Raw genomic sequence first — 118527 nt, 5'->3', positions numbered from 1 at the left:
GAGCAAACTCTGAAGGAATTCCAGGATAAATCTTTGACTGTACTCTCGGAGAATTCCAGGAGGAATTCCTGGAGAAGTTTCTGCAGAAATTCCTTTGAAAATTCCTGGGGGATTTCCAAGTGGAATTCCTGCACGAATCCCTTTAAGAATTACTAGATGAATTCATGGAGGAATCCCTGAAGCAATTCCAGGAGGTATCTCCAGAGGAGTACCTGGAGAAAGGTCTGGAGGAATTCCTGGAGAAATTCCTGAAAAAATGTCCGGAGGAAAGCCAGGAGGCCTTCCTGGAAAAACTCCCAGATGTATCCTTGGAGGCATCGCTAGAGAAACCCCTGGGAAAACTCTTGATGGAATCCCTGGAGGAGAAATTCTTGGATGAATTTCTGGAAGAATCCCTGGAGGAGTTCCTGTAGGAATATCTGGAAAAAATCCCAGAGGAATTCCCGAAGGAATTTCTGGCACAATTTTTGACGACATATACTGGTGAAATTTCTGGAGGATTTCCTGAAGGAATTTCTGAAGGAATCCAAAGCGAATTTTCTGAAGAAACCCCTGGAGGAAGTACTGAATAAAAGGCAAAAGGAATTCTTGGAAAAAATCTGAAAAACATCTTTGAAGAATGCCTGCAGGAATTCTAGGACGAATGTCTGGGGGAATACCTGGTGGAGTCCCTAGAGGCATTCCAGGATGAAATCCTGCAGGATTGCCTGGAGAAATTCTCAGAGGAATGCTTAGAGGACTGCCTAGCGGGATAGCTGGAGGAATATTTGAATAAATTTGAGGAATTCCTGGAGGAATCCCTGAAGCAATTTCTGGAGGAATCTCTGGAGGCATTCCTGCAGACATTTCTGGAGTAATTAATTCTAGAAGGAACTCCTGTGGGAATCGTTGGAAAAAACACTGGAGGAATTTCCTGACGATTCCGTAGAGGATTCTCTGGAGGAATCTCTGTAGGAATTAATGAATGAATCCCTGGAGAAATTCTTGAAGGGTTCCCTTGAGTAATTCCTAGCTGAATCTCTAGAGGAATGTCTGGAAGAATTCTTGGAGGAGACCCTGGTGTAATTCCTAGAGGAATACCTAGAGAAATTCGTGGAATTCCTGGTGGAAGCTCTTGAGAAAATCCTGAAGGAATCTGTAGAGGAATTCTTGGAGGAATTTCTGGGGGAATCCCTGAGGGAATTTATGGGGTAATCACTGGAAGAGTCCCTGGAGAAGTTTTTGAAGAAAACCATGGAGAAGTTTCTGGAGGATTGCCTAGAACAATTCCTGGATAAATGTCTGGAGTAACTTCTGGAGGAATCTCTAGAGGAATTCCTAGTGGATTGAATCCCTGCAAGAATCTCTGGAGGAATCTTTGGATTTTTCATAGGAATGCCTGCAGAAATTCCCGAAGGAATGCCTGAAGGAATTCTTGGAAGCATCCCAGGAGGACCTTCTGAAGAATTCCTGGGAGGAGGTACTGAAGAAACCGCTAGATGATATTTTAAGAAAACCCTGAAGGAAACTTGAGAAGAATTCGTGTGGAAAGTTTTAGAGTTATCTCTGTAGCGGTTCTTGGAGGAATCCTTAAAGGAATTCCTGAAGGAACCCGAGGATGTATTCCGCTAGCAATCCCAAGAGGTATTCGTAAGGAATTCCTGTAGAATTCCAAGAGGAAGTCTAGTAGGAATTCCAAGAAGAGATCCTGGAAGGAAACTTGAAGGATTTTTTTGAATAATCCTTGGAGTTGTTCCTAAAAGAATCCTAGAAAAATACTAATTGAATTCCAGGAGGAAGTCTTGAAAAATTTCTTAAGGAAACCCCAAGAGGAACCTCGGAAGGAATTTCTGGAATAATTTCTGAAAGAATTGCTGGAAGGAACTCCTCCTGAAATGCTTCGAATAATTCCAGATGGAATTATCGGTACAATCTCTCGCGGATTCTAAAAGGATCTATGGTTAGGCTTCTTTGGGAATACCAGGAGAAAATCCTAAAGAAATCTTCGAAAAAAAAAAGCACTGGAGGAATCACTGGAGGATCTTTTAAAGAGAGACATTTCCGGAAGGAATTTGTGGTAAAAACCTAAGGCAAATAGTTGAACAAATCTTTGGAGAAATCTATGATGAAGGCACTACTGGAAACTATGGGAACATTTCTGGAGGAATTCTCTGATGCATCCTTGCAGATATGCGCACATTTCTTGGAATAAGCCCTGAAACATTCGCTCTCGGAACCCCGCAAGACATCCGTGGGGTATCCACGCCACCCCCTTCACTTCCTCTAGCTACGCCCATGCCTGTGTTGCCTGTGACAAATCAGCTCGCAGAAAACTGATCACAACGCAAGTCACTACTTCTCCCAGGATGGTTTGCTTCCGGGATTTCTTCAGTGATTATTCCCATGGAATAACCCAACAGACGTTATAGCTGTACAATGGCTGAATAAACCGATTTTAAGCTTGATTTTAAAAACTTTGGCTGAATAAGCTGTTATTCAGCTATCATTGTTACTTGGGAACTCCTGCCGAGATTTATTCAGGGATTCTTCCCGGGACTCCTTCAGGGATTTTCCTTTTTTGATTTCATACGGTACTAGCTGACCCCGGCAAACTTTGTCTTGCCTATTGCGTTTTTTGACGTTTCAAGTATTTAGCCAAGTCCAAGTCCCCGTTCAAAATGTATGAAAAATGGATTTTCAAAAACTCTCAATTTGTCCATGTTTTATGGCTCATAAACCTTCCTTGAGTGGAAACTAACAGAACAAAACTAAGACGACCGAAATCGGACCCTCCGTTCGCAAGTTATGCTCGATCCCACGTATGTCACTGCATTTATATATATTTCTTTCGGCATTCCTTCAGGTATTCCTCCTAAGATTTATTTGGGATTTCCTTGAGATCATTTTAGGTATCCCTTTACAACTTCCTTTCGTGATTCCATAATTGCCTCCGGTATTCCTGCGGGATTTATTTCAATATTTTTGACGAATTTCTCATGGGATTCCCGAGGTTTCTACAAAGATTCCTCCTGGGATTTGTTGAGAGATTCCTTTTCTCTCGAGGTTCCTACAATATTTTTTTGCAGGACTTATCCGAAGTTACTTCAATAATTCCTTCAGTATTCTTTCAGAGATCTCTCCCGGGATCCTTTTAATGATTTCTCCAGGTTATTCAAGAAGACTGCTTTTGAGATTCCTAGAGGGATGACTCCAAGTTTTTTTTATGGATTCCAGCATGGATTCCTGTTACTTCAGCGATTTCTTCAGAATTCTGTTTTTCCAGAATTTTCTTCATGGATTTTCTTCGAAATTTCAGGAATTTATCCCAGGATCTTTTCTTTTGGGATATCTCCAGAGATTTTCTAAGGGTTATTCCAAGGATTCTTTAGAGGGTTCCTTTAAAGATTTCTCCTGACATTCCCTCTTTGATTCCTAATTGACTTTTCCCGGGATTATTTCCGGCATTATATCAGGTATTTCGGCCAAGATCCATTTGGGGATTCCTTCGAATGTGTTTTTTTTTTTGAATTCTTTCAGGGTTTCCTTTAGATATTTCTTCCAGATTACCTTCAGGGATTTTCCTTAGGTCTTCTAAGATTTTATCCCGAAATTCTTACAGGAAATCCTTCCAAAACTCTTTAATTGATTTCTCCAGGAATTCTTCCGAGAATTCTTCAGGGATTCTTTCGTGAGTTCTAATCGGAATTCCTTCCTACATTCCTCCTGGATTGTTTCAGGGATTTCTTCAACGATTCCTTCCGGGATTACCCTCGAGATTGCTCCAGGGATTTTTTTTTTTTTTGTGAATTATAATAACCATGTTCTATGAAATGGCATAGAATCGTTCTGACAGATGACTTCTTCAGCGACGGATATGTTCAGGCAAATGGTCTTTTCGGACGAATGGAATTGAGGCGTTTGTCATTCGGAGGAATGTTTTTGGGGCGAATGTGGTAGTCTAGTCCGGGGTAGTGATGTAGATTCGTTATAAAAACAAGATATTATTTCCAGCACTGATCTTCCACAACCGGCAATCGCTTCCGAAGACCCCCCGGAACGTAAACATTGCCAGTGCCACACGCAACAACATCGCGATAACCGCGTGGTAAACATCCCGGCAACGTGCTCGCTCGGCTCCGGATGAGTTCCCCAACGTTCGGGACCAGGGGAAAAGCCCGAAGCTGGGAAGCTTCCAATACGCATGTCCCATGCCAGGCGAGCCATTGAGTACCGTCCAAGGCAGATTTTCTCCTCAATCGTGTCGCAGTTCTGCTCGCGGAAGGTCCCGTTTTTTCGCGTCTCCTCTGGTGTATTATTCAAGTCCAAAAAAGTACTTTTGGAAGGAAAATTTTCTACCCTTGAAGCGTTTTTCACTGCAGAAAACCTATCCAACCGACCATTTTATAGGTAGTTAGACAAAGCGTAGATAATTGCAGTAGCGAATTAAGTGGTTGGAGATCCGCATGGGATGATTTAGGTCGCGCGACCAGCATAAGTTTTTCGTCCATCCTTGCCACGACAGTAGTGTGTCCTCAATCGATTCAGCCATTTTGGAAACGGTGCCGTCTTCAGTGGGAAACAGCGTATCATCATCATCTAGTGAAAATTTTAGTCTGTTCCCAGGATTGCTCGAATGGTGAATTTGGTGCGTGGAAAAGTGCAATCAAAAAAGGGTCTGCAAGGATACAGCATCATTTTGCAAGCTTTGAATGATTGTGGGACGTGGAGTCTGCATGTGGAATGCTTCGAAAAATTCGAAGGCTTTAGCCCTGTCATAAAAGCAACGTTGAAAATCAATCACTGAAGGATTAGTCTGTATTTTTTCCTGTACTGGAGCGAGGTGTTTCTGGCTGCTGCTGCTGCTGCTGCCAGTAGATTTTATATAACCGAGCCCGTGGAAAAGAAGAGAAGGTCGGAGGCTTGGACCAGGCGCCAGTGAGTGAAGCTTTCAGGGGAGTGAGTGCGTTGTTGAATGGCTCCAAGAAGAGAGTGAAGAGAAGCAAAACAACGACGAAGACATCGCAGTTAGGAGTCCGTTTGATTCAAGAATACGGAATTCCAAGGAAAAGGAAGCATGTGTAATCAATCTGGTGCGAGTTAATTTCTTCTGCCCATCGCCATTAATCATTGAGCGTGTGGTAGTGCATAGCGGCAAGTGTGTGTGATCGGAAAAACGTGCTGTTGTCTTACAGAATGGTTGTGAATAATTAATCTCCTGAGGATTACACGACAGCAGCGGTTCGGATACCAGCACTGAAGAGATGCACAGCTGTAGTGGATTACCGCCCGCAGGGGATTGTTCCTGTTCGAGTTAGACAGCCAACGAAACAGTAAACCTTTTCTCATTTCCGCTAGAGTTGCACTAGTTCCGTTTCATTTCGTTTTGCGTTGAACCTCTGTGCTTTTTTTCGAGGTCAACGATGTTGCTAGAGATAAGCTGAAGAGCACTACCGAGATAGCCAAATTCCGTTTGTCTTGAAATCGCTTTGCTTGTTTAATATCTATGGGCTTTAATTTTCATGTCACGTTTCGTTTTACGAGAAAAGAGTTAAGTTGAAACTTTGAACATTATTCTAATGGAAGACAGAATGGTTGATCATTCAACAGATCGACAACATAAAACGATTTCATGGCGTTGTGGTCTTTTCGAGGTTCCTTTTCCGTATTATCGCTCAGTCGGCTTAGGGCTTCTATAAACTACACATATTTTGAACTTTTACATTCCTCTTCTTTCGTGGTTTGCCTAAAGCCTATTTCTATATCTTTTGAGTAGAAATGCGTTTTGTACTTGTATAGCTGTACACATCCAAAAGTCATCCAAAACGTCCTAGAGTTTTGAGCATGGTCAAGCAAATATTGTGAGTATTACCCAATATTTCGGTATACTATCATCGGAAAATTTACTCAGTACTACATGGTGAACACTCAACTTGAGATATGGCTCACTGGGTGGCGCAAACGTTGCTGCAAAGATTATGGAGACAGTTGGTTCGGTTTCAACGATCCTTCGAACGCTACTGGTTCGATGTCAATAATCCTTCGAACGCAACTGGTTCGATTTTAACAATCCCTCGAACGCTACTGGTTCGATTTCAACAATCCTTTGAATGCAACTGGTTCGATTCCAACAATCTTTCGAACGCTACTGGTTCGATTTCAACAATCCTTCGAATGCTATTGGTTCGATTTCAGCAATCCTTCGAACGCTACCACCAACTACCAATCAGGCTAAGGCCTGGGTGGCCTCTGCTGTACATAGTAGCCGTCTCCATTCCACTCGATCCATGGCTGTTTATCTCCAGTTCCGCACTCTGCGTAAGGTCCGCAGATCGTCCTCCACTTGGTCGACCCACCTAGCTCGCTGCGCACCACGTCTTCTTGTACCGGTCAGATGACTCTCGAGAACCATTTTAGTCGGGTTGCTATTCGATATTCTGATGACGTAACCCGTCCACCGTGGCCTCCCGATTTTCGCGGTGTGGACGATGGTTGGTTCTCTCTGCAACTGATGCAGCTCGTGGTTCATTCGCCTTCTCAAAGTCCCGTCTTGCATCTGCACTCCACCGTAGATGGTACGCAACACCTTCCGTTCGAAAACTCCACGGGTGCGTAGGTCCTCTGCACGTAGGGTACATGTTTCGTGCCCATAGAGGACTACCGATCTAATCAGCGTTTTGTAGATAGTTGATTTCGTGATTACACCTTCTAACGCAATGTTGAACAGCAAGCACGAAAGACCATCACCTTGCCGTAACCCTCTGCGAGATTTGAAGGGACTCGAGAGTGTCTCTGATCAGGGTTGTGCAGTATCAGGATGGTTAATGTCGAACGACACTCGCTTTAACCATCACTTCATACGACAAACGCAGTCCATCAAAACATAATCAATTCACGCCAAAGCCACTCAAGCCAACCCTCGTTCAATGCAGAGTCAACCACATCCAGCAGCAGCGATCGTCTCTTGTTTTCGAACCACACGATGAAACACCGAAGCGAGTTTTTGTTCTACGCCTTGCATTCTATTCATAGGGCGTGCTATGTTTGTGTTTGCTGCGCAATGCAATACTACTTAACAAATTGACTTCATCAAATCAACAAATACTTCATCCTGGCCCTTTCAGATGAGAGTCACCCAGCACCCAGCAGTGAGTGACATAGCTCTGCGTTGGAACGACTGTTAAGAAGCGTTCGGCTGCTCAGGAGATTTGCGGAGAAAGAGCGTGTCGGCGGCAGCCACCGAATCAATGCGTTCGTCTTGAATGTGTTCGTTAGCAACATATAGACGGTCGGCTGTAGCGGTGATGGAGGAAGAAGAGCAATGTTGATGTTGCGGCTTTTTCGTGTTATGATGGTGATAATGCACAAGACTGTCTCTGATACTCGAACTACGCACATCACTCGATCCATCGTCGCCTTGATTAATCGTATCAGTTTATCCGGGAATCCGTATTCGTGCATAATCTGCCATAGCTGTTCTCGATCGATTGTATCATACGTCGATTTGAAATCGATGAACAAGTGATGTGTGGGCACGTTGTATTCGCGGCATTTCTGCAACACCTGGCGGATGGCGAACATCTGGTCCGTTGTAGCGCGTACACCCATAAATCCAGCCTGATATTGCTCCACGAACTCTCTTGCAATCGATGATAGACGGTGGCATGAAATTTGAGAGAGTACCTTGTAGGCAGCGCTCAGTAGTGTGATCGCGCGATAGTTCCCGGAATCCAACTTGTCGCCCTTTTTGTAGATGGGACACCCGATACCTTCCATCCACTCCTCCGGTAATACTTCCTCCTCCCAAACCTTGGTAATGACCCAGTGTAATGCTCTCACCAGTGCTTCTCCACCTAGTTCTCCACCGTGTTTTAGTAACTCGCTTGGTAGTTGATCTGCTCCAGCGGCTTTGTTGTTTTTCAACCGACTAACCTCCTCTTCAATCCCTTGGAGATTAGGGGCTGGAAATCTTTCGTCCTGGGCACGTACTCCTAGATCTGTTACCACGCCACCTTCGGTGTTTGCACCATTTGCGCCATTGAGGTGCTCATCGTAATGCTGTTGCCACCTCTCGACCACCTCACGCTCGCTCGTGAGAATATTCCCGTGATTATCTCGGCACATGTCGGCTTGTGGCACAAAGCCTCTGTGCGAGCGGTTCAGCTTCTCGTAGAACTTTCGTGTGTCCTTAGCGCGGTACAGCTCTTCCATCATCGCTTCGCAATCTCGTACTTCCTGCTGGCGCTTCTTCCTCCGGAAGACTGAGTTCTGCCTGTTCCGCGCCTGTCTGAAACGTGCCTCATTCGCTCTCGTACGGTGTTACAGCATTCTCGCCGATGCTGCATTCTTCTCGTTTTTCAACTGTTCACATTCGCCGTCGAACCAGTTATTTCTGTGATTCGTCGGAGTCTCGAAGCCTAGTGCTGTAGCCGAGGTACTACCTATGGCGGATCGAATGTCCCTCCAGCCATCTTCAAGTGTAGCTGCACTAAGCTGCTCTTCCGTTGGTAGGGCCACTGCTAACTGCTGTGCGTAGTCTTGAGCCACTTCTACGTTATGCAGCTGCTCGATATTGAGCCGCGGCGTTCGACTTCGACGCGTGATGATAACTGTCGAAAGTTTTGAGCGCATGCATACAGCGACTAAGTAGCGATCTGAATCTATATTCGCACTGCGGTATGTGCGGACATTGGTTATATTTGGTTTACTGTTTGATGGTCGGGTGATCTCCAGGTGGCTTTGTGGATATCTTTGCTGGGGAAGAAGGTGCTTCGGACTACCATACCACGGGAGGCTGCAAAGTTTACGCATCGCTGGCCGTTTCATTCGATACGGCGTGCAGGCTGTTTCGCCCAATTACCGATCTGAACAATTCCTCCCTTCCTACCTGCGCGTTCATGTCGCCGACAACGATTTTCACGTCACGCGGCGAGCAACCTTCGTATGTTTGCTATACCTGCGTGTAGAACGCTTCTTTCTCGTCATCAGGTCTCCCTTCGTGTGGGCAGTGGACGTTGATGATGCTGTAGTTGAAGATACGGCCCTTAATTCTTAACATGCACATCCTTGCGTTGATCGGCTGCCACCCGATCACACGTAGTTACATCTTGCCCGACACTATAATTCCTGTTCCCAGCTCATAGGTGGTGCCACAGCTTTGGTAGAAGGTAGCCGCTCGATGGCCGCTTTTTCTGTCCAGTCCAACAAAGTTCCTGCAACGCCACGATGTCGAAGTTGCGGGGATGTAGTTTGTCGTAAATTATCCTGTTAAATACATCCTGCGAAACCTAGATGTTCCAAGTTTCCAATCGTAGTCCTTATTTCGTCGCGTGGGTCTTTGTTGATTGTATCGAGTCGTATTTTCTCCTATGTTATTCGCAATGGGGATTTTTACGGGTGGCTTATTGGGTCTACGCCAACACTCCTGTCTCGCCGGAGGGCCATCGTGCCAGTTCTGTTTAACGTCTCAACCAACACTGATGGGGCTACCACCTTGGATCTAGCTGGGCATGATGCAATATTTCTTACTCAGCCGCTGGACGCCAGAACAGACGCTGGCGCTGTTTGAGCCGCACCTCCTTGTTAAACAGACGCTCGGGTCGTACCTCTTCAATCTAGCTGAAGTCAGAAGGACAACAGTGCCCAGGCTGCACTACCAGCTAAGCATGAGGTAGGAACTTGTGAGGACCAGAGCCGTTTGCAGCCCGGTCTCTTATGATTATAGTAAGGATTTCTCTAACGATTTATTCATGAATTTCTGAAGAAATTCCTCGTGAATTTCTTCCAAATATTCCTGGTAGAATTCTTCCAGAAATTGTTATCATAACTCCTCAGGGAGCTCTAACATGGAGTTCTCCAAGAATTCCTCCTGGTATTCCTCCAAGGGTTTCTACAGGAACTCCTCTTGGTATTCCTGTATCAATCTGCACAACCTGTTGGGATTGCCCCAGAAATATCTCCCGTGATTCGTTCAGCGATTTTCTCAAGGACTCCTCCCGGAATTGCTCTCGCGATTTTTTCATAAACACCTACAGTGTGGCTTCGGGGTCGTGCGGCTAGTGTCACCAAGCATTTAGTCGCATCGTGCTAAGGAGCGCGGGTTCGATTCCCGCCGCAGCTGTCCGGAAAAGTTTTCGGCTGTGCCACTGGGCGTTGCATGCTAGTCCGTTGTCTAGTGTCGTGCTTCCTTCAAAGAGCGAATAGCTCACTGGAAGCACTGAACGTGTCCGTGTATTTTAAAACCTCCAGTAAGTGCAAAAGATTATAAAATTGAAGTAAAAATATTTTGGCTACCTGCTTGTGTGGAGCCGCCCAATAGTGCATTGAGGCAGAAGGCTCTATTTTGGGAACTTTACGGTATGCTTAGCCAATGCTTCATTGACAGCTACACTTACACTTTGTTCAACGCCTTAATGTATTAGATACGCTGCGCTGACTGGGGACCAAGCAGGGATGCCAGGTTGATAGATTATGGTTTTGTTAGCTTTCAAGTTTTTTTTTCTATCTCCATCAACGAGATTTTTAGCCCTAGACTAGTTCATCTCGGGACCCACGTTTTACTTTCCTTCCGAAGGGTGAATCAGATTTTATGTGTTTGACGGGAGTGGGATTCGATCCCAGGTCCTCGGCGTGATAGTCAGAAATTTTAGCCATCACGCCAGGTCCACTCTCAACTTTCAAGTTATTCGTTCGACCAATTCTGTTGAAATACAAAACAAAGAGCCCAAGTAACACACATGTTATATAAAAGTTACGACAGCGCAGGTTTTGGTTGTATAGAAGTTTATTTTACGTTATTTCAACACAATGTTAGAATTACGTAAAATAAACTTCTATACAACCAAAACTTGCGCTGTCGTAACTCTATTATAACATGTGTGTTGCTTGGGAGGTATGACATTCTAATAAAATAATTTGAAATTTTCTATAGACTAATTCTTCACAGGGTTATGACACATTTTGTTCATTTATTTAGGTCTGTGATTGTTTGTCCGAATGAATATTAGGCCAAATAGATAATAGACCAAATGGTTAAACAATAGTTGAGCTTTGATAAGCTTGGGAAACAATCTACCAAAAGAGTGGCAAAAATGTAGAACCGTGGCGTTTCAAAGGAATTTTGGGGAGCTTCAAACGAGTCTCAGGGAAGTTTCGGAGGCGTTTCAAGGCATTTGAAGGCGTTTCAGAGTATTTCACAGAGTTCCACGAGACTAAGGAATGGCGTTTCAGGAACTATTTGTAGATTTCAAGGGTATCAGAGGCTGTCAGTAGCAATCCAGAGAGGGTTAAGAGCGGTTTCAAAACGTGTCAAGTAGACTTCACAAGGAATTTCATGAATTTATCATGCATTTCTTAAAAAATCCTCAAGTTATTACTTCAGACATTTTTTGAGAGATTCCTCCAGAAATTTATCAAAGCATTCATTTAGAACGCTGTCTATAAATATTTTTAGAACTTCCTTCATAGATGCCTGCTATAAACCCTACTTCAGAATTTGTTCAGAATTTGTTTCAGCAATTTCTTCAGAAAATCTTTTAGGGAAGTTATAAGAGATTCTACAAGTAATGCCTTCGAAGAGATTTCACGAGAGCTCTTTCATGAATTATTCCAGGATTTCCTTAGGAAATCATAGATTTATTTAGTGTTAGGAACCTACCCCAAAAATTAATTTAAGAACTCCTTTATAAACCCTTTCTTGGATTCCTTGAGAAATTGTCCCATGGATTCCTTCAGAAAATCCTCATGGATTTGTTTTAGTAGTTGAAATAATCCTAGGAAATTCTACAGGAACTTCATTAGAAATATGTTAAGAACTTTTTATAGGGCTTATCTGGGCGTTTCTTCAGGAATTCCTTCAGAAATATATCCACAGAATGCTCCAGGAACACTTTCAGAAAAACCTTCAAGAATTATTCTATGGATTTCTTCAAGAATTTTCCTAAACATTTCTCACTAAACTTATTCAAAAATTTCACCAAGGCTTTCTTGAGAAATTTCTCCAAAATAAAAATCAGGAAGTTGTTCATAAATTCCTTTCCTTCACATTTCTCTTAGGATTTATTCAGCAGTAGATTTTAATAAGGATTTTACTGGAAATTTCATCACCAATTTCTTCAGAGATTCTTTAAGAAATTCCTGCTCAGAATATTTCTGAAATGACTTCAAAAATATCTCCAGGGACTTTCTGAAAATTGTTGAATTTTCTTCATTAATTTTTGCACGCGATTCCTTCAAAAGTACTTCTATGGAGTTGTTTTTTGGAAATTCATCTAAAAATGTCTTTTCAAATCCCACAGAGACTCTTTCGGAAATTCTTGTAAGGATTCTCCCAAGAATTCCTAGAAAAAATCCTTCAGGAGCTCCTGCAGAGATTCATAGACGGTTTCTTCTTAGAAATTGCTACTGCGGTTCCTATATCAACTAGCTGCCATTTCGCTACTTTCGTTTAGCTACTCTGTCCATGGTAGAATGATGAGCGTGTGCGGTTGGTTCTTTCCAATCCGATTGAGGGTTTATTATGAGTTGTCTTCTTCTTCTTCTTGGCGTAACGTCCTCACTGGGACAAAGCCTGCTTCTCAGATTAGTGTTCAATGAGCACTTCCACAGTTTTTAACTGAGAGCTTCCTCTGCCAATGACCATTTTGCATGTGTATATCGTGTGGCAGGCACGAAGATACTCTATACCCAAGGAAGTCAAGGAAATTTCCTTTACGAAAAGATCCTGGACCGACCGGGAATCGAACCCGTCACCCTCAGCATGGTCATGCTGAATACCCGTGCGTTTACCGCCTCGGCTATATGGGCTCTTATGAGTTGTAGTTCGCCGATATTCAAGTTATCCGGGTCCGCTGATAAACTGATAAAAAATTGAAAATGCAGGGGCAGGGAATCAAACACATGACCATCCGCTTATAAAATGAACATTTGAACACTACGCCACGAGTCCCGACGATTATTTCATTGGATTGGTAAATTAATAAACCCATTCCACCAGAAATCAGGAAGCCGGATTCTTAACCTTTCAGGACGCGTGCCATCAAGCAACCGAAACTGCACCGCGCTCGCGCTGTATACTAAAAGCGAGGTTTTTTGGTGGTGTTGTACTTTTTACAACAGCGCGCACGCTGAAGGGTTAAGCGCGCCCTACTAGACTTGGTAAATTTGCGTCATTGCTATAGACTACACCTAATGGGCTCATTCCTAGGATACAACAACAAAACTATTTCTCTTCTTATAATGTGAAATCTAACGTGAAATTAACTACAAAAACTTGATGGTATGCCAGCACCTGGTTCAATCCAGTTTCCCGTCTCTAAATAAACATAACGGTGTTTCTTTCTTCGTTGATTTATTCATTCAGGTGCGCTTACGTAACTGGCAATATCATTCCAAGAAGTTTCAAAATTAGGCCAAGTATCCATCCTTCGAACGACCCTGTTTCGTTTCTGTTTATTGCTCACTCCACTATTCGATAAGGAAAACTGCCTTCCACACTGCAGTGGCGTTTGGACGACACGATGCCTGGCCTGATGGTCTGTGGGGAGGTTGAAAGGTCAACGTTTTCCCATCCTTCTCTCCATCTAGCCACAGCTGCACCACACGCCAGTTCACTTCCACGAACTATTCCCATTACTGTATTTATTACACCGAACGATAGCGTGCTTCCATTCTGTATAACTAAAAATTAATTCAGCCCCAACACCACGTCGGGGGGCCTCAACACGCTTTCCACCATCCAACCGCTCCAATCGAAAAAGTTCAATTAGTTTGTACATACAAACACAGTTTTGTCATCGAAGTTCCCCCGACGTCGAGACGAGATCGATACAGAGCCATTCCGGTCCGGTCCCGTCCCGTGTCCCATCATAGCTGTGCTGTGGTGCAATAATGGCAGTCCGTATGGAAGACTGCCAACTTTCACAAGTATCATAGTGATTTGGCATCGAATCGAATTCCAATGCACGACAGATGCAATCGCATGCATTTCAGTGGATTTGTTTTCAATTTTCCGCAGTTGTCAGCTATGATTGGTGCATAAGTAGACGACTAGCTTTCGACAACTGCTACTCAATTCCCTTTGGTTCACATTTCATCGTCGTTTGGGGTAGAGGAAAAGCTAGAAAATGATTTTTGAAATCGATTTTGTTATAGTGAATGCTGTACAAAAGTATTACCAGAATATGACTTGACTTCGTGTATTTTTTAAAACATAGAATCTTCTGATTCGAACAGATCAAACGGATTTGAACGGATTCAAATAAATTTGAATATATAAAAAGCACAGATGCCGAGAAAGAGCAATTTTCCAATTTGTTGTCCTGATACTGATAGTCGGAGCTTACATATACCCCCGTGCATGTAACTCACGGTACTCACAGAACTCACGAATAACACTCATTTTGATACTTTTGCTGCTTAGTGGTGGAATAACATCTAGAATAAGGAGAAAAATGCCGGTACATTATTAACATTCCATTCGAATTGGTTAATTCTGCTAGAGGAAACTTTGAATTAACAGGACAAAAAATGGGCACACTTGGGACCGCACATAGCTCACAAACGGAACGTCCGATTTGGACCCTTGTTTAGATCGTGAATTCGTTTTTGCGCTCCATGCCCTCTTGTGCCAACCGGATCAGTCGCGAACACCAACTTTGCAGGGCTGTTGTCCGACATTCTTGTAACACAACCTGCCCACCGTATCCTTCCGGCTTTTGCCACCTTCTAGATACTGGGTTCGCCGTAAAGTGCAGCGAGCTTGTGATTGATCCGTCTTCGCCACACGCCATTCTCCTGCACACTTCGGCGTTGTCCTTAGCACGCTTTGCTCGAAAACTCCGAGTGCTTGCAGGCCCTTCTAGAGTATGGTCCATGTCTCGTATCTGTAGAGGACCGCGGTGGGGTCTCCAGTTAGCCTTGTGGATAAGGCTAAGTATCGCCAATCCGCGAAACTGCGATTCCGTTCGGGAACTTTTATCGACTTCATTGGGCATAGTGTATCATTGAGCTTGCCTCACAATATACAAACTCATGCAGCAATGGCAGGCAAAGAAATACCTTCATTTGAAAATGCTGAAACAATTCTGAGTAGAATAAAAGCAGGTCAAGTTCCATTGATAACGTAGAGCCACAAATAGGAAGAAGAAGAAAAAGACCATCGTGGTGCACCGGTCTTATTAGAGTTTTGTATATGATGCACTTGGTGCGTGGGTAAATGTGGGCACGACTTCCACTGAAGATGTGCCTTAGTATTTCACGGCTGGCATTGTTATCCCCGTCTGTTCCCCGTCGTGTTCGATTCCGCCTGTCAGCCTGTACTTGGTTTTGGACGCATTCACTAACAGTTCGACCTTTACTGCTTCGTGTTTCAGATAGGTTTACAGTTCTGCCACCGTTCCAAATGTTCTAGCGATTATGTCCATGTCATCCGCAAAGCACACAAATTGACCGGATTTTGTAAAAAATCGTACCGCGGCTGTTGAGCCCGGCTCATCGCATTACACCTTCCAAAGCGATGTTGAAGAGTAGGCATGAAATCCTGTCACCTTGTCGCAGTTTCCGGTGAAATTCGAATAAACTGGATTGTTGACCCGAAACTCTTACGCAGTTTTGTACACCGCCCATCGTTGCTTTAATCAGTCTAGTCAGTTTCCCAGGAAAGCCGTTTTCGTCCATGATTATCCACAGCTCTGACACTGGCGTATGCCGCTTTGAAACCGATGAACAGGTGATGCGTTGGGACTTGGTATTCGTGACAATTCTGAAAGTTTGGCCTTACGGTGAAGATCTGGTCCGTTGTTGACCGGCTGTCGATGAAGCCAGCTTGATAACTTTCCACGAACTCATTATTTTTAGGTGACAGACGACGGAAGTGTGGGGTGTGAATAATGATTAGTGTTATTCCCCTTGCGTGTCCTTCCCCTAGTAAGCATCGGTGACAGCAATAAAACGATTTGTAGTAAAAGTTTCAACCCGTGGTCGTACATACTTGTTTCAACGCATTGAGTTTGACCATATAGGTAACTATTCAAAAATTAGAAGCCACAAACTGTGAAAGGTGATCAATTTCACCCGAAATCACGGTACTAATCAATATGTGATTCGACCCTCCGGCTTTTCATCAAAAAGTCATTTTTTGAATGAACATATTCCTAGCCTTTCCAGTTCACTTAATGTACGAGAAAGGCAAAAAAGCTTAACCCTTCAGTAGTCGCACTGTTGAATTTTGTACAACGCGTTGAAAAAGCTCGCTTGTTGTTCTCAGTATCAGCGTGGTGATGACGATAGTGGCCGACCATTCGACGGAAGGTCATAGTACTTATAATGGGAACACAATTGGAAAATCTAACGGAATTTGGCTATTTGGTTTATGATACGATAGTTTTCTATCTGTTACTCTTGCTGCTATCGTTTTTGTTTTGTTTTCTTAGTGGCATGCCTGTTAAATTTCTGGCTTCAATATTATTGCTTTCAACTTCTACAGCTTTTAAACATTCATAGCTTGCGTACGCACTGCAATCGCACCGTTTGCCTGAATACTCTCACGCAAAGTAGAATACCAACCATAGCCAACCCCATCCCGCGACACTGGCCTTCAACGAAAAATGTCCTTCGTTTTACAAACAGTTGCCGGCATATTGCGCGGCTCGTCCGGAACCACGTCTTCGTCCAACGCGACGGCAACGTCGTCGGCAGCTCGGGACCGGAAAAAGAAGGTAAACTTTGATAAGTGCTGTGGAGGTAAGAAAACGGATTGCTGTCATCGGCTGTATCTGGAGGAAGTGCAACGGGAAGACGGTTTCCGGATTTGTCAGCAACTGTTGCAGAGCGTTGAGCTTGCGGAATCGATTGGACGGCCGGAGCAGGAGCGGCGTCGGCCGTCTGGAGGTACGGAGAATTCGGAGGGGAATGAAGACAGATGACGCAACGAGGAACTGGTTGATATTGACGCTGAAGATTTCGTACCATCGAGTAGTATTGATAGCAGCATCGTTAGTAGCAACAGTGCTGGGGGAAGTGACGATATCGCAGACAAAAGCAAGTGAGTGGTTTCGTTGTTGTTTGTGCTTCGTTTGAAATGAATGTTTTGTGTCTATGCAATATTTTTTTCTGGATCAGTAAACTTGACATCATCTTGAAGGACAAGAACATAATTTTAGAACATCTATTAGTGCCCGTATAGGTAGCTGAAGCATTAAAAGCGACCATGCTGAGGATAGCAGATTGCCCGTCCAGATATTTTATTTAAACTAAAATTTCATTGATTTCTCTTCTTCTTCTTCTTCTTCTTCTTCTTCTTCTTCTTTATGGCTCGACGTTCCCACTGGGACTTCAACTTAGTGTTCTTTGAGCACTTCCACAGTTATTAATTGAAGGGCTTTCTTTGCCTGCTATCGCATGAATTTGTATATTGTGAGGCAAGTACAATGATACACTATGCCCAGGGTGTCGAGAAAATTTCCCCGACCGGAACGGGAATCGAACCCGCCGTCTCCGGATTGGCGATCCATAGCCTTAACCACTAGGCTAACTGGAGACCCCATAGATTTCTCTATGCTCAGCTAACAATTGTTTGCTACAACACTTTCATCGTTTGTTAGGCAAGAAGATATAGTATACCAACAGAAAAAAAAGAAAAAAAGATTAGAATATGAACATGATTGATTGATTTGTCTTTATTTAAGAGACTTTCAGCCAGGCCCGGATTAAGGATTGTGGGGGCCCGGGGCCCGAGCGGATGTGGAGGCCCCTCGGAGAGATGACCAAAAATATTTTTCCTTATTTTCGAACAGTACTTGAGCAATATGAAAAATAAAGCTAATGTTAGCAACCAAAAAAGGTTTTTGTGGGGGCCCCTAAAATGTGGGGGCCCGGGGCCCGGGCCCCCCCGGCCCCCCCTTAGATCCGGCCCTGCTTTCAGCCCTTGGCTGAATCGTCTCTTATGAACTTGAACCGCACCCAGCATCTAAGATCGACATCTTCAAAAACTGTGCTTGATTCTTAATACTAGTTCTATTATAATTCCGCTTTGAATATCCCATTGAAGTTCCACCGAGAATTCTCACAGAAATTACTTAGGAAATTTATCAGCCCATCAACAATTACTGCTGTGATTCCGTCACACCTTTCAGACTGATGTTGAAGAGCAGGTATGGAGTCTGTCATCTGGTCACCGTCTCCGATGAGATTCGAATGAAATGGATAGTTTACCCGAAGCTGTTACATAGTTTTGCACACCGTCCATCGTTGCTTCGATCAGTCTGGTCAGATTCCCAGGAAATCCCAGGATCGTCTATGATTTGCCATAGTTTTGTGCCGTCGATACAGTTGTATGTTGCTGAACAGGCTATTCTTTGGGATCTGGTATTCACGGCTGTTTTGGAGAATTGACGACCGGCCGTCGATGAAACCGGCTTGTACCTTCCCAAACACTCATTAATTTTAGATGGCAGACGACAGAAGATGATCTGGGATAGCACTTTTTTGGCGTCATATAGATGGGGCAAATAACCCCACTCCTCCGGTAGCTGTTCTAGTGTTCGGTCACCCAGATCTAGACTACCCAAGTAACAATTCCATTGCTGATTGGTGTTGATTGATTTTTATTAAGGTTTTATTACAGAAATAATTAACACTCACAGTTTTATGACTGCTTTTATGAAAACCATTGATAAAATGTTTTATAGTATACTTGAAGATATCCATAAAGACAAATTTCAAGAGTAAACAAAACTTTCCGATATGTAAACCTTCTGGCAATCATTCTTCTTCTTCTTCTTTATGGCACGACGTCCCCACTGGGACTTGGCCTGCCTCGCTTCAACTTAGTGTTCTTTGAGCACTTCCACAGTTATTAATTGAAGGGCTTTCTTTGCCTGCCATTGCATGAATTTGTATATTGTGTGGCAAGTACAGTGATACACTATGCCCAGGGAGTCGAGAAAATTTTCCCGACCGGAACGGGAATCGAACCCGCCGTCTCCGGATTGGCGATCCATAACCTTAACCACTAGGCTAACTGGCAATCATTATTACCACAATAAAGCTGTTAAAACTCTCAACAGATGGCGATCCGTTCGATTAGTAACGACATCTGTTGGTGGAAAAGCAGAAACTACGACACTGCTAGGTTTGTTGCGGTCATCATAAAAGCAAACTTGCTTTCGTTTTATTTTCGCTGATTATGGTCGTCGCCATATTGAAGAATTAGCTTACGTGAATGGAAAATAGTTAATTTTGCTTAAATTAGCAATGAATTGATAGTTTGCCACCATTTTCATAACATGCTCACATAAATAAACTCTCTCTGCTGAGTTTTCTTGTGATTCGAGATGGTTTTACTAAATTCACAAATTGATTTATTTCATTCCAAGATGATAATATTCACTATTTCCGAAGCGCATTAATTTTATGATTCTGCAACCCCAATATTCACGGTAAATTCGAAAGCGCATAAGCCTACCAGCATAATAACTACTAAAATATAACTTTGAAATAATCGCTTTCTACTTACGAATGATGTATCCTCCTGAACTTAACGTGCCATCGAAGAAGCTTCTCTGCATTTTGAGCTGTCATAGTTAAAACGGATTTATTGCTACTCTTAATGCGGCTTGCTAAACCTCTCCGAGAGTGGTCCACTTAGCCGGAAGATGCTCTTAAAGAGGTTATCAAGAGGTTTTGATGTATGATTCAGTTTTATTGCAAGTTTTATAAAATTGGTCATGAAGATCTCTTGTAGAGCCGAACAAAACTTAAAATGTTACTTGGGTATTAGCCGGTGCCGGCACGTGGCCTACTTTTCTGGGACCATCTTGATGAGTTCAGCTCCGATATCATCCATACCATTCGACTTATTGTTCTTGAGCTCCATAACTTCCCTCAACGTGTTTTCTGCTGCACTGACGTATTTCTTCCGCTGCATTGATCCTCCATGTCTGTGCTTTTCACACGATTCAGGTGTTCGTCGTAGTGCTGCTTCCACCTGTAGTGATCGAGGATAGAAATGAACTGATTTGTTCTGTCAACAAGGTATGTTACAACAAAAGGTATGCTTCTCGATATTGTTAAGGTGTATACATAGTTAAGGTATGATATGCTCAAGGTTAATACACATTTAGGAAAACCAAGTAGATCGACACTACATTCCTCTTTTTCTTAAATCTAATCAAGGCTATTAACTTTGTAATCTTTCAAATAAACCGGATGTTTTACTTCTCGTTTTGGACGGGCATTCGATTCATCTCTTGGGGTTGGAAAGTTGTGTGGAATACGGTCTCGGTTTACTTCAGCAGTTCTTGATCGGTTTGAATCGCGCTCGCCGGACGTGGTGTCATCTGTGCTTGATGACGTCTGCTTCGAATGGTCGTATTGGTCCGTGGGGTTCATGATCGCTTCCGGGGTTTCACAAGTGACGTTTCCATCTGAAAAGATCTTTTTAAGGTGAGACACATTTCGATGAATAACCCTCCCGCTTTCATTTGACTTCAATGTCACATCTGAACCACTACGAGAAACGACAATGTATTCTTCAGGGTCAAATGGCGTAGACAATTTGTTTTCTTTCTGCATACGCTTTGTTACCACCACATCACCTTCTTGTAGATCATTTGGTTTAGCGAATCGTCGATTATCTGCGTATACGGCTCCTTTCATTTTCTGCAAACAGTCCCGATCTTGAATCTCCTCGAGGATTTTGGTGTCTTTCATCAGCAATCCTGGAAGCTTATCCTTGATCTTCCTCCCAAACATCAGGAGAGAGGGTGCTACGCCGGTTGTGGAATGTGGTGTTGAGTTATGCATGAGAATGAATGACCTCAGATCCCACTGCCAATCGGATCCAGACGTTTCTTGGCTGATCTTCAATCTTTTTCCAATGGAGCGGTTGATTCTGTCTACCACTCCATTGGCTTGAGGCCAGTAGGGAGTCGTTTTTCTGTGCTCAATGCCAAATTGTTTACAAAAGTCTTGAAGTTCGGTGCTGATAAACTGGAGTCCATTGTCGGTTTTTATTGAGTCCGGCATACCAAAACGGCAAAATATTTCGTGCAGTGCCTTAACAGTCATGCTTGCCGTAATTTGTCGCATAATGACCACTTCAGTGAAACGACTGAAATAGTCTACAATCACAAGCAAATTGTGGCCAGATGGTAAAGGTCCTACGAAGTCAATTGCAAGGTCCATCCAGGCTTTATCTGACAGTTTTGTTCGGATCATCGGGGGACTCGGTGCTAATACAAGAGTACAATTTTTACACTTCTTCACGTACGATTCGACTTCCGTATCCATTTGGGGCCACCAAACTTTGTGCCGCAACCTTCTCTTCATAACCACTATTCTTGGATGCGACTCATGGGCAATGTCTAGAATTATTGACTTTAGCTGTGTGGGAATGACCAGTCTGTCGCCTCTCAGAAGAAGGTTTCCAACTCTACATAGTTCCGATCTGAAAGGTTTGAAGTCCTTAGCAATCTCGTTCCATATCCCGGTTTCCAAACATTCTAGGACATTTTGTAGTCCCTTGTCTTTCATAGTTTCTTCTTCGACCTCTTTCACTGATATGGCGTTTGGAATTCCTGCTACCGCTAGTTGTAGTATGCAGCCTTCATCTGAACTACTAAAAGGGACTGGGTCCATTATTGACAATCTGGGAAGTGAATCAGCCAAATTGTTCGATCCAGGCTGGTAAACTACTTTGAAGTTGTAAGCCTGCAAGCGCAGAACCCAACGTTCGATTCTAGCGCAGGGTTTGGATCTTTCTTTGAACAGAAAAAGAAGAAGTTTGCAGTCGGTCACCAGTTGGAATCTTTTGCCCAGCAGATATAGCTGAAACCTGTCGACCGCCCAAACCAAAGAGAGGGCTTCTTTTTCTGTTTGGAAATATTTTTGCTCGACGTCAGTAAGGGCTTTGCTGGCAATTGATATTATTCGTCTGTACACGTCGGAGCTTTGCTGCAGCAAAACAGCTCCCAGACCTGTGGGACTTGCATCGGTCATCACAATGCAGAGATCCTTAGGATCATAGTAACCGAGAAAATCCGTTTCGGTTACCGCTTTCCTGATCCCTTCAAACCCATCGGAATGCTGCGATTTCCAAGCAAATTTCTCACCCGTACGTAATAGTTGTCGCAATGGTTCTGTCTTGTCGGCCAGAGAAGGTATAAATCGACCCACATATGTGATTAGCCCCAGGAAACTACGTAGCTCCGACAAATTCCTCGGAGCTCTGAATGTTTTGATGGCTTCGATCCTGTTCTCTGTTGGGCGAATACCGGTACTGGACAACTCGTGGCCAACAAACTCTATTTTAGGAACATTATACAAACATTTTTCTTCGTTCAGCAAAATTCCGTATTCCTTTAGACGAGCCAAAAGAGCATGTAGCCTTTCATCATGCTCCTTTTGAGTACGCCCTGTGACCATTACATCATCCAAATAAACGACCACACCATCCAAACCCGCCACGATGGACTCCATCACCTTTTGGAATAATTCCGGCGCGCAACTGATGCCAAACATTAGCCTTTTGTATCTGTACAGTCCTTGCTTAGCTATGAAAGTTGTTATCTCCCTTGAACGCTCAGAAATCTCTACTTGGTGATACGCCTCACGAATGTCCAGTTTTGAGAACCGTACTGCTCCATGAATGCTACCGAAAAGTTCTTCAACTATCGGTAACGGATGCGTCTCTCGAATAACCGCTTGGTTCGCGCGCCGCATGTCTACGCAAAGGCGAATCTCCCCATTGTCCTTCAAAACAGGAACAATTGGTGATACCAAGGGTGATACCCAAGCTGAAGGCTGATTATGTCTCGGTCGAGGAGGTATTGGAGCTTTGCTGCAACCTTATCTTCTACAGCGAACGGAGCTCGACGGTATGGTTGTTGGACAGGTTTGACGTCGGGGTTAACGGGGATTTCTACGAGTACACCTTTGATCTTGGGAAACATTGTCGGAGTCTCTTGCAGCGATCCAACATTATAGCTTCTTCAACACTTTGAGCTTTTTAGCCGTTTCATCACCAAGAAGGCTTTGCGTTTCATTTTCAGCAATGTAGAATGTCGCATCCACCTTGTTATCGACTGCTTCTATTTCTGCTACGAACATTCCAATCATACGCAGGGGAGAATCTGAACCGTAGGCTTTGAATGAGCGATCCACGTCAGGGCTGTAGACCAGTTTTGCTCCGCACCTTTGTAGCGTCGCCCAAGTATGAAGATCGATAATATTTGCCGCTGCTCCAGAGTCGATTGTCATTATGGTCTCAATGCCACCCACTTTGAATCGGAATACATTTCCTCCCATAACGAAACAAATCTCTTGATCGTGTCCCGTAATTTCGTTATTTCCAAAGCAATTTCGCTTCTCAAAGGACTCCTCTACCGTCTTGATGCGTTTTGTTGGAGCCAGGTCTTGTATTGGTTCATCGTTAATCCTCTTTGTGCACCATTTTGCGAAATGACCGAATGTTCGACACTTGATGCATTGCGCATCACGAGCGATACAAGCTGAACTGCCCTTGCGATGTCCTCGACGGCCACACGCAAAACAAATTCTGTTGTCGGTATTTTGGCGATATCTTCCAGGTGTTACGAATGGTTGCTGATTGTCGGGGTTGCTCCAATTACGTTTCACTTCTGGTCTGTATCCGGGTTGGTCGTAGGTGTTGCGCCGCCGAAATTGTCCTGACTGATTGAAGGCGCGCTGTGAGGTTGTCTGCAACGATGTTCTCGAAGGCTGAAAGGGCTGTCGATTTATCTTATTCACGATCGTCGAAGACCTGCCGACCCCCTCTTTTGCAGCCAGTTCCTTGCATTGTTGTTCGACATCTTCTATTGTTTTACCTATAGCCACCACTTCATCAAGAGACCGATCTTTCTCTAGGATTTTCTTTCGAAGTGCTGAAGAAAGACATTTCTCAGCTATTTGATCGATAATCATGCTTTCCATGACCGAACTTCCATCCTGATCAAAATCACACCGATTTGCTTGTACACGCAGCTTCATGACGAAATCTCCGAAGCGCTCTCCTTGCTGCTGAGAAATCTGGCGGAATACGTGTCTTTCATACGTGCGCCGGCGACATGGCTGGAAATGGGAATCTAACTGTTGGACGGCCACGTCGTAGAATGGTGGATCAGAAGACACATGCGGAACGTCATGAATTCCGGGCAGGTTATCGAAAATGTCCTGAAGGTCGGGTCCTCCCAGGTGCAAGAGCTGATTTCGTTTCTCTCGTTGGCCAGTGATTCCACTGGCGGCCAAGTAGTACTCCAGGCTCCGCTTCCACTTACGCCACTCCGTTGCCAGCTGGGATTGATCCACCTTGGTGTCGAACTGTTTAACCGGTCTGAACGATTCCATATCTATAAGATGATTTTTTTAACAATTATCTCCCCAATTATATTTGATTCCCTTTTATTTGGTCTTCGATAGTGCATTATTCCAATATCAGCGTAAAATGCCTATTTATTTTCTTTTCGGTATAGTTTTTTTTTATTTTAATGATTCAAACCCATTTTTAACTCCGTAAATTACTTGTGTATCAATCACTCTTTATGTATTTTTAAATAAATTGCTTCCCCACTATGCTTGACCTGAAAATCGAAATCATTGTTATTAAGAATTTTAGGAACCTTATCATTTCCTTTCAACTTGTTATTTCCCATTATTTCTGAAATACAGGTAATTTGTGAAATTTTGATTTGAAGGTTGAAATAAATTTTGACTAGAACTCAAACACAAACAGATGGGTAGATGCACTGCTCATTTCACCTTAATCATTGCAACTGTTCATCATTTGAGAATCCGGCTCTCAGCCCATGACCAAATATATTATATAAACAATATGATTCACTTCCGCGTTCCCCATACATTGAATTGGCGAACAGCTTACAGCACCATCTAGCGTCAAACGTGGCAATCAACCTTAAATTAAACCACATATTTGCTAAATATGTTTAACCGTGTCTCCATGACATTTCCTTTTGTTATGGTCGTCAATAATATTTAGGGATGTACAAGATTCAATTTGCACAAACAAAATTATGATATTGGACAAAGCAAATATTAAGTTTATATTTTGTAACTGTCGTATATCAGTGATGGAACATACGCAATTTGACGTTTCGCAATTATCATTTTTTTCCAGGAGCATATTTGTTTTGGAAGTACCAATAAGTGAAATATTTTGGTCAAATTGCTATAGCTATTGGGGATACTTGTTGATTCATTTTGACTTAAAGTATATTGTGTGCAAAAGCTATTACGCAAAGAATATGATTTGTTTATATATAAGCCCTAAACATTTTGATATTATTTATCGATAACTGAAGAGATTATTGACATCCCTAGTTCATTAATGTTGACAGCGTGTGTATTTCTGAAGGGCATACGTTTTTAGAGTGTAATAGTTGCCACGTTCGTCACAAGCGGCGCCACAAGCACAGGATAAAGGGTCGCCAGAAATAGCTGGAAGTGAGTTATATTATTAATATAGTATATTTGCCATGACTCAACACCAACACCACACTAAGACATTTGCTTTTGAACCTGGTGAATCCGGATCGCGTCCCATTTCACTCTGATTATTTCAAGTACTCATAATTTGAGAATCTGGCTCTCGGCCCATGACTCAATACTATTCCTACGAATGCTAACCCTGATAAAAAAAGATCATAGAGATACAATAGAATGTCTTGTTACAACACGCTGAAATGAATGGTATTTACCAATAATTCATTTGTTTAAAACGATAGAGTACCAAAAGACCCTATGGTTTTCCACCATAGCATGTAATGTAAATGTTTTTTTTTTTTTTTTTGTCTGTATTAACGAGATTTTTAGCCCTAGGCTAGTTCATCTCGGGACCCACGCTTTACTTCCCTTCCGAAGGAAGAACTCAAATTTGTGAGTTTATCGGGAGTGGGATTCGATCCCAGGTCCTCGGAGTGATAGTCAAGTGTTCTAACCATCACACCAGGTCCGCTCCACAATGTAAATGTCACTTTTACAATAGAAAATGGGGTTTGTTATGTTAAGTTAACTATTATTCAATTTATGGTGTTTTTATTATTGAAATCTCTAGTACCATTGATTTTATTGTGCACGTACTGTAGTTCCGATACAGCATTATCAACAGGATAGTACGCACACAATATATTCCATTGTTAAACAGTAAAATGTATCATTATTCAATGATAATTTATGGTGATTTTATTGGAATTTTTTTTTTATCAGGGAAGCAATTAGATTTTGAACCTGGTGAATCCGGATCTCGTCCCATTTCAATAATCGAACAACAATTCATAATTTGAGAATCCGGCTCTCGGCCCATGACTCAAAACCATTCAAAGTTCTCTCATTTTTCTATTGGCGATTGAAGGTAGAGGTTATGACGTGTAAATTAGGAAGTTTGAAAGGGAAATACCAGTTCCCCATCAGTTTAATAATAAATTTTTTTGGTACATTTATCGATAAAATGATTTTTTCTACCCCGATCCCACATTAAATTTTATCTGGAACGACTCAATCACTAAAATACGAAATGTGATTTCACAAAACTTAACACCACTTTAGGAGGCCAATTACCTTCTGAATAATTGCACCAAAATCTTTCATTTTCGATTTTTTTACGCCATATGAATAAATATTGTTGTGGACTTACCCTGCCAGCATTGGCTTACGTTATCAGATCCGTAATTTGTAAATACGGATTATCCATCGTATTTCTCTAGTAGTGTTGTATAACAGATGCTGTCGATGGTTGTACATTTCACCATGTACCCTTTCCCAAATTCATCAACTCAAATAGCTTTTCTATCAATATGATTTTTATTTCTATTCCATCTATCTTTCAGAATAGTTTAATACACATGCACTTGAAGTTGCTAAAAGCCATCAATATTTTCACATGCATCTATCTTCCCCAACTTCTTTCTGGCATTAATAGCAATATTCATCGTTTCTTCTCCACTTTCAATAATTTCCAATGACGCCATTTTATTTTTTCCGCCACTCAAAACAATAATCCAAGCACCAACAATCATCGTGGAATCCAGTTCACCAACACTAACCCAAGCCCAAATAGCTTTCTTTTCATTTCATTACCGTTCGTAGTAAAGCTTTTCCGCAACCACTACCACTGTTTTTCTTTTGGTGTACGTGACGACCCTGTTTATTTGAAAACGTTACCAACACCATCACGCTTCTCATTTTCTATACAAACTTGATGCCTCTCTCTTTCTCCCCGGCATGTTCCAATGAACGAAGACGCCATTTTATTTTTCTTGCAAACCAACCACATGTTTCACGCCATTTTCTGCTATCACACTCTTGGCATCATTTCATGCATCAAACCCACGCTTTCCAGAACAGTGAAGAGATTTTTCAGACAAAAGAGGCTGTTTCGGCCAGGATGTCTTTACGGCCCTACGCTGTGTACTTTTAATTAACCGACGAGACTCCAGACGACGAGGAAGAAGTACGCAGATTCAAATTACTAACGTTTATTCGCACCACCGTGTGGTAGTGCTCCACACGGCGGTGATATGATATAGCAAACTAACAATCAATACATTTTGGGGCTTCCCTTTTATAGGGGAAGCAGTACGGACAGTATAAGGGGCTGTCCATAAACCACGTGGTCATTTTTTTGGGACTTCTCAACCCCCCCCCCCGTGGTCATTCGTCCATACAAAATTTTTTATTCGTCCATACAAAATGCTCATTAGCCGAACCCCCCCCCCCCTCATGACCACGTCGTTTATGGACAGCCCCTAAAGCAACAGAGCGCACGGCAGCACGCTTTACCATGCCTACCGTGGCTCTAGGCATTTCTTTCTAGGTATGAATAAGAAACAACACAATAGTGAATGGGCTGTTGCGGACTATTTCAATATTGCGCTGCTAGCACGCTTAACAGCCAACGACGACGCCGGAGTCTGATGCGAGATCAAACAGAGGCACAAAACAAGCAACAAAGAAGGTGCGACGATTAGTCTTTATCCCTACTGGTGACAGATAATGACATGATCTCGAAATTTTTTGTTGCAGACAAAACGGAAGCTGAATTTGTTGCGTACTTTTCAACTCGTGAATAATCAATTATTACTAACCCAAAGTCGAAACTGTTTGATGATAGAGCTTCACCAGAGTTGTAGTGTTTACCGACTCGTCGAAGTTACCATTCGAAAATCGCAATGCAAGGCTTAAAAATCTCTAAACTCGTGGTGTACGATGTTAATCCCATTATTTTCAAGTTGGGACAAACTTATGTCGCATGGGTTGTTTTGTCGCAACAAATACAGATTGCGACATTGTCATTATTGTTGCGCGATGATTAAATTTTGATTCACTGTTCCAGAATAATGCACTTCGAAGACTATTTTTCCTTTTAAATTCTTTTGCACTATCCCACCTACCGCTTTTCCTTTTCACTTGACAAGATTCTTTTGACCCAAAACTTTCACAAAACTGATCAAATCAACCTCGAAATCAACAGCTTTCGGGTTTCCACCCTTTTACCACAGCTACCGCGATGAAATTGTTCGGAATTTTCCTCGTCTGCCAATGTAGTGTTTCGGCCGTTCGGAATATTGCACTTAAGGTTCAACTCACAATTTATAAGTATTGGTGAAAGCGCCTACTGACTTTACAGAGAGTAAACAAACACTCCTGCACGCGGATGTGCAGATGAGGCAGGTTCGTTAGTGCATTTCATTTGTCTCTTTCCCATCTTCAACTTGTTTATCACGCTGTGCATATGACGCAAGAAATATGCACGCATAGGCAATGGGAGAATAAAAGAAACAGCAAATCAAGAAAAGCCACACCATGTATGTGCACTACATGGAAGTAAATACCGCGCCGGTTGGAAAGTGAAAAACGATTTTGTGCAGTTTTCGCGATTGTGTGGCTATCGCCGCGGACTTTTTCGTGATGTAGTGAATAGGGTATCGGGATGCTTCGTTGGCATAGTCCCCTCGTTCGGCCTATCTCAACGTAAACCAAAAACTCAAACAAACACGCATAGCTGGATATCGGAAAAGCTATACGCTAAACAAATGTAACATTTCGTTTCAATTTTAGCACTTTGGAGCATTAGAATTGAATGAAAATGTCACTTTGTTAAGCTTTTGTAGACGCCATGATTCTTCGGCTTAGTGGGTAGTCTATACACATGATCATAAATGGCAAGATTCTGGAACATTTCGAATTGACTTTTCAATAACTGAACATTTGAGGCGACGGTCAAAGACGCTATTTTGAAGTTGTGTATTTGTTTTCAACGAATAATAACTATTTTACAAATTGAATGTGGGCCGAATATTGAGGACATTTTTATCACAATGTACCCAAATCTTGGCCCATCTGTAAAGTGACGTCAAAAACACCGATAAAGTGACGTCACAACATTGTTTGCGTAAGAACCAGAAAGAACGAACAGAAAAAAAGATTTTGTGTGCGGTGACTGTAAAAATATAACACAATATAGGGTTGCGTTGTTTTCGTTACTAAATTAAGAAAGAACTTTAGTTTAAGTGATTTATTTATAGTTTTTTGAACATTTGGCTCCGAAAATGTAATTTAAAGGTAGGATTGGTGAACAAACAGAGATCATACTTCAGCAGAAATTTTGAAAAATGAGATAATTAGTGGTTCTAGTGAATAGAAAGCAATAGGCCAACGTTGTATCCACTAATAGGCCAATTGTTGTACCATAGACCAACGTTGCATACCATCGCATCCAATCTTTTCAACTTAATTAAGTAAATTCTTGAATATTTACGTTAGTTTACTTCCAATTGGCGAAACATACATTGCCTAGAGTGTCTTATAGGGTCAACATATTATTTCTAGTGCTATTAATTCATGAATTATGGTCAAAATTGTCAAGGCGGCTTGCAAATTAGGCCAAGGAATGGTACATATACCCTATTATTCCATTTGTGAAGCCGGTGAAACATTTTACACTTCGATTATGGAAGCAATTACGTTTCGAGAGGCAATTAAAAAGTGAGACTGTTCCCGGTAAGATAGTGCTAGTGAAATGGTGCGAGCTGGTGTGCGTTGGGGGGGAATTTGGAAAAGATAGCGCACAATTTATAAATTAGCAGTTTTGCAGTGAAATATTGTGAAAATGTTGTATTTCTTGGTTTCAATGAAAAGGTAAGTGTCCTGAGCAAGCGTTGAAGCAAATTTTAAAATAACTCGACATCAGATAGTGGTGAAAATTCGAGTATTTCTTCATTTTCAATTGAAAACTCACACATGTGAGAAAATTAAGCAAGCATGTGTTAGAAAAACCAAACTGATTTCCCCCTTAACCGCACACGCGTCCGTCTCTGATCGTGGATAGAAATGAACTGCTTTATTCTGTCAACAAGGTATGTTACAACAAAAGGTATGCTTCTCGATATTGTTAAGGTTTATACATAGTTAAGGTATGATATGCTCAAGGTTAATACACATTTAGGAAAACCAAGTAGATCGACACTACACCACCTTTCGACCACCTCACGTCCGTCTGTCAAGATGCTCTCGTCGTTATCCCTGCACATTTCGGTTCGCGGCACGAAGCCTTTGCGGGATGCGTTAAGCTTCTGGTGTTTCTTGTGAACGGCATAACAGTTCCTTATGTTCGCATTTCGATTCTTCCTGACGGAGCTTTTTCTTCCGGAAGATGTTTCCGCGTTCTTTTATATCGATCCACGTTCTGCCGGGTCCCGTGCTGCAGCATGACCGCCCTCGCTGCGTTCTTATTTTCCAAAATCTCTCCACACTCATCGTTGAACCAATCGTTCCTTCGGTACTGTTCCACATACTCAACGTTTGTCTCAGCTGCGATGGCTGCTTATATCGTACTTTAACAGCCCTTGAGAGGGGATTCATTGAGCTCACCCTCGTCCGGCAACTCTGTCTCAAGATTCTGCGCGTATGCGGTGGTGATATCCGGTTGCTTCAGTCGCTCCAGATTATACTGAGGCGGCCGTCGGTGCCGTAGGTTATTGATCACGAAGAGTTCAGTTTTCAGTCCTTTTTGTTCTCTGGAGTCGTTGCCGTTGGTCTCGGTTCGTATGCTCTTGTTGATTTCTCAGTATTTTTTGGACTATCTTTCCTGAGGTTGCTCGTATTTCGACCGGTGCCGTTTGGAGATCGGGATCGGTGGTGCATGGCAAAAGGCTGAAGAACCTTACTTTAAGAGGTCCGAATCGCATTGCCAGCCCTTATTTTAAAACCTGTTCCCAGCTCGCTTGTTGTGTTACCGCAGCTCTTCGCATCGTTGATCCTGTCCCTACATACCTAATGCAGCGCTACAATGCCAAACCCGCAGTCCATCAGTATATCGGCAAGTATGCAGGTGCTCCCGATGAAATTGAGAGATCTGCAGTTCTACGTACCGAGCTTCCAATCGCAAGTCCTGTTTCGTCGCAGGGGTTGTCGACAATTGAACTCTCCAGGAGAGCGATGTAAACCCATTGAAACGTTCTTAAGCCTTTTGAAACTCCCTCAGATCCCCTGAAACACTCTTGGTACGCCCTGAAATGACCGGAAATTAAGGAACGTGAAGGCTTGTGAAATCCCCAGAAGTATCAATGGAGCTCCTTGTAATCCCTTGGTACGCTCTTGACACGCCCTGAAACACCTCTAGAACACCTTTAGATCACTTATCAATCTCTCTGAAACATCTGCAACGCCTCTGAAGCCAACTGGAACACAACTAGAAACTCCCTGAGACCATTTCAAATACCCTTGGAACTGGAATGGCCTTTAGGTATTGGCTGTGTTCAACAATTGAATCATGGATTTAAGGGGAAATGTGATAAAAAAATAATCGCAGAGTGGCCAGCAAAAATACCCCTACAGAGTGCCGGCAGGTAGGGATGTATTTTTTTTTGTATCTGTATTAACGAGATTTTTAGCCCTAGGCTAGTTCATCTCGGGACCCACGCTTTACTTCCCTTCCGAAGGAAGAACTCACATTTTGCGAGTTTGTCGGGAGTGGGATTCGATCCCAGGTCCTCGGCGAGATAGTCACGTGCTTTAACCATCACACCAGGTCCGCTCCACTAGGTAGGGATGTAGTAGCGGTACCGTAAATCCCGGTTTTACCGAACTATTTTTGGTACCGAAATACCGGTACTGACTGAGCTTTGATACCGATACTTTCGGTACTAGGAATATGTTGAAATTCGGTCATTAGTATAGCCAATATGCAATGGAAATAAACGAAAACATTTCATCCGGGTACTATGACAAACAAACGTTTCATATATGAAACCTTTCTGTAAATCCAGCATATCATAGCAATGATTGGATTATTGAACGTTTCTGCAAGGAATCCTCCAGAAATTCTCCAAGAAATTTCTTTACGAATTCTTCCAAAATATTTACTTAGGATACATTTCGAAAATTTGTTCGGGTAATACCCTAGAAATTCTTCATGGAACTGCACTAGAATTTTGACTGGGCATCCTTCTAGGAGTTTCACACTGAATTATGTTAGAAACATTGTTCATGAATTGCTTCAGAAATTCCCCAATAAATAGGTCTAGGGATTTCCACAGAAAATCCTTTGCATATTATTTATTATGTTTAAAAGAATTTCTTCGAAAAAATCTCCAGCGATTGCTTCCAGGGTTCCTGATTTCCACTTTTCATCTTCTTCTACATTCGAATACAGTCAGCAGCGAACGGTTGTCACTTCAGTTTGTGTGTTTGCTTGTCAGCGACGACAGCAAACTTCGGCGAACGGTGGTAAGCCACACATGGAATTTAAACATTTGTCCACATTCGCATCGCAAGCGATCGAGCGGTGATGCGATTCGTCGCATACGAATTTTTGAAGTTTTCTAAAAATGTTTATTATTTTCTCTGCTAATCTAGCATTTTAACAACAATACACTAAAAATGTATGCATTACATGCAGAAATTCTCTTCTAGTTATGATAATAGCCGCTTCGATCGCTCACCAGCATTCGTTACCATTCGCCATTCATTCATTCGCTTGCGATCCAAACTGCGACAATCGGCAACGAATATCCATGTCAAGTAGCTTGCGGTTCGCTTCCCACTGATGATGGATTTGCGTGTTTGATCACGACAATCCGTTTGCTGCATCTTTCTCGATTCGCTTCAGCAAAGAGGAGTGAATATAAATGGAGTGAGGCGAATATACTGATCATTGATTGCTTCAGAAATTCTTCCGAAGGTTTTCAGAAAATCTTCCAAAAATTTCATCAGAAACTCGTACATGGATACCTTCAAACATTTTTCAAATATGTTTTTTTTCCTTTTGGAATTATTTCCAAGGATTTAGTCGGAAATTTTAACAGGGGTTTTCTGAAAAAAATCCTTTTTAGGATTCTTGCAGAAATTCGTCCATAGATTTCTTTAGTACTTATTTCTTATATTCTTGAAAAATCTTTTTATTCGGGAATTTATGGAAGCATTTCGTCAAAAAACGAAATTTTTAGAATTTTGGGAAAACCTACCGTTGATTGTTTTAGGAATTCTTTTAAAGTTTGGTCCAGAAATTTCTCTAGATTTCGAGAAGTTTCTTCACGGAGTTTTTTTTGGAAAACTTTCCATAGACTTCCTCAGATATTCTACATGATTTCTCCAAGAGAAATCATGTAAGGATTCCTTGCAGAAAATCTTCCACGAGTTTTTCCTCCACAAACTTCCTCGGAGATGTATCCAGAATTTCTATCGCGAATTGTTCAATGAATTCCTAGAAAACTTTTCATTCATTTTGATTCCTTTGTTATCATTTTGATATTCTCCTCTTCACGAGTTTTGCAGATAGGACCTTTAGATATGTTTGGCCTGAAATATTACCTAGGAATTTCTACAGGAATTATTATAAAAAAAATATAGAAGATTTTTGAAATCTGTACGGATGCTCAAAAATCTGTATAATATATATAAATCTGTATATATGGCATCCCTGCTCGTACCCCAGCCGGTTCGAACTAGGATGTAGGGATCTGAATTGCTGGTCAGAGACTAATGGACCGTACAAGAGGTCTGAATCACGTTGCCAGCGTTTACCGTGCCATACATACCTCTATGCTTCATCTTATGAAGAGAACTAGAAATTCTCCGATGTTAAGTAATAAGTATGGTTTGTCAGCACCAGCATTTGTAGGATACAAATATTATAGCTAATATAGCATATTTATCATAATTCTCCTATATATTTACCCAAAAAGACATTTACGTTATATTTGATGGTGTCATCAAAACTACTTATTGCATTGAAATATTATCATTAAAACATACTTCTTGAAATTCTCCTCCCGTTACAGACGTAGTGAGCTTTTAGAATGCATGACATTTCCCCTACAAGCTGTTAGCCCAAAGGTTGGTATTTGCAACGCTTATAGAATGCCTTTAAAAATTTGTTCTCTTTCGAAATTATCCATTCTAACGTTTTCCCCCTTTCCTCCTTATTTCCCCCATCAGGAGCTTAATGGCTCATCCAACGTGCTACCGCAGTCGTGTTTGACGAATCCTTCGCCGCCGAAAGCAGACATGTGCGAAAACTCACAGTCCAGCGTTGACGATATCGTTAGCGTCGAGGAAACTGTCGGTCTAGTGAATACAGCTGCAAGCGGTTTGCCCGAACCGATAAGCCTCAGCAAGAAAGCTCTCCACCAACGGGATGCTGACGAAAACCTGTTCCTGCGATTCCTGGAGTTGGACCCTCCGCTGGAAACCGCTGGAGCCGTCCCTTCGACACCCCGACGTAGTTCAATTAGTTCCAACAAGCCAAACCCCGGTAGAACACCTTTCACCATAACGAAACGTTTGACCCGCATCGGCGACAAAGGATTTGGGTTTTCCATCGTGTGGACGCATCCCCCACGGGTGGAGAAAGTAGAATCAGGGCTGTCCGCAGAAAAGGCCGGTATTCTACCAGGGGACTACGTGGTGTTTGTCGACAAGCACAATGTCGTTACAATGCCGGAGCTGGACGTGCTGAATTTGATCAAGACCCAAGGCAGCACGCTTTTGCTGGAAATCTTTCGACGTCCACAACGACCGTCCAATGGTCTAAGGCCGGGAAGTGCTGGCACTACGTGCAATAGCAATATGTTAAATTTTGCACCATTCACTGCTCAGGTGCAATTTCATCAGCAACAACAGCAGCAGCTACAACAACAACAACAGCAGTTGCAGCAGCTACACGATGAGGAACCGTCCTTGAAACCTTCAGTCGCTCCAGCCCGATCGTCCACCGCATGTTCCAACATCTCGATTGAAACCGCCAAGCGGAAACTCAATCTTCCTCAAGTGACATTCAGTAAAGAGGTAAGTTTGCTCCGATATGTTTGTTTATTCATTTTGTTGAACTCAAACTGAGGGAATTTGGAGGAAACACGAAGTTATCTACCTCTGATTCCCTGCTGAATATTGTTTTTTTTTTCTTATGTTTTTGAATATTTTTTTGTCTATTTTTACTTTCGACATTCTTACTACCTGCCCAGCCCACTGAAGTCTGTCGTATTTTATTCGTTTTACAATATTCGACACTTGATGATGCATGCATCTGCGCCATACACCATTTTCGTATTTCCCGCCGAAAATTGTCCGAAGCAATGCGCTCAGAAACTCCGACAGCTTTTTGATCTACCTCGTTTAACGTCCAAACATCGAGGCCGTAGAGGCTTACCGGAAGATCCAGCGTCTCAAACAGAGTGAATTTCGATAGCTTTTGCAAGTTACGGGATCTCAGCTGATGAGATTATGTGTGTTTTTTTTTTAAATAAATTGTTGTGCCCGGCTGCACTGCTATAGTGGCGCGTTAAATTAAGCGTGCTTGTTAGCGTCCAAAGGATTTGTTACTGTTGAGATTCTGCTTTCCGGCTACGCACACGCGCACTCGCACTTTCTCGCATAACTAAAACAGCGCCCTGAAAATGGCTGAAAGCAAAAAGTAGGCTTAAACGTCACATAACTGAAATGCTTGTTCCCAATTGGATTTGCCGAATACTTGAAAACCAACATCCGACATTTTTTCCCATTTTTGACCCCCCTCCCCCGTGTGTCAAACTTGTATGGGACTTCTGAAATTTTTAAATGGGTCGTCACATATTGCTGGATCTCCTTCCCCACAAATCGGGACGTAATTTATGGAAGGAATCTAACCCGCTGTAGTGAGTTTGCCTTGTGCAGCACAGTTGTCATAATTATGTTAATAGGGTTTCTCATTGAACCCCTACCAGTTCCTTTCCTCATCGTCAGAAGCTTTCATTTTTCTTTAACATGGAAAACAATTTTGTTTTAAATTCGCTCACAACATGTTACCAGTTTTCCTCTGAGCTACCAGTTTGACCATGTGTTTTTCTGTTTCTAAGGATTTTGTTTTCGACAATAGGTATTTCTCTATAGAATAAAATGTTTACCAAGAATACGTTTTAGTTTAATATTTGCGCACTATATGGCGTTAGTATTCTTATGAGCTATCGGTATGACATGAGCGTCGCGTATCTCACGTTATAGACTACTTTGAGGCATACTATCCTCGGCTAAGTGGTTCCATAGACAAACAGACGTAACACTCTTCAAAACTGCTTGGCACATGCATTTAACGATCAATTCAAATTTCATTTGATTTCCGCGATCGTTCCACCTGCGGCGCTAGTGTTCGAACAGTTTGATGTTTGCCAGTGTTCACGTTGCTGAATGATGCAAACGAAAATAACAGGCGATTTGTGTAGTAGTGTGCGTGATAGACGAACGTCAAATAAAAATTAATCATGGCTGACAGTGTCTCCAGCGGTTCTACCAACAGGTGGCAGTGAGCTCATAAAACAGACACCGGGCAAAATGTTTTGATGAATTTCCTCTTAGAGTAACGTCTGTTAGTCTGTGGTTTTGAAAAATAAAAACCTTCACATATAAACCAATTTATTTCGCAACTCACTCAAAATGTAATACCTACTGTTTTTAGGAGCTAAGCCCTTGATACAATCTTTGTACCCTCGTCCATGAAGAGAGGATCATTTCGTAGGATACTGTCTCCGCAAAAGTTGGTCAGAAGAATGATGGATTTAACATAAAAAAAGAAAATTCAAATTCGCTCACAACGTAGCGTTTGTGTAAATTAGAGCTATGATCTAAGCATTATATATCTTCACAGTACACTGATAAAAATAGTGAGATTTACATGTCATGTAAAATTCATTCCAGTCATGTAAACTAAGTGTTGGTTTACATGATATATCATGTAAATTTGTCATGTAAAATCTCAGAGTGATTCTGAATTACATGACATATAACAGAAGTTTACATGATGTTTCATGACTTTTACATGATATGTCATGTAAACTTCTGTGATATCCAACGCTTCAATTATGTGCATCATATGTTACAGAATTTTACACTCCTTTTTCCATCTGTGTAGGTCCCCCAGAGGTTCATGTGGATGGTATTTTCAAAAATCACTTAGGAAATCCTTGCTTGGGAAATTGCTTTGGGAATATTTTTGAATTTTTTTTTTTGAAAATCCCTTCGGCAATCCCTTAGGGAATTCTACAAGCATTTTTTATGTGAATTCTTTCAGCATTATGTTTAAGATTTTTGTTTGGGGACTGTCTCATCTATTGTGTCAAAAAATAATGTGGCAATTCTTAGAATTTTCTTTGAAAATTTCCTCGGCAACTCTATTGTGAAATGTTTAGGCAATTCATTCGGAAGCTTCTTTTTCGATTCTTGTGGAAAATGCTCCGGCAATGGCATTGGGAGCATCTTCAGCTTTTTTTTCTTGAGTTTCAACGGATTTTTTTTTTCAGCAATTTCTTTTTGATTTTCATTGACAATTCCTGTTCAAATTCTGTGGTATTGTAAAACGGGGTACCATTGATCAGCGGGGTAACATGTCAAGCCAATCAATGATCATACAAGCATTTTACATTAAATTAGTTTCTGCTATCGAATACCATATTGTAATCTGCTATCATTTAGCTATTAAATAACATGCAGCTTATGAAAATTGAATTTCATAAACATTGAAATAAATCGATTTTTCCAGAACTGTGTTTCGTAACGCAATGAGATACATTGTCAAACATTCATGCTTGGCGTAAATACAAGATACAATATGAGGTTCGAAATCAGTTGGATTTAATAAACGAAACTTTAAGGATTATGCTCTTTTTTAGTAAAATATACGATTTATTGAAAGTAGGCTATTAATTCCTGAAGCCATTGCCTACCTTTAGGCGTTTTCATGCTTTGGAGGATTTTAACCCTAAAATAATTCAATAAGTACATAACTTATGAGAATTTGGACAACATATTCGACATCAGCGACCCTGAATTTAGTAAGTACCGTCAAATGGGGTAACTTGTAACACCTTTCGACTTTGAAGCAATATCATCTCAAATCTGAACATTTAAAACATTCCGTAAAGCATCGTGTACGCTACTTCTTTTTTCTTCTAAACCATAGGGGGATAAATCTGCTCAACAGACACCCTAACAGGAAGGTTAGGGTAGTGTGGGATTAGGGCCGACTTCTACAACACTAGTAAAAGCCAGGACTACTCTCTCCTCGACCCACTAAAACACATTCCTATGGTCGCCAAACCCTACGTCTCTCCGGTACCACCAAGAAGGTATTGCTTCAGAGAGGGGCTAGTGCATATCGCACCCTCAAGGTTAGCTGCCGTAGCCTAGCAGCAACGAACATCGATGACTCGCTCTGGAGAGTCCATCACGGTAGCATGCTGGCGCTTAGCCAGTTTCCCGAGTGGTCCTCGCCACTCCCTTTGTCCTCGGAAGGCGGGCAGGATCAATCCCGCCCGCGCCCCATTGCTTGGCAGACATCAAGAACTGATGCCCACGTGCAACCCGATCTGACCTGCCCGTAAGGAAGGGTATCACTACCCTTCAGGCCCTATCAGATGCACCCGAAGGTTGCAGACAGCAGGGTCTCACCTACCCCGACCCTTGCCGGGGACCCCTTTCCAACCGCGGGCTCGGATCCAACCCAGTAGACCGACGCCACGACAGCATAGCTACCGGGACTTCCTCTCCGCGGCCACTTAATCGCTGTAAGGGTCGATCTCGACCGCAGGGCACCGGTATGACCTACGAAGCCGACTTCGAACCCCTGGACCACCTCTTGCACTGCATCTGGACTAGCCATTCTCCGAGTCCACGCGCCACCTCCTCTGTAGCTCCCAGACGATATGGGTGATAGCCGTTGAAACGGCATTCCAGCTATCCTCATCCCTACACATCCTCTGGACCAAGTTGTCCGGAGTTGTGTCCTCCCCGCATGTGGCAAGCATGCGGTCACGCATTGTGCGAAAACGCGGGCAAACGAACGAAACGTGTTCCGCCGTTTCCTCTAAACCATTGCACACTGAGCATTCGGGAGAATCCGCATGCCCGAAACGGTGTAGATACTGTCAGAAGCAACCATGACCTGTAAGGACCTGTGTCAGGTGGAATGTAACTTCCCCATGGCGCCTATTAATCCTACTATCTACCCTCGGTATCAACCTATGGGTCCACCTTCCTTCAGTGGAACTGTCCCACGCGCGCTGCCATTTGACCATAGAGGCCGTCCTGACAGTCCTGCGTATGCCTCTTGTGCCGCGCATTTCGAAGCACTCCATGTCCTCACTGATAAGAATGCTGATAGGCACCATACCAGTAATGACACAGAGAGCGTCGTGTGACACGGTACGGTACGCGCTCGCAACCCTCAGACACATAAGCCTGTAAGTACTTTCCAGCTTCCGTCGGTAGCATTCAGTACTTAGCGCGGTACCCCACTCCGGGCCGCCATACCTAAGTATGGACGTAGCAACACTAGCCAGAAGCTTGCGCTTACTGGCGTACACCGCAGAGCTATTGGACATCATCCGGGACAGTGCCGCAATAGCTGTGGAGGCTCTTTTACAGGCATAATCGACGTGGCTACCGAAGGTAAGCTTATCGTCGATCATCACGCCCAAGTGTTTGACAGAGCGCTTTGACAGGATAGTGCACTCTCCTACACTGATCTCCGTCTGCTGCGCCGACTGCATGTTGTTAACAACCGTCACCTCTGTCTTGTGGTGAGCCAGCTCCAGTTTCCTGAACCGCATCCACGCCTCCACAACCTTGATCGAGTGGTTGGTAGTCGATCGTTTCACCGTGGTTACCTCCTCGATCGTTTCACCGTAGACTTCGAGCGTAATATCGTCGGCAAATCCGACAATCATCACTCCCACTGAGTACTCTAACCTCAACACCTCGTCGTACATGACATTCCATAACACCGGACCCAGGATGGAACCTTGCGGGACACCTGAGGTTATGTGAAAGCACTTCCGACCCACCTCCGTGTCGTAAGCTAGTACGCGATTCTGAAAGTAGCTTCCGAGAATCTTGTACAAGTACTCCGGTATCCCCAGACGCAAGAGCGCATCGGCAAAAGCAGCCCAACTGGCGCTATTAAATGCATTCCTTACATCCAGAGTCACTACCCCGCAGAAGCGAATTCCCCTCCTCTTAGGCTCGAGTGCTTTCTCGGCGGTTTTTGTAACCGACAAGATAGCGTCTACGGTGGACCTCCCCTTCCGGAGGAGGCCAAGGACTAGGATCATGACGCGGAAAAAGTCCTCCAATGATTCCCTCCAAGATCTCTGGAGATTGTTGTGTAGGAGCCATCACACCTCTCGTCTTGGCCATAACGATCTTGTAGGCGTCACCCCATGGGTTCGTATTGGCACTCTGACAGAGACCCTCAAAGCAGGCCTTTTTGCTTGCTCTTATCTCGGTCTTAAGCGCGGCTTTTGCAGCGGCGAACACCACCCGCCGTTCGTTTCGCTCTACACTAAATCCTTCTTTTTTCACGACTTTTTTTTACGCGATTTTATTTTGCACGATTTTTTTTACGCGATTTTCTCGAAGTTACGCGACTTTTTTTTACGCGATTTTGGTTATTTGCGGAGGGCAAACCGCGTAAAAAAAGATTTCCCTTTGATTTATTTTTACGCGATTTCACGACGTTACGCGAATTTTATTTTACACGATCTTTTTTTGCGCGGACGCATCCATTGCGTAAAAAAAAGGATTTAGTGTACCTCTGATCGTGCTCGCTGCATCCGCCGCCCAGCCCGTAGGGGACTGTCCATTAATTACGTAAGGGAATTTTTGCGATTTTTCGACACCCCCTCCCCTCCTTGTAAGATTTTTTGTATGGAAAGCCAAATATTTTTGTATGGCGCGTAAGATTTCTCATGGATCTGAAACGCTGGGCTGAGCAGAGGGTGATATCCAATTGGATGGATGTCAAAAATTGCAATCAGTCAAAACGATTTATAACACCAAATGCTTATAAAACCAAAAAGCTCTTAGAGCTCAACAAGAGAGCTCTATGTACATACACTGGCCTAGTAACTGGACACTGCCCGAGCAGGTATCACTTGAAAAATATAGGCCATATTCAGAGTGATATCTGTCGTTTCTGTAATATGGAACGTGAAACCTCGGAACATCTGCTTTGCAGTTGTGGTGCTTTATACACGCGCAGGCAAAGATTTCTAAATAGTGGTTGCTTGCAACCCAGTGAGATCTGGTCTGCAAAACCTGGGAAGGTCTTGGAGTTTATCAATTCCATAGCACCTGACTGGGAGACGACGCGTCGTGGCAGTAGCTGATTACTTGACACATGGTAATTAGCTGGCTAGATGCGAATATCAAAACGGGACATGCCACAAAAGTTCAGCCTATTGGACGCAGTGGCTTAATTTCCCCAACAGGGGAGGAAAAAAAAAAAAAAAAAGATTTCTCATACCCCCCTCCCCCTATACACCCTTACGTAATTAATGGACAGCCCCTAGGCAGGCGCGGCGCAGGTCGGCAATCGCGTCGGTCCACCAGTAAGCCGGTGGCCTCCCATTTCTAGGGTGGACTCGCCTAGGCATGGTCGCATCACACGCACGTGAGAGCACCGCTACCAGCTCGTCGCCGTCTAAACCGATTAAGTTTCGCTCACGGCGGAGCGCCTCCCTAAATACCTCTTCGTCGAAGTATGATGTCTTCCACCTGCGAGGGCTTGGCCTTGGCCTAGCCGCCTCTTCTTCTATCCGCTGTCTGCTGTTATTGTAGTCGATACAAACCCAAGCATGCAACACATCAAATCACCGCTTTTTCTGTAACCTGATGAATGGTAAACAGGATAATAGTCTCAAACTATATCGGATCCGGTAGAGTTCCGGAACTGGTTCCGGGTATCCCGCCGGAAGTGGCCAAATATAAAAGTGAACCAAACCCATGCATGCGACACATCAAATCGCCACTTTTTCTATAACCTGAGGAACGGTAAGCAGGAAAATGGTCTCAGATCATATCTGAACAGGTTGCATCCCGGAACCGACTCCTGATGTCCCACCGGAAGTAGCCTAATTCATACATGCGACACATCAAATCGTGGCCTTTTCGATAACTTGTACGATCAGCAAGAAAATAAGCAAAGCCCACATTAGGAACTACTGATAGTGTTCGGGAATCGGTTCGAGGTGTCTCGCTGAAAGCTGCCGAATGTAAAAGAGAACCAAAAAATTATTCGCGACACATCAAATGGGTAAAAGCCATCCTGATGAACGGTTACCAAGAAAAAATATCTCAGATCATGCTTGGGAAAACTAGTAGTGTCCCGGAATCGGTTCCCGGTGTCCCTCTGGATGCTCTCCATGCATGCGCTTCATCAAATCGCGGTTTTTTCGATAAGCTGATAAAAGGTTTTCAAGAAAATCAGCTTAGATTACGTTAGAGACCAGCGATAGTATTCCACAACCGGTTTCAGATGTCCCGCCGGAATTGGTCAAATGTAAAAATAAACCATATAAATTAACCGGAACCGGTTAAGGGTGTGTCACTGGAAGTGGGCATATATACATAAAAGTGAATCAAATCCATGCTTGCGGTACATCAAAATGATTTTTTGTTAGTAACCTGATGCATGGATAATAAGAAAATAGGCACAGTCCACAGAAGTTACTACCGGTAGTGTTTTTAGTTCCGGGTAATCTGATTAACAAATTTCATAAATTCAGATCACATTTAAATATACCGGTAGTGTTCCGGAATCATTTCCGGGGGTCTCGTAAGCAATACAAAATAGACTCAGATTACATAAGAGGCTAGCGGTGGTGTTGCAGAAGCAGCGTTGGGTGCTTTAGCGGAATTACGAAAGTGAACTAGATGAATGCAAGCGATAGATATGCGTAAGAGAACCAAAAACTAAAAAAAACTAAAGCGATCTCATCAAATCACACCATTTTAGATTTCTGAGACGTAAATTAACAGTAGGGTGGATCAACGTTGCATGGAAAAATTAAAATTTAAGCGCATCAGCCCGGTACATTCTTATAAATCTTTATTTGCGTCTAAAATTACTGCGCAAAATTTTGATGCGACTGTAGAGCGAGCTCTGCAATGTGGTTGATATTTGAATGTGATATAGCATTGGCAATTCAAATTACTACATTACAAATTCTACACGAATTTTGTAACGAATGATAATAAAATATAGCATCAAGTGTGCAGATAAAACTTTGTTAAAGTGATCTGTGAAAAAAGTTTGATCCTGGCTAGTAATTGTCATCTTGATATGAATCAGCCTCCAGTGAAGGTGGTCAAGCAGTCAACTGAAAGTACTGATACTATCAGCTCTGCCCATACGTTGAACATAACGTCGGAATAAGTGCCCCAATTCGATGATGACCTTGATAAAATTCATGATTTTCTAAACAAAGTATTCTCATGATTCCGAAATTCTTAGGTGGCACAGTCCCAGATCGCTGTTATGAGCATTTCCTCCTTCTCGTCCGTTACCAAAGCTTAGAGATTTGGGGCTGATCACTGACTCTAAGGCAAGATTAATTGCGTCGATGGAAAGACAATGAGTACATATTCGACGAGAAAGGCACTATCACCACTAGGTGAATAAATCTGGTTTTTTTTTCCTGTGTTGGGGACATGATACCACTGCGGCCATTTATTTGATCTATTGTGGTGCGATCCTCTTTGTTTTTGCCGTACTGGAAGTATTCGTCCCTATTTAGAAGGGATTATCCTCCCAGTTGTTGGCGTGTGTCTCAATCAGGTACTATATTTCGAATGAAATTCAGCACCCTTTTGGGATTGTATGTAGAAAAAGGCAAAAAGTTTGTCTGAAACATAACGGTTACCCAAGTAACACACATGTTATAATATAGTTACGACAGCGCAAGTTTTGGTTGTATAGAAGTTTAATTCAAGTTATTTCAACACAATGTTAGAATTACGTTAAATAAACATCTATGCAACCAAAACTTGCGCTGTCGTAACTATATTATAACATGTGTGTTGCTTGGGTAATGGTTCTGTGACCCTACATCTTTCCAGTAATTTTGAGTAGTAGAGTAATAAAATAATCATACGGAAATTTGATGTTGCTATCTTTAAAAGTTAATCAACACGGGAAAAAATCCGCTGCTTGGAACCTGCTAAATGAGTCATGATTTCGCGTAAAATGTGTGTTTTCATGTTATAAATATACACCACAAAAAAGGTCATAATTTCATGACTCATGTTGCCATAACGTCACCTTGGCGTTACGTTTTTAATATTTATTGACAAAAATTTGTGAGTTAAGTCATGATATCATGCCCATGAATACCAGAACTATTAACTAGATTCATAAAACCAGAAGCGGTATTCATAGAACTAGAAGTTGTCATTTATGATTCCAGTTTTATTAGCGAAATTTGATAAATCGGTTCATATTATCATGAAGTACGTACTCAAACTATGAACTAAATTTATGAAAGCTTGATCTTTACTCATGGTGCAAGTATTTATCATTTATGGTACTGGATCGATTTGCGAAAAGTGGTAGTACTGGTCATGTTATCATAAAGCATGTTCTAAATTTATTACCTAATGTTATAAAAACATAAGCAGTATGCATGATTCTAGTATTTGTAATTTATACTATCGGATTAATTGGTGCTGTTGGTGTTTTCGGAGATCTTATGTAGCAACTCGTCTTGGTTCCCGATCGAGATTAGCTCAAAGCTATAAATTTAATTAAGGTTAGCAATCAAGTAACAAATTCAATATATCAGCTTACATTTATTCTCCTCTTAGTTTGCCAACACTTCTTCCTAGCGACCAACAATCACCTTTATTTAATCTGCAAATCTAAATAGTTCTCGTTATTTTAATAAATTTACAAATTATTTATTCTTACTTTATAAACAGTAGTTCAACCAATTTTAGCTCAATTCACTTTGCCAATGACTTCGCAATTTCATGAAAGTAGGTTTGACATATGCTTGACAGTTCATATGACAGTTCGTTTGACATTTATGATTTCCACACACACTACTCAAGGGGGTCTTCAGCGACATGGTTGCCAGCAACAGGTGCAAAGTGGCCTTTAAGGTCATGTTATCGTGAAGCACGCACTCTGAAATCATGAACAAGGTTCCTGAATATTAAAGTAATTTTTATGATTCTGGTATTTTTCAATATTTATTCATCATTGTGCCTTCAACCTACTCAATAGCCCGCAGTAAATCGCGGGTGCTTTTGGGTAGATCTACCACTGGGATTTTGAACAGATGAGCCTGCAAGAACATCCAGAGGGGCTTGCAGTCTGGTGCATACTGGAGATTCAAAACATATATCACTTGCATGTAAATGCAAATGGCATGGAGGATGTGGTCTGCCTTGTACTTCGCTCCCCCGAAAATAACGAGCACCGCTCCTTCTCCCCGCGATGCCCCAACCGAAACAATTTGCGGCTGCAAATTAAGATTCTCGAATTTTTTCTTAAGGAAATCCAAGCGCGTGCTGATTTTATGTTCCATGTCGCCCGCCGTCTGCATAGAAAAGAAAAGATTTCTATTAAAAACATATATATAATAAAATAAAGCAAGGCTTAATTGTATAAATTGTAAGTAGTAATAAAATCATTACGTGAGCTTGATTGTTCTGCTGCTGATGAAGCTGGCCGGAGTTTTGTGCCGGAATATAGAGTTTTTTCACTTTCAACTTCTGGAATGTAGTTCAATAATTATATAGTTTACTACTAGGGTATCGGGACGCTTCGTTGGCATAGTCCCCTCGTTCGGCCTATCTCAACGTAAACCGAAAATTCAAACAAACACGCATAACTGGATATCGGAAAAGCTTTGTGCCAAACAACTGTAACATTTCGTTCCAATTTAAGCACTTTGGAACATTAAAATTGAATGAAAATGTCACTTTGTTTAGCTTTTGTAGACGCCATGGTTCTTCGGCTTAGTGGGTAGTCTATACACATGATCATAAACGGCATGATTCTGGAACATTTCGGAATGACTTTTCAATAACTGAATATTTGATGCGACGGTCAAAGCCGCTATTTTGAACTTGTGTATTTGTTTTAAACGAATAATAATTATTTTACAAATTGAATGTGGGCCGAATATTGAGGACATTTTTTTTCACTATGTACCCAAATCTTGGCCCATCCGTAAAGTGACGTCAAAAACACCGATAAAAAGACGTCAACAACATTTATTGCGTAAGAACCAGAAAGAACGAACATGAAGAAATATTTTGTGTGCGGTGACTGTAAAAATTTAACACAATAATAGGGTTGCGTTATTTTCGTTACTAAATTGAGAAAGAACTTTGGTTTAAATGATTTATATATAGTTTTTTTGAAAATTTGGCTCCGAGAATGTAATTTAAATTAACATTGGTGAACAAACAGAGATAATACTTCAGTAGAAATATTGAAAAAATGAGATAATAACTGGTTCTAGTGCATGGAAAGCAATAGGCCAACGTTGTATCCACTAATAGGCCAATTTTTGTACCATAGATCAACGTTGCATACCATCGCATCGAATCTTTTCAACTTAATTAAGTAAGTTTTTGAATATTTATGTTAGTTTAATTCCAATTGGTGAAACATGTATTGCCTAGAATGTGTAATAGGGTCAACATATTTTTTCTAGTGCTATTAATTCATGAGTTATGGTCAAAATTGTCAAGGCAGCTTGCAAATTAGGCCAAGGAATGGTACACATACTCTATTTAAGTAAGAACAATTCACTACACTTTTTCGAAAACCAAAAAAAAATCTCACCGGAAAACACTGCCGCTCACAAAAGGCGCCTTGACAGAAGTGACAAAAATGGCGTAGGTGATTCTGCGCGAGGGTTTGCGTAACGCTTACAGTGCCCAAATTCGTTTGTTGTGATTCATGATTTTATGACTCTGCGTTATGTTTATACGACTCAGCGTCTGGTTGAGATGACTCAGCGTCATAGTTTTATGACTCAGAGCCATGCTACCATGACTATGCTTTATGGTATTCAATTTATGAAAACGAGCTTAATTTTTTTCATAACGCTTTTGACGGCCATGGCTTTTGTTGATGGAATCAGTTATTATTATTCATGATAATCGTTGTTAACGTCACGATATCATGACTTGTAGTTACAATATCATGAACCGACAAGTTTTATGATTTCATAACATTTTAGTCATGGATCCGGCAACGAATTTTTTCCCGTGAAGAGTTGTACCAGTTGTGTTCTATATATATATTTTTTTCGTTGAGGCCCCTGAAAAGTTTCTGGGCCGACCAAGAATTGAATCCGCCACTCTCAGCAATGTCTTGGCGCATACCCACACGTTAACAACTTTGGCTATACCTATAGCCCTTCATTTAAGCCCGCATTCAAGGAATATTTCTATATCGTTCGTTCTATTAGGAAAGATATCGAACAAATCACGCGTTAACCAAAACTGAACAAATAGTCAATTAAAGGAGGGAAACCCTTGTAACCGAAGCAAGAAAAAACTACTGCTTATATCTCATAACCGTTGAACAAACGGAAATCCCAGCAGCAAATCAAATCGATCCAGTGATGTGTGTAAACAAGGACATAATGAATTTGTTTACCACTCGTTCCGCATTCCGGATTTTTCCCCTTGATTCACGTCGTGGTCGTCGTTGCCACTCACTGACACCTTCGCTGTAACTAGCAATAGCGTATATGCGAGCGCGGGGGTGGTGGTGCTGTGCTTGTAGATACGTGCTACAGCTCCCGTTCGACAATCTAATGCACACTGTCAAGGGAATGGGTTGCACTGTGGGGGTGGGTTGTTGTACCGCTCTGCTGTACCGGTGATGATGGTTTTGATGCGCAGACAGGTGATGGAAGATAAAAACCCTTATGGGCTGTATACAAGGCAGCCGTAAAAATATAGGCACTTTCAGACATGGCCACAATTTGAATTGGAATCGAACTTTTGATAAATGATCCCAAAGGGCGAATCGATACTCAATTAATTGCAATACATTTTGTCAATGAATTTGATAGACAATGATAATGAACTAGAACTTGCTTAACCATCATTCTTATTTCCCTACCCATCCCAATTTCAGTCCATACTGCAGCAGTTCCCAGACGACCACCGACGAAAGTTCCTCTACCAACTGATCAGTCGAGAGCAGCACTTTGTGACGGCAATCAACTTCGGAATTGATCGCTTTGTGAACCCCCTGAGGGAACGGAAGGACCTCATCTCACCCAACGATCACAAAACACTTTTTCAGAACATCGACGAAGTATGATTTGTGTTTTAGGACATCATTCAAGCTAGGTCTGTATCAAATGTACCTTCTCTTGCAGCTATCACGAATATCGGAAGACATTCTAGAGCAAATCATCCAAGATGAAACCGAGCCTCAAATCCACTTTGCATCCCGCGTGTATCTGTCCAAATGTACGGCCCTCTGTGCGGCCTACAAAAAGTACTGCAATGGCCTCAAGAAAGCCGACTGTGTGCTGGTAAGTGACTTCCGGAGTTGATGGTAATTAAAATCAATACTGAAACAACCTCCCCACCAATTCAGGTCAACAAATCGAGAAACAGTAGCTGTGATTTTATGCGTTTTATTACGGAACCGCCGGTGCCACGGAAACGTCCAGACCTGACCACCTTCATCCATCGACCGCTGCAGCATTTTAGGGAAATTTTAAAACTAGTCCAGATGATCGCGTCCCATTGTCGTGTAGATAGCGAAGAACACAACAACTTCAACAGTATTATTAATGAATTACAGGTATTCTTTGCGGTAGTGTGTCATTTTCTCACAAAAGGTTACAAATTCGTTTCTTTGAGCAGCTGGCGTATCGGGAGATAACCGTTGGTGGAGGCCTAATGGAACCAATCGGAGAAGGACGACCGCTGTTAACGTTACAAGATCTGGAAGCCCGAATGGTTTTCACCAAGTGCAAACCATTCCAACTGGCTTCCCATGGAAGGCAGTGGATTTTCGGTAAAATTCCATACCTGAATGTCCGTATAAGTCTCCCTCTAATTTCAATGTCAATTGTATTATTTCTAGGTGGCGATTTGTCTCGTGTGGAAGGTCGTTCGGTGAAACCGTACTGGACTTTGCTGTTCAGCGACATCCTATTGTTTGCCAAGGTTAGCCGGGATCGGGTGCTGTTCATCACGGAGGAACCGATTGCGCTGTCCACGATAACGGATTCCTGTTTCAACATAAGGAAAAAGAGTGAGTTTTAGTGTTAAAATAACCATCTGCTTATCTATAATTTCGAGAATGTGGGTTAAGCATGCCCACTGTGGCAATGTGGAAAAGCTCTTCGTTGTGTACAAGTTGACTTGTATGCAAGTTATCAACAAAGTGAAACAGAGCTTTCTCGGGTTGTGCCTAACAATTTCGGATTTCTCTGAAAACACAAAAGGAAAAGTTTAAAACATATAACTAAGTAGTTTATTTTTATTTTATTTTGTTTATTTGGGACCAATTTTCATCTGACTATGTCTTTCCTACATGAGACCACATCATATTACATTTGAGACATTAGAGGTGATTGATTCTGAAGCAAGTATTAATCGATTGAAGTGGTTAACTTAATCAAACCAGATTTCTTAATTTGATTGAAACAATGCATTTTACATACCGTAATTTCGGGTAGAATTGATCACTTCTCACAGTTTTTGGCGTTCAAGTATTGAACAGTTTACGATATAATCAATTCTTATAACAAGTACGTCCATGGATTTCATCAGTCAACGAAGGTTGAATCAAATCATTATAGTGCAAATCAATAAAGGTAAACTATTTTTTTTTTTCAATCGCATTATTTTTTTTTTCAATCGAATGCGAAAAGCATCGCAAAACTCTTACAAATTTACTAATTATTTCCTTATTTAACTCCACGAAAACGCCTGAAAGTATGGAATGTTATTGGAAAAATTGTGAATACCTCTAAAAAGTCACTTTTCTGCATAAATGTTATTTTTAATGCACTAAAATCGGGTTTAGCGATGACTTTAGAGCTAGAAACATTGATCATCACATGTGTGATACTGCTACGGAAACAAAAGTTTGAAGGTATCTTTCACAATCGCCGAACACATTGTTCGGAAAAATATGCAATTTAGCACATAAATATGTGACTAATTTGCCATAATATTTGTTGACTTATCATTCAATAACCTTTCAATCAGTTGATGGTAATTTTCCCCAAGTATATTTTTTGGTAAATAAAAACGGATCGGTACTTCAATGGGTTTCAAAGCCGAAATTGAATACCTGTGTGTTTGATCTAAATTTTAACGGTTCTAGATTTTATTTTTGCTACAGCTACTGAGACTTATTAACGAATGAAAGTTGACTAGGTGAAGAGAAATTCACAGAGGAATTATCAGATGGAGTCATGATTGTATATTTATGCAAATACATAAGGGGATTCAGGATTATTGGGAAACAAATGAATAATACTTGAAGGCAGAAATCAGTAGTACAGGGAAACTTGCAATTAGAAGACATAGAGTGTTAATTAATTGAATTCTATCTCTCTTTCGGCTTAGATGCCAATCTCTGCGAAAAAGAGAGTATTCATGGTGGGACTCGGAGTCAGTTTGGTTTTTTATTTCGCTGAGTTTCAACATGTTCTGTAACTGGTCTTGTGAATATGGACTCGTGGGCTCAAATCCTGCCGGAATGCGATTTGTTGTCTTTTTCATACACTAATAAACGTACTGAAAAAACTAAAAAAAATATTTTTCAATAGAAAATTCGGACGATAAAGTCACATATACCGACGAAAAACGATCACTCACTTTTAACGCACTACCTATTGGCAGATTTTTTGAACTCTAGCACGCATAATTATTTATTTATTAACAACATCAACAGACATCTTATGCCCCAATGATGACCTCTTGTAACTAATACATAACTATTAAAACTAAAAACAAAAACTGCATTTGAATTACAAGACAAAAAGCAACAAAAATGTGAAAAGGTCAAATACCGTAACAAAAAACATATAAAATCACAGTTCCTTATTGTTCGTGAAATATCTGCGGAATATTTGGCGTATCGTTTGGCGGGACAAATGGAAGTCGAAAAGGTGACCAACTCTATTGGAACGCACGTTCCAATTCCAATCAGTGACGTGTGTTGACCGTAATTGTCGGAAGGGTAATCTAAGCATCGTGTTGCTCCGAAGTGTCCTAGGACGAACGTTCAAATCAACCGCTTCCAGAATGGCAGGGAAATCGACTCTTCCGAGGTTCTGTCCATAAACTACTTAGAATCTGGGGGAGAGGAGGGCATGTGGCCAAAGCCTATGGTCCATACAAATTTCGAAAATTTTGTATGGATAAAAGTCTACGAGAGTGGAGGGGTGGGGCTGTTTGGATCTGCGATTGTCAATATTGAGGCTAAGTAGTTTATAGACAGCGCCTAACCTAAATTTTACAGAATTGTTAGCTATTCAAAACGGTTTGCACAGGTTAAGGCGTTCCGGACATATGGTCATTTTAGTGGTCGGGACCAGCACCGAGGGAAATAATAAAAGACACGAACACGGACACCGGCTTCAGCCAGAGGCTGTAAAGACTGAACGAAACTCAACACTAGACAACGGACACACGGGGCATTAACCAGTGAATACGGTGAAGAAACTATTCTCACGAAAAGTTTCATCGCCCGGAGCGGGAATCGAACCCTCAGCCCACAGCATGGTGCGATTTGACTTAACCGCACGGCTACGAGGCTCCACTAAATAATAATATAAAAATCTGGACCATCCTCAATCCCCATCATGCTGAACAACCCCATCATGCGACACATCAAACAGCGCCAATTTTTATAGTCTTTAGCATGGTTGACAAATTTTGTGCGAAAATTGTCAATGGAGACCAGACAATTCACGATTATGCCCCACAATTCAAGATGCCAACCCACAGTTCAATATGGTGTCCATTTTAAAGAGTTTAGGCTCTAACTACGTAATATGGGTATATTTGGTATGGGGAATATTTGTGTTCGGATTTTACAGAAGGATGACCAGAATATACAGGATGGCGACCCACAATTCAATGTGACGACTATTTTAAAGAGTACTCGGCTCTACAACTATGCGATATGGGTATATTTGGAATAGAGAAGATGTCCTGAGTACAAAAGTTGAGACCAGAAGATCCAAGATAATTCAAGGTGGCGGTACAAAAATCAATATGGCGTTTTTGTAAAGTTTTTGATCTCAAATTATGCAATATGGATAGGAACATGCCAAAGTTTACCGGTGTTCAAATATGGTGTGAAAAGAATAAATGGCAGTCCTAAATTTTAATTGACAGCCTTTCTATAGAGATTGAGGATTTTGTATATTACATATTTGGTAAACTTGGTATGCAAAATATTTTTAGAATCCAAGCATAGTAAACGGAAAATGCAAAGTGACGTTCCGAAATTCTCTTGCTTTATAAAATATTAAGTTCTAAAACAAGTAATACCTGGATATTGTAAATAACGTTCAGAAAATCCAAAAAAGTGTGACATTCGTCAAAATGTCACCTGAGTTTGGATGAAATGGCTTTTCGAAGGCGCGAGAGAGACACCATCTCCATCAGCAAAGCAAAGATAACCGTACATATCGTAGTTGCTACTCCGTGATTGGCCAGAGCAATCGAAGTTGCACAGAGAACCAATGAATGGTGCTTGGGACTAGCTACCCGAGCAGAAGGAAATAACAACAGCATAAGGAGCTGTGTTATTTGAGTAAAATAACTGAATAATAAAAACGATTATTTTCAAGTTATAAACATAACATATTAGGGCCCATATAGCCGAGGCGGTAAACGCACGGGTATTCAGCATGACCATGCTGAGGGTGACGGGTTCGATTCCCGGTCGGTCCAGGATCTTTTCGTAAAGGAAATTTCCTTGACTCCCTTGGGCATAGAGTATCTTCGTGCCTGCCACACGATATACACATGCAAAATGGTCATTGGCAGAGGAAGCTCTCAGTTAATAACTGTGGAAGTGCTCATAGAACACTAAGCTGAGAGGCAGGCTTTGTCCCAGTGAGGACGTTACGCCAAGAAGAGGAGGAAACATAACATATTATGTTATAAACTTGTCTATCATAAGCGGCAAAATAACAAATATCATAACAAAAAAATATTCTTGGAAAACCATTTTAATAACTTGTTTTGTTAGTTTCAATAACAACTTGATAACAGTGAATTTGGCAAATATTTTAATAACAAATTTTCATATTAATTTGTTATTGATAATAATCTGAAATCAAAATTTATTATGATACCAAAATCATCGTTACTATGTAAATTATGATAATTATTATATAAAATTATTCCCTTTGTCTCACAAACCCACCAATAACATGAGTAGCAAAACTTTGAATGATCGAAAAATACAATATTCAGTTTTTAATTCATTCTAAGAGAATGTAAAAGAAAAATCTTCCAGAAATTTCTCCGAGAGTTCTTCCATGAAATCATTCACAGATTTTCAAAGACTAATCTAGAAATTCCTCCAGAATGATAAACAGAATCCCTTCAAGGATTTCTTATGAATTTCTCGTGATTTTTTGTCCCGAATTTCATCTTAAGATTTCTCTGAAAATTTCTCTAAGATTTTCACCAGAAGCTTTTTCCGAGGAACTCTCTTGGAATTTTTCAAAAGATTTTGCCAAGAATTCTAATAATTGCTCAGAAGAATTACTTTCGGAATTTCTATGAAGATTGCGCCAGGAGTTCTCTTGAAGACTTCTCCAGGGTATCGAAGGGTTCCTCCAGAACTTACAAGTGTTTTTCCGAATATTATTTAGAAATTTTCAGAGGATTCGTTCAGAAATTTCCTTTCTAACTGTGCTATTGTTGATAAATTGATCAATAGTACAAGAATAACAAAAAATGTACTTCAACAAAACATGTTATTGAAATGTTATTGAGTGAATGTATATCAAGAGCTTGATTATAACAAAATGAGATTGTCCAACAAAATTTGTTGAGGAAGAGCTATGCCTAGATAATTAAATAATAACAAAACAAGATATAAAAACAGGTTATGTGATTTCGTAGTTATTAATATGATATTCTCCTCTGCTCGGGTACACACTCTCAATGTGCACAATTCGAGAGTTCAATACTTGAAAGTCAATAACGGCGCCGGCCACGTCCTTACGGTCATCAGGAAAGGGAAGGAATGTCAGTTCGACATCCGTTGTTACTAGAAACCGTGGAATCCACAGCATCCCCACAGTTGTCTCGGGAAGGAGTATTTGTTAGTAGGGTAAGGTGTGAATCTTGAAGCCACCTTTGGTAGGTGATATGATCCACTAGTTATATGAAAATACACGACACGGTCTTCATCCCGATTATGATTTATTTGGTCGCGATAGTAAGGGTAATGCACATACGTCAACGATCGTTCAATATTAAACGCGTCACCGCATTGGTCTGAATATTAAGCCAATTATTTTAAATTGGCTCAATGATTGTTGTGAACTGCAATTACTTTCTTCTAACATTTTTATTGCATTCAATCATTCAATCCAGGAATCCTCATGAAAACAGATTGGCGAAATTATCCCAACTCCTTCTACACTCAGAAAAAATAACATATTAAATTTAAAAGTTCTGCACTTAAATTGTGACCAGTTGCTTTTACACTTGGAAAATATGTGCAGCGCTATCAAATCTTTGCCGATTCAATCATGATAGAATTTATGTGCGTCGCTATTTGTTTTCAATAGTTCAGTGCATAGCTTACATTATGATAAATAATGAGCTTATTTACACGTGAGATTAGCATCAAAATATAAATAAATACAAATTTTGCATAATCTACGATCGAGCTGATTTTATTTGTTAACTAAAGTGATCAATTTGGACTCTGCCAGGCTGTTATCTGATCAAAAGGCACATCCTCATCGCAGCTGCATCCGGCAGCTTCCAAATCGTCAACGCGTTCGTCCTTGGTGACGGTGGAGGAGCAGCGACAATTTGGTGCTATTCTATAGAAATACAAGAGAAATGTAAGTAGTTTGAAGAGGTTCTTAAAGTTTGAATAAGAAGTTCACTACATACCTTCTAAAACAGCAAGCGACTCGGGCGACGGAGCACTACGTATGCAAAAGATTTTTTTAATTTTCGGCAACAAAATGTGCGTTTTCTGAGCGCGCCATGTTCGTTTCAGGTTTGTTATGTTTGTGTTTGGATTTTATGTTGAGCGGGTTGCTTTTTATCTTGCCACACTCTGAATATATTATTGGAAGAATGAAATATAATAGTGCAACTTTTCATTTTCATTAGTTGCACTTAGAACGATTTTTTTCTCACTCGTTCGCAATCTATGTGCTTTCTGCACTTAGATTCTATCAGTAAATTAATTTGAGTGTAGGATGTAAAAAAATCGGAATGATCTCACCCAGTTCCATGTCGTCGGATGACGGCAACCACTCCTTGACTCCTTCAATTTTCTGAAATACTGTTTGCTACCAAGTGTGCATCCATTTTCATCCCATCACGAGGAAGGACAATGTGCAACTGCCCCAAACACGCCCAAAATTTATTTAGGATGTTCCCGATTAATGAAACTACTTAGAGTATCAGAATTTCATATCTACCCTCGTAACAGTAGTCATATCCGCTATACAGAATAACTTTGCATTCTGAACTAAAACTGTTGGACCTACTTGATATAAGACTAATAAAAGTAATACTATAGATACGCACTTGAGCACGGTTACAGAAGTTACACAAGTACGGTCGAGCGTTACGACTTATACAAAAATTTTAGGATTTTCGTACAAAAAAGCGATACGCTGTAGTTGGAAGGGAAGGGGGGGGGGGGGTTGAATTTCCATCTCCATTTTGTAGAGTTACGTTGCATAATTATCTATGGTTACACTAGTCTACAAAATAAAACGAAAGTCGTGAACTTCTGTCAACGACCAAAATTTTTGAAGCACAATTTAGTGCTGATTTCGAAACCGACCTTCAAAAAATTTTAAGTAGAACAGTTTTCGAGTTTCAGCTCAATTTTGAGTTTTACAACTTTTTAAAATAAGGAATTTTCTTAAATTCAAATATCTTGCGTTTTTTTTACCAATTTTCAATCTTTTTCCATAAATTAAAAGCTGAATAAATACCATTCGATCATCTGAATGCAGGTTTTGCATCAGATTGATGAATTTCAAGATATTGGCGAGTTTTAGGGACGATCTTCTTAAATTTTAGCAAAATTTCGAAAAAATAATGAAGAAATGTATTTTTTTTCCAATAAGAAAAAAACAATTTGAAAAATCTATCTCCACGTTTATTTGAAATATCATGTGTAGGCGAGTTACAGTAAAAAATCAGCTCAATCGGAACATTGATTACGAAGAATGAGATGTATGAGTCAGCGATTTTGCTTAAAAATGAAACAAAAAACGATTTCAAATCATCAACCTTGCATGGAAAGTCGAAAAAAATTCCGCTCTACTGCAATTTTTTTCCTTCGCGTTTTCGAACTCAGGGCATGATTCTACACCAAAAATGATCATCAGCTTCTTCTTCTTCTTCTTCTTCTTGGCGTAACGTCCTCATTGGGACAAAGCCTGCTTCTCAGCTTAGTGTTCTATGAGCACTTCCACAGTTATTAACTGAGAGCTTCCTCTGCCAATGACCATTTTGCATGCGTATATCGTGTGGCAGGCACGAAGATACTCTATGCCCAAGGAAGTCAAGGAAATTTCCTTTACGAAAAGATCCTGGACCGACCGGGAATCGAACCCGTCACCCTCAGCATGGTCATGCTGAATACCCGTGCGTTTACCGCCTCGGCTATATGGGCCCTTTGCTTACCGAGTTCAAAAATACTGTAAACTAGTGTAATCAGGGCACAATAGAACAAACATCGGCAACTTCAATATAAGGGGGTGGCCAAAATGTTTGGGATAGGCAACTTTTTTTTCTCTCACAAAAAAGTTCAACATGCTATAATTTTTCATAGATTGCATAAAAAATTCTCAAATTTTGACTGTTTGTCAACCTATTATATGTGCATGATTGGTACAAATTTGAGCTCGATTAATTAATGTTTCGCAAAGTTAGAACCGTTCGGGTAAAACACTATTTTTTAGACAACTGGGCTGTCATATCTCGGAAACCAGTGAATACAATTTTGAACGTACACTAACAATATGTATATGCTTCACAAACTATTAAAACATAGGTACTTTTTAAACGTTAAGTTATCATAGATTGACACTTTTTGGATTTTTCTCGAAAAAAATGTAATTTTTTTACATCAATGTCAATAAATTTTAGTGTTGATATCCAAAGATTTTCCACTTCTGTTCTCAATTTATCTCTAATCAGATATATTAGAGCCTATTTAGATTGAAGAAAGAACACATTTGGTAATTTTTGTGTGGTATTGTAAATTTGACTTATTTTCCTCTACATGGGTAAGAATTTCAACCCGTATAACTTAATGCGCCGTGAGGAAATATTACATTTTATAACGTCGTATTAAGTATCATTATATTGTTGATAAACGTTAAAAATTCATTTAATTCGGTTCACTGGTCTCCGAGATATAACAGTTCAAAAAATAGTTGTCTAAATAATAGTGTTTTAACCGAACGGTTCTTACTTCGCGAAAAATGAATCAATCGAGCTCATATTTGTACCAATGATGCACATATAATAGGTTGACAAACAGTCAAAATTTGAGATATTTTGATGCACTCTATGAAAAGTTACAGCATGTTGTTTTTTTTTTTTTTTTTTTGAGAAAAAAAAGTTGCCTATCCCAAACATTTTGGCCATCCCCTGTAGTCAGTGAACTCCAACAAAAATGTTTCAAATTAAGGAAACAATAGAATCAACGTCAGCAATATCAATAGAGACAAACTCAGTTTTTTTGTTTTTTGACAGTAAAAAGATTGCTGAATGAAAACAGACTGCATTTTACTCTTGGTTCAAGGGCAACCAGTGGACTTCATGGAAATAATAAGCACAAGGTTATGAGACATTACGAGGATGATAACACCATTCGAGAATCCCGGATCAGCGTGGTTGTGTAACAGTTGAGAATGATTGATATGCCAAATCAAAATATGTGGCTGTCACATTGCGACAGGCCTGCCAGTGATTTATGGAAATGAACACTTGATTTTTTTATTCTTCAATCACTTAACCTAATTTACAGCTCTATTGTTCACTAGGGCACTGCGTGGGTGATTCCAATTGGCGGCTGCACTTACAATTTGTACAGCGCCTAAATGTATTCTATTCTTATTCCACTAATTCTTATTCGAACTGGTAGCCTTTGCGCTGCTTTCACTTTTCTACCCTGTCCATGGTAGAATGATGAGCACGATGTTGTTGTGTGGCTCTTGTTCCATTTCCAGTCCGATTGGGGGTCCATTATGAGTTGCCGTTAGTCGATATCCAAGTTTCCAGGTCCGTGTCAGGTGTCAGCCGCTCTCGGGGGGAAGAGCAACTGACGAAAAATTGCAAGTGCCGGGACTGGGATTGAACCCATGACCATCCACTTATGAAGTGAACGTGTAGCCACTACGCTACGGGCCCCGGCACACTCGAAATGCACACTGGATATCTTTATTCAACTCAAGACTAAGAACGGTAAACTATTGACTAATTCGAAAGAATCGTTTTATGAGCTTTTCGTGAATGGATTGCTTTTCATTTTCATTTCTATCAGTTTGTAAAATTATAATATTTTTGCCCATTTTTTATGACGTTTTTACCCATGGTGCAATAAGTACCAAATATCGGGTCTTCCAGAAACAATCCTTCATTACTTGAAAAACGTTCGAAAGCTTGTTTTTAGATGCTATATCTAAAAATAAAATAAAAAATGAATAATAATACAATTTTTGTGATACGCAATTTATTTTCAGGTTGTACTTTTAAAATAAAATAAAACATACAATGGCTGTGTATACGTTTTTCAAAAAGCTCCATGAGTTTCCAAAGATGTTGTCGAAGATAGCTCATCAATCGGACAAACTGTTTCGTAGATATTAAAACTGTTCACTTTGAAACTTTTTTTCTCCGATTCTCCGTGACACATCAAATTATCAATCCACATGCAAAAACAAGTCTTCAGTCCAAAATTGAGCCAAATTGATAAAGATTTAAAGGTGTATCAAATTAATTTTGTGTTTTTTAGCCGTTTTCACAGAAAGTTACTCAGAAATTCACAAAATTGCTCCGAAAAGGTGCCGGAGATACCGTTAGGATATAGTTAGAACAATACTCTACAACTTTGCCGAAGACACACGGTGTTTAAATTGCGTATTTCGAAATTATTCAACAATTTTAGTTAAAAAATCACAAAAAAAACACGATATTTTTACGATTTTACATATAGAAGTCATGTAATTTTACATTATTTTACGTGACTAAATTAATTTGCTATTACTCCTTTGTATAACAAACATTTCGTCCATACATCGTTTTTGTGTAGGAATTCGTTTTCATTGACTAATTATCAAAAGTATGTCACGTTGATACTAAAAATCGCACAGAGTTACCAGCACGAAGACGTCATGCCATCGTATTCTAATGTTTTTCGATTTAAGTATCAGAAATGGTGCAGATGATAAGGCTCGAGCCTGCGGATCAGAAGGTCCCAGGTTCAAGCTCACATACATGATAAACTTTTTTTTTCATTCTTTGTAGCAGTTAGCAATCTCCCAAATAATAATGATCGAGACCTACCAATTAAGCAGAGTAAATCTCGCTGAGACCGGCCCACTATTTACACCTTGTCTTCAAAAATGTTTAGGGTGCCGATTTTCTGAAAGCGCTCACCTAAAAAGTAAGAAAAATGCATTTGGTTACTCAAGTTGATGGACCCCCCGTTAGTTAGAGCCACAGCAATTTTTGCAGACCCATCGATTTCGGTCAAATGGTGGCTCATTTAAATCGTTATTACTCGAAAGTTTCTCCAACATCCACCTCAAAACGAATTGTTGTTGAAAAGAGGAAAGATAGAGCTACTATTTACAATAATAAAAAGTTGGGTCGGCCATATTGATTTTGGCCGCCATCTTGGATTTTTATACCAAAACATTTTTTTCACCATGAGGGCAACCACCGATTTTCAAAATTTTTGCATTAATTGAAAGCTGGGACATTTATGCAAAACATATCAAAAAATTAGAGATGTCTTTTTCTTCTTTCAAAAGTTATCTGCCGTTTTGTAAACCATGCCACTTTTGCGCACTGGGTCCGATGCAGACCGTTTACATAAATGCAGCGTTATTTCGCAGTGTTTACGAACACCAATTAAAATTCTGAACCCACTAATGGAAAGCTGATGGTTTAAGCTTTTCAAAACACTAAAAAAGTTATAAAAACAATGCCCGCATCATTGAGAAACAGGCAAAAACGGAAACGAATCTCCAATTTGGCCAAATTTTGCGGCACGAGCCTTTGTGTATACATGCAGGCGTAAACTCGGATGCTGTTGTATGTCTTTGCCGGTGCGCATGGAAATGTATGGAGAAAACGTGGCTTAATTTACAAAACTGCAGAAAACTTTTGAAAGAAGAAAAAGACATCTCTAATTTTTTGATATGTTATGTATAAATGCCCCAGCTTTCAATTGATGCAAAAATTTTGAAAATCGGTGGTTGCCCTCATGGTGAAAAAAATGTTTTGGTATAAAAATCCAAGATGGCAGCCAAAATCAATATGGCCGACCCAAGTTTTTATTATTGTAAATAGTAGCTCTATCTTTCCTCTTTTTAACAACAATTCGTTTTGAGGTGGTTGTTGGAGAAACTTTCGAGTAATAACGATTTAAATGAGCCACCATTTGACCAAAATCGAGGGGTCTGCAAAAATGGCTGCGGCTCTAATTAACGGGGGGTCCATCAATTTGAGTAACCAAATGCATTTTTCTTACTTTTTAGGCGAGGGCTTTCAGAAAATCGGCACTTTCAACATTTTTGAAAACAAGGTGTAAATAGTGGGCCGGTCTCAGCGAGAATTACCCAGCACGTTCCAGGACTAGTTAGATATTTAGTTTACTTGTTGACAATAAATCGTGTCGACGAGATCAGTTGGGCGATATATTGAGCTTCTGTTTGATAACGATCAATTTAGCTAAAACAATTCAATACGATGATGGAACTGCTTCTGGATGCAACATTTTTCATACAACTGTGGGTGGAGCTTACTTGTATCTATCTACCCACAAATCAACACAACTACACGATGAAGGGAAACTTCATTCTTACTATGCACTCTACGGTTACGAAACAAGACTATGAGGTCAAATTGCAATGAGATGCAGTGCGTAGTTTCATTAACTTATAGCTGGATCGAGACGCAAAAAATCCTATTCCAGGACTCGAACCTTGAATCTTCGAATCGACAATCTCATGCTCAACCATTTGCACCAATTTGAAACTGGTGCAGATGAGACAAGGAAGTGTAATGACGTTTTAATCATGGGTAACTTTGTTTTATTTTGTGCTGGCAACACTGTACAATTTTTAGTATCAACGTGGCAAACTTTTGATAATTAGTCAATGAAAACGAATTCCTATACTAAAATGATGTATGGACGAAATGATCGTAACACATAGGAGCAATAGCTCATTAAATTAGTCACGTAAAACAATGTAAAATTTCATGACTTTTACATGAAAAATCATAAAAATATTGTATTTTTTCGTGATTTTTAAACGGAAATTGTTGAATAACCTTGAAATACGCAATTTAAACACCTTAGTGTCTTCGGCAAAGTTGTAGAGTATTGTTCTAACTTTATTAAAGGTATTTTAGGTACCTTCTCGGTGCAATATTCTGGATATTGGAGTACATTTTCGTGAAAATGCTCGAAAAAACATAAAATCGATTTGATACACCTCTAAACCTTTATCAATTTGGCTCATTTTTGGACTGAAGCCTTGTTTTTGCATGTGGATTGATAATTTGATGTGACACGGGTAGGTCAAAAAAGTGAACAGGTCTAGTAGATATATTTTCTTAATTTATTCATTATTTTTTGCTCAGACCCTTTTCAAAAGTTATGCAAGATTAAAAATGGCCAACTGATGATGCAAATTGTCCTTTTGGTCATGAAAAGGAATATACAATATTGTGGTCTTCTGACTATGGAATACTGTACAGCTTTCACTCGATAATTGGGTTTAAGCAACAATCCAGTTAGCGAACGCTCTTACTCCGAAGAACAGAACTACACGCGGAACAGTGGCCACAGGGCTGTATTTACAAATGTTTGGGCCCGGGATCAGAATGTTGCGGCAGCCCTCTTTCTAGATATAATTTGATCGCCCTCGTGGAATTTGATTCCATAGATTTAAACGGACTTCATAACAGTGTCCCTAGAGAAATTTCAAGGATAATTTATAGCAGAAATCTTTGACAAAAATTTGGTTCAATTTGAAGCGCAATCCTTTGTGTTGTTTTTGCGAAAGCTCAAAAAAAATCTAGTTTTATCCTTTGTGTCATCTCAGAAGGAGTTGCTGATCTATTATCATGCTTTTAAGAGCACATAAGTTCTAACGCGTCTGCTAACAGAATTACTTGAGCCTTTCAAAAAAAAAAAAATGACAAAATTTTGAAATCGTTGATGCATGGTGAAATTTCATGGAGCAATGGAAATTGCATAGGGCTATGTTTAGCAGAAATTCTAATACGAAGTGCCACAAAAGTTCAGCTTATTGGACGCAGTGGCTTAATTTCCCCAACAGAATAAGGAAAAAAATACAAAGTGTTGAAAAAATTTTAGCGGATATCTTTGAAAAATAAAAACCCTGAAATTCTGACAGAAATTTAGGCGGGAATAAAGCATGAAATTTTATCCTTTTATACGAAAAAAAAAACATTACAATTTCTTTCAAGATATGCTACAGTTTCTTCACAAATGTCTTCTACAATTATCTCAAACTGTTCCAGTAATAAGCCTAAAGTTCTTGCTATAGTTCATCAAACGCAGAAATTCCAACGAAAACTTCGGATGGAAATTCCTGCACATTTATTCTAACAACCTTGGGAAAAACTTAACAAAATATACTCGAAAATTTGAGGCAAGAATAGCAATAATTTTAAAGTATGTTAGTAAGAGAATCGGGTTCAATATAATTTGTTGGAATTAAACGAATCAAATCGATTGTTTTATATTTACTCCAATACATTCAGGTTTATTTTCAAGACCACATATTCCTGCATTTCTTATTTGAACGTTGTGAAAACTTTTAAAAATATCTTCCAATGTTTTCGACAGAAATTAACAGAAATAAATAGAACTGGTCCTCCATTTTACCGAGTTTTATAGTTCCTCCAAACTCAGGTGAAGATGTTCTCTAGGATGTCCCATTAATAACGTTGTGTAATTAACTATAATCTTAAGACCTAATGCTAAACTTATCAAATGGTCGGATGGATCACGCCTAAATTGATTTTAGAAAAGTGTTTCAAAGGATCCCATGGTTTTCGGTTTTTTTTTATTCAGAAAATTGGTTTAAATATCAAGAATGTGACAGTATCATTCTTATGATGATTCTGAATTACATTTATTTGTGTTGAGATTTTAGGCAAACTTTTTTTACAGTTTCTCCAAGCTGTTCAACAGCATTATTCGATCCATGCTGCGCTCAAGTTCGCTAAATTTATACATAAAAAATGTATCTTTACAGACACCGAGTTCCGGATAACCACCGACCCAAACGGTCGCCAAATTGAGAGTCCAACCGTTCACTGTGCACCCGATTTAACAAGAACTCCCAAAAGAAATTCCAAGAAACGATGCATAGTGTTGCGTGCGCCATCTACCGAGCTGAAAGCAGTATGGCAAAACCTTCTCACGAGACAAATGTAAGCTCCAGGATTGACATGATTCATGCATCGCAACTTAACCTTTGTTTGTCATCTTTCTTATTTCCAGCTTCCTAGTGAACGCCACCCTTGGATCGACCCCACTTAGCAGCCCTCTGGATTCGCCGGACATCTTGCAAACACTAGTCCCCATCGGAGACATTGGAACGGCAGCAGCCTCGATGGCATCCGTCAAGGTTCCTTCGCTGGACAGCATCCATCTCAAGAATCAACAGGTGTGTTCTAGCCTAGGTCTAGCGTCCTCTTGTAGTAGTGTGTCGTCTCTGTCGAATACCATCACCTCCAATCCGGTTACCGCTACGTTAGGGTTCAGTGCCAGGAAATATTCGAACTTTACTGCCCGGAGCAGCACTTTGGAAACCAGAAGTTACAGATCACTGTCAACAGTTCCTGGTTCCATCTCCGAGCTGCCCGAACTAATGTTGAACAATAGTACAAATAGCACCAATCAGTCCACTAGCCAAACCAACTCTGACGAAGTGAATAGCAACTATCTAGTCAAAACGCCAAATGCCACGGAGAATTACACAGAGGAAAATGCCACAGATCACTCAAACAGAAACCCGATCTCGACAAGAGACCGTATTTTGAACAGCTTTTCTCGAGGATCCCGGGAAAACATGCGCTCGATTGTGGAGTTCAGTTTGAGTTCCGTGGGACGATCGTTCATCGACAGTGCCGATGACTCGGAAGACAATCAATCCTTCGGCGGAGAGTACGTCCACACTCCGGATACCCCTCCGCCGAATGTGTCTCCCTCGTCGTCCCACAGAAACTCGGAGACGTTTTCGAACGATTTCAAAACTTCTTCCGCACCGAGTGCAGCCGTTTCCCCGATAGAGGATGACTGCAGCAAGTACTTGCTGGCTAGTGGCTACGGTGGCTCTTGGGATCTGCTGGAACTGGATTTGGACTTTCATCAGGTTAATTACGATCCATCGTTTAGGAAAGATGTAACTGAGACGGAGTTTATCGGGGATGACGATCCGTTTGGAATGTTGCCCACGCAACCGACACCACCCAATTTGCTGGATCTATAGTTTTACTTGCAGATCTGTTTCAGCAGCAACGAAAACTGGGCCGGGTGCGATCTACTGGATGAGGAGACGATTGGAGAACGACAGTGAAGGATTTAGGGGATTGTGTGTTGGCAATCGGTAGAATTGAAAAAAGGATTTTACTACAATAGAATGCAGGATCTGAACTACGCAACGAAACTCGTGATTGTAGATGTCTGACATTTAACTGGTTACATTAGAACCTTTAGCATAGTTAATTAATGTTGTGCAGAAATCAACACTGGAGACTATAAATTCCACGATGTTGGCCCATAATTCAAGATGGCGGCTCAAAATTCAAGATGGTGGCTGTTTAATGGTGTTTTAGGCTCTAAAGCCATGCAATATGGTTGTATTTATTATAGGGAAAATGTTTGGACTCCAAAAATGACGAGCAGAATTTCCAAGATGGCGGTCTAAAATCCAAATTGGTGGCTCCAAAATAAGGATGGTGGCTGTATAATTGTGTTTTACGCTGAAAATCATGCAATATGGGTATATTTGGTATGGGGAAGATGAATAGAGTTCAAAAATGGCGACCAGAATATACAAGATGGAGTCTCAAAATTCAAGATAACGGCTGATTAATGGAGGTTTAGGCTCTAAAATCACCTAAAATCATCAATCGCAAAAAAGGCGACCGGAATATTCAAGATAGTGATCAAAATTCCAAGATGGTGGCTTAAAATTCAGGATGGCGATTGTCTAAAGGTGTTTTAGGTCTAAACCATGTAATATGGGTATGTGTACAATATGGAGAATGTGTCCGGAGTCCAAAAATGGCGACAAAATATCCAAGATGACGATCTGAAATCTAAGATAGCATCCCAAAATTCAAGACGGCGGCTGTTCATTGGTGTTTTGGAATAATAATTCATTCAATATGGGTATGTTTGGTATGGGGAGGATTTCAATAATAGCATCCAGAACAACCTCCAAATTCAAGACAAACGCGCCAACTTGGTCAAATTTTAGGGGGGAGGGGGTCAAAGCCTGTTTTTTTATTTTTTGTATTGGAAAATCGGAAAATTTTCAAATATTGGGGGGCAAAACCATGCTTGCGCCCCCAAGTTGGCGCCTATGCAAGATGGCGTCTGTTAAATGGAGTTTCAGGCCCTTAAACTATTTTTTTTTTCTGTATAATAGCCCTGTTTGTCTGTCCGGTGACTAGCCAACCAGACGCAGCACGCGGGCAAATTCTAACAAAAAATAAAATATTTGACACTTCAATTCTTTTTTTACAATCAGATGCAGAAAACAAAACCAGTGACATCCTTAGACAGCCATGGTTGGCAGCGTGACAACCAGCGTGCGAGCCTGGTGATATCAAAATTCTTGATTCGAATCCGGTTGCCGATAGAAACTTTTTTTAATTGAAAATCGAGTCCATGGTAAAATTGAAAACATAATTCTGTTGAATTGAAACGAAACTCTGCAAGTCTGCACAAATTTAGTGGCGTTGTGTATTTAAATTAACCCTCAGAATAGTAATTTTCACCGCAAGCCGCCGTTCAGTGCAGACACAGCATTTGATGAAAAGAAATCACAGACAACAGACGTTGAAGTTTTTGATTTTTTTTTAATATTTGATACTTCAATTTTTTCTACTATCGGATGCAGAAAACAAAACCAGTGACAACCTTAGACAACCGACACAGCATTTGATGAAAAAAAATCACAGACAACAGACGTTGAAAATTTTGATTTTTTTTAAATATTTGACATTTCAATTCTTTTCTACAATCAGATGCAGAAAACAAAACCAGTGACAACCTTAGACCACCAGACACAGCATTTGATGAAAAAAAAATCACAGACAACAGACGTTGAAAATTTTGATTTTTTTAAATATTTGACATTTCAATTCTTTTCTACTATCAGATGCAGAAAACAGAACCAGTGACAACCTTAGACCACCAGACACAGCATTTGATGAAAAACATCACAGACAACAGACGTTGAAAATTGATTTTTTTTTTAATATTTGGCACATCAATTATTTTCTACTATCGGATGCAGAAAACAAATCCAGTGACAACCTTAGACAAGCAGACACGATATTTGATGAAAAAAAATCACAGACAACAGACGTTGAAATTTTTTTTAAATATATGACTCTTTATTTGTTTTTTTTTTTACTATCAGACGCAGAAAACAAAACCAGTGATATCTTTAGACAACCAGACACGACATTTGATGAAAAGAAATCACAGACAACAGACGTTGAAAATTTTATTTTTTTTAATATTTGACACTTCAATTCTTTTCTACTGTCAGATGCAGAAAACAAAACAGACAACCTTAGGCAACCAGACACGGCATTTGATGAAAAAAATCACAGACAACAGACGTTCATTTTTTTAAATATTTGACATTTTAATTATTTTTTACTTTTTAAAATCACAGAGAACAGACGCTGAAAATTTTGTTTTTTAATGCAGAAAAGAATCTGTCACTCTTAGACAACCGAATGCAGCAGATAACACAGATAGCTCCGTTTGTCTGTCCGGTGACTTCACCCAAATTTTTTTTCAGATGTAAATAATTAGGGATTTGCACAAAAGTGCACGCGGTCTATCGCTTCCGAAAGGTTTTCACTACCTGTTTACTTCATCCTTATGGGAAATAACATTGCGGCGTTTCGAAAACGATAGACCGCGTGAACTTTTGTGTAAAGCCCCTTTTTGAAACATTCCAACAACCGCGCGGTGTTTGCGTTTCAAGAAATCTGACAATATAAGCTGCATTGATTTCACCGAATAAAAAACTATTCAAAACGGAGAAAAATGTAATGCTTTTCTTATTTAAAATCTACAAGCGTGAATAACACATGAACCGTTTATATTGAAAAAAAAAAAAACACTTGCCAAGGGCGCTACTGCGTCCACAAATAAACTAGTATTGGTATATTTAGTATGGGGAAGAAGTCTCGATTATAAAAATGGCTTGGATTTTTGGATAGTGTTTTAAGCTCTTAAACCATACACTATAGGTAAAGGAAGGATGTCTGGACTCCAAAAATGGCGATCATAATGTCCAAGATGGCGGCTAAAACCCAGGATGGCGGTTGTTTAATGACGTTTTATGCCTTTGAACTATGCAATATGGGTATATTTGGAGTCCAAAAATGGCGACCAGTATATCCAAGATGGTGGCTCCAAATTCAAGATGACGGCTGTTTAATGGTATTTTAGGCTCTGAAACACAATATGCAGTATGCTAGGTAATATGAGTATATACAATACGAAGAATATGTCCGGAGTTCAAAAAGGGTTACCAGAATATTAAAGATGACAATCGCAAATCTAAGATGGCGTCCCGAAATTCAATATGGCGGCTGTTGAATTGTATCTTGGGCTAATAAATCATTCAATATGGGTATATTTAGTAGAGGCAGTATTTTTGGAGTCCAAAATGGTGGTCCAATATCCAAGATGCCGGCTGTTTAATGGAGCTTTAGGCTCTAAAACCATTCAATATGGGTATATCTGGTATGGGTAAAAAGTCTGGAGTCCAAAAATGGTGACTAGAATGTCCAGGATAGCCAACTTCAATCCAAAATAGCAGCTCAAAATTCAAAATTCCAGTTTTTTAAGAGTTTAAGGCTCAAACATCAAAAGCCAGATAAACGATATGATTTCTAGTGTCATGAAATGGTTTTTGTTAAACGTATGAAAAAGCGATATTCATCACCATATCACTTGAGTTTTGTTGAAATGGGTTTTCGAAGGCACGAGAAAGACGCCATCACCGCTAGCTGGATTAATTAGAGTTTTTATCTGTATAAACGAGGTTTTTAGCCATATGCTAGTTTATCTCGGGGCTCTTCTCTTCTGAAGGAAGAAATCACATTTTGTGAGTATGACGGGACTGGGATTCGATACCTAGTTCTCAGAGTGATACTGACGAGCTTTAATTATCACACCAGGTCATTCAAAAGAGGCACACAGCAAACAACAAAGAAGGTGTGGCGATTACTCTTTATCCCAACTAATAACAGATAATGACATATTCTAGAAAACTTATGTTGGAGACAAAACGGAGGCTGAATTTGTTGCGTACTTTTCAACTCGATTATTATTAACCCAAAATCGAAACTGTTTGATGTTAGATCTTCAACAGCGTTGCAGTGTTTACCGACTCGAAGTAACCGCTCGAAAATGGCTATGAAATTTTCAAAAATTTCTAAATTCGTGGTGTACGAACTTTATTCTATTCTGCTCAAGCTGGGACAAACCTATGCCACCTTGGGTGGATTGTCGCTACAAATGAAGGTTGCGACATTGTCATTACTGTTGAGCGATGGTTGAATTTTGATCCAGTGCACCAGGTCATTTTAATTAGTGATTATTCACATATAATTGACACACAATAAGCCTCGGTACCTTTCTTATCACATGTATACGTTGGCACACTACATTACATTGTTTATGATGGCAAATTATCTGTCTGCAATGGCATATCTTTGCTGGGTTCACTATTTATATGGGACAGTTATGCGGTTACAGCCAATTATGGTCACAAAGCCGATATTAACAACAAGATACGCCCTGAAGGAAATGTTTCATCAATCAGAACGTTGCCAATTTTTATTTTAATACTTTTTTGCGGTACTCGAGGCAAAAAGTTGCTAAAATTTCAGAAATTTGCGTGTCTCGCTCAATGTCCTTAAGTTAACAACAAGCATTGCATTAGGTGGCAAGACAATAGCTAGTCAATCACCAGTTTCGTTGAGAGGAATAAAACTGCGAAAATAGTAATTTCTCCAGAACAAACAATCATCATCATCATCATCACCGCATCGATCCCATCATCTAGCGCCTAGATAATCAATTTTTGGTATCCAATCCTCTTCGTGCTGTATACCTGAGTTGCGTTGATCAACAGATCTTGGTTTGCGAAAACCGTAAAACAATCATGGAAAGAAAGTTCAAAAAAATTGAAAGATATGAGTTTTAAGAAAGTGGTAGTCATCGGAACGTTTCGCGTTTGTGGGTTCTTTGTGTTTGGCAGTCTTCGAAAGACAATGACAATCTTGGAAAATATGCTCAACTGGATGTTGGGAATCTGTCACGCACCATTGAAAAGTGAGAAGGCTCTTTGTAAACTGACGAATTTGTTGATGAAAAATTATAATTATGGTTGAGAGCATGAACTAAGCTCCAAATTTGCGAAGAATTTAACAAACGTTCCAATCAAAAGTAAGACCAAAGACATTCTCAAGGGCAAAATCGTTCCGAATGATATGTGTACTTATTGTAGAAATATGCAACTTATTCTTATTTCAAGTAGTAGATAACCTTGTTAGTATGCGGTAGGAACTTCGAAATGGAAGACAAAGTGACAAAAAAGTCTGATTTAAAATCTGGGTAACGACAAATACCATCGAATTTAGGATATTCCGAAACAGAAGCGTAGCTCGTCATGTTTGATATGTTATTGTTCCCGTTTGTTGTGGTCAACATTAGGTTGTTTTTGTACTTGTTTTAACGTATTACGTGAGAAGTAGATTTGTGAAAAGGGTAGTAATTGAAAAGAAAGTGGTCGAACAATTGAAGCAACATGCAGATTCAATTTCATTAATACATACAAATCATACAAAATACAATATGCCAAAGCATTTTCATAATAAAAAAAAACAACATAAAATAGAATTTAGGCAAAAAGTCCAATCAGTATTGCCGTGTGTAACAAACTCATCAGAAACGTATTTTTTCTTAATAAATATACATGTCGTGATAGCTTTTCCAATTGTTCGATGAAGAAACTAATCAACTAGATAGTGATGTCGAATCGAATTGTATGAAAATGTCTTAGAAAAGCACTTGACGCTGTATGCAGTATTGACAATGCCAATCATTACAAATTTAAAACAGTGAAAAGACAGTATAAATCCTGAGTGTGCAACCTCTTCCGTTCAAACGAGCAGCTAAGGAAATTAAAGAACAAACTCAATGACATGAACATAGAGAAACATTAGCTGAGCATACCAGTTTTTTTTAGATATTAAGTGCTGAAGCGTGCAAATAAACCTATTTTACCTACAAATTAAACGCTTGTTGGTTTTATTGCTTTGGCGCGAAAAACTAGGGCCGCATTTGCTTTTACGTTCTGTTCAGCGGAATTCGGAATCGATTGTGATCGGACCACACTTCTAAAAGAGACCCCCTGGGGATTGATGCTTTGTTTTCGGACTCACGCATTGTTTGGATTAGGTTAGGGGTTTTCGCAAACATTTGGCTTTTTGCCCAGTAAGACCGACAAGCGTTCAATTTATTTGCTAGGTATGGGATTCATTCTAGCGTCAACTTAGACATAGACTAGATTCCTAATTCTCTGTCTCTATTTCTGTCTTTCTATGTCTGTGTGTCTCTTTCATTTTCTGTTCCATGCTGTGTCCCGAGTGCAGTCACGGTCAAGTAAGGTCCCCAAGCAGGTAGAGGAAATGATCGATGAAAAGTGTAGGAACCTGAACAAAACAGGTGTCCCCAAGGGCAGTGCATTGCATCTGGCCCAGTGGATGAAGGGACAGCTAGACAAACAAGTAGTGGAGTCCGATCCAATCGATTCCGATCCAGAAGCAGCAATTGAAGAGTGGTCCGTTGAACAGGTCACGAATCGATCCAAGGAGTTGAAGTTGGTTGATACCGATGGAAATGTGTGCAAAGCAATAAACGGGACAGGGTCCAACCTCAAGTTGACCGAAGCCCACCTGGAAGATAGTTCCACATACGATGGTGATGATGACAACAGAAGTGTATCGAAAAGCACGACCTCGGATAGTCAGGTAAGTGAGACGTGGAAGTATTTCTCAGAACGATCCCTCAAAATTTCTCTTTACGATCTAGATAACCGTTCGCTCAAGTCCTCTTAGCAATAAGGTAGACACTATATCCGTCTGTCGGCAGTGTCATAAGAACTGTAAGAGCCGTATGAACTCACCCAGCAGTAATTCGTTAACAGTACAGCACAGTCAGACATCATCCATCCGATGTTGTGTGTCTTCCTCGACGACCACCAGCAGTTTGCACAAAAATGCAAACTCAAACTCCAGTATTTCTTCCACTAGCACCCTAACAATGCAGAGCAAGTCGCCGACGAAAGTGGAAGAAACTCACGTGACCTCAGTTTATCCAGATACTCCAGATTCTGCCCACAAGGCTTCACATAAACATTCGCCTCCAGCAGCACTCAGCCTCAACAACTACAAGACCAAGTGCCAAACGCCCTGCCACTGCAAGTGTACTCCGAAAGACTTCGAGAAGACCACTATCAGTCCTGATGAGGTTCTTCACGAACGGGTCAAAATATTGAAGAATGTCAACGAAGTTAACGCCAATACAGGCTCTCCCAAGCTCAACGGACACCACATCACCACACACGAACTGCGCACCAGCAGATGTGATAGTAACAAATGTGATTCCAACGATAACAACAACATCGAAGACTGGTCGTTAATGTTGATCGGTCTGGCTCAGATCAACCCCGCGGCATCGCTCGTTCATTTGGATCCATTCGAAGCGGTTCCCACCATTTCAGTGGTTCCACCAACTCCCGACGCCCTAAATAGCAACAACAATAGACAACCCATGTCTCTCAACTGGAGCGACTCCAATCGCTTACAGCTGGGCATGATCAACGAAGACAACGGACCGGATAACGACGAGTACTCTCCCGATAACTCTCCGGAAGACGAGGTAGCAGAACCGCCATACCGTGCGCTGAACACCGGCATGAAGCGATACGGAACGATGTCCAGCTTGGAGCGGGTGCCGTCCGACGAAACCGACAAAACTTACAATTCCTCAGAAGAAGACTCCGAAAACGGTATGAGCATAAGCCAATTCCACTATGTAAACCTTTCAATCATTCATATTTCCTACAACTCCTCAGACATCAAAATTGTCACCAAAGAAGTCTACGACGATAACGCTCAAACGTTCATGAATTGGACGGCACGTGCCGGAAGCTTCATCGAGGAATCGCGAGCATTCATCGATCGGTACCTCGGCCGAGGTACCACAGCCGATGAGGAGGAACACAAGGAAGATGTCGACGCCGAAGAGGATATCGTTGAAGGCGAAACGTCGGTAACGTCCGGCGAGGAGGTTTGGGGAACTCCAACGAGTGGAGGCGAGAACGATGATCTGCAAATCTTCGGAAGCATCGAGCAAACCCATTCGGTAACTATCATTCAAACAATTCAATTGATTTGCTACACATTTATCTTTTCGACACAATTCTCCCAAGTCTCCAACAAAGTCCTCATCGTCCTACACGGGAGATGACGATACGGAACTGATGATGGATGAACTGCTCATGGCACCGCCCATGACTGCCAGTGCCGTCCGGGGACTCTTGCCAAGGTACCTGTATTTCGTTTGCTTCCTGGTTTTAGTTTGTAGATAGCGCGAAGGGTGTTTCCTAGGATCTAGACCGAAATCAGTTTCCAGATTCCAGATAGATACTAGGAATAGTGATAGTCCAACGATATTTAGCCACCCATCTAGAACTAGACTAGATAGCCGATAGCTCATTTTCCATTTCGTTCCTATCTTTCTTGTGTTGGTTGACGTTTGCTGTTTGTTTTACGAACCACTATATAACCAAAAACCGTAGACGAAAGCTAGAACCATTGTTTGAGGAGGAAAGCGAAAGCTATGAGGAATCGGATGACGACAGTAAGCCACTGAGTGGGCGAGATAAACAGGTAGGATGTGATAAATACGGCTTGTAATGCAAAACATTTTGCTGTTTGGTTTTCAATTGTAGTTTTAGTGTTCATTCAATTCATTTTTTCTGAGATTTTATACAAAGGTTTTACCGACTTATTGATAACCGATTAACCATTTTACCTAATACATAGCACGTTTCAGCTAATCCAGTTACAGTTTTGAGCAGTCTGCATCCCGTGTTGCAAGTTTGAGAATCGTAAAACGCTTTCATTACGCCCTATTGATGAATTAGCTTGCCTGTTGGATAAAATGCTTTTTAGAAATTTAGATAAACTGAAAGAATATGCAAAGTTGGTGAATTTTGAAAAAAAAATCCTCGGAAGGGTATGTTCAATGTGAAAATTGACTGACACAATTGCGTCCAAGTAGTGTTCTGTACATGGTGTTGATACTCTTGTGTAGGAAACTGTATGATACTACTCCTTTAATTTATTAACAGTCCTGACCACCCATGGTGGAGCAGAGGCCCGAAGTGAAAGAGTTCTATCCTTTGAGATTGTCCGTCATTGCCTTGACCTAATGGCCAGGAAAAATTTCTCTCGTCTTTCTTCACTTATTTATTGAGGCTGCTTCATCTTGTGCCTCTGGGCCTGCCTCTGCTGTGATGTCCTGTCGGAGTCTAATGGAAAGCTTGCTTGAAAATTTATTTTTCACCTATGCGTAGAGTATTGTCGAATTACCCTTACCGGAGGAATCCCATTCCCTCTGCCACTTCAGCATAGAGAGGCCAGAGTAATCAGGTTTCTCGATATAGACCATCAGCCTCGACAGAATTATTCGTTCCAACAGTTTCCCAGCGGTGTCCAAAATACAGATAGGTCTGTATGCCGACGGGTCGCCAGGTGGCTTCCCGGGTTTGGGCAGTAGAACCAATCTTTGTCTGTTCCACCTCTCCGGAAATTCACCTCTGCCTAGGCACATCTACATGGCAACTCTGAACATACCAGGGCTAGCATCGACGGCCGTCTTGATGGTTACTGTCGGGATACCATCCGGACCCGGAGCCTTGTGGCCTCACTTCGCTCCATTCTACCCCCATCCTTGCGAGCTCTTTGTATCTTCCTTCTAGCTCTTAACTAGGATGCGTGGAGTTCTGCGCTTTCTGGACACCACCAGTAGGGGAACTGCGGCCATAACGCCCATAGCGGACAAGTTGCGCCACCCTTGTTTTAGGCAAACCACGTTATTTTCAGTACTTTTTTCAATTGAAATCGCTAAAATAAGAATAAAAATGCTTCTTTACATTTGATTTTACATATTTTTACCAAAAAAATTGTATAAAAACATCGAAAAAAGATTTTGGTTACTTTTGATGTAATTTTAGCCTGTCAAATGTTTGCACTTTTTCACATCATTTAAAAGATTTTTTTCTCGCTATCCCCACAAACTGTTTTGCACACTCCCATTGTTTGTGTACCAAGCGGAAAAAGTATCGAATTTGACCCTTACAACTTTTTTACAAGGGTCCAAACTTCTGAGGCATGTGTGGGGTAAAATGCCCACCCCTAGTTATTTACATTAAAATAGCCATTTAGATCCAAATTCTGGCATAAATTATGTAGAACACAAGTTGGAATTAAGCCACAGCACATTTTGACTATAAATAAGTTCACTTATCACACAGCATTGCATCATTTTGTAGTAATTTTTGACTAAACAGCTAACTATGACGTTTACATGGAATTGACCCATGATTACAGGTGATCCATAATTATGTAATGGCTGTATACCATTCACGAACAATAACAGTTGACAATAAACCAAGCGCGCAAGTTTATGTACACAACTTGGCATCCTGGCGTTAGCTGTGGCTAGTGGCGCGTTTTACCCCACATTAAAACTAAAATTCTGAAAATCAAACTTTTTTTCAAATTTGAATTTTTCAGTAGTAAAACATAAAACTGGTTTATGGTTTCTTCCATTTGGAAGGAAACATGTTGGTGCTTCATGTTAGTGCCAAAAAAATGTGTATTATAAAGTGTTTCGTGGTTCAAATTGAACTCTTCCTTAACGTGGGCGTCTTACCCCCAGTTCCCCTACACCGGTTTGCGTCCATTTCTGGGTATGGATCGCCTTGGCATTGCGGCGTCACATGCACGGCTTAGGGCAAGGATGTGAACACTCACTTGCAAAGAATTACATTCACTTGCTGTTTTCTCAAATCAGAGGCGTGCAATCAAGAAACGATGTATGGACTACTTTTGCTTTGTGGTTTTGTCTAGAATACGGGTTCCCAACCGGTGGTCCGCGGCCCCTGGGGGGTCGTGAAGCCAGTGTAGGGGGGGGGCGCGATGTTAAATTGTTATTTTTTCATTCTATTTTGTGCAAATTATATTGCCCCGCTATTTTTCAGCTACGACTTAAATTGAATGTGCATGACATCATTGTTTACGAAATGTGAGTGTCGAATAAAACAAACGTATCATTGATCGTCGAAAATCCCTCCCACAGTAAATTTTTGTTTTCGTCACTGTACCCAAAAAACTCGGTTTCGTTCATTTAATTCATATTTTATTTTCTTAATATTTTCATTGCGCCGCAGATGTTTTGACAGTTCTTAAAGGGGGTCGCCACCTCAGAAAGGTTGGGAACCCCTGGTCTAGGAGTTTGCCGAATAGAGTAAGGGTCGCACACGCAAACCGAAATCATGAGAGAGCTGCGAAGGCAACTCTCCACGAAGTGAATGTAAATAACACTCACCTTGTGGAGAGTCGCTTTCACAGCTCTGTCATGACTTTGGCTTACGTGTGCCACCCTTACTCTATTCGGCAAACTTTTAGACAAAACCACAAAGTAAAAGTCGTTCGTACATCGTTTCTTGATTGCACGCTTCTGATTTGAGAAAACAGCAAGTGAATGTAATTCTTTGCAAGTGAGTGTTCCCATCCCTGGCTTAGGGTTCCGATTAGATCATCGCAGGATAGATCGTCGGTGATTCCCTTCATAAGCAATCGCTCCACAAATGCCGGCTTATCGAACCGTGAGGTCAGCCATCCCCGATGACGGTCGTTGACCTTCGACTGTAGCCATCTTCCTCCGTATTCCACCCTGTGTCGAATCGCCAGATGGTCACTGTGCGTGTATCCATCGTCGGCCCTCCAATTCGAGCTTGGGTTTAGGCCCATTTAGACCCATTATAATTATCGTCGGTTGGTTTGACCTCCTCGCGTGCCTGGACATCTAGGCCCACCCGTCTAGTGACCCTTGTTCATTGTGAAAATTAGGTATTTTGGTGTAGAGTTGCACTCCTTGGCGATATGGCCTTTCTCTCCGCAATTTCTGCAGAGCTAGCTCCTGTCAGGGCCCTTACATGCCCACGAATTATTTCCTTGCTCAAAGCACTTGAAGCACGCCACTGGTGTCTCGCATATGCTGAGGGGGAACATTGACCACTACCTTGGTCTTGCCAACTACAGTCGACTTGTTCACCTCCCCTAAGGGGAGCTTGATCGTGGCGATCGGCGTGCCTGCTGGGCCTTTTCGCAGGTGGATCGATCATCACTTGGTACATCTACCTCGCACTGCTGTTTAAGTGCGACTGCGAGCTCTTCTGCGTCGGCGATCTCGTCCAAGTTTTTACACTGGAGTCACTTCTGCCGTTAGGACTCTTAGCAGCACTTTTTCGCCTAATACCTCTTGTGCTGGTGCCTTGTAGGGGGTGCACTAGCAATTCCCAAGTAACACACTTGTCACAGAAGAGTCACGGCGGCGCAGGTTTTTGTTGCGCAGAAGTCACTGTGACTTACTTCTAGCAAGTTAGAGTTTATTTGTTAGAATTAAGTCACATTGACTTCTGCACAACAAAAACCTGCGCCGCCGTGACTCTTCTGTGACAAGTGTGTTACTTGGGAATAGCATCATCTCTTCAGCCCTGCTATGCCGGATACTTTTTACATCCCCGCTCAACGGTGATTTTCGCCTCGCATGGCCCTCAGCATTTCGGCGCACGTGTCTGCCCTGGTTTTGAAGAACAGCGCGTCGCTCCGTTCGCGTTTGCGGGCTGGCTTCACTTTTCTAACTGCCTTCTTCTTTCCAACTCGATTCCAAGGGTTATCCTTCCCTTGGTTCGGTTGACTACCCTTCCTCTTAGGGATGGCCTCTTGGGGCTTAGTTTCCCTGCCTCTTGCGCGTTTTGCAACCGGCTTGGCAGCCTGGTTACTCGCGCTGACCGTCTCTTTTTCCTCTTTGGTTTTTTTGTCCACCTCTGCCGGACGCTTCTTGGGCCGCGTCCCCTCGGCAGGTGGCGGCTATGCAGCTTGAGTCGTAGGGCGGTGACCTCTTCGCTATGGCTCCGGTGAGTTGCATGGTCGCGTGCTCCATCGTCACGTTGCCGGCGAAGAGGAAACTGTCCGTTTGGGTGAACTGCTCTTCGACCAAGAGATCATCCTCAAGATCATACTGCTTCTTGGCCAGAGCCAGGGATTTGCTGAGCTTCAGCCTGTTTAGGGTCCTTGCTGATGGTAGTCCGCCCACTCGTATAGCCGATCAGCTCGTCCAAGAACTAGGAGTTCTTGGAGGAATACTCAGAGGAATGCTTGAAGCATTCCTGAGAGAGAGCTCCTGGAGAAAACCCAGAGGAAGGATCTTCAGGAAAAATCCCAGAAAGAATCACAAGAAAAATCTCAGAAAAACCATAACATTAAAACCTATTTTGAAAATGTAACCGTTAGATCCGTATAGAATATAATGCGTTGACTCGAATGGAAACCTTGGGTCCATTTGGACCCCAGGCTACTTTGGAGTAATGGCAAACAAGTAGGGTATACCATATTGACTTTTTTTTCAATGCCTTCAAACTAGACCTAGTTCTATTATTTAAGAAAAATAAAAGTTGATTTCATGGCATACTTTGATTGTTGTTCCATGTCAAAGTGGAACCGAACGATTTTGTATACTTGCGGTCCATTTGGACCCCAAATTGAATTCTCTATATCTTTTGATTCTGATGTTTTAGAATATTCATGTCTTCGGCAAATTTGTTCGATAAGGCATGCCCCATCTGGAGGTGAATTGGTTAATTCCAAATGTCCTCACTAGATGGCGTTATTTGGCATAAACAATTTAGTAATATAATGTCTTCAAACGAAATTATCGGAAGATCTAGAGCTTGTAGAAGCGTCACTTCTTCGGGAAAGTTGTTCAGTAAGTCAAGCGCTTACAGAAAATGGACCGATTGATTCGAAATTCCACCACTAGGTGGTGCTAGTGAGCATGTACATTTTGTATTTCATATATCACTGGATCCTTATAACTAAGAAAGATGACGCCTTCGAGAAAGTATTTGTGTTTGTCAATAACTTCCAAATGATTGGCCGTTTGATTTGAAACTCCACACATAGGTGGCGCTAGTGAGCATGCAAATTTTACATCTCATATATCTCAAGATCCTGATAACATAGAAAAATGGTGAGTTCGGCAAAGTTGTTTCATAGGTCAAGAACTTACAGATGATGCAAAATTTGATTCGGAAATCCACACATAGGTGGCGCTACTGAGTATGCAAATTTTATACTTCAAATATCCCAGGGTCTTGATAACTCTCTTACCGTCTCTACTATCTTCAGCAAAGATGTTGGTTAAGTCAAGAATTTACAGATAATGGACCGGTTGATTCGAACCTCTGTCACTAGATGACGCTAGTGAGCATACAAATGTTTAATCATTTTTACATAAAGATTCAGATTATTTAGTAAAATTGAAGATTAGTAAAATTGAAGATGAGTTGAAAGAACTTATAAATGATGAGTCGTTTTACTCTGAATTTTGATCATAGGTGGCGTCAGTGGGCATGCAATTTGTATATCTCATTTAGCACATCAAGAGCCTGCAAGTCATAATCCCAGTGCACAATTTCTGCGCGCAGTCAGAAAAAAAAAACACTCAGAGTGTTCACAGGGGGCTGTTTAAACATTTTGATGAACCAAACGCATACCAGTAGATCCCAAAAAAAAAGCTAAGGGACATCACATCTTATGAAATCAGAGACAAACAGACACAACAATAACACAATTTCTCACCCATATATCTCAGGGTTTTCATTACTTGGAGTGTTGGTGTGTTCGGCAATACTGTTAAGCTGGTCGAGGACTAACAGTTGATGGGCCGTTTGATTCAAAATTTCACTAATAGGTGGCGCTAAAGAGCCTATATATTTTTATATTCTCAGGACGTTGGTTACTTAGAAAGATGGTTTCCATGGCAAAATTGTTTGGTAAGTTAAGAGTTTACAGTTTGATGATGCAAAATTTCATCTCTGGGCGGTGCTAGGCGCCATCCACAAATTACGTAACGCTCTAGGGGGAGAGGGGGGGCGGGTGAGTAAGACCGAACTTTACGGTCCATACAAAACTTTTAGAATTTACTTACATAAAAGCGTTACGGAGGAGGGAGAGGGGTTCGAAAAATGTCGATTGTAGCGTTACGTAATAAATGGTGCCTAGTTACAAATTTAGTTACCAATAGGTTTCATATAGGTTGCAAATGATTAGAATTTCTTAAAGTGTATTCAACAAGCTGTAACTTTTTTTTCTCTTCAGACAATTTTGATTCAAGTCAAATAGTAAACAAAGGCCAATTTATTAGTCATACATTTTCAAAATGTCATTAAATTTGATTAACTTAACCCTAAGATATAGGTAATTTATTGGACTGCCGTGAAATTAGAAGAATTTTACTCTAGAAACACTTCAACTTCATGCAGAGTTAACCAATCAAGCTCAAATTTGTACTAATCATAGCTAACTAGTTGGGGATCTTGTAGTCAAAATTTGGTGCACTTAAGAAGTTATAGCTTGTTCAATATTTTCTAACTAATAATTAAAATTTCTATGTTTTTTGTAAATTTGCTACTAGCGCCACAAAATATAATAAATTAAAAATCTTTGGCGCCACCTAATGACAGAAACTCGAACCAAATAATAATTCACCTTGATCTTCTCAACAGCTTTGCCAAAGATACCATATTTATAAATAATCAGGATCCTGAGATTTGTAAAATTTAAACATATTTCTGCGCGCAATATTTTTTTTCATCCGGAAATAGCCTGAGATTCATGTCGAAGATCAACCATTGTTTTAAAGAATACTACATACAGCGAAAATTCCTTCCTAATTGGAATATCCATCGGAAAACCAACAAAGATGAACTCACATTGCACATACATATTTCTTAGTATCCCATCAAAAAGTTCCAACCACAAGCCCACTAGGGTTAGTAATACAGCTTTTGATGAAATCATTATTCTATTCATGTTACACATAATACGCAATTGGCGAAATACCTACTAATGAATCAAGTATTTGAGTCACTTCATTACATATTTATATGAATATGGCTCATGCGCGTTACGAAGTGTGCTAATGTATGGCTTACTGGTTGGATTCCCACTGGAGTTCCTATCGGGATTGCTCCAGGAATTTTATCTGTGATACCTGCTGGTTTTTTTCCAGGATTTGTGGTGGAGTTCTTTATGAGATTCTTTGAAGTTTTCTTTGGATTTTTTTTCGAGAAATTCTTTTTCTCTGCGATTCCTAATCCGGGATTACTCCTAAGTGTTCTTATGGGTTTCCTTCACAGATTCTTTCCAGCATTCGAGTGTCTTCAGAAGTTTTTGGGGGTTCCCTGAAGAATTGTATAAGGAACTCATGGGAGAAGATCGGTTCGGGCTTCCTGAAAATATTTCACATAGGGTAATTTTCCAATTGTTGCACAGCTAAAAATTACCCAATTGCTGAACACCTCATAAGAATAACATGGAGTGTGCAACAATAGGCGAGTTTTTAGCCGTGCAACAATTGGAAAATTACCCTATAATTCCTAATAAAACTCCTGAAGAAATTCCGCGTAATAAACTCTCGCAGGATTTCCATAAGTAACAACTGAGAAAATTTCAGAATGAACTACTGGTGGACACCCAGAAGAAGCTGGTTATTGATGTGTCTAGCTTTTCATATAAGAAAACAAAAAAAAGCTCCTGGTTTATCTCAGAAGAACAACCTGGAGGAATCCCATAGGGGCATCTGGGGGTAATTAATGAAGGAGCTTTTGGAGGCATTACAGAAAAAGCTCCTGGTGAAATCTTATGAAGTGGTATCCCCAAAAGCAGGGATGGGGTCATTCATTTGCAAAGATTTACATTCACTTGATACTATCTTAGTTCAGAAGCATTCTATCAAAAAACTATATACAGGGTGTTAGGTTCCTGAGTGCAAACTTTTTAAAGGGTGATAGAGGACCATAAATTGTGAAAAAAATTGTTCTACGCATATGGTCAAATCTCAACCGTTACGTAGTTATTGAGCTTTCCATGTTTTTTACTCTCATTGCCTTAACTGGCTATAACTTGAAAATGGTCAGACTTATCGCAGTTTTTTACCCTTATTCGAAAGATTATTGAAATTTCTATCAAATGGCATCTTTGAATCGATTGGTTTAGTTAAATAACTAAGTTTTCTAGAGCAAACTAGCTCAAAATAGTGTGTTTTAATTTGTTTTTGTCAATTATCTTTGAAACATGCGTAATAAATTCAAATTCTTTCTTTGGCAAAGTTGTGGCTCCTGTTCTACTCTACAATTCGTTCTTTGACATCAAACGTCTATCTCTTATCGTTTTCTTGCAATTTTGATTTAAACATCGCATTTCAGTTCAAAAATTTGCAACTGTCAAGGTAAGCACGTTTTTGCTCACTGTGCCGCACATTTAAATCGAAATTTCAAGAAAACGATAAGAGATAGACGTTTGATGTCAAAGAACGAATTGTAGAGTTGAACAGGAGCCACAACTTTGCCAAAGAAAAAAAATTGAATTTATTACGCATGTTTCAAAGATAAGTGACAAAAACAAATTTAAACACACTATTTTTAGCTATTTTGCTCTAGAAAACTTAGTTAATTAACTAAACCAATCAATTCAAAGATGTCATATGATAGAAAACTCAATAATCTTTTGAATAAGGGTTAAAAAATTGCGATAAGTTTGGCCATTTTCAATTTAATGCCAGTTAAGGCTATGAGAGTCAAAAACATGGGAAGTTCAATAACTACGTAACGGTTGAGATTTGACCATATGCGTAGAACAAATTTTTCACCATTTATGGTCCTCTATCACCCTTCAAAAAGTTTGCACTCACGAACCTAACACCCTGTATATACATATATACACCATTCTATTGAAAAACGATATAGTGCATCTCCGATTGTCGTGAAACTTGGTGGGCTTGTAGTTCTTCGGAAATAATTAGACCCGTATTTTATTATTTCGTCTTAGGGTGACCAATTTTCATAAGAGGTGCTCCAAAAAATCAAGGTTTTTCAAAATTAAAAATTTTCAAAAAATCGTAACTTTTGAATCATTTGACCGATTTTAAACTTTTTTTTTTTTGAAAGCTATTGAATTGTAGTTTTCAGGAAAAATACGTTAAAGGGGCTAAAATGTAAAGAGTACTATAAAATATGCAAATATATTAGTTTTTTCACGTTTTCATGGTTTCGGGACCAAAGAGGTACCCTGGTTTTATATTTTTATCAGAAAATTCAGCAAATTTGGCGTAACATATCAAAAAAACAGAAATGTATGTTGTTTTGTTTTTGAGATATGATTTTATAGAGAGTCATATATTTTAGTACTAGCCATTCTAAAATTGCTTGAAATTGCAAATTCTCATAAAACTAAGCATAGTATTGCTTTTTAAAGTGATTCCTGGTGGTTGTGGTATCCATAATATTATAAGGAATCAAAATATAATCAAATTTAACCCTAAAAGGGATACCTTCATGGCCTCAGTTTCGTCACCTCGCTGAGTATGTTCCATCAAAGACGAGCTCTGAAAGGCGCCTGGGGTCCAATGAACCCCAGGTATCCCTTTTGAGGGTTAAAAAGTATCTTGTATGGGAAAATTTGACCTTTTATTTTCAAAAAATCATATCTCAAAAACTAAAAAACATACATCTCTGATTTTTTGATATATTACGCCAAATTTCCTGAATTTTCTGATAGAAATATAAAACCAGGGTACCTCTTTGGTCCCGAGACCATGAAAACGTGAAAAAACTTATATATTTGCATATTTTATAGTACTCTTTACATTTTAGCCCCTTTAACGTATTTTTCCTACAATTCAATAGCTTTCAAACAAAAAAAGAAGTTTCAAATCGGTCAAATGGTTCAAAAGTTACGATTTTTTGAAAATTTTTAGTTTTGAATAACCTTAATTTTTTGGACCACCCTATATGAAAATTGGTCACCCTAATGACGAAATAAAAAAAAAACGGGTCTAATTATTTCCGAAGAACTACAAGCCCACCAAGTTTCACGACAGTCGGAGATGCACTATATCGTTTTTCTATGGAATGGCTGTATATGGATGAATTGAACCTTGTAGTTTTATCTGAAAGTTCGCCGAATAGCATTAGGGTCGCACACGCATACCAAATTCGTGAACGAGCTGTGAAGGCAACTCTCCACGCGGTGAATGTAAATTACATTCACGCCGTGGAGAGTTGCGTTTGCTGCCTTCTGTTGACTTTATTATTGACGCTACGCTAGTATATTGTTCTACAAAGTTTCAGGTAAAACAAAAATGAAAAAGTGCTCCATACATTAATTTTATTTCGGAAGCGAGTTATTCGCAAGTGAATGTAAATGATTGCAAATGAATGATCGCATCCTTGCCCAAAAGAAGGAATCCCAGAAATAACTCGTTGGTGTATCCCAGATGTAACTTCTAGAGGAATCCATGTAGAAATTTTTCTAGAGAAAAAACATGGAGAAATCCGGAAACGGGTATAAGAATAATAGGATATTTTGTACAGTTTGAAATAAAAAAAGAGCTACGAAGCTCTTAAACAGCTCTTAATTGTACATAAGTCTCAAATAATTCTAATAATCGACTTAGTGATTATGGGGTCTCCAGTTAGCCTATGGATCGCCAATCCGGATACGGCGGGTTCGATTCCCGTGCCGATCGGGAAAATTTTCTCGACTCCCTGGACATAGTGTATCATTGTACTTGCCTCACAATATACAAATTAATGCAATGGCAGGCAAAGAAAACCCTTCAATTAATAACTGTGGGAGTGCTCAAAGAACACTAAGTTGAAGTGAGGCAGGCTAAGTCCCATTAGGGACGTCGAGCCATAAAGAAGAAGAAGCAGAAGAAATGATTGCTATGGTATCAAAATAACCTGAAAATATCTAATCGAAGGTGGAAATGAATTACATTTGGCTAGCGCCCAATTTTGTTATACTGGCATGGCACATCTCTCCATTGTAGCTTACCTTGAATCTTGCTTTTCTATTTCTGAATTCATGTCAGTTTTTGTTAAACACAATTCAAATCTGAAATCAAATGCTGTACAATTGATCATCCGATATGTTTCTTTGCTTTTCACTTCTCATTTATCGACTACATAGACATTCACGCACCAAAACACAATCAAATGACGTGAGTAATATAATCATCCACTGCAATGTTCCATGTTGGAAAGCCTTTTGCTACTGTTTAAAATTTGTTCATCAAATAACACGTCTTTCCGAACCAATGTTTGACCTTTTTCTCTAATATCACAGAATGAATAATCTTCAGCTCTGCTTCTGAAAAAAAATTTAATTCTACTACCACAGAAACAATTGGCATTGAAGATGAATACTATCAAAATTCTACTTGTATATACATTCTTCAATCCTTCATTGCATTTTCTCTTAGTTTATAAGACCATGTTTTGAAAGCCATTTTTATTAATATTTTTAAAATTTTACTCTTGATGTAAGTAATGAATCTTGAACTAAAGTTATTATTTTCAACAGTAACCACTAGATGTGTATATGTGTGTGTTTGCGCGTTCGTTGTTTTACGATTCTGAGATGCAAGAAACCCAAAAGAACACGACATGATCTGACCTAGCCGTTGCTACCCATGTAACCGTTCGTTGATTCCGTAGATAATTTATAATTAGCGGGTAATTTACTTTCCGATAAATTGGCAGGGGCAAGCGGTGGAAAGAAATCCTCCGGATTATGTGGACTTAAGAGGTTCCACCGAATCCGACTCAGTAAGTACGACGCCGTTGTCAACCCCTCAGCTGGAAACGAGGGAGACGGTGAAGACGACCACACCCGACGAAAGCTATGGGAGTGTTGCTGACAAATGCTCTGCATCTGTGCAGCTCCCGAGCATCGGGATGCCCTCTGCAAGCGGTATCGATCGTTTCGGGGCGAGTTCCGGTGCTGCGCCGATCCTCACGTTGCCTCCTCCGCCGTCTACCGCCCCACCACCACACCTCTACGGGCTCAGTCCAAGGCTGGAGATGCGTTTGGCGCTGAATCACGACATTCTCGGCGACGAAGATTTGATCAGCTACAGCCCGGCGCCGGACCTGACTTCGATTCTCGGGCAAGACCTCTCCACATACCACCGGATGAGCGGGAAGGACATCATCATGAACCGAATCATCTCCCGGGTGAACAGCTACAACAGTATTCCGGTGGCACTGGCCAAGCATACAGCGACCACCTCCTCTACGGCCAACCACAACAGCAATCAACCGACGAGACCCAGTTCCAGCAATTCAATCTCTCCGAGCACCAGCGCCTGCCAGTCGCTGAAAAACGGAACGAGCTCATCATATCAACAAAACAATTCAAAGATGGATACTCCTACGCCCAGCCGGCGAAAAGCTCAAGATCCAGCTACCTGGAACAGTTTTGGGTCTGTGGATCGCGGTAGGTGGAACATTCCGAAACGATTTCTACATTCAAGCTAACATCGACTTCATGCACTTCCAGAAGAAAAGACTCTGTCGGACCTGGAGCGTTTAGCGAGGCGCGAGAAAGTCTACTGTATGACGCAACTGAATCAAAACGGCTCCCACCTGAAACATACAGCTAGTTTCAACAAATCCAGGACTTCCAAGCTGTGAGTAGGAAGACCTCTGCCGATGTATAAATTTTAATGTGATTTCGGTTTAATTTTCCCACAGATTCAACTTTTTGTCGCGACGAAATTCGGAGAACACTCTGCATGGGTTCTTTGGATCGTCGCGAGACAGCGGTGACGATGTTCCTACTTCCCATTCGGACTCGAGCCGGATGAACTCGCCTCGGAAGGAAAACGTAAGTGGCCACTCTTTGTCGAAAATCTAAAGAATTGGATTGCGTTATAGTTTTAGGGGCCTGTCCACAAACAACGTAGATTTGTAGAGGGAGGGGGGTTGTCTGGCCAAAGTCTAAGCTTCATACACATTTTGAAAATTCTACGAGAGAGGAGGGGGTCTGAAAAAGACAAATATACAATGGAACATCTGTAAAAAAATTACTTCCGCTTAGTTTTCTTAATTAAATTTTAAATTTAATGGGTAAACAATTTCATTTGAAATAATTGAGTTCTACCGCAATCAAGGCCGGATTTACAAATGTGGGGGCCCGGGGCCACAGCGTTGTGGGGGTTCTTTATAAAAAAAAGATAAATTTTGCCCAAAAAAACCTAAAAAATATAAACCTTTCTTACAAATATGTTAATGTAACACGCCGTTTACGACAGAAAACTTTATTTGAGTTTCATAGGAATTACTTATAAACTTCAATTAACAGCTAACCAACATCAGTACCTAACACTGAGCGGTAATCAACTAAGTCCGGTTCATCCAACAGGCTGTCGTACTCCAACAGTCTCACCGTTTTACAACCGGAGAGAGTATGTTGCATGGGTCGTTGTCCAGGGTTGAAGGTATGAAGGGGTTTCGATGTCGATGATACTTCGACTGCTACATTAATGAAGGTATTAATATAGTTGTAGAAGGTGAATCTAGAACAATAATCAGAACACCGAATTATTTGTGACAGACTTGAAATTATAGCGTAAAAGCAATGATAAAAGGAAATTATATATCGTAAAAAAATCGTTTCAAGAGTGCATCCACCACATTAGATCATAGATTTGGTCGAAATTCAAGCCAGAGTTCATGGAGAAACAGAAGAATTTATAGTTGGAATGTTCAAGAAATTTCTAGTAAAATTTGTAGCGCAATCGGTGGTGTCGTTTTTGTGAAATCCTAAGAGAATTTATATTGAATCTCTGCTGCAATCTCTGGAGTAGTTGCTGGTCGATCACCATAAAGAGAGAACACTAAAAAACAATTGTTCTAAAACGACTGTTAGGGAAGGTTTTGGCGAGTTTAAAAAAAAAAATCACATTACTCTGGTATCAAAAAGAATATTCTAATAAAAAATGTTAAAGAAATTTTAGAGGGTATTTATGATAAGATCCTAATGGAATTTTTGACTCAATTTCCAATAGAATTTTCTTTTGAATTTCTTAAAAAAATTGAGTTGAAAACCCGGACAAGTTTTTAGCCAATTTCTCCACGAATTCCTACTGAAATTTTCTCAATCAATTTCGTCAGAAGTTCGCCATGGATTCTTTCTTATTTAAGTAAGCAAATGTCTACTCAAAAAATTGAACAGAAACACTTCACAATAATTTGAATTAAATTCATGCTAGTATTCCTCTAAAAAAATATTCAACAGATTTGGTGTTCTTCGATTTAAGTAAGTCGTAAGCTCTCAAACTCAAGAGTTCCGAAAATACTTCAAAATTTTAAAAGATTCTTTCAAGAACTTTGTAGAAAATTCTTAAAAGTGATTTCAAAAGCTGCAGACAGAAAAAATAAACAAATAAATTTAGCAGGAACTTTATTTCACTGTAATTTCTAGAGGTTTGGAGTTCCTCTAGAATTAAGCCGAAGATTTTTTTGTATCAGGATATCCGGTGATTTTTCTTAAGTAAATGCACAACAAAAATTAAATGGAAATAAACTTTGAAGGCAAAATTTTAAATTTCGTAAAAATAAGAACAAATATTAGCAGACTAATTTAAAAGAATCACATACATCTTGCGAGTAGTCAAATATCAAATTAAGAGAAAATTCTTGCACTTCCTTTTTTTTCTTGCTTCAGGAATCTCAAAACGTATTTATGGATGAATAGCAAAACGAATTCCTAGAAGAATCTCTGAAGGAAGTCCAGAATTAATAACATGAGAAATCTCCGAAAGAATTCCTGTAGAATTCACTAAAGGAATTCGTAAAGAAATCTTCGAAGAAAATGCTCCAGCACTCAGTAAAGCAAATCCCGAAGGAATCCTTGAAAGAATATATGGGAGAATCCTTTAAGAAATTCTTCGAGGAATCCCTGAAGAAATTCATGGATGAATCCTTGAGGGTATTCATGGAGAATCTTCAAGGATTATTGAAAAAAATTTTGGTAAAATCTTTAAAAGATTTCCTTTGGAAATATCTGAAGGAGTTGCTGCAGGAATCACTGAATGAATTCCTGAAGGAATCTCTGGAGGAATTCCGAAGGAATTCCTGGAGAAATTCCCGAAGGAATTCCTGGAGAAATTCCTGAAGGAATTCCTGAAGAATTTCCTGAAAGAATTCCTGAAGAAATTCCTGAAGGAGCTCCTGAAGAAATTCCTGAAGGAATTCCTGGAGAAATTACTGAAGGAATTCCTGGAGAAATTCCTGAAGACATTCCTAGAGAAATTCCTGAAGAAATTCCTGGTGGAATCCTTGGAGAGAATTCCTGGGAAAATTTCTGAAGCAACCCATGGTAGAATCCCTGAAGGAATTCCTGGAGGAATCCCTGGAGGAATTCCTGTAGGAATCCCTGAGGGAATTCCTGGAAGTATCCCTGAAGGAATTCCTGGAGGAATCCCTGCAGAAATTCCTGGAGGAATCTCTGAGGGAATTCCTGGAGGAATTCCTGAAAGAATCCCTGAAGGAATTCCTGGAGGAATCCCTGAAGGAATTCCTGGAGGAATCCCTGAAGGAATTCCTGGAGGAATCCCTGAAGGAATTCCTGGAGGAATCCCTGAAGGAATTCCTGGAGGAATCCCTGAAGCAATTCCTGGAGGAATCCCTAAAAGAATTCCTGGAGGAATCCCTACGGGAATTCCTGCAGGAATCCCCGAAGGAATTCCTGCAGGAATCCCCGAAGGAATTCCTGGAGGAATCCCTGAAGGAATTCCTGGAGGAATCCCTGAAGGAATTCCTGGAGGAATCCCTGAAAAAAATTCTGGAGGAATCCCTGAAAGAATTTCTGTAGGAATCCCTGAAGGAATTCCTGGAGGAATCCCTGAAGGAATTCCTGGAGGAATCCCTGAAGGAATTCCTGTAGGAATCCCTGAAGGATTTCCTGTAGGAATCCCTGAAGGAATTCCTGTAGGAATCCCTGAAGGAATTCCTGGAGGATTCCCTGAAGGAATTCCTGGAGGAATCCCTGAAAGAATTCCCGGAGGACTCCTTCCTGGAGGAAACCCTGAGGGAATTCCTGGAGGAATCCCCGAAGGAATTCGTGGAGAAATCCTCGAAGGAATTCCTGAAAGAAACTCCTGGAGGAATCCTTGAAGAAATTCACGTAGGAATCACAGAAGGAATTGCAGTAACAATCCCTGAAGCAATTCCTGGAGGAATCCCTTGAGGAATTTCTGGAGGAATCCCTGAAGGATTTTCTGGAGGAATCTCTAGAAAAATTCCTGAAGGAATCCCTGAAGGAATTCCTGGAGACATCCCTGGACGAATTTCTGTAGGAATCCCCAAAAGAATTCCTGGAGGTATCACTGAAGGAATCCCTGGAAGAATCCTTGAATAAATTCCTTGAGGAATCCCTGAAGGAATTCTTGGAGGAATTTCCGAAGGTATTTCTGGAAAAATCTCTGATGGAATTTCTAGAAGAATCCCTGAAGATATTCGTGAAGGAATCCCTAAAAGAATTCCTGAAGAAATCCCTGAAGAAATTCCTGGAGGAATCCCCGGAGGAATTCCTGATGAATCACTGAAGGAATTCCTGGAAGCATCCATGAGGGAATTCCTGTAGGAATCCCTGCAGGAATTCCTGCAGGAATTCCTGCAGGAATTCCTGGAGGAAGCTCTGCAGGAATTCATGGAGGAATCCCTGCGGGAATTACTGGAGGAATCCTTGCGGAAATTCCTGAAGGAATTCCTGCGGAAATTCCTGCAGGAATCACTGAAGGAATTCCTGCAGGAATCACTGAAGGAATTCCTGGAAGCATCCATGAGGGAATTATTGGAGGAATCACTGCGGGAATTCCTGGAGGAATCCCTGAAGGATTTTCTGGAGGAATCCCTGCGGGAATTCCTGGAGGAATCCCTGCGGAAATTCCTGGAGGAATTACTGCGGAAATTTCTGGAAGAATTTCTGCGGAAATTCCTGGAGGAATTCCTGCGGAAATTCTTGGAGGAATCCCTGCGGAAATTCCTGGAGGAATTCCTGTGGAAATTCCTGGAGGAATTCCTGCGGAAATTTCTGGAGGAATTCCTGCAGAAATTCCTGGAGGAATTCCTGCGGGAATTCCAGGAGGAATCCTCCAGGAATTCCCGCAGGGATTCCTCCAGGAATTCCCGCAGGGATTCCTCCAGGAATCCCTCTGGAGGAATCCCTGCGGGAACTCCTGGAGGAATCCCTGCGGGAACTCCTGGAGGAATCCCTGCGGGAACTCCTGGAGGAATCCCTGCGGGAAGTCCTGGAGGAATCCCTGCGGGAACTCCTGGAGGAATCCCTGCGGGAACTCCTGGAGGAATCCCTGCGGGAACTCCTGGAGAAATCCCTGCGGAAACTCCTGGAGGAATCCCTGCGGGAACTCCTGGAGGAATCCCTGCGGGAACTCCTGGAGGAATCCCTGCGGGAACTCCTGGAGGAATCCCTGCGGGAACTCCTGGAGGAATCCCTGCGGGAACTCCTGGAGAAATCTCTGCGGGAATTCCTGGAGGAATCCCTGCGGGAATTCCTGGAGGAATCCCTGCGGGAATTCCTGGAGGAATCCCTTTTTTTTTTTTTTTCCTCCCCTGTTGGGGAATTTAAGCCACTGCGTCCAATAAGCTGAACTTTTGTGGCATGTCCCGTTTTGATATTCGCATCTAGCCAGCTAATTACCATGTGTCAAGTAATCAGCTTCTGCCACGACGCGTCGTCTCCCAGTCAGGTGCAATGGAATTAATAAACCCCAAGACCTTCCCAGGTTCTGCAGACCAGATCTCACTGGGTTGCAAGCAACCACTATTTAGAAATCTTTGCCTGCGCATGTATAAAGCACCACAACTGCAAAGCAGATGTTCCGAGGTTTCACGTTCCGTATTACAGAAACGACAGATATCACTCTGAATCTGGCCAATATTTTTCAAGTGATACCTGCTCGGACAGTGTCCAGTTACTAGGCCAGTGTATGTACATAGAGCTCTCTTGTTGAGCTCTAAGAGCTTTTTGGTTTTATAAGCATTTGGTGTTATAAATCGTTTTGACTGACTGCAATTTTTGACGTCCATCCAATTGGATATCACCCTCTGCTCAGCCCAGCGTTTCAGGTCCATTTTAATTGTACAGTTTGATATACCACAGAATGGTTCTAGGCCAGCAAACTGTAAATTGGAACCACTTTTAGCAAGCTCGTCTGCCATTTCATTCCCTTCAATGCCGCAGTGACCTGGAACCCAGTATAAGTTTACTGAGTTCCCTTGGCACAGCCTGCGCAGTGAAAGAATGCATTCCCAGACAAGCTTTGAAGTACATTTGTAAGCGCACAATGCTTTTAGTGCAGCTTGACTATCTGAGAAAATACAAATATTTGCATATCTGTATTTTCTCTCAAGGCAGATATTTGCGCATTTCAAAATAGCAAGAACCTCTGCTTGAAACACCGTAGGATAGTGTCCCATCGCCACTGATGTTTGTATTCCAGGGCCGTAGATTCCTGCTCCCGTTTTTATTCCAACTTTTGAGCCATCTGTATAGAATTTGATTGATCCTTGACGAACAGTGGGACCTCCGACATCCCAATCTGCACGAGTTGTTTCGTGCAACTTGTAAGGAACATCATGGTTCTCCACAGGTTTCATCCAGTCTTTAATCATTTTCATTACTGGCCTATTTTGGAAGTATTGTGAAATGCTCAGGTGACCTACAAGATCACCTGGCATAAACTTTTCAACTCGTTCAAGTCTCAGCAATTCCTTTTCTGCTTCTAATTGCACGTACTCGTGCAAAGGTAGCAGATTGAGAATCGCATCTAAAGCTTTTGATGGAGTGCTTCGCATCGCTCCTGTAACAGCAATGGACGCAAGACGTTGAATTTTCGCAAGCTTTGATTGCGTGGTAGCCTCTTTTGTTTTTGGCCACCAGACAAACGAAGCATACGTCACTTTTGGGTGGATTATGGCAGTATAAATCCACACTATCATTTTTGGTTTCAAGCCCCACTTCCTGCCAATAGTTTTGGAGCATAACCAGAACGAACTTGTTGCCTTACCGATCACGGACTCAATTTGAGCATTCCAGTTCAGTTTGGCATCCAGAATCAAACCTAAGTATTTGACTCGATCACTAGGATGAATTTGTATCCCTCCAAGCCGAAAGGCTTTTAGGTTGATCTTCCTTCTCCTAGTGAAAGGGACAATTACGACTTTTGACGGGTTGATGCTAAGGCCCTCCTTAATACACCATGAATGTGTATAGTTTAGGGCCCTTTGCATTCTCTCCGAAACAGTTTCGTCATACTTTCCTCTCACTATTATGACTATATCGTCTGCAAAGCCCACAACTTCGAAACCTCTTTCCTTCAAGCTTCTTAGAAGATCATCTACAACTAAGGACCACATTAGTGGTGAGAGGACTCCTCCTTGAGGGCAACCCTTTGTTGCCCTTACTGTAATAGAAGAACTTCCCAGCTCAGAGGTGATTTCTCTTTTTGCAAGCACAGTATGAATCCAATGTATGATACATTGGTCGAAGTTTTTATTCTCCATGGCACGCTTCATAGATGAATAGGAGGCATTATCAAATGCTCCTTCTATATCTAAAAAGGCGCATAGAGCTATTTCTTTTGCTGAAAACGTTTTTTCCACCTTTGTTACTAGCGAGTGAAGTGCCGTAACCGTTGACTTACCAGATTGATAAGCAAACTGGAAGTCAGACAGGGGATGCTCTTTTATGTAAGAAGAATTGATAAAATCCTTCAAAGCCTTTTCCATAGTCTTCAACAAAACTGAAGAAAGACTTATTGGTCTATATGCTTTCGGATCCATTTTATCTCGTTTCCCCCTTTTCGGGATAAAGATAACTTTTACAAGTCTCCATTTTGATGGAACGAAATTCAATCTCAAACTAGCCTTGAACATCTCAATTAGTGATGGAACCAACACCGCTTCTCCGTTTTGAATCAGTGCTGGAAATATCCCATCAACTCCTGCAGATTTAAAAGGCTGAAAAGATCTTATCGCATTTTCCACTCTGGCCTTCGTGAAGATTTCATCAGCTAAATCTGAGGCGGTGTTTACTGTACTATTTGACTCCATTGAGTTTATACTAGCACATCCTTCACCTTTCAGAGATATAGTATCATTGGAATCCACACTTAGAACCGAACCTGGAAAATGGGTTTCCATCATTAAATCCAAAGTTTCACGAGGAGTTTTGGTAAAAGCTCCATCGTCACGCTTCAGATTTCCCAATTCATTTGCATGATCTTTTGCAAGCGTTTTTTGTAGTCTAGCAACTACAGGAGTACTGTTTATGTTTTCACATGTCAGCTCCCAAGATTTTCTTTTCGATTTTCGTATTTCGTTGTTGTAATCAGCCAGGGCTTTCCTGTACTGAGTCCAATCTCCCGTTTGTTTCGCTCTATTGAACATTTTACGAGAAAATTTTCTTAGGCGATCCAGTTTAAAGTTCCACCATGGCACGTCTCTAGTAGAAGACGATTGTATGGTGGGACAACTGCTGTTAAAGGAATTGATGATACTTTCATTTACTCTTTGAGAAAATGATTCCAACTTTTGGGTTGAATCGATAGTTTCCCCCATTGTAAATGAATGCGAATTCAACAATTCTACATATTGATCCCAGTTTGTCTTCCTGGGATTTCTAAATGCAGTTCTAGAATAATCTCCACCGCTCCAATTGAAGATTATGTGTTTATGATCAGATAGAGAAATCTCATCTGACACGTGCCAGTTTGTGATCTTGTCAAAGATTGCAGCGTTGCACAGTGTTAGATCCAAGACCTCTTGTCTGATTGCATTTAAGAAAGTAGGTTTATCACCATTATTACAAATGTCTATATTGTTCGAAGACAGATACTCTAATAGTGACTCACCTCGACTGTTAATATCCGTACTACCCCAAACCGTGTGATGCGCATTGGCGTCACAGCCAATGATAAACGATTTGTTGTTTTCTTTACAGAATTGAACGAATGATGCGATCTCAGGAGGAGGTACCTCAGGAACATCACCAGGAAAGTAAGCTGAAGCCACAGCGATCTCAGTTTTACCCCTAGTGGTTGGTACCTCTACCATGACCGCAACAATGTCCCTTCTGATAAACTCTGTAATAGGATAACATTTTAACGTTTTACGTACTAGGACAGCAGTTCTGGGAGAATCTTGTTGCTCATCATAAAATAGTTTACTATTTTGTGTCAGAACACCAAGAATCTTTCGTTTATTGGACCATGGCTCTTGAATAAGCGCCACTTCCAGTCCTTCTTTTTTAAACCTTCGACTCAACACAGCAGAAGCACCTTTTGCGTGATGAAGGTTTACCTGTACAAATTTGATTCCAGTCATAAAAATATACATTTACCCACTTTTATTAAGCCTCGGAATTGAGACGTAAGAAAAGTAGCCTATTATCCCGGAGACAAATTAGGTCCACTGCGTCATTGCTCCGTTTAACACAGTAAGGGCAAAAATACTGTGGAGGGTGCCCTGGTACTCCACAGGCACCGTTAGCGGCTAGGTTTTTATTAGACCCCCCTAACCATTCATTCCTAGGCACGGTACGCATTAAGCCGCTTGACACCATGAATTAGGGGTCACCTGTTAGTGGACTCTTACCACCGGAACAGACGGTCCGTAGTGTTATTCTTAGCCAGTTGAAGGAACTGCTACCGACACTACACGGCTATCTAGGCTGATCGGGAATAGAAATTAATATTGATGATCAACTTCTTTCGAGCCCGAACAGCCGGTTGGAGGAATCCCTGCGGGAACTCCTGGAGAAATCCCTGCGTGAATTCCTGGAGGAATCCCTGCGGGAATTCCTGGAGGAATCCCTGCGGGAATTCCTGGAGGAATTTCTGCGGAAATTCCTGGAGGAATCCCTGCGGGAATTCCTGGAGGAATCCCTGCGGGAATTCCAGGAGGAATCCCTGCGGGAACTCCTGGAGAAATCCCTGCGTGAATTCCTGGAGGAATCCCTGCGGGAATTCCTGGAGGAATCCCTGCGGGAATTCCTGGAGGAATCCCTGCGGGAATTCCTGGAGGAATTTCTGCGGGAATTCCTGGAGGAATTTCTGCGGGAATTCCTGGAGGAATCCCTGCGGGAACTCCTGGAGGAATCCCTGCGGGAACTCCTGGAGGAATCCCTGCGGGAACTCCTGGAGGAATCCCTGCGGGAATTCCTGGAGGAATCCCTGCGGAAATTTCTGGAGGAATTCCTGCGGGAATTCCTGGAGGAAACCCTGCGGGAATTCCTGGAGGAAACCGGGAATTCTTGGAGGAATCCCTGCGGGAATTCCTGGAGGAATCCCTGTGGGAATTCCTGGAGGAATCTCTGTGGGAATTCCTGGAGGAATCCCTGCAGAAATTCCTGGAGGAATCCCTGTAGGAATTCCTGGAGGAATCCCTGTGGGAATTCCTGGAGAAATCCCTTTGGGAATTCCTGGAGGAATCCCTGCGGGAATTCCTGGAGGAATCCCTGCGGGAATTCCTGGAGGAATCCCTGCGGGAATTCCTGCAGGAATCCCTGCGGGAATTCCTGGAGGAATCCCCGAAGGAATTCCTGGAGGAATCCCCGAAGGAATTCCTGCAGGAATCCCCGAAGGAATTCCTGCAGGAATCCCCGAAGGAATTTGTTTCAAAAATAAAAGAAATTAATTATTACATAGTATTAACACTGCACGATACACATAGAACCTTACAAATGCACAAATAAGAGACATCACAAGTTGACGCAACACAACACATAACATAAATGTGCCCTGTTATCCAGATGGATAACTCCTTCCGATCACAGGATGACGAGGTTTCATTTATTGGTTTGGGTCCATCAGTCATCCTGGAATTGTATTTTAGTTGGCATTTTGCCTTTTAGTTCACAGCATTTGTTGCTGTGTTCATAGCTTGGTTTTGTCTAGGACAACTAATCCTAATCGGGCCTCCCGTTTCTGGTTTCGATACTAGAGCTCTATGACTTGAAGTCTGTGTCAGGGAAAGGTTTACGTATCTAGTACTTAATCGCGGCCCGAAATGGCCTGAATGTTGGCAATCGAAATAGGATTGCACTTCATTGGCCTCTATCCTGCCAGAACCCTATAAATGTTAATTAATACTAGGGTAATATTTACAAGTTAAAATTCAACATGTAGCACAAGGAACGAACGAATATTGAACTTTAAACACATTAAACAATTATTCTGTCTTATTATTGTAACAAATATTTATACCCGTAACAAATTCCTGGAGGAATCCCCGAAGGAATTCCTGGAGGAATCCCCGAAGAAATTCCTGGAGGAATCCCCGAAGGAATTCCTGAAGGAATCCCCGAAGGAATTCCTGAAGGAATCCCCGAAGGAATTCCTGGAGGAATCCCCGAATGTATTCCTGGAGGAATGAATCCCAGGAGAAATTCCTGAAGGAAACCCCGAAGGAATGCCTGGAGGAATCCCCGAAGGAATTCCTGGAGGAATACCTGAAGGATTTCCTGGAGGAATCCTCCAAGGAATTCATGGAGGAATCCCCGAAAGAATTCCTGGAGGAATATCTGAAGGAATTCCTGTAGAAACCTCTGAAGGAGTTCCTGTAGGAATCCCTGAAGGTGTAAGAATTTCTGAAGGATTTCCTGTGGCAATCTCTGTAGGAATTTCTGGAGGAATCCCCGAAGGTCTTCCTGTAGAAACGTCTGAAGGCATTCCTATAGGAATTCCTGAGAGAATTTCTGTAGGAATCTCTGTAGGAATTCCTATGGGAATCTCTGAATGAATTCCTGTAGAAATTCCTGAAGAAACTCCTGGTGGAATCTCTGAAGGAATTCATGAAAGAATGCCTCGAGGAATTTCTGAGGGAATCTATGAGGGAATTCATGGATACATCCCTGAAAAAATTCTTGGAGGCATCCTTGAAAGATTTTTTGAAGGAATCTCTGGAGAAATTTTTGGTCGAATCTATGGAGGAATTTCCTAATGAGTCTCTGTAGAAATTACAAAATGATTCTTTGAAGAAATTTTCTGGAGGAACCCTGCAGAAATTTTTGAACGAATTCTTGGAGGAATTTCTGGAGGAATTCTGGAGAAAAAAATGGACGAAAGAACCACCAAAACAATATGTAGATCAATTTCAAGAGGAATCCCTAGACGAATCCTTAGATGAATTCCTAGAGAAATCCCAGGATGCATTCCTGGTATTCTGCAGGATTCTGGAGAATTCTTCAGAGGAATCTCCATAAAAGTTCTCGGACGATTACCCACAGAAAACTCCAGAAGAAGTGCTGAGAATTTTCTAGATGAGTTTCAGAAATAAGTAACCCCCTAGATAAATTTGTGAAAATAGACTCAGAGAAGTTCTCGTTGAATTCGCCAAAGGGATTTTAGAAGGAATCCTCAGAAGAATTCCTGGACGAATCCTCTGAGGATTTCTTGAACGAATACTTAGATAAATTTCTTGAGGAATCGTTAGAGTAACTTCCAGCGGGATTCTTACCAAATAATTTGGTGGAATCACTAGAAGAATTCCTGAAAAAATCGCCAAATACATTCCAGGAGTAAAGCCCACATTAATTGGTGATGTTCTTTACTTTGTGTTTGCATGTTTTAAAAAGTAGTGCATATTTTAAAAATGCAACAAGTAGTAATTCAATAAACATTATTTCCATCCATTCCAGGACAAATCACTAGACCGACGTTTCTGGAAACAACTGAGCAAACGACGACGTGGCAGTCTGACCGAGGTCACTGCCAATGGCCCTTGAACATCGAGCACAGTGGCATCGCCTAACCCCCGAATACCCTATCCACCTACGAGCTCCATCCTGGTCCTGCAGGATCGACACCACAGTAAAGGGACAACTTCGATCCGGATTTCGATTTCTGAACAGTAAATAAGTAATACGCTAAGTAAACCTAACTACCTAACAAGTTTTAGCAAATATCTCGCACTATAAGAATCTTTCAGATTAGTTCGTTCGTAGATAGTATGAAATATTACCTAGTCAACCAAGAGTAATGCAAACCGTTCGTTATGACTTTTTGTCCTGTTTGTAACCCCCACTCCCCAATGCATACTGTCGTCTGTCCGAAGTGTTGTGTTTTTCTATGAGTAGCAATTTATGGAGTAATGTGTTAGCAGGAGTACACCTTCCAAGCTCCAGGCAGTAGTTGGGATTGGATTGAGTAATAAGTATTGGTCAAAGGTAAATTGATAATCATGGTTGAAATTAGGGCAACTAAATGGCAAATTTTCAGAGAAAAAAAATGTAGGATTCGGAGCACAATAATTAGGATTTAGGTAAAGTGAACATATTACAAAGCCGGCTTCGAAACACCGAGGAAGACAGCAAATGTAGAGCAACAATTAAGCGAATCAATTCGTGATAGTAGGTAATAAATGATAGTTTAGTTGTTTATTTGGTTATAGTACAACCGGCAGTTAACTTTATCCAACCTTGGGAGAGTTTTGATGATACCGTAGTTTAGGAGTGAAAAGCGTTTTTCCTAGTGTATATATTTTTATCTATGGATTTTAAAATACACAATTTGTTACAAGAACTCGCATGAATCAAATACGAATACAAAACTTACAGGAAGCAGGAGACATTAGTCATTGCAGTGATATACAGAATGATATGATTATTGGTGGTTTTAGGCGAAGTTATATTGAGTCATTGTCGTACACTAGCATCCTCCTTGAGAAGAAATGACAGAAATTACGGATTTGAGTATAACTCATTTGCTTGGTAATACTGCCCCTTCTACACATGATTGTTCCATGTACATATGGATTGCCATACAATATGGAATAATTATGCGGTGGACGACTGAATTTGTGACAAAGGAGTTCGCTCCAAAAAAAAAGGTGAGCCCTGAGAATCTACATATATTTCAACGTGACTAGGCCGTTCTAAAAATACCGAAAAAAACGGTTCTCGAAAGTACATCAAGCATTGAAATTCTGTCAAATAATCAAAATCAACAATGTTATACTCAAACGCGTATGTTTCTCATCTCTCAGGGGCTAGTATTTGCAGCGATTTGATCACATTTGACTGTGGTTTTATTGAAGTTCACAATTTTATCTTGTAATGATGAATGTCAATGTGAATTAGAAAATTTTAGGTTTCTGTTAGATGTAGCTCTTCACAGCAGGTCAATTCGATGCCATCAATAAGTAAAACGGGTCCCGTCCTAACATTTTTTGTAACGAAAGTTTTGCACCTTTCCATTCAAGACGGCACACTGGTCCGCAGAAAAATGCCAAAGAATTCAGTTTTCACTCAAACGTCCAGCATAAGTTGCAATTCCGTCGAATTTATTTTATTTCCCTTGTGTAATTAGACGTCACAATTTTAAAATACCAATTTCACCAACAACCAAAATAATCTTAACGAACACGTACTTTTTAAAGTTTCCATCTTGAGACAAGTAAAATAAAATAGATTACGGAAAACGCCAAATCGCGCAGCTTTACCTAACAGATTTAAAACGATCATTCAGTCTTTTTCATAGATAAATAAGAATTCATTGGATCGAAAACGTACATCAGGAGATGCAACTCAATAGCATAATTACATTCACCAGCAAATCAAAATCTTTGCAATTTTATCTAACTCTAAAACGAACGTATTACGAACGGAGAAGTGCGAACAAAATAGGCAACGTAGGACACATTAGTAAAAATTGTATGGTAACTTTCTGCAGATTTCAAACACTGATTCGAAAATGAACAAAAAACACGTGAAAGTAAGCAACAATGCACTAGATGAAAGATTTTCGAAACAGATCAAGTATTTTGCCTTATCGAATCATATAGTTGTACATTTTCGAGAAATGAAGTAAAACCAAACCGCAAACGACAGTCACACAAAGCACTCTCCGCAAAAAGACGATACGATTGAAGCAGTGAGTAAGAGAAATAAACTTCAATTTCATTATTCGAAATAAACAAAGGGATTCAAATCTGATATCACATTGTAGTTCCCTGCTCTCCAATCGAGTGGATTGAAGGATGACTAACATTCAACATGGAACTTGTGTTATCCTTTGTCAACGCGGTTGAGGTTCCGTTAATCGCTCAAATGACTCATCGCTGGACACAATAAATTGACAAAGACTGGGGGAGATTGGGGTAATATGCGCCCCTTTTGCCATGAAATTCACAAAAATGTATATTCTATTTGGAGACATCCAAAATGTTTTCTTCCACTCACTGATTGAAATTGAAAAACGTTGTAGAAACAAACTTCAATGTTTTAAAATAATTTTGACAAAGTATGCGTTTTCCATTGGTTACCGCTCATAGAAATTATTACAAAATGGAAAGTTTCTTCGTACATCATCCAACGAGCCTTGTAGAGGTTTAAAAATACGACGAGTGCTAACAACTCGAGTTTTGCAACGAGTTGCACACACATTTTTTTTTTGTAATAACAAAAATTATGTTTCAGTTACATCGCTTCTTGATTACATACATACTTCTGTAGAACATGCTACAAAATCATCTTTACTAAACATGCGGTTCATCCTGAAAGTGCCTCCACAAACGTGAATGATCGAAAAGTTTATGTTGACAAAAGATCCGAAACGTGTTACTTTTCATGCAGCACACAAATGTTGAAAAATTGTACTTATCGGCGCTTTTTTAGTGATAGAAGTAGGCCATTTTATCAAGTGCTGTCATGGTAAGATCAGAGGGTTCCAGATCATTTGGCCAAACGCCGTTTGGCCGAAATGGAAGTTATGAACTTGATGAAGTGATCATGCCACTGTTTTCTTTATCAGTACATATAACTCGGAAGTAATTATAATTCGGCCAAACGTCCCTTCAAACAAACGACATTAGGCCAAAAGGCATTCGACCAAATGACCGGAAACCAAATCAGAGCTGTTTATTCATGGTCATCAAATTTTAGCCCACTCATACAGGTATTCCACCAGGGAATGACTTCGCTATTGCGCCTGATTGAGAATTATTCAGGGAAACTCCCTTTATTCTTTATTATTTCACGAATTCTTTCTGGAATTTCTTTAACCCTTCAGCGCGCGCGCTGTTGTAAAAAGTACAACACTACCAAAAAAAACCTCGCTCGTCATATACAGCGCGAGCGCGGTGCAGTTTCAGTAGCTTGATGGCGCGCGTCCTCGAAGGTTAATGAGTTGAACAATAATATTCTTAAAATTTCTAGAAAAATCTTCTTTATGGATTTATCAAAAAACAAAAATACTGGAATGTTTGCAGAAAGAAGATTTTTGCAAGAAATCTTAGAATGAGCAAGCATTCCTTTCAAGATTTCTCGTAGCATCCCTTCAGAATGCATACCTGTGCATGTAATTCTTTGAAAATTTCTGCGGGGATTACTTCAGAGATTATTTCAGAAGGGACTTTCCCAAAGGACTTGTATAATAATGCCTCAAGAAATTTCTCGAACAATTTATCTTTAAACTGGTCCACGGGTTGCTTCAGAAATTTCTTCCGAAATTGCTCTTGAAATTTCTTTTCGGATTCCTTCAAGAATTTATTATATTTTTTCATGTATTCCTTAATCGTTTCTTAAGGAATTCCTCCAGAAATATCGTCAGATTTCATTTCAAAAGTTTTTCTTCGAGATTTCTCCTTAAATTCTCCTAGAGATTTCTGCGGAAATTCTTCTAGAAATTTCTCCAGAAATTTCTAAAAGAATTCCTCCAAAATGATGCATTTCCTGGAGATACTTTTTCTTTCATAATTTCCTCCTGGGGTTTCTTTTAGAAATTCACTGATATTTTCAGCATTTTTTTCAGTATTAATTACTTGAATTTCTTCAGAGGTTTCTCTAGGTATTATTCCACTTAAGGTCACCCGGGGCAAGTGGGACCTAAAAAACTGCAAGTTTAATTTTGCGAAGCCAAAAAAAATCAAACACAAATAATTTTATAACTCCAATGGTTCTAAAAGACATTGTAGGTATATTTCTTCTTATTAACGGGCATTAAAACTGTTTCAAATTTTTTACATTCTGTATATTATGCATATAATGAAAAGTGGAGTAGATCTTCATTTACTCCGTATCATGGGGCAAGTGAAACCTATTCAGAATGTTTATACAAATGGCTGAATATAGTTGTTATTTTATGTAAGGTAGCATAAATTATAAATATCTTATATGAATAACTATGTTTAGCGATTTATGTTGGAAGTTTTGTGGTATCGTGCATAAATTACGTAACACATAAAATAACGAATCACTGAGCAAAAAAATGATTTAACTCTAGCAGCACGAGCAAAACAAATTGATTTATTTATACAAAAAGCGCCATAAAGTTAAATGCCGAATGATATCCAAACTTGCTTTTCATATTACGTAGCTGATGATCTTGCCAAAAGATTTTTCAAGCATTACAGATGTTATGTTTTCCCTTACATGATATTACGATCATTAAATAAATGTTCTGAAATCGTAAACTTTGCAAAAGTCGTTTTCCATTTATTTTTTTCATACTTTATGGCCGGTTCTTTAACACCCAGAAAAACTCATTATGCAGCGAAAAACGAAAAAAAAAAGAATTTGCTTAGACAAAAATATCAAAAATACCTAGATGGTTTCGAAAAAAAATATGTTCTAACCAAGATTTTACCATTTTAAACAGCTATATCATCAGAATTAAAGTAATTAAGTGTAATTAAACGATTGATTACTCAAGGCACCGATTTTTAATTCACTTTTGTGTAAATTTCGACTTAGGCTGAAGAAAGCGAAATCAAACTATGAAAATTTGTTTGTTTACTCTCATAGGTCTCACTTGCCCCAGATGTTGAAATGCACTGGGGCAAGTGAGAGCAGTTATCTAAAGGTAACAAATGAGAATTAATTACAGCTTTTTCGCTTAAAATAATTTGCAAGCACTCCAAATATTATCCTTAGCTTAGCTTAGCTTAGCTTAGACTGACTGCACACATCTATGGTTGCTATTCCGTGATTGACCCGAACCAATGACAGTTGCACAATGAATCAACTGAATAATTTACTGGGAGTGGTCAATATTCTCACTGTGCACGCTTCAGAGACTCTCTTTAATGGTACAATAACGGCGCCGGCCACGTCCTTGCAGTCAAGTTGGAAGAGGGAAGGAATATTAGTAACAACCTTTGTTAAGTGAATGCCCGCGTTTACCGCTGCGACTCCACCAAAGGCTGCAGGAAGGAGTGTTTGTTAGTAGGAAAGGTATCGTTGGGTCTGGATTCACTTTGATAAGTGACCTTCGTGTCATGCTGGTTGCCGCGCTATTGTTTGCTTTACGCGGAAAGCAAACAATTGACCACCCGCATCAGGTGGTCGCTTAATATTTACTGCAAACGACGCGACAAAATATGCAATCTAACACGCTATTATTCGCTTCACTCGGCAAGCAAACAATCGATCACCCACGTCAGGTGGTCACTTAATATTTCAAATCGAACCGCGGTAGCTAGTCGCCAAATATTTAACTGCAAATGACACGACCGAACATGCAAGCTGACGCACTATTGTTCACTTCATATGAGAAACAAACAACTGATCACCCACGTCAGGTGATCGTTCAGTGTTGCTACAAAAGACGCGACACAACGAAATGCTCATTTCCGAATAGGGAAAAAGAAAAATCGAACGACCGAAGCAAAAGCGCGCGACACCGGCACCCAGACGAAATCCCATCACACACTCATTTCTCACTGCGGACGCGACGTACATAACATGAAAACGACCCGATCTGCTTCGAGCCACCAAAGCGAACTGGCTTGGCGCGCTTTTCAATATTTTTCACTGCGGACGCGACGTACATAACATGAAAACGACCCGATCTGCTTCGAGCCACCAAAGCGAACTAGCTGGGCTGCTCTTTTCAACATTTCTCACTGCGGACGCGACGTACATAACATGAAAACGACCCGATCTGCTTCGAGCCACCAAAGCGAATTGGCTTGGCGCGCTTTTCAATATTTTTCACTGCGGACGCGACGTACATAACATGAAAACGACCCGATCTGCTTCGAGCCACCAAAGCGAACTGGCTTGGCGCGCTTTTCAATACTTTTCGCACTCCAAATATTATCCTAAAACCGAAAAAGTTTCACTTTATTTGTTGTTATATTTTAAAACGACAAATTTAGTAGAGTACGTTAATCTCACTTAGTGAATTGAAAATTACATATGAACAACAATAACATATATGGTCTCTTTATGGTGAGAATAATAACAATTTTTGAATTCAAAGTATCCGTCTGTGTGATACCTATGTTTTCCATAAAGAATGTTTGCCTTAAAAATCAAAAATTAAAATAAAATAGCTGTATGTCTCAATTGCCCCGGATTCTCACTTGCCCCAGGGTACCTTATTCAGGGATTTTTGGAAATTCCTCTATAAAGTTCTCAACAGATTCTTCTGGCAGTTCATTCATGGTTTCTTCAATAGTTTTTCGGATATTTTTAATAATTATTATAATTATATTTATTTAAGAGATTTGCAGCCCTAGGCTGACTCAACTCTGCTTCGGGTATATCTCCAGCAATTTCTTTGGATTGATTAGGACCTACTTTCAGGGTTTCTTTCAGATTTTTTTTTGTTTTTTTTTTTAAAGAAATACCAGCGGAGGGTCTCCAGTCCTTCCAGGTATTATTGCAAAGATTCCTTCAAAAAATATTGATTTATATCTCCAGTGGTTTCTCTAGGAACTCCTCCCAACGTTTCTTAAAATGATGCAATTCCAGGACCTTTTTTTATACAAAGATTCGTAGATTCTTTCATAAATTCATCCAGAAATTCTGACATTTTTTCAACGTTTTTATTTTTCAGTAATCATTGGGACATTTCTTTAGAAGTTCCTTCAGGTATTACTCCATATATACAAGGCTGTTTTGGGCACCCATGTGGAAATTCTTCTAGAAAAATCTCAAGAGATTTCTCCAGCAGTTCCTCTTACATAGGGCTCTCCAATAGTTTTTCTTTTTGGATATTTATAAATTAAGAATTTAGATTTAAGGCGAAACTTGATGCATTTCCTCATTTTTTGGTTTTCAATTTTTTCATTAAATAACGAAGCAATATTTTCAAAATCGTTCTCATACGTATGTAGAGTATGGATCAAAGTATGTCCTGATTTTTTCCAGGTGGAAAATGTTTTTCGTTTTCGCAGAAACGAATTTGAACAAATTTTCACAAAAAAATGGTATCTGCAAACATGTAATACATTTACCACCACGAAAAAAAAATCAGGAGATCCTTGATCCATACTCTACATAATAATAACAAAAATCAGAAACCAAAAAAATGAGGAAATGTTTCCAGTTTTGCCTTAATCACACCTTTCCTCAGGGTTTCTTTCCGATTTTTTTTACAAAGATTTTCTCAACAATTTCATTCAGCATTATTTTTTGGGAATTCTTCAAGAAAACTTTCAATAAATATCAATTGAGGATTGTGCAGTTCTTCCAGGTACCATTTCAAAGAGTCATTCAAAAACTCATTTTTATAATTTGTTCAGGTTTTTTTTGTTTCTACAGCATTTCCTTCTCAAATTTCTTCAGGTACTAGTTTATGGATTTTTATATGCGAATTCCTTCAGAAATATTATGGGATATTTTCTGAGAATCCCTCTGAAGGGATTATCTCTAAAAGTTTTTATTAACGGATTTTTTTTCATTCCACCAATACCTGTGGCTGCAATTTCTGCAGATATGTTTAAGAGATTCCTGCAAAACTTCCTCAATGGATTTTTTCAGGAATCCATCCAACAATTTTTTAGGCATTCCTTGGCATTCATGCTGGAATTTCTCCAAAGACAATTTCAGAACTTGTTTCAGATTTGTATTATCCAGGAACTCCTCCTGAAAATTTTCAAGAATTTCTTCTATGAATTTCCAAAGGTATATCCAGGAGTTTTTTTTATGGATTTTTTGAGGTAATTTTCCAGAGATTTTTGAAATATTCCTTTAGGAATTCCTTGGATAATTGTTCAGTATTTTTTTTTAAATTTCAAAAGAACCTCTGAAAAAAATCCCAGGACGAATAAACTAAAAATAATCTGCAAGAATATCCAAAGACATTTCAGAAGATATTTTTAATGGAATCACAGAACCAATTCCTTCAAAATCCTTGTAGGAATTTCTGTATGAATTACTGATGGAATTTTTCTCTACTTGGAGAAATCCTGGAAAAAAAATCTGAAGAAATCTCTGTTGAATTTTTACTGAAATTTTAAAGAAGCATTTCTGAAAAAAGTCATGAAATCATTTTCGAAGAATTCCCTTTCTGAAATTGCTGAAGAAACCCCTAAAATTCTGATAAAGTATGTGGATATTAAAGTATCTCCTCAAAAGCAATTAATGAAGGAATACCAGCAGAAACTTCTGAAAGAATCCCTGAAGAAGTTTCGGAAGAAATTTTCAGTAGAATCCCTGAAGAAATATTGGGAAGCAGTTTTGAATGAAACTCTTGAGGCATATCTGATCAAACCCCAAAGGAGTTCTTGAAGGAAACTCAGGAGGAACTTCTTATGATCTTCCTAAAGAAGTAGCTGAACAAACTTGGTACTCCCTTGTAGGAATTCCTGGAAAAAAAAATTATGAAATAATAGGAAAACTTTTTAAAAAATCCCTAATTGAATTTACTGGAGGATTCTCTGAAAGTTTTCCTGGAGAAATCTTTAGAAAAAGTTCTGAAAACAAAATCATGAAAACGCATAGATAAACGTCAACAGAGAACCCTGAATAAACAAACTCTTAAAATGCGTGGAAAAAAATATGGGAGTTATCTTAGAGGAAATATCGGATAAATTTCTAGAGGAATATCTGAAGGCAATCTTGAAGGAATCTCTGCATAAACTCCGACAGGAATCTCTGGAGTAACTGGAAGCAATAATACAAGAATTTCTGAAGGAATTACTGCAGATTTTTCTGGATGAGTCTCTAAAGCAATTCTTGGAAACATTCATGCGGGAATTTTCAAAGGAAGCATTATAGAGCTTTAATTAAGAAATACCTGAAAAAAATTCTTAAGCTATTTCTGGAAGCATTTCTGAAGAAACCAATGGAAGAATATATAAAAGAATCTTTGAAAAAATGAAAGATCTCCTGGAGAAATTCCAAATTTTAGTGATCAAGGAGATAGAAAATTGACTGTTAAAAAATAACATCGAAGCATCCAGGGGATATTGGGCTGGGTCGTTTTACCCCATTGGACCTACCCACCCTACAATCTACTTTCCATAGCGGGATGACGATAACACTTTCATCCGTCGCTTTTCAACCCATCTAAGACGAATGACGCCAGATTGGTACGATGGACGATGGTTCATTATTTTTAATACCGACCACACTTTTCCCTGCATAGTTCAAGTGCCTCTTGAAAACGAGTTCAGCTGGGCAATCCTCTGTTGTTCTGCTCCTCTGTTGTGCACTTCAAAATAAGATTTGGTGCAGAGTGGCCGGATTTTAATGCTCGAAGCTGTTTCTTCCGGCACGCTCGGAATGATCCCAAAATCCGACACTTAATTAGTGTGGTCAGCTAGAAAACTCGAGTTGATGGAATGAATCAGAATCTATGACAAAAGGTCGAAAGACATAAGGTCGAAGGACAAAAGGTCGACGGACAAAAGGTCGAATGGACAAAAGGTCGAATGGACAAAAGGTCGAATGGACAAAAGGTCGAATGGACAAAAGGTCGAATGGGACAAAAGGTCGAATGGACAAAAGTTCGAATGGGACAAAAGGTCGAATGGAACAAAAGGTCGAATGGGACAAAAGGTCGAATGGAACAAAAGGTCGAAAAGGGCAAAAAGGCAAAAATGATCAGAATTCGACAGAAAAACGACGATTAAAAATAGAACCAGTGATACCAAAATTTTTCAACAACTTCAAAACAATCATTATTAGAAGATAGGAAAGTGTCTACTAAAACTTGCAATGCCCATAAATGATGGAAAGTGATATTCTCCATGAAGGTTAGATATGGAAAACAATATTACTTGAAAGAACAGCCTATGGGTTGAAGAAGGATGAATCATAGATCGGAATATTATCATTTGAAACTCCAATCATTACTACAGCGCTTAAATAAAGCCAACCAGACTATAATGAAGAAAAAGAACAAATCTCTGGGTATTATGGGGGTGATCCATGAAGTACGTCACGATTACAGGAGGGAGGGGTGTTTGCAAAAGTGTAACAAGCAATATATTTAGTATATAACAGGGGGAGGGCGATCGAAAATTCTCAATTTTTGGCGTAACGCCTGCATGAGCAAATAAAATGAAATTGTTTACTTATACAGTATAATTATTAGGATCTACCTATCAATCCAAGAGTGGATGTTCACTAAGCACAAGTAGTCAATGAATATTTCTGCAGTACTGTTAGAAAGAACAGCTATTGGAAAAAAGAAGGCAAACTTTCTGATTGAAAAATAAGTCCCTAAGGAGTCAATAACTATTTCAGTAACAAAAGTTAAAAGAACAGCCTAAAATTTAAGAAGGAAAAATCCTGAACAAAAAATCAAACTAAATTGCCATTAAATAAATACCACATTAACACAATTTGAAAGAACAGCCTATAAACAAAAGAAGGAAAAAATATACAGGAAATGCCTAAATTTATAAATGCCTAATTTCTAGAGGAAAGCCTAAGCCTAATGTAAGTGGCTGAAATGCATATGCTTTCTGTAACAGCACTACAATGTTTCTCTCAATGAGCGGCAACAAAGTTAAAAAAATTTGTCTTATAAGTGAGACATACCAACTGGTAAATTGGTCAACTGAAATTTTTGTTCATTAGACCTTTTGTCCCATTCGACCTTTTGTCCATTCGACTTTTTGTCCATTCGACCTTTTGTCCATTGGACCTTTTATCCATTCGACCTTTTGTCCATTCGACCTTTTGTCCATTCGACCTTTTGTCCATTCGACCTTTTGTCCATTCGACCTTTTGTCCATTCGACCTTTTGTCCATTCGACCTTTTGTCCATTCGACCTTTTGTCCTTCGACCTTTTGTCCTTCGACCATTTGTCCTTCGACCTTCTGTCCCAAAGCCAATGAATCATACGTATTTTTAAAATTATCTATAACCAGTTCAATACGGCTATGGGGGTTGCTAATGAATACCAGAGCATGTTAGTGCCTGTGTCTGCACTATGGACCTCCGGAACTTTTGGAGATTGGTGTTCATTTCTGCGAGTCAGCAGACCTCAGCTATGGAAAAGGACTTGTTATTGAATGCTACGTGAAACTGTCAATACAGGTATCGCTTTCAATGGAATAAGACGCATAATCACCAGATTGTTGAAATCCCGCGTCGATTCGGTATCTGAGCTCTGCAGGGAGTGGGTTCGAGGGACCCATTGTGCGAACATTTAGAGGTAATGTGACTGGGATTTTCCGCATCTAGTCTTCATGCATTCATAATCATTTCCTTTTCACACCTACCTAATGTAATGGCCGTATGTTGTCGGCGGCCAAATCGTAGGCTCGTGTTGAGGGAACAACCCTTCGACCACAGACAAACAGACGTAACACGTCGATCATTTTGCGATTCAAATCATAGTCCCGGAAACCTGTTCGCCCAATACTAAAAGGACTGAGTTTGGCCGACCATCAACTAGGTGGCGGTAGTGGGCAAACGTCAAACTCTAACAAAAACGATGCAAGCGCCATGGGTGGGCTGTCGGCCAACTATCAAATTTTTAAATAGACCGTTAAATCGGTGTACGATGGGAAATGTCAGAGTGTTACGTCTGTTTGTCTGTGCTTCGACGATCACTTTTAGCCTCTCATGTCCATTTCAGGAAGTAAAGCTGGGCCACTGATTTTGGCCATCGCCACTCTATATGCGTCTCCCCATTGATTTGCATTCGCATCACGCCACAAATCCATGAAGCTCATTTTCTTGCTCCGCTTGATCTCCTTTTTCAAAGCAGCTTTCGCGGCTCGCAGCACTACTCTTCGCGCTTCTCTCTCGTAATCGGTTCTTGGCACGGTTTTGTCGCATTCTCGTACCAGCGCTGCCGTTAACTCCTCGGGCCTCAGATCCGATCTAGGATCTTCTCTTCTGAAAGCTTCGATTAAGAGCTCCTTGTTGAACTGTTTCGTCTACCATATTCGATCGCTTGATGGCCTTCCTGTCCGTGTACTCCGTGACCGTACTCCGATCCAATATCGGACCTCCTGGTGGTCGCTGTGAGTTTATCTGTTGCACACCCTCCAGTTACTGTTTCCCTCAAAGACGGGGCTACAGAGGGTGACGTCGATTATCGACTCTCAACCATCCCTTCGGTAGGTGCTGATGCTTCCTTCGTAAACCAAGTCTACACTCTTAGAAAATTAGGTATTTACACGTGACGTAAATCATCAAACGTACGTAAACATTTCATGACTGAATGGCAAATTTGGCTCAATTTTACATCCATCATGTAAGTTCGAGTTGATTGCACGAGATGTCAACAAACCTATCTGACCAGATAGGTAGAAACAGTTTTACATTTATCGTTTGTTTCACAACTCGGTGTTACAGCCGAGAGGTACACAGATCGAAAAAAGAGTGTAAAATTCTGTGACATAATATGATGCACATGATTGAAGCCTGGGATATCACAAAAGTTTACATGACATATCATGTAAAAGTCATGAAATATCATGTAAACTTCCATTATATGTCATGTAATTCAGCATGACTCTGATTATTTACATGACATATAACACAAATTGACATGATATATCTTGTAAACCATCATAACAATAAGTTTACATGACTAAGGTGAGGTTTACATGACGTGTAAATCTAATTATTTTTATCTGTGTATAGTACGTGCCTCTCAATCAGCGGACCAGAGTTCGAATCCAGTTCATTATTTTACTTACATATGTTTTATCTCTCGCTTCGGCTCTAGCGATTGCTAGAGCGACTTTATTTGTGATAGAAGACATAAATTTGTGTCAAACGGGCCGCTCTCTTTATGTGCATCCAAGTGAACTTAAATTTACATGGTTTTTTCTAAGAGTGTACGTCGAGCTTTGCTAGCTGGCTAGCACGCACTCTTGTGTTGGTGAAGCGGCGTCCCCTCTCAACGGCCCAGGCGTTGAAATCACCGGCGATTACGACCGGTCTCCTAGCGTGTCGGTTAGCTCATCTAGCATCTGGTTGAACTGTTCTACTGTCCATCGAGGAGGTGCGTAGCAGCTACAAACAAAAACTCGATTGGTTTTGGCGATACCGAAGCCTTCGTTTGCCTGGTACACTATTTCCTGGATGGGATACTTCCCCATTGTCCAACTAGCAGCTGTTTTCGCCTTACCCGCGATGCAGTTGCCGTCCCCAGCTGGTATACTATACGACTCAGAAATTATAGCCACATCGCAATTCGACTCTGATACGAGATGCCACAGCAACTACTGTGCAGTGTCGCAGAGGTTAAGGTTTAGTTGAGTTACCTTCACTGCGGTTTAGTGCTCTCGCCTGCTAGAAGACCGGGCATCTAGGGCCTCCCGTGCGTCGTGTGTCTGTTGCGACTTTTGTCGACACAAAACAGACATCTCTGTTCGTTGTCGCAGTCTTGTGCCTTGTGACCTTCCTGACCGCACCACCTGCACAGCCTATTTCTAAAAATTCTTTTGCAGTTCCGCGCCAGGTGGCCGTATTCTAGACACCTGTAGCACCCTTCCGGTCGGTGAAATCTCAGTGGGTATACTGAACAACTGACTTTGATATTGCTGGTTGTCATCCCGGTTGTCATCGCTTTGTTGGCTGCGTCTACTGGGAGGTTTATCGAGGCTGCCTGCATTACAAACGCGACCTTTCTCAAGCGTACTGTCATGCATGTCCACCCCTTCCAAGTCGCATTTCTTCCTCATGGCGAGTCTCACTTCTTCCTCTGTGGTGATCTCGTTCAAATCCCAAGCCAAATCCTTGTATTGGATCGTCGCTTCAGGGCACATGGGTTTCACTAGAACCTTTTCACCTAATTAGGGGGATAAGGGGCATAATGGGCACCCGGGGCGAAATGGACACCCCTGTTTTTGCCGAAACCGTTGAGTTTTATGTAAAACTTTTAATGCATAAGTGTAAAGGAACAAGTCATTGTTCAATTTTTCAAAAGTACCATTTATATTTCTTCAAAATAACCAAAATATCATTGAAATTGAAATATGTTTTTCATATGGTGGATTTCTTATAATTTCGAAGCAGCGGCAAATAAGGTATTACGAGTGTTTGAGTGTGTTCGCCATAAAAACCAATGAATTGTTAGCTTAACTACATGTATACGCAGATTTAGCAATGGATGAAGTATTATATTTTTGATCAAAACTTATTCAAAATAGCAATTTCAATGTTGTAGTCGATTCGGGGCGAAATGAACACTGGCAATTATGAATGGATGTACGCGCGTTGCATACTGTTAGGAGTTTTAGAGAGTTTGGAAAAAATCAATCCGATTAATTTAGCCTAAAATTTATTTAATTAACTTTGATGATATGTAAACTCGTCTAAGATGGAGTATTATATCTGTGGTATGGATCTCTATAGGCAAATTACTTAACTGGTCGATATTATCAAAGATACAGCATAAAATATGCAGGGATGTCCATTATGCCCCGATGGGTGTCCATTTCGCCCCGTACCTTTCCTGCCAATCCCAAAAAACACACGGTTTACAATTCACTATTTCTTCACAATAATGACATTTTATCTGCTGCAAATGATTGAAATACGTAGGAAACAAGTTAAAGTTGTAAGCCAACTGATAATATATTAAGTTTTTGTCTGTTATACAGGCCTAACATACTCATTTGCTTAGGGTGTCCATTATGCCCCTAATCCCCCTACTCTCTCCACTAGCTCTTTGTATGCTGAGCTTCTTTTTTACGAGTCTTTTTTTTCAATTCGGAGATCATGTCTCCTGCCTGGGTTCGTCTGATTTTCTGGACGTCAGCACCAAACACCTGGAGTTGCGGATCCGTTCTCATGGTCCGCAAGACTTCGGCGTACGTATCTTCGTTGGTTTTCACGATAACCGCTTAACCTTCTTCCTGATAGGTTTTTGCGTTTTGACGCATCCTTCCTGTTCCTGTCCTTTCTGTTCCGGATCTCACGCCAGAGGTTGTCGCAGGTTGTCGCCATTTCCGCCAGTCTGGTATCCACATTCTTTTGTTTTTTTTTTTTTTGTATGCTGCCAACCTTTCATCTCCAGGTGATGATCTGGTTCTCTTTGAGGTGAATACTGGTGTGGTTTCCGTTCTCAATGACTTTCCCTTCGCCTTGGTACATCTACCGGGAGCTGTACTGGTTTTCGCCTGCTGCAGTACCGCTGCCGCCAAAGCATTCTTGGTCGCCGCCAACTCGGTTTCTGCGGTTTCCGATCTCTGCATCAATCTTTTCCAGTCTTTAATGGCTGATCCAAGGCTTTCTTGGATTCTTGCTACGATGTCCACAATGTTCTTCTGCACGTTATATTTGTTGTGGACATACTCACGGAGCTCGTCCGCTACAGGTTTCGAAGCTTCCACCTTCTATTGCTAAATTTCATGCGCTTCGCAGCTGCCGTTGTTGTTGCTTATCGCTTGGTTCATGCTCGCGCTGCTGTTGATCGCACAGCTCCTAGTCTCACTTCTGCTGCTCGTGCGTGCAGCTCCTGTTCTTGTGGTGGGCTTCATGGCCGAGCGATTAGCGGCGTCAGTCGTTTAGATGTCTCGTAAGCCTTGGAGTCTGGGTTCGATTCCCACTTCAGTCGAGGAAAACTTTTCGTCAAACGGAAAATTCTCCACTGGGCCACTGGGTGGATTCTATAACATTTACCAGAAAACCATTTACCCGAAAGACATTTACCCGAAAACCATTTACCCGAATGTAACATATACCCGAATGCCAAATACCCGAATGCGACATTTACCCGAACGCGACATTTACCCGAATGCGACATTTACCCGAATAGTTTATTACCATGCACAAATTATAATTTTGTGAATAAAGATCATTTATTTTGTTCAATTCAAAAACTACATGTATTATTTTGTATTGTGGATCAGAAAAGCATTTCGAATACAAGAAACTCAAGAACCCATTTTATCAAATTTTCTCTAAAATGACCCACGATGGGAATTCACAGGGCATATATTTGAATAAAACTAATCACTGCAGCTTATTTTTTTTGTGTTAACGCTGTTAGCATTCACTATAGATATTTACGCTTCTTTGATTCATAAGCTGTTCTTTTAATAAGTAAAGAACAGTTTATGATTAAAAAAGGGGAAATCTCTGTTTGTAGGCCAAATGGTGATTTGCTCGAAACTATTAGAAAACAGCCCTTGGAAAACCAACAAATCATAAGAAAAAAATTGACAGAGAAGTTTGTAGATTGTTCCCCAAATAGAACATCCTATTATTAAAAGAAAGAAAAAATCTTAGATGTAGACTTGGAATCCATCACTCAATCATGTAAATGTAATTGAAAAGAACATCATATAATCGACAGAAGGACAAAACTCATGTATATGTCAACTAACAATGATAACTAAATAACAGCTTATTCAACCAGAACTTAAAAAAATAAGCTTATGAATGGTTTATTCGTCTATTGTACAGCAACAATGTTTGTTAGGCGGTTAGAAGTTCGAACGCCAACAAAATATGTAGCAGTGCAACTCGAAAGAACAGCCTTTGAAGAGAAGAAGGGAAAATCTCCGAAGGACCAAACAACTCAGTGACACTATTTCTGCAAAAGCAACTCTACCCCATTTCCCCGAATGCCACGGCTCGAATACCATCGTAACCTCGAATAGGACATTATCCCAAAAGCCATCACCCCGATAGATAAGTATATTAGTTCCCTAAAGGATATAGGCAAAAAGATGAGTTCACGGGTTCCCATTTTATCACTTTCTCATTTTTTGGCGCACTTTCAATAAAATTATAAAATAAGCAGAGAATTTTAACTTAAATGTGCTTCAGCACAGGGCAGTTCTTCATAATAGGGCCGCAGTTAATGCTTACTGATAGACTCAATCAAAATAATGAGTTTATATGTCAAGTGAAAAAGCCCAGCAGACTAACATAGCAATCATTGTTATTAGGCCGAATAAATGATAGATTGATCGATTAGCAGGCCTCGACAGAACATTCTATTGTTAAAAGAAAGGGAAATATCGGATAAAGTTGCTAGTTTGGCCACCAGTCAATTGTGCAAATCTTAACTTGAAAGAACAGTTTATTATTCAAAGAAGGACAAATCTCCTATGGAGTTAGTAGTTCGTCTGCATACAAACTATATAACATTCCAATTCGAAATAGTAGTTTCTTATGAAAAATAAAGGAAATACTTCTATGGAGCAATTACCAGTTTAGTCAGTACCAGCCGACCAACTCATCAACAGTTCACGGGTGGACAATGTAAATTCGAAAGAATAGCCTATTTTAAAAAGAAGGCAAACCTTAGAAGAAGTGGAGAATAATTGCAGTATGGCTGCCAGTTTATGACCGTGTATATAAGTAGCTCAAAGCAGCCTGTGTTAAAAAAAATGTAATAGCTTGGTAAAGAAAAAGTCATCACATTCAGATGTTCTTCAGCTATGCTAGGAATATTCCATAATTCTTGGTTTTCTTAAATGCATTGCATTTGCTTCTTACGTTTCCGCAAACCTTTCTTGTTCATGAAACACACCGTTGTTACAAATTACCCCAAGGATTACCCTTTTCTAACTGTTTTTTCATCAACTTTTAATAAAATATCCACAGTGAGCATTTTTAGGGTGATTTCCTGATTGAATCGGATTGGCGTTCGGGCTAATTGAATGGAGCCGTAAAAGAACATAATATTAAAACCTCTGATTAAAACAGCATTGTGACCACCAGTTAATCCTGTATCAGAGTGGTTGATGATCACTCAGTCTGATGATTATTAGGTCTAACCAAAGCCTGCTAAATGATACCGGGCCATAACATATTGATTATTGACAAATTATAAGGGGATCAAGTACACCTTTTTTATTTTTCGGGTAATTGTTGCATTCGGGTAAATGTCGCATTCGGGTAAATGGTGCATTCGGGTATTTGTCGCATTCGGGTATTTGTCGCATTCGGGTAAATGACGTTCGGGTAAATGTCATTCGGGTAAATGTCTTTCGGGTAAATGGTTTTCGGGTAAATGTTATAGAACCACTGGGTGTTATATGTGTTGTCCGTTGTCTAGTGTTAGTAATGTTCAGTCTGTGCGGTCTTTGGCCGAAGACGTTGTATGTGTTTTTTTCCCGTTCCATGCTCTTCTAGTCTAGTCTAGTCTAGTCTAGTCTAGTCTAGTCTAGTCTAGTCTAGTCTAGTCTAGTCTAGTCTAGTCTAGTCTAGTCTAGTCTAGTCTAGTCTAGTCTAGTCTAGTCTAGTCTAGTCTAGTCTAGTCTAGTCTAGTCTAGTCTAGTCTAGTCTAGTCTAGTCTAGTCTAGTCTAGTCTAGTCTAGTCTAGTCTAGTCTAGTCTAGTCTAGTCTAGTCTAGTCTAGTCTAGTCTAGTCTAGTCTAGTCTAGTCTAGTCTAGTCTAGTCTAGTCTAGTCTAGTCTAGTCTAGTCTAGTCTAGTCTAGTCTAGTCTAGTCTAGTCTAGTCTAGTCTAGTCTAGTCTAGTCTAGTCTAGTCTAGTCTAGTCTAGTCTAGTCTAGTCTAGTCTAGTCTAGTCTAGTCTAGTCTAGTCTAGTCTAGTCTAGTCTAGTCTAGTCTAGTCTAGTCTAGTCTAGTCTAGTCTAGTCTAGTCTAGTCTAGTCTAGTCTAGTCTAGTCTAGTCTAGTCTAGTCTAGTCTAGTCTAGTCTAGTCTAGTCTAGTCTAGTCTAGTCTAGTCTAGTCTAGTCTAGTCTAGTCTAGTCTAGTCTAGTCTAGTCTAGTCTAGTCTAGTCTAGTCTAGTCTAGTCTAGTCTAGTCTAGTCTAGTCTAGTCTAGTCTAGTCTAGTCTAGTCTAGTCTAGTCTAGTCTAGTCTAGTCTAGTCTAGTCTAGTCTAGTCTAGTCTAGTCTAGTCTAGTCTAGTCTAGTCTAGTCTAGTCTAGTCTAGTCTAGTCTAGTCTAGTCTAGTCTAGTCTAGTCTAGTCTAGTCTAGTCTAGTCTAGTCTAGTCTAGTCTAGTCTAGTCTAGTCTAGTCTAGTCTAGTCTAGTCTAGTCTAGTCTAGTCTAGTCTAGTCTAGTCTAGTCTAGTCTAGTCTAGTCTAGTCTAGTCTAGTCTAGTCTAGTCTAGTCTAGTCTAGTCTAGTCTAGTCTAGTCTAGTCTAGTCT

General features: G+C 40.4%; 2 protein-coding genes and 1 long non-coding RNA gene across 4 annotated transcripts; 1 reads left to right on the top strand and 2 right to left on the bottom strand.

The window, feature by feature from the left end:
- Positions 1–3890: 3890 nt before the first annotated feature.
- Positions 3891–100769, top strand: LOC109414805 (serine-rich adhesin for platelets). Its single transcript, XM_062842200.1, has 19 exons — positions 3891–4386; positions 34287–34341; positions 34444–35292; positions 48416–48598; positions 48663–48821; positions 48887–49096; positions 49159–49312; positions 49382–49552; positions 64014–64191; positions 64262–64427; positions 71680–72057; positions 72119–73097; positions 73164–73453; positions 73521–73636; positions 73890–73980; positions 85989–86724; positions 86788–86917; positions 86982–87114; positions 98953–100769. The coding sequence occupies exons 1-19, from the start codon at positions 4181–4183 to the stop codon at positions 99037–99039; spliced, it is 5271 nt and encodes a 1756-aa protein (XP_062698184.1). The 5' UTR covers positions 3891–4180; the 3' UTR covers positions 99040–100769.
- Positions 17025–34274, bottom strand: LOC134284039 (uncharacterized protein K02A2.6-like). 2 transcript variants are annotated; one of them, XM_062842202.1, is made up of 2 exons: positions 28332–34274; positions 17025–27338 (listed from the first exon to the last, which is right to left on the bottom strand). In XM_062842202.1, exon 2 carries the CDS (start codon positions 22693–22695, stop codon positions 20140–20142), a length of 2556 nt encoding a protein of 851 aa, XP_062698186.1. In that variant the 5' UTR covers positions 22696–27338; positions 28332–34274; the 3' UTR covers positions 17025–20139. The 2 variants fall into 2 exon arrangements, with proteins under 2 accessions (XP_062698186.1, XP_062698187.1); XM_062842203.1 differs by having other exon boundaries at positions 28332–32144.
- LOC134284040 (uncharacterized) lies at positions 44338–47557 on the bottom strand. The gene is made up of 3 exons (XR_009995587.1): positions 47108–47557; positions 45949–46026; positions 44338–45851 (listed from the first exon to the last, which is right to left on the bottom strand). It is a non-coding gene; the product is annotated as an uncharacterized LOC134284040 (long non-coding RNA).
- Positions 100770–118527: the final 17758 nt, after the last annotated feature.

This window comes from Aedes albopictus, chromosome 3 (assembly GCF_035046485.1).
Source record: "Aedes albopictus strain Foshan chromosome 3, AalbF5, whole genome shotgun sequence".
NCBI classification, from domain to species: domain Eukaryota; kingdom Metazoa; phylum Arthropoda; class Insecta; order Diptera; family Culicidae; genus Aedes; species Aedes albopictus.
This window is presented reverse-complemented; position numbering and strand designations above follow the sequence as displayed.

Bases quoted from the DNA above. Each gene is read 5' to 3' on its own strand.
- LOC109414805 (XM_062842200.1), top strand. From the start codon at position 4,181: ATGTCCCATGCCAGGCGAGCCATTGAGTACCGTCCAAGGCAGATTTTC. The intron at 73,098-73,163 runs GTATGAGCATAA...ACAACTCCTCAG, and splicing joins AGAAGAAGACTCCGAAAACG to ACATCAAAATTGTCACCAAA. The intron at 86,918-86,981 runs GTGAGTAGGAAG...ATTTTCCCACAG, and splicing joins AAATCCAGGACTTCCAAGCT to ATTCAACTTTTTGTCGCGAC.
- LOC134284039 (XM_062842202.1), bottom strand. From the start codon at position 22,695: ATGCGGCGCGCGAACCAAGCGGTTATTCGAGAGACGCATCCGTTACCG.